This window comes from Taudactylus pleione, unplaced genomic scaffold (assembly GCF_031769625.1).
Source record: "Taudactylus pleione unplaced genomic scaffold, aTauple2 ptg000032l, whole genome shotgun sequence".
Taxonomy (NCBI): domain Eukaryota; kingdom Metazoa; phylum Chordata; class Amphibia; order Anura; family Myobatrachidae; genus Taudactylus; species Taudactylus pleione.
In genome coordinates this window covers 42119005-42263183 of record NW_028284434.1, presented here as the reverse complement: position 1 = coordinate 42263183, position 144179 = coordinate 42119005, and the positions used below count along the sequence as shown (strand labels likewise).

At 44.8% G+C, this 144179-nt stretch overlaps 1 long non-coding RNA gene across 1 annotated transcript; it reads right to left on the bottom strand.

The window, feature by feature from the left end:
* Positions 1 to 36343: 36343 nt before the first annotated feature.
* LOC148539056 (uncharacterized) lies at positions 36344 to 114888 on the bottom strand. The gene is made up of 3 exons (XR_015871331.1): positions 114760 to 114888; positions 47227 to 47358; positions 36344 to 36430 (listed from the first exon to the last, which is right to left on the bottom strand). It is a non-coding gene; the product is annotated as an uncharacterized LOC148539056 (long non-coding RNA).
* Positions 114889 to 144179: the final 29291 nt, after the last annotated feature.

Genomic DNA, 144179 nt, shown 5'->3' with positions numbered 1-144179 from the left:
TTCAGTGGCGGCAGCCCCCTTCATCTAAGAGGGTAGGAGCCGTCGCTGGTTATAATGCACAATAACCACTATGGCTACATGTATTTTCTTAAAAGTATCAGTGTGTTTTCATCAACAAGTAGATCTTACTAACTGCTTTGGGGCTCGTTTACATTTGGATGAAAGGCAATTTTATGACACGCCTCTCAGATGTAGCAGTACACGCCCACTTTACCGCCGCGCTCATAGGTGCTGCTTTAACAATCTCCCTGGAATGCTTTTGAAAAGTAGGCAGGTTTGGCTTAGAGACACCCACTGAAAGAATCTCACGAACGTCACTGATGCACAAAACTGGGAACATCGGAAACATCAAACGTAGATAAGGCAGCCATCATCATCAAACGTAGACCAGGAGGCCATCAGCCTTCCGAGTAAATTTAAGCTGTCACAGACATAGAGGGACTCCAGACACGCAGAGGGCTCTGCTGCAAGCAAGAATGCAGTGGCTAATTTATGGACGCCCAGAAAACAGTGATTAAATGGTCCGGACACACGTGCGTTTTTCTAACCGCCCCGTTACTTCCGCCCCAAAGCTGGCTACCTGTCACTCACTTTGCAAATGTTCCCTACTGGCAAAGTTGGCGTAAGCGTTGCTTCCTGCCTTAAAGTCCTTAACCAGTACAATAGGCTTTTAATTGTTTTCTACTAAACAGTGAGCTTGGGAATCCACAGCTAGGGTGGAAAACAGCATCAGGTGGAAAGGCTGGACGGGTTCGTTTAGCCTATAACACGGAAACCTGCAGACTGGGGTTCCCCTGTCATAGTGGAAAGTAGCACCATCCTGGCTGAAGCCTCTATGGTACAGATGCCCAGGCCCACAGAAATAAAGCGTGCAGGATTCCCTGTTACACTGTAAACCAGCCCAGCTTCTCTATCCTGGTGCCGGTTTCCTCTTCAGTTTTACCATGCACTTTGGCTTTACTGACAGCGGTTTGATCCAAGCCACACAGTCATTGGATGTGGTTATAATCACATTGGTGTCTGAAACATTCTGAGACTTGTTTTATATAATCAGATCCACAACTGAAGTTTCATACATTCCTGTCTGAGAGTTAATAGTGAAAGAACCAGAGGGGCCCATTTATTAAGGATCGCATTTTGCAATGCGATCAGGGCATGCAGTACCGCCCATGATCGCATTGCAAAATGCGATCATACCGGCCGAATGTATGACCCGGCACATGCAGGGAGACGGGCTCCGAAAAGAGTCCGTCCCTGCGATGTGGCCGGAGCGCATTCCGGGCTGCTGCGCATGCGCAGTCCCGCGGACTGCACATGAGCGGCGCCCATTGCCGGCGGAGGGATCTGGAAGATCCCTCTGCCGGCTGAAATGCGGGTAAGTGCCCATAGGACACAGCGGCTAACGCTATCTTCAGATGGCGTTAGCTGCTGGGGTCAATATCGGGAATGTTTCGCATTCCCGATATTGATACATTTGGCAGCATCGCATCCCCCATAGAAACCAATGGGGGAGCGGCTGCCAGCGGCAATGGAGGGACCTGCTGCGGTCCCTCTTTCATACATCCGGGGGATACTAAGTATTTGAGGTAAACCCCCGAAAACAGGTGTTTTCGGGGAATTTACCTCAAATGCACTTTGATAAATGGGCGCCAGAGTCCTGTAACAGCACAGAGTAGTGACGTGAGGCTGTTCCTGTCATACTGATGCTGTAAGAGGTCAAGTAAAAATCCACCCTTATATTTAATAAAGTTAATTAATCCTACTTGCAGGGGCGTCTTTAGAGAGGAGGGGGCCCATGTGCAATCCCCGTCCAGGGTGTGCGGTGCGGTCCCCCCCTGGACCTGGGGGTCCCTGTGCACCACACACCCTGCACCCATTATAGATACACCCCTGCTTACTTGTCTCATATGTTTTCAATGGTATGCAGTCGGGAAGCCAGCGGACCTAATCCTGACAGCTGGCTTCCCGACTGCTTAATCCCGATCGAGGTGATGCCGGGCACCGAGCGCGGACAGCCGCGGAGAGGGGAGGGTTAGGTTAGGGGCTCCCGGGGGGGACTTAGGGTTAGGCACCCCCCCGGGAGGTTAGGGTTAGGCAGCGGGGAAGGGGGGGTTAGGTTTAGGCACTTAGAGGGGGGATTAGGGTTAGGCACTGGGGGGAAGGTTAGGGTTAGGCACCCCTAAGGGAGGGTTAGGGGGTAGAATAGGTTAGTGAATACTTACCTAGGGACAATCGGGATTTTCATCCTTGTCGAGCTGCCGCTGTCGGGATTTGAACCGCCGGCCAGGGGTCCGGCGGGAAAACAATACCGATTTCGTTTTCAATTTGTAATAACCGGGGAGGATTTAAATGTCTGTACATAAAGGGCCTGACTCAAACCCACTTTGCGACTTCACACAGCGCATGCGTTTGACCAGAGTATGCGCAACTTTGTGCAATTATGGGTGAATCAGAATTGCAGTCATCTCTACATGCAGCCAAAGGGGCATTCGCATATAGGCTAAGTGTTCTGAGGTCTTGTGACTGCGTGGGCAGAATTGGGCTCCATTCATAGTTGAGATACTTCTGATTTCGGAAGGATCTCTCACACCAGGTATAGGGCAGGTGCAGATGGGGGAGTAATATTGTCTACAGATCCTGATAAAATATATATTAGAGAGGAATCAAGTAGGATGGACTTGACTAGGTCACCTAATAAAAATAGATTAAACAAAGAAAGACCTGTAGAGAGACCTACCAATATTCCATATAGAAAGAATTTTAGGAATTTTAAAGAGAAATATAAGGAACGTAATTTTAGGATGGATCCTCTTTGGAAAAATACATGGAATGAAACCTATAATGAAGGATGGGAGGATAGATCCCAATATAGAAGAAAAAAAGAATTTCCCAAATGGAGACCCGCTAATAACTATAGGGGGCAAAATTGAAGGAATTCGAAAGAGGATAACTCCCCTAATTGGAATAGCTACAACAGATTTGGTTCATTGGAGAATGAGGACCATTTTTTAGGATAACCAACCCCGATATCCAACTAAAAAATAATCCAGAACAAAGGAAGAAAAGGGGAAAAAGAGGTGGTATAATCACAACTAAACAAGGTAGGAAAAATAGGAAGAAAATGCGTAAAATAAAATTGAGAAATATGAGAACCCTAGAACAGTCATCTGAGGGGGAAGATAAAATAACTACGGAAAATGATGAGGAAAATCATGCAGTAGTTCCCATACTAAGTAACATACAGAAAACTAAAATATTTAATCTAAGTGGTCATGTATTGACAGACTCAGAAGAGGGGGTCCTTGAGAAAGGACTTAAGTTTGCACCCTCCAACTATTCAGATGAGTTTGAAATATTTGTTGACATTGAAAAATTCATTAGGAGAATAACACTTAAAATATATTTTGAAGAAGCACAAAATGAGATGAATAGTGAACAAGCCTTCGAAGCACCCAGGTTATCAACCTTTTACCTGAGACATAAAAAGGGGTTTCCTTTATTGAGTCTTTTGAGAAACTTGTAAAGGAAGATTTGGAAAACATTGAATTTAAACCCAATAGAAAGGTAAATCTTACTAAGGGGGAACGGAAAGCCCTTAAGTCATTAAAGGATAATAAGAACATCATGATAAAACCCGCTGATAAGGGGGGGGGGGCGAGTGGTAATCATGAATTTAGAGGATTACAATAAAGAGTTGTTAAATCAATTGGCGGACAAAAATACATATAAGAAATTAAAGGGGAATCCAGGTACCAATTTGAGGAAGAAGCTTGATACCTTCTTAGCTATGTATATTTCAAAAAGAATAATAACGGAAGAAGAACAGCTATTTATGGTCATAGAGAATCCCTCTATACCAGCTTTATACATCCTGCCGAAATACATAAAAACAGAGAGAAGCCTCCTGGTCAGCCCATTGTTGCCGGTACAAATTCATGTTTATCCAATCTTTCCCAATTTATAGATTACCTATTATTTTATTATTTATTACCAGTTATTTATATAGCGCACACATATTCCGCAGCGCTTTTACAGAGAATATTCGGCCATTCACATCAGTCCCTGCCCCAGTGGAGCTTACAATCTATATTCCCTGCCACATGCACACGCACATACACACAATAGGGGTAATTTTGTTAGGAGCCAATTAACCTACCAGTATATTTTTGGAGTGTGGGAGGAAACCGGAGAACCCGGAGGAAACCCACGCAAGCACAGGGAGAATATACAAACTCCACACAGTTAGGGCCGCAGTGGGTATCGAACCAACGACCTCAGTGCTGTGAGGCAGTAATGCTACCATTACACCATCTGTGCTGCCCATATTACAGCCAGTAGTAAAAGCTACCCCCTCTTATTTGAGAGATATCAGAAATGGAGTGGGCTTCTGATTTTTTATTGGTAACAACAGATGTTAAATCACTGTATATGGTGATACATCATGATTTGGGGTTGGAAGCCATTAAAATCTTCTTAGATCATACAGATATGATAGAGGATAAAATGAATTTTGTTTTGGAAGGAATATTTCTCCTTCTACGGAATAACTTTTTTTGGTTCGTTGAGGATTTTTATCTGCAACTGACTGGTATGGCAATGGGCACCAGACTGGCACCAAGCTATGCTAATTTGTTCATGGTGCACTGGGAGGAGACTTATGTGTGGAGTGGCCATGGGTTCGGTGCTAGTCTGGTGTCCTGGAGCCGTTATATAGACGACGTATTATTTGTATGGAGCGGAGATCGTCACTCTTTGGAGGAGTCTTGTATACATTTAAATAAAAATCAGGTTAATATAGAGTTGACGTTTGATATTAGTGATACTCAGGTTAATTTCCTTGACTTGAATATTTATATAGAGGGAGGTGAAATAAAAACAAAAAAATTTGCAAAACCAACAGATTGCAACTCCTTCATTAATAATTCAAGTAATCACCATAGAAACTGGCTGCAAAGTATACTGATCAGCCAGTTTCAACGAATAAGGAGAAATTGTACTGATTTAGAAAAGTATAAGGAGCAAGCCTCTGTACTTGAGGGTCAGTTTATGACTAAAGGGTACAACGAAGTGGAGGTGAAAGAAGCTATGAGGAAAGGTTTGGAATTAGATAGATCAGTGGCCCTAAAAAATGTATATAGGAAAAAGATAAATGAAGTAGATGGAAATATCCCATTCATCACCAGATTCACTAGCCAGCACAAACAGGTTGAATGCATTATAAAAAAAAGCATTGGGGGGTCCTAAAGAAAGATCCTTTATTAAAAACATGTGTTTCGAAAACTCCAAGATTCGTATATAGAAAGGCTAAGAACATTAAAGATAAGGTGGTATGTAGTGTTGTTTCCATCCCAAAAACTCCAGGAGTAGTTATGTCACAAGGGTTTTACAGATGCGGCACATGTATAATGTGTCGCACCTGTATGAGTAAAGACAGTAAGATAGTGGAATACAGGTCCTGTCAAACGAATAAGGTATATAAGATCAGGGATTTTGTCTCCTGCCATACCAAATATTGTACATATCTTTTGGAATGCTCGTGCAAAGCTCAATATGTGGGGAAAACGACCCGCATGCTTAAATAAGATTGGCGAAGTATGTACGAAATGTAAAAAAAGGGTTGGAGACACACAATGTATCATTTCACTTTAAGACTCACCACCAGTGTAATATTGAAAATCTTGTGAGTTTTTGTGGAATTAGAAGCATTACCTCAAATTGGAGAAGGGATGATAGGGATGAGAAGTTAGCAATTACAGAAATGAGGACCATATACGAATTGAGGACTTGTGCCCAGGGGACTTAATGTAGATTTCGAAACTAAATGGTTCCTATGAAATATGCATTGCTAAGTGGGATTTACGTTAATGTAATATTCACCCTGAGGTTTTTACATCTAATTTCTGTTCAGTATTCTTTTTAATACAATTTCCAGAGGGTATTGTTTAGTTAAATTTTTTTTATCATTATATGTTCTAGTTTTTTATATTTTTTGTAGTTTTGTCTCACGCTATAATACTAAATTAATTTTGTTTGAATTGCATGTGGACGGAACCTATTCAATACAAACAACAGTGCTTGTGTTCCACTACTATTTGTCACGGCCAGGGTATTTCAGCATGGCGCTAGGCGAGTGTTACCTGTGAGGTCATTGTGGCGCGGGCTGTCTGGTGGCGGAGCTGGTGTCTGGCGGGGGGCTTTGGCTGCACGCGTTGTTGTGCGGGCCTGTTGTCACTCTGCGCTGGTAAGGCCTGGCGGCGTCTCCATTCCATTTGGCCTGGGCGCTGCCATCTTGCCTTCTGGCCATGTGATGCGGCTGGCCAATCCTGGTGAGTCACATGTTCCCTCCGGCCAGTAACAGCACGGCATGGGGTATTTAGGAAGGGTCAGTGCCTTCCTTCTTGGCCAGTGCAACGTGTATCTCAGCCTAGCTGAGAGGGAGTTCTCTGTGCTTTCCTGTTCCTGTGAATCCGCTGTCTGCCAGTCTGCCTGTCAGCTCCTAGTTCCCACTGGACTACCCCGCTACCTCCATCACCCTTGCCCATACCTGAGTGCCTGAGCCTGCTGACATCCTGCACTTCAGTTCACTATCTGCAAACCTGGCTTGTTTATTTTCAGTTTCACTACCTGCACACCTGGACTGCTCTAATTGTTTCTACCTGGACATTAACCCTTTTGCTCCCACCACAGAACTCTTGTGCACATTTATATTTTCCTAGACTTTTATTTACTGCCATATTATATGTCCACTCGAGCACTTATTAAAAATCCTAGTTTTATTTACAAATCTGCTTCTGTGATCGCTCCTGCTACCACCCCGGGTCCACAAATAACCCAGAACGTAACAGTTTGCACTGGCCCCATGGAGCCGGCCACGGATCAGGAGTCAGGAGTGGATTTGTTCAGGTGCATTTCTGGTCGATTAGAAAATCTGGAAAACATGCAGCATCAGATGGCTAAATTTCTGCAAGAGATGTCCAAGCGACAGGATAGTTTGCAAACTTCCTTTTCTATCCCTGAAGTACCAGCAACTACATCCGCATCAGCGTCTGGGAATACAGGAGGCAGATCATCTCCCCGCTTACGTCTTCCTTTACCAAATAAATTTGACGGCAATCCTAAACTCTGCCGAGGATTCCTAAATCAGTGTGACATACATTTTACCCTGCAGCCTGACAACTTTCCAACTGCAAGAACTAAAGTGGCTTATATAGTCTCTCTGTTATCCGGCCAGGCCTTGGAATGGGCTTCCCCACTCTGGGAGCGCTCAGATCCACTGCTGGATAATTACGCAGGCTTTGTGTCATCCTTCAGGAGGATTTTCGATGAACCTGGGCATACTGTATCAGCATCATCAAACATCATGACACTGAGGCAAGGGGTCCGTCCTGTCCGTCAATATGCCGTGCAATTTCAAATTTTAGCATCAGAGCTCAAATGGAATGAGGAAGCCCTCACCTCGGCCTTCTGGTATGGGTTGTCAGACCAACTAAAGGATGATCTAGTCACTCGAGAGCTTCCTACTAATCTGAACGACATGATTTCATTATGTATCAAAGTTGACCTACGCTTCAGGGAACGTCAGGCTGAAAAAAACAGAACTGACCGGCAAAGGTCATTTACCCCCTCCATTTCTACCCATCCCATTCCTTCTCCCACTGAAGAGGAGCCTATGCAGGTGAATCATACACACCTCTCCAAAGAAGAACGTCAGAGAAGAACGCAAAAGAACCTCTGTCTGTACTGCGGAGAGTCTGGTCACCTGCTGATCTCCTGTATCCGTAAACCGGGAAATGTCAAATCCTAACTGACCCTGTAGACATCAAGTTAGGAGTTATGAACCCGTCTCCAAAAATTAAAGATTTCACGATTACCCTAGCCTTGGATCTTAAACCCAAACCTGTCTTTGCTACTGCTCTAATCGACTCAAGAGCAGCCGGAAATTTCATTACGTCTAGTTTCATTGATAAATTTCAGATACCTTGTTTGACTCTCAACCATGCTATCTCTCTGACCTCGATAGACGGACGCCCTCTGACTAACGGGATAGTCACCAAAGAGACTCAACCTGTATTGGTCCGAATTGGGGCACTTCATTCTGAGTCCTTAAAATTCCTGGTGATATCAGAGGCCTCTCAAGAAATTGTTCTTGGTCTACCCTGGTTACGTAAACATAATCCCAGGATTGATTGGAGTTCTATGCAGATTCTGTCATGGGGTATGGACTGTCAGAAATCCTATCTTCCAAATATTCGACCTGTGAGAAAGACAGTTTCATTAGTTTCTTCTGCCATTCCCAAGGAATATCAGATGTTTGCCGACGTTTTTTCTGAACAACAAGCAAATATCTTACCCCCTCATAGGGAATGGGACTGTCCAATTGAATTGATACCTGATAAGATGCCACCTCGTGGTCGTACCTATCCGCTGTCCTTGCCTGAGACTCAAGCCATGACCGAGTACATCCGGGACAACCTGGCAAAGGGGTTCATCCGCCCCTCTACTTCACCTGCCGGAGCTGGGTTTTTCTTCGTTGTCAAGAAGGACGGTGGTCTAAGACCATGTATCGATTATCGAGGCCTTAATGACATTACTGTAAAAAATCGATACCCTCTTCCCCTGATTACTGAGTTGTTTGATAGGGTCAAGGGCTCTGTCATTTTTTCTAAATTAGATCTAAGAGGGGCTTACAACCTCATTCGTATCCGAGCTGGCGATGAATGGAAGACCGCTTTTAATACCAGAGATGGACATTTCGAGTATTTAGTAATGCCTTTTGGATTATGAAACACCCCTGCTGTCTTTCAAAGTTTCGTTAATGAGATTTTCCGGGATCTGTTATATGTTTCGGTTGTTGTCTATCTGGATGACATACTGATTTTTTCACCCTCTGTGGCTAAACATCAAGAACATGTTAAGGAGGTCCTGACCCGTTTGAGAGAAAACCACCTTTACTGCAAACTGGAGAAGTGCGTCTTTCGAGTGCCCAGTGTACCTTTACTCGGCTATGTAATATCTGGCTCCAGTTTAGAAATGGACCTCAAGAAGGTACAAGCAATTCTGGATTGGACCCGACCTCAGACACTGAAGGCCATCCAGAGATTGTTGGGTTTCGCCAATTATTATAGACGCTTCATTAAGGGATTTTCTACACTGCTGGCTCCCATTACAGCCTTGACCCGCAAAGGTGCTAATCCTGCCCAATGGTCACCTGAGGCAGAGTCTGCCTTTCATCTTCTAAAACAGGCCTTCATCTCAGCACCAGTCCTTCGACAACCAGATCTGGACAGGCCTTTTTTGTTGGAAGTAGATGCATCATCTGAAGCTGTGGGAGCAGTCTTGTCTCAACGTTATGAGGACAACCGAGTCCATCCGTGTGGGTTCTTTTCTAAAAAATTCTCTCCTGCCGAAAGGAACTACGCCATAGGTGAGCAAGAACTACTAGCTGTAAAGTTGGCGTTGAAAGAATGGAGATATTTGCTAGAAGGCGCCAAGTTTCCATTTACTGTATTTACGGACCATAGAAATCTCCTATTTCTCAAAAACCTCCAATGTGTGAGTCCTCGTTTGGCCCGCTGGGCAACATTCTTTGCCAGGTTTCAATTCACCCTGACCTTTCGGTCTGGAGCACTTAATCAGAAGGCTGATGCCCTATCGAGATCTCTCCTCTGTGATGATCAATCTGAAAATCAAAGCAATACCCCTGTCTTGGAATCAAGAGTTTTCGCCGCATTACAACTTCAGCCTCCTACGGGAAAATCATTTGTGGCCCCGGAATTAAGGAAGCAGCTTCTCACTTGGGCACATTCCTCTCGCTTCGCAGGGAGCTCAGGCACTCGGAAGACCTTGGAGTTCCTGAAAAGACACTATTGGTGGCCTTCTATGAAGGCAGACATAATGGAGTTTATCTCTTCCTGCTCCTTCTGTGCCCAGCATAAATCATCACGACAAGCTCCAGCTGGGGAATTGCTTCCATTACCTACTCCATCACGTCCATGGACGCATCTCTCCATGGATTTCGTCACAGACCTGCCAGTCTCTCAAGGTTTCAACACTATCTGGGTTGTAATGGACCGATTTTCTAAGATGGTCCACTATATCCCGTAGAAGAAGTTACCTTCTGCCCCTGACCTGGCACAGTTGTTTGTCCAACACATATTTCATCTACACGGCCTTCCTGCTGAAATTGTCTCTGACCGTGGTGTGCAGTTTACTGCAAAATTCTGGAGGGCTTTGTGTTCTGTTCTTCAAGTGAAGTTAAATTTTTCCACGGCCTACCATCCGCAAAGCAACGGCTCCACCGAGAGAGTTAATCAAGATCTAGAGACTTTCTTAAGAATTTTTATGTCATCTTCCCAGGACAATTGGGCTGCCTTGCTGCCGTGGGCTGAGTTTGCACATAATGCTTCCTACCACTCGTCAACTAACCAAACGCCATTTCAGGTTGTATATGGCCTTCATCCTCATGTTCCTGAATTCCGAAGCCTGCCTGTTTTCGATGTTCCGGCCGTGGAGGACACGGTGCGGAATTTTGCTGCCATCTGGACTCAAGTACGGTCTGATTTGTTGAAGGCATCCTCTCGCTATAAGACCCAGGCCGATAAGAAGCGTAGAATAGTTCCATGCATGCAAGTTGGAAGCCAGGTCTGGTTATCCACCCGGAATCTTCGTCTGAGGGTTCCTTCTATGAAATTTGCACCACGCTTCATCGGTCCCTTCTCCATAACAGAAGTCATTAATCCAGTGGCCTATCGTCTACAGTTACCCCCATACCTAAAAATCCCTAATTCCTTCCATATTTCCTTATTGAAGCCCCTGGTCCTGAATAAATTCCATAGTGCTCTACCTGCTTCTCCTCGAGTCCAGGCGGAGAGAGGAGTTGAGTTTGAGGTCGCCCAGATCTTGGACTCTCGTCTACGCAGAGGTCATCTACAGTATTTGCTGGACTGGAAAGGTTACGGTCCAGAGGAACGTTGCTGGACCGATGCTCGTGATGTCCACGCTCCCACGCTCATCAGGAGATTCCATTCTGCCCATCCGGAGAAGCCTGGTGAGTGTCCTGAGGCCACCCCAAAAGGGGGGGGTACTGTCACGGCCAGGGTATTTCAGCATGGCGCTAGGCGAGTGTTACCTGTGAGGTCATTGTGGCGCGAGCTGTCTGGTGGCGGAGCTGGTGTCTGGCGGGGGGCTTTGGCTGCACGCGTTGTTGTGTGGGCCTGTTGTCACTCTGTGCTGGTAAGGCCTGGCGGCGTCTCCATTCCGTTTGGCATGGGCGCTGCCATCTTGCCTTCTGGCCATGTGATGCGGCTGGCCAATCCTGGTGAGTCACATGTTCCCTCCGGCCAGTAACAGCACGGCATGGGGTATTTAGGAAGGGTCAGTGCCTTCCTTCTTGGCCAGTTCAACGTGTATCTCAGCCTAGCTGAGAGGGAGTTCTCTGTGCTTTCCTGTTCCTGTGAATCCGCTGTCTGCCAGTCTGCCTGTCAGCTCCTAGTTCCCACTGGACTACCCCGCTACCTCCATCACCCTTGCCCATACCTGAGTGCCTGAGCCTGCTGACATCCTGCACTTCAGTTCACTATCTGCAAACCTGGCTTGTTTATTTTCAGTTTCACTACCTGCACACCTGGACTGCTCTAATTGTTTCTACCTGGACATTAACCCTTTTGCTCCCACCACAGAACTCTTGTGCACATTTATATTTTCCTGGACTTTTATTTACTGCCACATTATATGTCCACTCGAGCACTTATTAAAAATCCTAGTTTTATTTACAAATCTGCTTCTGTGATCACTCCTGCTACCACCCCGGGTCCACAAATAACCCAGAACGTAACACTATTTCTGTCTACCTCTGGGTTGCGAGTCACCCACTGGAAGCGGCCAAAATCAATACATCCGGGAGACGGAGATTGAGAAAATGAGTGTGCCGTTCAGAGGCGTCAGCGGTCCCCTTGCCAACCAGTTAGGCGCCGTTTTCCACCAGTAGTGAAGCGCATAACAACCGTGATTATGGGAGAATGCCTGGGTTGGACAATGGGACCGGTATGACGGCTCATGGATAATAACGCACCGGATCTGGATTGTGGACTTATAGTTTAGAACTTGATATATAGCCACTGTGAGATCTGATCTTTGATACATTCCGTGTATTCTTTTTAGCCAATTTATGTGTATTTATGTTTTTTAAATATATGTGTATGTTCTTTATGTATGATATGAATCTAGATATTAAGGACTAGGTTTACTGCAAGTATATATATGTTTTATAGACCATTTTCTTCCTTCAAACCTACCTTTTGTTAGGTGGGATTTTTGATTGGACAATGGTCACATGTTTTTTTAGGGTATAAATACCCATTATGGATTGTTCACCTCCACACCCTGAGAAAGGAAAACAATTCCAAAACGCTTTGGTGAGCTGGAGGATCCCACAGGTTTTGAATCAACTCATCTCTAATATTGGCTGAATTATCATCTTAATGAACGGTTCCATATCCCATTCCTATGCACGGGATATGAGTGGTGAGAGGGATGTGTTCTCAGCCTCAGCAGTGGAGTAGAGGAGAACAAACCATATTTTGTGTGAGTGATGTTATCTTATTGTTTTATTTTTTATATCTTTTTATATTAAAAAACTTTTTGGGAGTTACAAGGAGTCTATTTCCATTTGAGCGTGGCTCAGTTTTGGTTCCATTTGGAATGAGTTAAGAACACTACTGATGACAAGTTCATTCAGATGAAAAAGAAACCCTTATGTACACGCAGCTGCTAAATATTTGGTGAGTTCTTTTCCATTGGGAGTACTAGGTTATATTTGGTACATATAGAGAAGAACAAAGATACCTTTTGGTGTACGCATTCTATTTATTTGCGGTGAGTCTGGAAACACAGATATATAATTGAGAAAAAAGGAACTGTGTATATTGATGAATCACTGCTTTCCTTCAATTTGTCAACATATATAGGAAACCCACCACAGAGGAAATCAAGGGTCCTATACATAAATCTGATTCTAACAGCGCTTGTGAACGCCTCTACTTTGTGTCTATATGTCTATGAGGTTTGGTGTCCTTTTTTGAGTTGGCGCTTAGCTGCAGTTAAGGGGCGCAAGTTATCTCACTCTGTCATTGTTTTGTAGTAGGTGCAGATGCGTGCTGGTAGTGATGGGGGGGTCGCGGCGGCATCGATGGGGGGGGGGATCTACATATGTTTCCGGGCACCACAGAACTTACTTTTCTTTATTACTCTTAGGGGCCTATGTACTAAGCCTTGGAGAGAGATAAAGTAGAGAGGGGATGTAGTCAGATCCCAGCACATGGCTTGCTGGTGCTTAGCATACCGGCGCCGGAATCCCGACACCTGTCAGAAGCCCGGCGCTGACATCCCCACCGGCAGCATCCTGAAGGTAAGTGGGGGGGAACAGGGTGGGTTAGGGTTAGGCACTAGGGCAGGGGTGGGGAACCTTTTCTCTGCCAAAGGCCATTTTGATATATATATATATATATATATATATATTAAGGGTGAGCGGGTTCGGATTTCTGAAACCTGAACCCCCCCGAGCCCCCCTGATCCGAGGCCGATCCGAATCAGGCTCGACTTTTCCCGCCTGACTCGGATCTGAAATCGAGGCAAAACGTCATCATCCCGCCTTCCGGGTCTCGCGGGTTTTGGATCCTATATAAGGTACCCGCATCGGCGCCATTTTCTCACTCGGCTGTGGACAGTGAAGAGGGAGGGTGGGAGTTAGGGCTGGCTGGGCTGTGTAGTGTAGTGTAGTGTAGTGCAGAGTAGTGTTGTGCTGTGCTGTGCTGCGCTGTGCTGCTGTTGTCCACTACTTCAAAGTCCATAGGGGCTGGCTGTGTTGTGCTGTGCTGCTGTTGTTAATAGGGGCTGTGTCCACTACTTCAAAGTCCATAGGGGCTGGCTGGACTGTGTTGTGCAGTCAGTTCTCCATAGGGGCTGTGTCCACTCCAATGTCCTGTGCAGTGTCCCAGTCCTAAAGGGGTGCTGTAGTGTTGTCCAGAGGGTGCTCTGTCCATCAGGGGTGCTCCCCCCAAGTGCTAAAAAAATAATTTTTTCTGTGTTTGTGAATTGTGTGCGCAGTAGCCGCATGTGCATCAACAAAGTAGTGCCAAGCGTGCGCCTGTGTCATAAGTAAAGGGCCGGCTGGCTTGACCGTTAAAGGGTGCTGTAACCCCCAAAGTACACTCCAAACCAAATATCAAAATATTTTTTCTGTGTTTGTGAATTGTGTGCGCAGTAGCCGCACGTGCATCAACAAAGAAGAGCCAAGCATGCACCTGTGTCATAAGTAAAGGGCCGGCTGGCTTGACCGTTAAAGGGTGCTGTAACCCCCAAAGTACACTCCAGTCCAAACCAAAAAAAAAATATTTTCTGTGTTTGTGAATTGTGTGCACTGTGGCTGCACGTGCATCAACAAACGAGCAGCGCCAAGCGTGCGCCTGTGTCCCATAAGTAAAGAGCCGGATGGCTCATTTCTTAAAGGGTGGTGTAACCCACAAAGTGCACTACTCTCCAGCAAAAATAAAAAAATATTTTCTGTGTTTGTGTGCGCTTTAGCCGCACGTATATATCAATATAACATAAATGGAGGACCAAACTTTCTCCGATAAAAATAAAATAGGGAAAGATCAAGAACCACTTCCTCCTAGTGCTGTTGCTGCTGCTGGGAGTTGTTCATCATCCCAGAGAGGAAGTAGGAACACCACCACTTTTACTAAACAATTGACCCTCCAACAGTCCCTAGCGATGAGGATGAAGTACGACAGCAGTCATCCTGAAGCAAAATGTATAACTGAGGCCTTGACTGCTATGTTGGTGTTAGACGTGGGTCCGGTATCCGCCATTAGTGCAGTGGGATTTAGACAATTGATGGAGGTAGTGTGTCCCCGGTTCCAAATCCCGTCTAGATTCCACCTGCATCCTCAAAGCAGCAGCGACAAGCGTGCATCTGTCTGTTAAAGGGTGGTGTAACCCTCAAAGTGCGCTCCACAAACAATTAAAAAATTCTTATTTTTTTTTCTGTCTTTGTGAAATGTGTGGGCTGTAGCCACACCTGCATCCTTAAAGCAGCAGCGACAAGCGTGCGTCTGTCTGTTAAAGGGTGGTGTAACCCTCAAAGTGCGCTCCACAAACAATAAAAATATTCTTCTTTTTTTTCTGTCTTTGTGAATTGTATGGGCTGTAGCCGCACCTGCATCCTCAAAGCAGCAGCGACAATCATGCGTCTGTCTGTTAAAGGGTGGTGCAACCCTCAAAGTGCTCCAAAAAATAAAAAATTTTTTTTTATGTGTTTGTGACTTGTGTGCGATGTAGCCGCACGTGCAAGAAAACAGTAGCAGTGCCAAGCGTGCGCCTGTGTCATAAGTCAAGGGCCGGTTTGGACATCTGGTCCGGACTGAAGGACATGCCAACAATTTCTGACAAGTCTACTGTCACTGCATATGATACTGTCCTCAAAGCAGCAGCGACAAGCGTGCGTCTGTCTGTTAAAGGGTGGTGTAACCCTCAAAGTACGCTCCACAAACAATTAAAAAATTCTTCTTTTTTCTGTCTTTGTGAAATGTGTGGGCTGTAGCTGCACCTGCATCCTTAAAGCAGCAGCGACAAGCGTGCGTCTGTCTGTTAAAGGGTGGTGTAACCCTCAAAGTGCGCTCCACAAACAATAAAAACATTCTTTTTTTTTCTGTCTTTGTGCATTGTGTGGGCTGTAGCCGCACTTGCATCCTCAAAGCAGCAGCGCCAAGCGTGCGTCTGTCTGTTAAAGGGTGGTGTAACCCTCAAAGTGTGCTCCACAAACAATAAAAATATTCTTCTTTTTTTTTCTGTCTTTGTGAAATGTGTGGGCTGTAGCCACACCCGCATCCTCAAAGCAGCAGCGACAAGCATGCGTCTGTCTGTTAAAGGGTGGTGTAACCCTCAAAGTGCGCTCCACAAACAATTAAAAAATTCTTATTTTTTTTCTGTCTTTGTGAAATGTATGGGCTGTAGCCGCACCTGCATCCTTAAAGCAGCAGCGACAAGCGTGCGTCTGTCTGTTAAAGGGTGGTGTAACCCTCAAAGTGCGCTCCACAAACAATAAAAATATTCTTCTTTTCTTTTCTGTCTTTGTGAATTGTGTGGGCTGTAGCCGCACTTGCATCCTCAAAGCAGCAGCGACATGCGTGCGTCTGTCTGTTAAAGGGTGGTGTAACCCTCAAAGTGCGCTCCACAAACAATTAAAAATTTCTTCTTTTTTTTTCTGTCTTTGTGAAATGTGTGGGCTGTAGCCGCACCTGCATCCTTAAAGCAGCAGCGACAAGCGTGCGTCTGTCTGATAAAGGGTGGTGTAACCCTCAAAGTGCGCTCCACAAACAATAAAAATATTCTTTTTTTTCTGTCTTTGTGAATTGTGTGGGCTGTAGCCGCACTTGCATCCTCAAAGCAGCAGCAACAAGCGTGCGTCTGTCTGTTAAAGGGTGGTGTAACCCTCAAAGTGTGCTCCACGAACAATAAAAATATTCTTCTTTTTTTTTCTGTCTTTGCGAAATGTGTGGGCTGTAGCCACACCCGCATCCTCAAAGCAGCAGCGACAAGCGTGCATCTGTCTGTTAAAGGGTGGTGTAACCCTCAAAGTGCGCTCCACAAACAATAAAAATATTCTTTTTTTTTCTGTCTTTGCGAAATGTGTGGGCTGTAGCCACACCCGCATCCTCAAAGCAGCAGCGACAAGCATGTGTCTGTCTGTTAAAGGGTGGTGTAACCCTCAAAGTGCTCCAAAAAATAAAAAATATTTTTTTTATGTGTTTGTGACTTGTGTGCGATGTAGCCGCATGTGTAGCAACACAGTAGCAGTGCCAAGCGTGCGCCTGTGTCATAAGTCAAGGGCCGGTTTGGACATCTGGTCCAGACTGAAGGACGTGCCAACAATTTCTGACAAGTCTACTGTCACTGCATATGATACTGTCCTCAAAGCAGCAGCGACAAGCGTGCGTCTGTCTGTTAAAGGGTGGTGTAACTCTCAAAGTGCGCTCCACAAACAATTAAAAAATTCTTATTTTTTTTCTGTCTTTGTGAAATATATGGGCTGTAGCCGCACCTGCATCCTTAAAGCAGCAGCGACAAGCGTGCGTCTGTCTGTTAAAGGGTGGTGTAACCCTCAAAGTGCGCTCCACAAACAATAAAAATATTCTTCTTTTTTTTTCTGTCTTTGTGAATTGTGTGGGCTGTAGCCGCACTTGCATCCTCAAAGCAGCAGCGACAAGCGTGCGTCTGTCTGTTAAAGGGTGGTGTAACCCTCAAAGTGTGCTCCACAAACAATAAAAATATTCTTCTTTTTTCTGTCTTTGTGAAATGTGTGGGCTGTAGCCGCACCTGCATCCTTAAAGCAGCAGCGACAAGCGTGCGTCTGTCTGTTAAAGGGTGGTGTAACCCTCAAAGTGCGCTCCACAAACAATAAAAATATTCTTCTTTTTTTTTCTGTCTTTGTGAATTGTGTGGGCTGTAGCCGCACTTGCATCCTCAAAGCAGCAGCGACAAGCGTGCGTCTGTCTGTTAAAGGGTGGTGTAACCCTCAAAGTGCTCCAAAAAAGAAAAAATATTTTTTTTATGTGTTTGTGACTTGTGTGCGATGAAGCCACACGTGCAGCAACACAGTAGCAGTGCCAAGCGTGCGCCTATGTCATAAGTCAAGGGCCGGTTTGGACATCTGGTCCGGACTGAAGGACGTGCCAACAATTTCTGACAAGTCTACTGTCACTGCATATGATACTGTCCTCAAAGCAGCAGCCACAAGCGTGCGTCTGTCTGTTAAAGGGTGGTGTAACCCTCAAAGTGCGCTCCACAAACAATAAAAATATTCTTCTTTTTTTTTCTGTCTTTGTGAATTGTGTGGGCTGTAGCCGCACTTGCATCCTCAAAGCAGCAGCGACATGCGTGCGTCTGTCTGTTAAAGGGTGGTGTAACCCTCAAAGTGCGCTCCACAAACAATTCAAAATTTCTTCTTTTTTTCTGTCTTTGTGAAATGTGTGGGCTGTAGCCGCATCTGCATCCTTAAAGCAGCAGCGACAAGCGTGCGTCTGTCTGTTAAAGGGTGGTGTAACCCTCAAAGTGCGCTCCACAAACAATAAAAATATTCTTTTTTTTTCTGTCTTTGTGAATTGTGTGGGCTGTAGCCGCACTTGCATCCTCAAAGCAGCAGCAACAAGCGTGCGTCTGTCTGTTAAAGGGTGGTGTAACCCTCAAAGTGTGCTCCACAAACAATAAAAATATTCTTCTTTTTTTTTCTGTCTTTGTGAAATGTGTGGGCTGTAGCCACACCCGCATCCACAAAGCAGCAGCGCCAAGCGTGCGTCTGTCTGTTAAAGGGTGGTGTAACTCTCAAAGTGCGCTCCACAAACAATTCAAAATTTCTTCTTTTTTTCTGTCTTTGTGAAATGTATGGGCTGTAGCCGCACCTGCATCCTTAAAGCAGCAGCGACAAGCGTGCGTCTGTCTGTTAAAGGGTGGTGTAACCCTCAAAGTGCGCTCCACAAACAATAAAAAAATTCTTATTTTTTTTTCTGTCTTTGTGAAATGTGTGGGCTGTAGCCGCACCTGCATCCTTAAAGCAGCAGCGACAAGCGTGCGTCTGTCTGTTAAAGGGTGGTGACACCCTCAAAGTGCGCTCCACAAACAATAAAAATATTCTTATTTTTTTTTCTGTCTTTGTGAAATGTGTGGGGTGTAGCTGCACCTCAATCCTTAAAGCAGCAGCGACAAGCGTGCGTCTGTCTGTTAAAGGATTACATCGGTGACAGCATCCAAGTAGGCATGTCAGACAGTCCGTACCTGTACTGGCAGGCAAAAGAAGCAATTTGGAGGTCCCTGTACAAACTGGCTCTATTTTACCTGAGTTGCCCCCCCTCCAGTGTGTACTCCGAAAGAGTGTTTAGTGCAGCTGGGAAGCTTGTCAGCAAAAGGCGTAGGAGGTTGCTTCCACAAAATGTGGAGAAGATGATGTTCATAAAATGAATTATCAACTCTTCCAGGGAGACCAGCCTCCAGAACGTACAGAGGGACCTATGGTTGTGGATTCCAGCGGGGACGAATTAATACTCTGAGGATGAGGATGTACACAACACTGAAGAGGGTGAGGAATCGGAGGATGAGGACGACATCTTGCCTCCGTAGAGCCCGTTTGTGCAGGGACAGATTAATTGCCAGCTTGTTTTGTGGGGGCCCAAACGAACCAATCATTTCAGCCACAGTCGTGTGGCAGACCCTGGCGCTGAAATGTTTGGTTTGTTAAAGTGTGCATGTCCTGTTTATACAACATAAGGGTGGGTGGGAGCGCCAAAGGACAATTCCATCTTGCACCTCTTTTTTTTCTTTGCATTATGTACTGTTTAGGGCCTAGTTTTTCAAACTGCCATCCTGTCTGCCACTGCAGTGTCACTCCTAGATGGGCCACGTGTTTGTGCCGCCCACTCGTGTCGCTTAGCATAGTCATCCAGCTACCTCGGTGCAACCTTTTGGACATAAAAACACTATTGTGAGGTGTGAGGTGTTCAGAATAGACTGGAAATGAGTGGAAATTAAGGTTATTGAGGTTAATAATAGCATAGGAGCAGAAAAACACACAAATTCTGTGATTTTAGCTGTTTTTATGCTTTTTTAAAAAAAAAAAACAGATCCAAAACACAAAACCCAGAACCCAAAACACGGAAGAGTGGTTTTGGCAAAACCAATCCAGATCCAAAACACGAAGAAAGATCCAGATCCAAAACCAAAACACGAAAAGTGGCCGGTGCACACCCTATATATATATATATAAAACATTATTTGCAGGCCACGTCCCCTCCATGTGATGTCACACGGGGCGAGGCCACAATTGCCGGTGATTATACTGAGGATGCTCCAGGGATCTGTAAGGGCAGTGATGTGACCGTCTGAAGCACCCTAAGGATGCTCCAGGCAGCACTGCTGCATAGATTCTGGCTGCAGGATACCATTCTCGGCACCCTGCTAGCCAGATGAGACTAGCAGAAAAAAGCTCAGAGGGCCAGACCAATGATTCCGAGGGCCTTAAAGTACCAACCAATCAGTTCCTAACTGTCACCTTACTGGCTGTGTTTGAAAAATGACAGTTAAAAACAGAAACATAGAATTTGACGACAGATAAGAACCTCTTGGCCCATCTAGTCTGCCATTTTTTTACCTTTTGGTAACCTCAACCCTATGTGATCCTCAGTTCTCAGTTCTATGTGATTCTCAGTTAGGAGCTGATTGGTTGGTACTTTAGGTCCATCCACTTTATGTCTCTCTCCAAGGCTTACTACATAGACCCTTTAGTTTCTAAGCACGTAATGCAGCGGCATCTCCGTCCAACTTCTGTACTACTGTGAAACAGGCTCCAATTATATAATTCAGCCCAGATTATTGCAATTGAACAATATGTGGGAAACATTTGTGCAATGCTTTGTTTCACTAAAAGACTCAGGGGCCTATTCATTAAACCTAAAAATTCTCTAGAGATAATTAGGTTTAGAACTCGCATGGAGTTCTACCTAATTATAGGTGGAATTAATCATTCCACCTCTCCATAAGTATCTATTCCGAAAAGCTGTCATTTTTGCGATGACAGCTTTTCGGGAAATAGATATTTTTCCCTGCCTACACTACCTTATCGCATCTGGAAACAGTGCTGCGCATGCGCTGTTACATCTGTAAAACCAGCGCATGTGCAGCACTGCCTACAGATGCGTTAAGTTTGTGCACCCCCCTCCCCCCTCCGCTCACCTCCCCCCTCCCTGACTTACCTGTCCGCGCAGCAGCCTCCGGCTCCGTCCTGCTGGTCTGTCATGTGGTTTCCCAGCAGACCACATGACAGATTAGAAAAAAAAAACTTTTTTTTTTTTTTTCTAAACTTTCTTGTGCTCTGCTGGGGAGCACACATGTCCGACCAGCCTCCGGAGCCTGAGGACGGAGCAGAGCGCCGGAGGGACTCGTCGGGGGACCTGCACACGCGGATACAGGTAAGTCGATTCTGCTATTCGCCACCTCACAGTGGCGAATAGTAACTGCATCAAGTTCCGAAAATTCAGAATTTTCGGAATTTGGTGAATACCACAATTTCCACATCCCCATACTAATGTATGGGGAGTGTGGAAATTAACGCAGATCATTATCTATGATATCTCCTGTGCTAAGTCTGTTCATGAATACCAAAATGACGTTATTTAAGGAAAATATCCTTAAAAACTTTATTTTAGTGTTGATGAATAGGCCCCTCAAAGAGAGAACAGACAAGGGAACAAGTTGAACATAATGTGTAAAATTGCAGAACATCTAAATAAAAGGAAAACGCATAAATGTAGATAAAAGAGCTGGTATATAGGTTATAACCCCAAATGATACGAGTGTAGTCAAAAGGATCTAAATGGAACTTCAGACTCCCATTTCTGGCCAGTTGTATACATAATAAGGTGCAAAATCTTGCTCTGACTATAATTGACACGTTACTGTATTTACATGCTAACCATGTACACGAGTAATAGTGAGCAACAGTACACAAATAGATACTGTGCACCTGATTCAAAGATGGAAGCATGACTGACGTTTTTGCACATGCGCGATGTTCTTTTTACTGCGCATGTGCCGCAATGGTTTTCCGATAGTGCTCACGGGGTGGATTATCCGCAAGTGATCGACAGGCAAGGACAATTTGTAGGTGGCAACAGGGGGGTGGCAGCTCTAATGCATGTGCATCGCAACCGTTTTCGGGGTATGTCTCAGCCTGTGTCTGCAATCCCTTATGTAGTTGCAAAGGCCCTGGCATCTCAGTTCATTTTGAGTATCCATAGGGTAGTCCGATGCTGCATCTTTGCATGCAGTTGCTTGGATTTGTGAATCAGCTGCCGGTGGGAATTTCAATAAACAGCTCAAAGGCGCCGACATTTGCATGTTTGTGCACTGCCTCAGCTTACAAAGATGCATTCATTATTGCCCATCTCTGTATCAGACAGTAAATATTGATCTTCCTTCATCTTTTCCTGCGTTGGTAAGTAGAGGCCCCCATACACTAGTGACAGATTGGCGCCAAGTCGCTCGATCCCCAGATGCCGGGGTCGGAGCATTGATGAAATCCAATATGTTGGATTTCACTGATTAGCCACTTGGGAATTTCAAACATGTAGAATTTCATTGATTCTCCAGTGGATCGGCGATCATCGATGGCCACCGATCGCCATTTATGACCGGCGGATCGGCAGTTCCAGTGCAATCGGGGAATCAGCAGATTGCTCAATAGATGGCCCTTAACTCCCAAATTCTCAGCATTTAGTAAAGCTTTCATTCAGTTTCAATATCTGAGTAAAATTATTATTTCATAATTTCTTTGTTGGCTTCTTCTACTGCTATCGCTTGTGTTAACTCTCGCTGAAGAAAAGTTTTTCAGCCTCTCTCCAGCAAAATCGTCACCATGCCATTGCCAAGAGTTTTCTTTTTTTAAATAATGTTTTTCCTGGTTTCAATATTTTTTTATCTGCAAGTAAAACATAAGGCCCAAGCCTGGGCTTTCAGTACACAGACGTGAGCTGGATAGACGTGTCAAACATGCGGATGGAAACTGACCCAGTGAAGCCCAGCCAGTAGTTGTGCTAAGATGCCACTGTGATGCTTTATCGAAAAATTAGGGTGATAAGCCCTATAGCCTATTGTTAATAAACAGGCCCGATAATGTGAGAACCAGGCAGACACTCACTATTGGTAATGGTTTGTCTCCCAGCTGTGAGAAATGTATGGTTTTAATAAAAAAAAGGAAATGCCTTACATATAAAGGAATTTTATAATATGGTTATTCTGCCTGGAGCTTCTGGACTACATCTCATAATAAATATATTTACTAACAGAGTGCAGATGTTCAGTAACCCGCAGCAGCCTATCAGTCTTGATTGATATAGTAGAAGTTAAACAGTGGAAGCAAATCTCTGATTGGTTACTATGAAGAAAGTGGTTCTCACTGCAATATAAGGCACAGGCAAAAGTCTTGCCTGTACATTTGGAACTTCACATTGTTTTAAAGTTTTGTGGTTTTACTATTGCAAAATTTGTGGCTAGATATATTATAAGCACCACAGCTGTCCAGGACTGGGCCGGGACTATATGACAGACCTGGCATATAAACCAATCCAGCTCGCTTCACATCTAAGTCAACAGGCTATTAATATCACTGAGGGTTCAGACCTTTATTAGGTGTCTCACAGTATCGTCAAAGTCACTTTTATTGTCATCACCATCATCATATGCAAGCTGGTGGTGGGGGGATGGGGTTATAGCTTATTAAGGTCTATATTTATCAATCATGGGGGCCTACTCATCATAACTAAAAAATCGATGGAGATAACTAGGTTAAGAACTTGCATGGAGTTCTACCTAATTACCGGAGGAATTCATCATTCCTCCTCTCCATAAGTATCTATTCCGAAAACCTGTCATTTTGAATTTGATGAACAGTCTAATTTCTACATTCCCCCATACTAATGTACTAATTTATGGGGAGTGTGGAAATGAATGCAGACGGACTTAACCTGGGTTAATGAATACTAAAATAACAGTAATTAAGGAAAATGTCCTTAAAACCGTTATTTTAGTATTGATTAATAGGCCCCATAGTGATTTAGACACGATAATTATAATTTCTTATCGCCTCTTATTGTGACAATAACAAATTATTGACCGCCAGGATATACCAAAATACACACACAGGGACAGGAACTCCTATTGTAGCCTGTCCCTGCAATATGTAAGTGATCACTGATGCAATCACTTTACTTACAGTGTCAGGACCCCAGCCGCCTACTGCACATGTGCGGTCTGCTGATGGCACATGTGCGAGTGGGGAGGGATCCAGAGCCCATAGGCTAATGCTGACGGGGCGAAGCTTGGTAAATCCAACAGCAAAGCAGCACCCATAGAAGTCTATGCAAGTTGCTTTGAAGTCAGAAATGGAGGGACTGCGGCAGATATCAGCGATATCTGCTGTGGACCCTCCATGTTAAATCCTGGGGATCCTTAATATGTGGTGGTACCCCCCGAAAACAGAAAATAGTCTTTAATAAATATGCTCCAATGTACGCAGAAAGGCAACATACCTTCCATTTCTGCCACTGTGAAAACACTCACTTTCATTTACAGTTTATAGGGGGGAATTCAATTATCCACAATATTTTTTCGGGTGCGAAAAATGTGTGTTTTGCCATTTTTTTTCACTTTTTCGCAATGTTTTTTTTTCATGCTGTTCAATTAGTCCCTGTTTTTTGCACCTGAAAAAATATCTATTTTCTGGTGAAACCATATAGGGCAGGATGCACTAAAGCCAGAAATGCATTTCTCATATGCACCAAGCAGGGGCATTTCAAGAGAGGAGGGGGCCCATGTGCAGTCTCCGTCACGGGTCCCCTCCTCTCAGTCCGGCGGCCAGCAGCACACGGAGGGCCTGATTCAGAGCCGGACGCTCTGACAGAGCGCTTGCTCTGAATCAGGGACGACCTTCTGTTTTTTTAGAGCGGCCTCCTGACCGCTCGCATAGCTGTGGGTGACCACCCACAGCTATAGCGAGCGGCCAGGAAGATGGTCGCAATGGTCAAGACCATCGCGACCACCGGGCTTGCGATGAGACCCTTGTGGTAGGGTCTCGTTGCCGCAAACCCAAGAGTGCTTTCGGCTCTAACAGAGCTGAAAGCACTCCCACTGACATCACTTGTGATGTCAGTGGGGCCGGCCCCAGACGGTAGGCATTCCCATGGGAACTCCTGCGTCTGGGCAGCCACGCCCCCGGCCCGCCCACCAAATGGGGCGTGCTGTCACTCAACATCGACAGCACGTCCCCTTTGGCACAAGACCCGGAGCGATGGTTTGCCCGTCGCTATCCGGGTCTCGCGCATGCGCACTGGGCCACCATCGACCCGCTTGCGAGCGCATAGTGCTCGCGAGCGGGGGTCTGAATCAGGCCCTGAGTGCAGCAGGGCCAGTGCCACACTGAATGTGCCCAGAGTCTATAGTGCATGAGCATATGCAAAACGACGGGAAAATGGCTGTGGCGGACATTTTCCAGGCGTTTTAACAGCGGCACCAACGTGGGACTCCGGAGAGGTAAGTATAATATGGGTGGAAGGTGTGTACCTAGGGGTCCGTGTGCACCACACACCCTGCACTTGTTATAAATACGCCTCTGGCACCAAGCCCCTAAATGCGATACATTCCGGGGTCTTTGGATGCGACGGGCAACGCCATCTTTAGAAGCCTATGTGCTTCTAAAGATGGACTGGTCCTGCAGCGCAAAAGGGGCATGGCCTCCCTTGAAAGGGGCGTGGCCTCACCTAACTGGAGCGTGCCGTGAGTCACAGGGGCCTGGCCACGCAATACCATACCTTCAAACATGACCCTCTCCAGGAAGGACACAATGCTCTGGCATGGGTTCCCCTGGTAATTTATGATTGGTGGCGGCTCCAGAGGTGGGGCTGCAGTACAGTCCAAAATTCAAATAGGGGAGTCGCACCAACTGCCAGTGAGTCCCAGCCAGTGATGTTTGGCAGTGTGTGAAATGACAGTTGGTGTGACTCCCCTATTTGAATTTTGAACTGCGCTGCAGCCCCGCCTCTATCCAGGGAAGTCCAGGACTAGAGCATTGTGGGCTTTATTCAGAGGCGGCCGTACGGTCTACGACCGCATGGCCGCCTCGATGTTTGTCTAGTGCGCATGCGCACGAGGGAGCCGGCTCCTTCGTGCGCATACGTGAGACCCGCTACGACCCGCTACCCGCTACGACCGGCGCTGACGATGTTGATTGACAGCTCGCCCCGTTTGGAAGGCGGGCCGGGGGGGTGGCAGCCCAAACGAACGCCTGCCGTTTGGGGGAGGCCCCACTGACATCACTAGTGATGTCAGTGGAGAGCTTCCGGCTCTGACAGAGCCAGAAGCTCTCCAGGGCTTACGACAAGTGAGACCCTACCCTAGGGTCTCGTCGTAAGCCCCGATGGTCGCGATGGTCAATGACCATCGCGACCATCACCCTAGCGGTCGTTAGAGCTGTGGGTGTTAACCCACAGCCTAACGACCGAAACAGAGGCGGGCGGTCAGGATGCAAGCAGCCGCCCAGTTTCTGAGCGACCGCTTGCAGCCTCCGACCGCCTCTGAATGAGGGCCTGTGTCCCTCCTGGAAAGGGTCATGTTGGGAGGTATGCAATACGCCCTCGTCTTTCAGTATCCCTGTTGAGCAGAGCACCAGGAGGCAGAGCTGCTCGGCCAGGGTTTGACGCCGGAACAGCCCATCTGGCCATCGGCCCTTCTGGTATTTGCTGAAGTGCCAATCTGGCCCTGGATGTGAGGGCCTATGGACCTATGTGTTTTCGCGGCCGCAATTGTGATAACGAGGCTGATTATCAGAGATTTTTTTTGCCTGCCTCAGGCAGGTGAAAAAAATTTCCAATGACTGCTGGCTTCAAAGCTAATTGAATAGTCCCGGGGATCAATTAGCCATGCCCTACCTCCCAACTGACCCGCATTCAGCAGGACAGTCCCTTTTTTCTGGGACTGTCCCGCTGTCACACCCGCGGGCCGCAGTGTCCCGTGGTGGTGGTGGTGGGGGGAGTTGTGGGAGCTGCTAACCCGCTGCTATGCAGAGCAGCGGGTAAGCAGAGGGAGAATAGATGTCGTGCGCATCTATTCACAGTGTGAGGGAAGCCCGGGGGTAGCCCAGCATCTCGGCGAGTGCTGGGCACAGCCCTGAATGACGTAAATGGGGGTGTGCTGCCAGGCTAGGCCCCCTTTGCTGGTAGATCACGCCTCCATTTGGGGGCCGAGCGCCCCTATAGAGTAGCAACCATTACCATGTAGGCCTAGGGTGCTAAACAGCCCATTTTAGTTTTTTAACATTAGTGAACCTTCAGCAACCCCCTGTTTCTCCCAGTATATCATCCCTTCTGGAGAACACATGATTTCCTGTTCAGGCGTGGAGCTGACTAAAGTAATTATACTACAAACAAGGGACAACATTTGCCTGTAAGAAATAATCAATATGTGCAGAGAATTAAAATGCTATTATGATGTAGATTTACTAAATCTTCTAACAGACAAGTGGTGGTGTTGCCCATAGCAACCAATCAGATTCTGTCTATCTTTTTTTTTTTAAATGCAATAGAGAAATGGCAGGTAGTAGCTGATTGGTTGCTATGGGCAACACCTCCACTTTTAATTTTTAGAAGCTTTAATAAATTTACCCCTATAGGGCTGATGCAGAATGTACATTTTGTTCTAAAAAATGAGCACGGACACATGTCGTATTTTAGTCCATATACAGAGCTGCATACATTATCAGATGCATACACCTCCATATTAGTAGCTTATGCACATATAGGGGCTGTTTCAGGTCAGCACAGCATGGAGAGTGGTGCGGCATAGGTGAGCAGTTTGGGGACATGACGGCCTGATCACATCATCATGGCCCTGCCCCCGGTTATACAAAGAAGACATTACCGCCATTGTAAAGGGGGGCTACGATGATGCAAATCTCATCATTGCCCGGACTGCCCATTACTTGGGAATAAGCTGCACAGGGCAGACAAGGGCAGCTCAGGGAGACTTGAATACTCTTCCGGGCGGCCGGGATCGTCACCTGAGATTCGGCTGTTCCGGGAGAGTAGGCGCGTCTGCAGTGAGTATACGTATGCTTTTGCAGGTCTGCATGAGTCGCAAATCCTTACTGTATTCGGCCTATGTTAGACTGCCCATCCCCTCCCGCACCCCGTCTCATCAGGTACAGGTGGACAGAAGTGGCAGATACGTGCAGGTCTGCGGTAGCGGAAATGCGTTAGTTTGCTTTCTAATCACATGCAGTGCAAAGTCGCCCACACAAGCTGGCATAGAACTCACTCTGCAACAACCCCTGTGTGTTGCTTTGTCCATCACAAGCTATTGCCATTATAATTGCCATATGTTTCTATTGAGTAAAGAAAAAAAGTACAGAAACTGCGAAATGACTGTAGCACTGAGTAGGTGGCTTCCAATGGTATCCCAATAAGGGAAATATTAGAAAATAACATGTGTCAGGGATTTCCTTTTCCCACGGAGCACAAAGGATTCACACTGGCATCTGCCCAGTTGGCAGATACAGATCAAGCCTTTTTTGCTCAATGAAATTTAATGAATACCCTTTGAGTGCACTTCCAAAATTCTCCTGTGCATTTGAGTACATTAGTGTCTAAAACGAGCTCTCCGTGTTTCTACGGAAACGGGAAGCTCCACAAAAGCCCCAGCACAGATCTCCTCATTAGCATGCATTTATGTATCTCTGGTTTGTCCTGGATTATGCAGCGGTTCCCAGCGTTCATTCCTTTCGCCCCAATACCTTTTCGGAGAGTATGAGAAATGCGTTCAGAGCTGCAGTACTCTGCCACTAAAAGCAAAGTTTAATTGGGACATGGCCAGTGCTAGCCGGTCCCATTGTTAAGTGAATTCCTGAGAATTGTTCATCAGCTATACAGGACCATGCACAGACAAAGGGGCTAGTGTACCACTGCATTTCACAGCTCTAACTTTTCTTATTATTAACATGCCAAAACGTTACGGTTTCAGGGAATATACAGAATTCCAGCATATGAAAGTGACATGAGGGGAAATAGAAGACAAAGATAAGGTTCTCACAAGGGTTCCTAGAATGAGTCACTCAACGTGACTGTGAGCCAAAACCGCCATAACGTAAACTTTTCCTCTTCCATCCAGTACCGGGATGACGACCTGGTACATCTTCAAAGGCTGGTTTCTCACAATCAATGAAAATAGCTTAGATGTGTCATTATCAGCAGCTGGAATGAAATAATTGGTGTCTCGTTATTTCTCGCACAAAGGAAAAACATAATCTGCTTACCGGAAAACCAATGTAAAACACACTAAATAACATGAAAACATCGGAAGGCTAAAATATGCTGTACAGTGTGTCTGGTGCTGATAGATCTCAACAGTTTTCCAGTTTGATTAGGAGCCAAACCTTTACCACAAACGCTGCTGTGTTATACCTACCTTATCTGTGTACTATGGGCCTACTTCAGAGATGTACGTAAGTTCCATATTTACGTTTGCAGATCTGCGCAGGAGCCGCACTGAGCATGTGTAGATCTGTATATGCGATGCCACTCGCAGTGCCCCAAAAGCCGCAGCACGATTGACACGATTGACATGCTGCTGGCGTTTAGGGGTGGCGACGGGCAGCATCCCAGAAAACAGGGGCGTGTTGGCCCTGTTTTCTCAGCGTACTGAAGCCAGTGTGATGTCACCGGATATTCTGAGTAACCCGAGGGTTGATCCGATGCTGCGTCTTTTTACTAAAGAAGCCTCCTGCAGATTTGCATAACTTCACAGAGACGCAGCGGCTGTGCCTTTAGTGTGCATCGCTGAAGCAGCCCCTATATGCCCCGGACTGGTGGTGATATAATTACATGGGAACATAAAGCTGATTCACAAATGGCTGAAAACTGGGCATCCGCTAAATAAAAAAATATATATCACAAAATTAGTGTATTTATTTATAAACAGTTATTTATATAGCATTGCAATTTACAGAGAATATTTGGCCATTCACATTTATCTCTGCCCCAGTGGAGCTTGCAATCTATATTCCCTGTCACATGTAGCACATGTAGATTAGGATTTATTAAATTGTCAGAAGCCAATTAACCTACCAGTATATTTTTTCGAGTGTGGGAGGAAACTGGAGCACCCAGAGGAATCCCACGCAAGCACAGGGAGAACATACAAACTCCATACATATAAGGGTTTTTGTAAGAATTGAACCCTAGACCTCAGTACTGTGAGGCAGTAATGCTAAACACTGATTCAACCATGTATTTCCTTATGTTGAGCCATACCCATCTATTCATTGGAAGTATATGCAACTGTTTTAAACCAGCCATAAATGCAATATATTTATTCCCATGTTTGTAACCATTTATTTTGCTTGGGTAAATAGGTATTCACTTATAAAAAAGAAAAAGTTTTCATATCTACTCTAGATACCAGAGGCGCTAATCTGACGTCCTCCGTTTCCCCAAACGGAGACATGTCATTGCCGTTGGGGGAAGGGAAGAGGCCAGGATCTCCGTCAGCTGATGGAGATTTCTTGAGTAACTGCATTCGCCAGCTTTAGTGACCCCATGGTCACTCAAGCCTGCAGAGGATCACACAGATGTTCCGATGCTGCGTCCATGGACACAGGTCGGAACAGTAATGCATGCAGGAGGCATGATGCCTCCTGCTGCATTACCATAATAGTGCTCAATAGCAATACCGATAGCAATACTCCATTACCATAATAGTGCTCAATAGCAATACCGATAGCAATACTCCATTACCATAATAGTGCTCAATAGCAATACCGATAGCAATACTGCATTACCATAATAGTGCTCAATAGCAATAACGATAGCAATACTGCATTACCGTAATAGTGCTCGATAGCAATACCGATAGCAATACTGCATTACCATAATACTGCTCAATAGCAATACCGATAGCAATACTGCATTACCATAATAGTGCTCAATAGCAATACCGATAGCAATACTCCATTACCATAATAGTGCTCAATAACAATACCGATAGCAATACTCCATTACCACAATAGTGGTCAATAGCAATACCGATAGCAATACTGCATTACCATAATAGTGCTCAATAGCAATAACGATAGCAATAATGCATTACCATAATAGTGCTCAATAGCAATACCGATAGCAATACTGCATTACCGTAATAGTGCTCTATAGCAATACCAATATCAATACTGCATTACCATAATAGTGCTCCATAGCAATACCGATAGCAATACTGCATTACCATAATACTGCTCAATAGCAATACCGATAGCAATACGGCATTACCATAATAGTGCTCAATAGCAATACCGATAGCAATACTGCATTACCATAATAGTGCTCAATAGCAATACCGATAGCAATACTGCAATACCATAATGGTGCTCGATAGCAATACCAACAGCATAAATACATTAACATAATAGTGCTCGATAGCAATACCTATAGCAATACTGCATTACCATAATACTGCTCGATAGCAATACCGATAGCAATACTGCATTACCAGAATTGTGCTCGATAGCAATACTGCATTACCATAATAGTGCTCCATAGCAATACCGATAGCAATACTGCATTACCATAATACTGCTCAATAGCAATACCGATAGCAATACTGCATTACCATAATAGAGCTCGATAGCAATACCGATAGCAATACTGCATTACCGTAATAGTGCTCAATAGCAATACCGATAGCAATACTGCATTACCATAATAGTGCTCAATAGCAATACTGCATTACCATAATGGTACTCAATAGCAATACCGATAGCAATACTGCATTACCATAATAGTGCTCGATAGCAATTCTGCATTACCATAATGGTGCTCAATAGCAATACCGATAGCAATACTGCATTACCATAATAGTGCTCAATAGCAATACTGCATTACCATAATGGTGCTCAATAGCAATACCGATAGCAATACTGCATTACCATAATAGTGCTCAATAGCAATACCGATAGCAATACTGCATTACCATAATAGTGCTCAATAGCAATACTGCATTACCATAATAGTGCTCGATAGCAATTCTGCATTACCATAAAGGTGCTCAATAGCAATACCGATAGCAATACTGCATTACCATAATAGTGCTCAATAGCAATACTGCATTACCATAATGGTACTCAATAGCAATACCAATAGCAATACTGCATTACCATAATAGTGCTCGATAGCAATTTCTGCATTACCATAATGGTGCTCAATAGCAATACCGATAGCAATACTGCATTACCATAATAGTGCTCGATAGCAATTCTGCATTATCATAATAGTGCTCAATAGCAGTACCGATAGTAATACTGCATTACCATAATAGTGCTCAATAGCAATACCGATAGCAATAATACATTACCATAATACTGCTCGATAGCAATACTGCATTACCATAATGGTGCTCGATAGCAATACCGATAGCAATACTGCATTACCATAATAGTGCTCAATAGCAATACTGCATTACCATAATGGTGCTCAATAGCAATACCGATAGCAATACTGCATTACCATAATAGTGCTCAATAGCAATACTGCATTACCATAATGGTGCTCAATAGCAATACCGATAGCAATACTGCATTACCATAATAGTGCTCAATAGCAATACTGCATTACCATAATGGTGCTCAATAGCAATACCGATAGCAATACTGCATTACCATAATAGTGCTCAATAGCAATACCGATAGCAATAATACATTACCATAATAGTGCTTGATAGCAATTCTGCATTACCATAATAGTGCTCAATAGCAATACCGATAGTAATACTGCATTACCATAATAGTGCTCAATAGCAATACCGATAGCAATAATACATTACCATAATAGTGCTCGATAGCAATTATGCATTACCATAATAGTGCTTGATAGCAATACTGCATTACCATAATAGTGCTCAATAGCAATTCCGATAGCAATACTGCATTACCATAATACTGCTCGATAGCAATACTGCATTACCATAATGGTGCTCGATAGCAATACATTACCAAAATAGTGCTCAATAGCAATACCAATAGCATTATTGCTTTACCATAATGGTGCTCGACAGCAATACCGATAGCAATACTGCATTACCATAATGGTGCTCGATCTCAATACCGATAGCAATACTGCATTACCATAATAGTGCTCAATAGCAATACCGATAGTAATACTGCATTACCATAATAGTGCTCAATAGCAATACCGATAGCAATAATACATTACCATAATAGTGCTCAATAGCAATACCGATAGTAATACTGCATTACCATAATAGTGCTCAATAGCAATACCGATAGTAATACTGTATTACCTTAATAGTACTCAACAGCAATACCGATAGTAATACTGTATTACCATAATAGTGCTCAATAGCAATACCGATAGCAATACTGCATTACCGTAATGGTGCTCAACAGCAATACCGATAGTAATACTGTATTACCATAATAGTGCTCAATAGCAATACCGATAGCAACACTGCATTACCGTAATGGTGCTCGATAGCAATACTGATAGCAATACTGCATTACCATAATAGTGCTCAATAGCAATACCGATAGCAATACAGCATTACCATAATAGTGCTCAATAGCAATACTGATAGCAATACTGCATTACCATAATAGTGCTCAATAGCAATACCGATAGCTATAATACATTACCATAATAGTGTTCGATAGCAATACTGCATTACCATAATAGTGCTCAATAGCAATACCGATAGCAATACTGCATTACCATAATAGTGCTCAATAGCAATACCGATAGCAATACTGCATTACCATAATAGTGCTCAATAGCAATACCGATAGCAATACTGCATTACCATAATACTGCTCAATAGCAATACCGATAGCAATACTGCATTACCATAATAGTGCTCAATAGCAATACCGATAGCAATACTGCATTACCATAATAGTGCTCAATAGCAATACCGATAGCAATACTGCATTACCATAATAGTGCTCAATAGCAATACCGATAGCAATACTGCATTACCATAATAGTGCTCAATAGCAATACCGATAGCAATACTGCATTACCATAATACTGCTCGATAGCAATACCGATAGCAATACTGCATTACCGTAACAGTGCTCGATAGCAATACCGACAGCAATTCTGCATTACCATAATAGTTCTCGATAGCAATACCGACAGCAATTCTGCATTACCGTAATAGTTCTCGATAGCAATACCGATAGCAATACTGCATTACCATAATAGTGCTCAATAGCAATACCGATAGCAATACTGCATTACCATAATAGTGCTCAATAGCAATACCGATAACAATACTGCATTACCATAATAGTGCTCAATAGCAATACCGATAGCTATAATACATTACCATAATAGTGCTCGATAGCAATACTGATAGCAATACTGCATTACCATAATAGTGCTCAATAGCAATACCGATAGCAATAATACATTACCATAATAGTGCTCGATAGCAATACTGCATTACCATAATAGTGCTCAATAGCAATACTGATAGCAATACTGCATTACCATAATAGTGCTTGATAGCAATACTGCATTACCATAATAGTGCTCAATAGCAATACCGATAGCAATACTGCATTACCATAATAGTGCTCAATAGCAATACCGATAGCAATACTGCATTACCATAATAGTGCTCAATAGCAATACCGATAGCAATACTGCATTACCATAATAGTGCTCGATAGCAATACCGATAGCAATACTGCATTACCATAATAGTGCTCGATAGCAATACCGATAGCAATACTGCATTACCATAACAGTGCTCGATAGCAATACCGACAGCAATTCTGCATTACCATAATAGTTCTCGATAGCAATACCGACAGCAATTCTGCATTACCATAATAGTGCTCAATAGCAATACCGATAGCAATACTGCATTACCATAATAGTGCTCAATAGCAATTCCGATAGCTATAATACATTACCATAATAGTGCTCGATAGCAATACTGATAGCAATACTGCATTACCATAATAGTGCTCAATAGCAATACCGATAGCTATAATACATTACCATAATAGTGCTCGATAGCAATACTGCATTACCATAATAGTGCTCAATAGCAATACCGATAGCAATACTGCATTACCATAATAGTGCTTGATAGCAATACTGCATTACCATAATAGTGCTCAATAGCAATACCGATAGCAATACTGCATTACCATAATAGTGCTCAATAGCAATACCGATAGCAATACTGCAGTACCATAATAGTGCTCAATAGCAATACCGATAGCAATACTGCATTACCATAATACTGCTCGATAGCAATACCGATAGCAATACTGCATTACCATAATAGTGCTCAATAGCAATACCGATAGCAATACTGCATTACCATAACAGTGCTCGATAGCAATACCGACAGCAATTCTGCATTACCATAATAGTTCTCGATAGCAATACCGACAGCAATTCTGCATTACCGTAATAGTTCTCGATAGCAATACCGATAGCAATACTGCATTACCATAATAGTGCTCAATAGCAATACCGATAGCAATACAGCATTACCATAATAGTGCTCGATAGCAATACCGATAGCAATACTGCATTACCATAATAGTGCTCAATAGCAATACCGATAGCAATTCTGCATCACCATAATAGTTCTCGATAGCAATACCATCAGACCTTAAATCACCCCCTTTGTACTATAATTTATAAGATTGAAGAATTCAATAACAACACAAAGACACGTGGCTGTAGTGTTTATATACAGGCCAGAGAATTGTGAGATTATGGGGCTTATTCATGATGTTAACGATAATTAACATTCTGACTCTCCGCGGCTACCAGAGCAATCATCATTGCTCCGGTGTGGTGACAGCTGATGCGATATCAGCTGTCCCCGCTAAACCGCTTGACGGGACTGCACATACGTGAACTACAGGCGTAAGGAGACGGACAGGGGCGGAGGGATCCGAAAGGATCTCTCAACGCAACCCGGACCTCCTTCCCATAGGGAAGGAGAGGGTTGCGATGCTGGAGCAAGAGTTAGGTAAGTAGGAGAAATCTGTGATATCTCCTGCTTTATTCTATTGATGGATGACCCGATAACTTATACAAGTATAAATGTGCATTTTCACCTGCTTTTGTGAAAATGAAGTGATGATGAATAGGCCCATTATACGCATGTATTCCTGATTATCTGGGGCACATTAGCATAGTGATCATTGATGCTTACACTTGTATAAAAATTGTGAATACAGGATACAGTATATTTAATAGGATTTGAATCAACACCTGTGTGTGCAAAGTCTCTGTGGAATGGATAAAAATCAAAGCTTTAATAAATTGCCATGATTCTTTTTTTTATTATGCTGTCCCATGAGTAATGCAAACTAAAGTCTGGATCTTTCTAAAACTGTCTGGCGAACATAATCTCAGCCATTCAAACCATTTAAAACAGGCTCCATACATAGCACTGCAGGATACGTACTGAGGATTACCTGTGCAGGGAAAATGAAGGATCAAGGTTCATTGTGATAACAGGTCTCAATGGAAGAACATTTGCATTCTACCTGTTGTTATTCATTATAATTATCCACTCTTATCACTCAGTCCTCCAGCCCTGATTTTGTGCAGTGAAAAGAGAGCAGTTTAAGTTTCTCGCCAAGAAATAAAAGGGTCTCATCGTATTACGTCATTAACATGCCCTAAGAAAACCTCACCTGTCTGCAGGTCCTGGGGGCTGCTCAACCAGTCCGTCTAGTTTTGCTTCTCAGAAATGCAGAATTTGAGGCTGACGCCATTCATGCTTCAAGCATTCCAGAAATCTGCAAATAGATGCAGAATAAAATGTATATAACTTTGGGCAATGTAAACTATGCAACGCTGCTTTGAAGTTATATGAGGCTCAACAGTTTGATGATCAGCCTGCATAAAGTCAACACATTAGACTATTAATCATACTTGCCAGGGGTGTAACAAGGTATTTGAAGTCCCCATAGCAAAAGTTAGTAAGGGCCCCTATGTACCACCCAATGTTGGCCCCATAGCAGCTGCACCCCTTGCACCTATGGTAGTTACCCCCATGATACTTGCTTACTTTATGGACATTTCCTGTGGGATCATCAAGCCATGCCCACTGCTCTAGGTAAGGGGACTGTGGGCTTGATTCAGACCCGCTCGCGAGCGCTCGCAAGCGGGTCGATGGTGCCCAAGTGCGCATGCGCGAGACCCGAATAACGACGGCCAAGCCGTCGTTAAGGGTCTCGCTCCCATGGGAACGCCTCCGTCTGGGGCAGGCCCCACTGGTCATACACCATGGCAAGACTGAGCACAGCAACAAGACACAAGGTAGTTATACTGCATCAGCAAGGTATCTCCCAGGCAAAGATTTCAAAGCAGACTGGGGTTTTAAGATGTGCTGTTCTAGCTCTTTTGAAGAAGCACAAAGACACTTCAATGCTGAGGACCGTAGACGCAGTGGTCGGCCAAGGAAATTTAGGGCATCAGATGAAAGACACATCATGCTCACTTCCCTTCGAAATCGGAAGATGTCCAGTAGTGCCATCAGCTCAGAACTGGCAGAAACCAGTGGGACCCAGGTACACCCATCTACTGTTCGGAGAAGTTTGGCCAGAAGTGATCTTCATAGAACAATTGCGCCCAAAAAGCCATACTTTCGATGTGGAAACAAGGCCAAGCTACTCAACTATTCACGAAAACATAGGAACTGGGGTGCAGGAAAATGGCAGCAGGTGCTCTGAATTGATTAGTCAAATTTTTTATATTTGGCTGTAACAGAAGGCAGTTTGTTTGCTGAAGGGCTGGAGAGCAGCGCAATAATAAGTGTCTGCAGGCAACAGTGACGCATGGTGGAGGTTCCTTGCAAGTTTGGGGCTGCAATTCAGCAAATGGAGTTGGCGATTTGGTCAGGATTATTGGTGTTCTCAATGCTGAGAAATACAGGCAGGTACTTATCCATCCTGCAAGACCATCAGGGAGGCATCTAATTGGCTCCAAATTTATTCTGCAGCAGGACAACGACCCCAAACATACAGCCAATGTCATTAAGAACTGATCTCATCATCATCGAGTCTGTCTGGGATTGCATGAAGTGACAGGAGGATTTGTGCAAGCCTACATCCACAGAGGATCTGTAGTTTTCCAAGATGTTTGGAACAACCTTCCTCCAAAAACTGTGTGCAAGTGTACCTAGAAGAATTGATGCTATTTTGAAGGCAAGGGCCCTCATTCAGAGCCGTTCGCTATTTGCGGTCGTTCGTTTAAAAACAAGGGGTGGCTATTCAAATGATCCGTACGCACATTGTAGTCTGTTCACACCTCTAAGTCTGAACGAGCGAGCAAAACATACGCTCGTTTATTTGTTAAAAACGCCCCCTGGCCGCTCGCATCCTACGTCATGTCCGCTATTTATTAGATTAATCGAGTACATCGACCAGCGTATGAACTGCTCGCTATTCTTGTGGTTGGTGTTTGCTACCACAAATTTGCGAGCAGTTCTGGCTATAAAATAACCCAGTGACGTGAACAATGACGCTGCTGTTTTAAATATACACACCCATAAAACGCCCGTTTTGACCTTTAAGCACGCCTGCGTTCGGATCTCCACTCCCCATTTTCAAACACCTTCCCCTGTTACCACCCACATACGCCTCATTCTGTCATTCCAAATAGCAGGCACTCGCTATATTGCGTACCAACGATTTTTGGCCGCACTGACTGGTTCGCGCATGCGTACTAAAACCGTACGCATGCGCAGATGTGCAAACATCGCTCGGAACGAGCGTACTGCCGCTAACGAGCGGCTCTGAATGAGGGCCAAAGGGTGGTCACACCAAATATTGATGTGATTTAGATTTCTCTTCTGTTCATTCACTTTGCATTTTGTTAATTGATAAAAATAAACTATTAACACTTCTATTTTTAAAAGCATTCTCACTTTGCAGCATTATTTCCACACCTGCCTAAAACTTTTGCACAGTACTATATATATGGAAAAAAACGATATCAAACAAAAAGCTTAGAAAATTGCAAAAATGTGCCACCACCACAAACATTATGCAATTATGTTGTGCATCCATTGTTATAGGGAGCTCATGGATCTGGGCATCATGATGGCAGTGCCTTGTAGAAGTTATGAGAGTTCGGATGGGAGTGACTAGGTATATGCTGCCATCCTTAGCTAAATGCTGGCTGGGCGCACTCATGAGACCCATACTGCAGCAAAATTCTAGTTTTGTTGGGCAAGGTATAAAATAAGGTTTAAGTGCTGGAGAGAGCACATTAGATGGAGTTTTCAGGTTAGTGGGTGGTCACAGAACCTCTTGTAATAAAGAAGGTCCCAATGTTCTCTTAGGCCGGGATGTACTAAAGGAAAAATGCAGTAAAAACCCTGTTTTCGGGGGGTTTACCGCATTTCCATATATACTAAAAAAACCTGGCCGCACTTTTATCAGTGCAGAGAGTAACGCCAGAAAAACCTGGCGTTACCCTATAGAAGCCTATGGGCTTCTTACCGCACCCAGCTCACGACGATTTGCTACCTCCTCGCCGCCCCGCTGTCGCCCAGCGCTGGCCCCCACTCACCTGTTGTTCATGGTCACCGGCCCGCGCTCCTCCTGGTGCCTCCTCCTCCTCCTAATCTTCTTCCGGGTGCAGGGAGGAGGAGGAGGAGCCCGGGGCTTCCTGGACAGGTCACCAGCAGGAAGCCCCGGGGCTCGGAGGGGGCGGGGTCCCACGGAGACCCCGTCACAGCTTCAGCTGCTTCGCAAAGGGCAGCTCTTATCGCAAGAGCTGTCCTTTGTGATACTAATCGCATATGTTAGTACATATGCGATTAGCAAGGTTGCGGTGACTGGCGCAATGGTCACCGCAACCTTTGTACATCCCGGCCTTAATCCCATAACTAATTTAAAACATGAGTGACCTAAATGAGGCTCAGCACATAATAGTTTAGCTGATTTTATGAGGAAGTGACAAATGTTGATCTATTGCTTATTTTACCTGGAGAATATTATTTTATAAGTGAGTAGAATCTAAAGCTGGGTAGACACTAGGACGATGGATTGGCCATTCGGGCCGATCCGCCTTCCTATCTGATGAATAGTAAGTGCATACACACTTACCAATTATCAACTTGATGTGTCGTGATGGACGTCACAACTGGGCGCCCAGTTCAGCAGTCACTCACTGGCGGCCTCTGCAGCAAGTGTACGGGCGGTTGGCAGGTCACCCGTACACACCAGCAGATGACTGATATATCTTTCAGATATATCGGCCAATGGCTGTACTGCAGAACCATTGCAATATGTCTGTGAACCAGTGGTGTATCTATAATGGGTGCAGTGTGGCGGGGCACACGGGCCCTCCGGGTCCAGGGGGCCACGCTCCGCACACACTGCACCCATATTATTTTAGACTTACCTGTCCGTGGTCCCATGTCAGGTGTCTGCGCTGCTCAGAACACCGGAAAATGGCCGTCCCGTCCATTTCCGACGTTCTGCGCATGCGCAGTAGACTCCAGGCACACTCTAGTGCGTCAGTCGGCTGCCGGCCATCGGGGAGAGAGGAGGGGGCCCCGCACGGGGAGTGCACACAAGCCCCCTCATTTAAGATGCCCCTGCTGTGAACTATGTCATTCACAGACATATCGCTGGTACACACCCGCCGACGCACCCGTGATATATCGGCTGTTTGATTGAACGTTCCATATATCAGCCAGTGTGTACCCAGCATAACTCTGAGTGGTTGGATCTCAGCGAACAGTGGTTTGTCCCATCACCTGAGACTGGCTACACCATGGACTCTGTGGGGGGTCCTAGCTGATCATACAAACTGAGATCAGGAATTGGTCCTTGCTCACTTTAAATTTTCTCCAGACTCAGAGGCCCAGGAAATGTACTGTGTGGGGGTATGGAGTAGACCAGGAATGAGTATTGTGCAATAAAGTTCACACATTTCTTCAAGTTGTAGGAAGTGATTTGTAGAGTTTTAATTTTGTTAGAAGTTCCCCAGTGCTGAAGAGCTGAGCCTCAAAGGACGGAACCCCCACTATGCAGGGACTGCAAGGATTCTGTATTTTAAATGGAAATTGTAATTAAAAATAAATAACACAATAGAATAAAACACATACAGTAAATTAATTAAACTTTAAGTGGGTCACCATTCAGAATGACAGAAGTAAATGGCTCATGAACATGAATGCCAACTGGCAGGTAGATAAGGCTGGAGGCACCTGAATACATTTCGGATCTTTAAGTGCAGAAACACAGGAATGAAAGGACAGCGAGAACGAGAGAAGCAGAGACACAGAAAGGGGCTACTGATAAGCAGAATAAGCTGCTATTTGGCAGGTTCAGACCCTAATTTAGTCTTCAACTTTTGTGACGATTTTAACAAAAGCCACAAGGTTGATTCCCACAGAGTCTGCTTACAATGGAGACACAGCGTCTCTCTCTTGGGACATAAACGTACCCAGAGCTATCAGACTTGTAAAGAGCTTGTTGCAGAAAAGAGTGCTGAAAAAGTGAGACTCTACCTGGCTCAGAGGACACCTGATCTGATTGCCTCTGGTATCACTACGCTCCGGCCTTTGTCTGCAGTCTGTCTGCCCTCTCTTTCCTAATGTAACTGTACATGTAAAATAACTTAGTACAAGGACTGCTAGAGGATAATACCTAGGGAAGAGACAAGTCTAGGATTAATGGTTCCTGATACGCTGGCAGAGCAGCCTTTCTGCTGTCACTTTGTTAACAGTAAAAGGCCGACTAAAATGAAAATACAAGTTGATTTGTTTAGAAGTTCTAATAGTAATATACACTACGTTGCAACATTTTCAGAACACAACTGAACCAGCCATAAAAGTGTGATAAGGGGGAAATATTTTCTCCCATACAAACTAGATATCCTGTCTGCAAGGTTCCTAAATGACACAGTGATTTTTATTTACATATTTGGAAAGATCTCCTGGTTACAGGTGGCCTATTGGTCAGTGACTTCTCTAATACTCTTAGGGGTAAATTTACTAAAGTGAGTGTTTTTAGAAGTGAGTTTTAAAAGTGATGTTGCCCATAGTAACCAATCAGATTCTAGCTATTATCTTCTAGAAGGTGCTATTTAAATGTTAAGTAGAATCTGATTGGCTGCTATGGGCAACATCACTGTTAAAACTCACTTCTAAAAACTCTCACTTTAGTCAATTTACCCCTTATAATTTACAATAAGGGACACATTATCCAATATATCATATACAGTATATATTATCCCTTATATTATTTTAGATAATATAATGCTGGTTAATTTATCATAAATAAGTGGTTTTAATTAGCTGGCAGAGCCAACATATAAACAAAGCCGTAATTGTGAGTTTTATAATGGAGAAAAGGACTTTGAATCCAATGCAAGGTTTACACTTTCTTTTAACAAATACGTTTTAAATTGTTTTAGTATTACTCACTAATGTCATACTGTCACTATTACATGACGGCAGCGTTGATCCATTCACTCTCTGATAATATCATATAATTAAGGTCATCACTTTATAAATGTTGCACGCATACCATGACTTTAGTTACTGCTTTCCTGCATCATGCTATCGTTAATTCATTCCGGGCACAATGCCAGTGTAAAGATCTCTATAAAAATAAATGTGTCTTTATGTGGAACTTTGATACATGTTGTCTCCTACCGGTATTGCTGTCACATAATTCAGTGTTAGTGTAAAATGTATAATGCGCAACCAGAACAGTTGCAAAATGTGATGGATTTTCATAACAGTAAATAAAATTACTAGAACAACATTATAGTGATGCACTTACAAGTTAGACCCCTTCCCCTATACTCGGCATGCCCCTATCTTCCTGTCACACTGAGCTGGGTACCAGTTTCTGGCCCCACCCATTATAGCCGGGACTACATAATACAAATAGCTGCAGAAAGGTCAGGAAAAATGTGGCCATATGCCAATTGGTTAGTGTCATGACTGGTAAGGGTAGATGCTGGCACACAGCTGAGAGACAGGACAGTAGATGATGCAGCCACACTTAGGGGGAGATATATCAATCATTCAAGAGAGATAAAGGGGAGAAGTTGGCCATAGCAACCAATCAGCTTCTAATTGTCATTATTTTGTAGACTGTGCTAGATAAATGACAGCAGCTGATTGGTCGCCAATGGGCAACTTCTGTAGTTCATCTCTCTTGAAGGTTTGATACATCTCCACGTTAGCGTTTGATAACAAAAGGTAAAGTATGCAGTGACAAATTAATCCACATTGATCCCTTCCTTTACTTGTACTTTACTTTACACCGTGCCAGTCATACATGGCTGCCCATTCTGCAATATTTGCAGCTAAGTTGGTGCAGTTGTTTACCATTACTTAACTAACAAAAACAATTGTATTTGTATGCATGAAAAATATTGTCCCTGAAATCATTATTAGACTTATCATCACTAACTGTATTATCTGATACCATTGAATAACTTCTGCATGAACTGCCACATTCTAAATATCATTTATTAACTGTAGAATATGTTGGCATGCAACAATTATAAAAGCATAACTGCATTTAATTGTCCACTAAATACGAAATCTTGCCCACACGCCTAGGGGCACCAAGAAAAATATCAGGCCTTAGTATAAAAGGGGGTGTGGCCATGCCATTTGGGGGCGTAGCCATGTCACGCGGGGGCTTGGCTATGTACCATCACCGATATGAAGCTCCTGCAACACTGGAGGGGACTTGACCACAACAAATTTGGGGCATTGCCACCTTTCTCAGGCAGCTCTGGATCACCATACAAGCCCGGGCCCAGTGCCTTGTACCCCCCACACTCTTGGCACATCTGCATGACTGTCTTGGTGTTTAAGTTTGTGTGTTTATGTTTTAAATTAAACCTGAGACTAAAGCAGGGGCTGGCTGGCAAATTTTAGCCCAGGGAAATGGTACAACCCAATGGGCCATTGTGTGCCACTGCCTGAGGCTACAGTGACTCAGGCTGTAACAGGCCCTGCCCCCTGAACGCATGATGTCATGATGTCACCATGAGAAGGGCGGGGCCACTTGCACCAGGAAGTAATGCAATGTCTGTGGTATCCTCAGGATGCTCCGGGTGGCTTTACAGAATGCAGGGTGCGTCCCTGGAGCATCCAAATGAAGCTCCATGTAGCACTGCATCAGTGATACTGGCTGCATGATGCCATTCCAGACACCCTGCTAGCCATATGCTTGTGCCTCGGGGCAGCAAATGGCACAGCTAACACGCCCCTAGTTACGGCCCTGCAGTGACTGTCCTCCAACTCTATCTATGGGCGGGATGTGCTAAGGTTGCGGTGACCATTCGCCAGTCACTGTAACCTTACTAATCGCATATGTACTAACATATGCAATTAGAATCAAAAAAGGACAGCTCTTGCGATAAGAGCTGCCTTTTGCGAAGCAGCCGACGCCGGGTGAGGGGGTCTCCGTGGGACCCCGCCCCCTCTGAGCCCCGGTAACTTCCTGCTGGTGACCTGTGCAGGAAGTCCTGGGCTCCTCCTTCTCCTCCCTGCACCCGAAAGAAGATTAGGAGGAGGAGGAGGACCCAGGAGGAGCACGGCCGGCAACCATGGAGAGTCAGGCGAGTGGGGGCCATTGCTGGGTGACGGCGGGGCAGCGAGGCGACGGCGAAGCGTCGGGTGTGGGGTGTGGTAAGAAACCCATAGGCTTCTATAAGGTTATGCCAGGTTTTTCTGGCGTTACCCTCCACACCAATAATAGGGTGGCCGGGGCTTAGTAGACTGTTTGTTTTTTTACCGTATTTTTCCTTTAGTACATCCCATATGCGCACACCATAAAAAAAGATAGATGTCTTGCATGTGGACACACTAGGTTGTTCAGTCCACGTATAGCATTAAACTCCCTTTAGCTTCCCATTTGCTCCCATCAAAACATGCTAATTTTTGTGTGTTTCATTTTGGACATTTATGTGCATGCCATGCACCATTTGTACTACTTTGACTAATGTTCAGCCCCTCTTTTCATACCTGGAAAGTCACTCACACAGGTACATTACCAGTGGCGTAAGTTCATCACAGACGCCCGGAGGCAAGTTATAATTTGGTGCCCGCCCCCCCGCTAGTCACAGCCGCTGACACTGTAATGTAGCAATTTGCATGCAGACAGGCTATAGATAGATGAAGGCAGCAGCTGATGGTCTGACATGGAGCTCTCCACTAGTGTATGGTGGCTTCTCAGGTGCCGGGAAGGGGTGCCATGTATTGGGCGGCCGTGACGGTACACTCCGGGTACATAGCTACAGCCCTCAGTGGGGTGAATATGTTGTGGACAATGGAGTAGGTGCCTCTTCAGAGCTAGAGCCCGGCGGCAGGCGCCTCCATTGTCTCCCAAAGTTCTGCCCCTGTACATTACAGGTATGTAGGGCTCAATGGGAGCAGCACAACTCTGGAGCCTCTAAAATAAAAACATCCAATGCTTCTACGGGGATGTAACTGGCTCTCTGAAGCATCATATAAACCAATACAGTATAAGTTGCAAACTGACACCAGAACACAACATTTCTTATTGAAAGATACATTTCACAATGCTCACAAAACAAACAGAAAAAAAGCAGATTTCCTGTATAGTTTATCCACAAATTAAAGTGACCACAAAGCCCACCCTGGAAGTGAGAGCGTTAACACAAAAAATTTAATTGGCTTTTTGTTTTTATTCCCACGAATACCAGGGCTTTTAGTTGAAGTTCAAGTTGATCATGTGGATTTAATTTAACAAATGTATTTAATGCATTAAAGAAAAAAAAGAAAAAAGTTTTATCTTGCATATAAAGTTCCAATGGCAACTTCCTGTAGTTGGCTCCGAAAACCAATATAAGTTCTTCCATTTGGCTTTTTCTTTTCCTGCTATTCTCCACTTCCGACTCTTATTTTTCTTTCTGACCTTTTCATTTCCTCACCAGATACCTTTGACCTCCAGCATCAGTGGGTGCAAAATGATGGAAAATACATGTGCGAATTGCTGACAGTGGGAGGAACCGGACACATACAGACCTATGAAGGTTTTTGGTGTGAACACATTGCTGTACAAGCAATGAGTGACATATCACTGACCCCCATCAGGTATGTGATATGTTATCCGGAAACACGTTGTCCACAAAATATTGAAATTGCTTTAAAAAAAAAATCGAAATCCCGTTCTTTTTTTTTATGACATTGAGATAGACATACAGTACATATATATATATTACACTATGACATGATGAGAAACCTTTTATTAATTGTGATCAGATTACATGGGTGCTGTTATTATAAATGTTGATATATGACAATCTAGTGGACGTGCATTTCATGTCGACTGTCTCCTGGGGTAAATTTACTAAAGTGAGAGTTTTTAGAAGTGAGTTTTAAAAGTGATGTTGACCATAGCAACCAATCAGATTCTAGCTATTATCTTCTAGAAGGTGCTAGTTAAATGTTAAGTAGAATCTGATTGGTTGCTATGGGCAACATCACTTTTAAAACTCACTTCTAAAAACTCTCACTTTAGTAAATTTACCCCTTAATGTCAGTGACAGCTCCAGAGGTCCAGGCATAATGGTGTGGAGTGGACCTGAATTAAAGTCAAGTCACCTATACACAGTAGAGGCAGCTATTTGGGTGGCTGAACCAAAATTCTGCCTATGAAATCACTAGGAGCTAGATGCATTAGTAAGCCATGAGACAAAGCTTTTTCTTTAAAATACTAAAATGTGTATAACGTGATAAAAGAGATAAATATCTGACATTAAATGGCTATCCCACCCAAACTACCAAGTCGCATGGATTGGTACAAAACCAATTCAATACTTGCTAATGATCCTTATTTTCCCGGCATTGTTGGAGTGTTGTGGTTATAGAGTGTACCCTTGGCCTGAATTGTGGGTGATTTTGGTAGACCAGAGCATGGTTTGGGTGGATATGTTCTTGTCTTGATTAGAGATGTGTACGGACCCCCGTGTTTTGGTTTTAGTTCTAAATAATCATTGTGTTTTGGTTTTGGCAAAAGCACCCTCAAGTGTTTTGGTTCGGTTTTGAATTTGGATTTCTTAAAAAAATTGATAAAAACAGCTAACATCATGTAACTTGGACATTTATTTGTTCCTATAGTGTTAATAACATCAATAACATTAATTTACAGTCCATCTTGACCACCTCACAGCACCTGAAATCACAAGGGAGGGACGTTAATACAATACAAAATATGCGAGATCTGGTTTTTAGATCTGAGTTCCGAACGTGGTGAGAAGACCTGAGTCGAGGGCTCGATTCAACTTCGATCCCCAAAGTTCGGGTGTGTTCGGTTTTCAGCAAAACCAAAATGCTCATCTCTAGCTTTGATAGATCAGGAATGGGTGGTGACTTGCGCCAATGTGAAACTGGCCAATAGATTGAGGTTGCAGCCAACAATGAAGAGTGTGGTAAAAAGGGTATGGGTTTTGGCTTGCTCCTGTGGATTACGGAGTAATGTCCCTTCCTTGTGGTTATTGATTTTAATTGATACACATCCACGGATAAGCCAATAAGAAAAAATATCTGAATGAGACAGTTTGTGCATAAGATTGCGCTCACCTTATCTCAGTAATAATCGCATATTGTTCAGCATTTCACTTCTGTTCGACGGTATTTGCACTGCAACAATGGAATGTCGTTGGATTACTGGTTTGGGAATCCGATCTTTGATATACAGTACATCTCGGTTTCCTCAGGGAAGGAGAGAAAGAAAACACAATAGTGCTCACTGGTTTTAACACATGGGGGATTTTAGTGGATAACTTAGGTGTTACACTTTCATTTTTAAAGGCCAGTGTCTGTCAGTATAGTTTAGATAATCTGCCTAAAAACTGGATAGTACCAGTGCGACCTGGAAAGATTCAGATGAACAGGCAAGGTGATAAAAGACTGGAGCAGGGAATGGGATTGAAATGCCGGCAGCTGTTTATCCTGACAGCGGATGCCCAACAGGATCAAGATCCTGACAGGGGCAGGTAAGTACCCTAACCTCGCCTGCCCCTCCCTAGCCCTCCCTTACTGGTTTGTATCCCTAACCTCCCCCCTAGTGCCTAACCCTAACCTACCCCTGGGGGTACCTAACCCTCCCAGTGGGTGCCAAACCATAACCTCTCCCTGGGGTTGCCTAACCCCTACCCTCCCCCCTAGGGGTGCCATCCCTAATCTACCCCCCCCCCCAAACCTAACCCGGCTAGACTCCCTAATCCTAACCCTATGGGCGCAGCTAACCCTAAAGGCACCCCGGATTTACCTTCATTCGGAATGAAGTCCTCTGCATTCCGGCATCGGGATTACTATGTATTATAAATCCCTAGCCAGCATACCCTGGAGGGGAGCACATGCGCAGTGGCACCAGGCAACTAGTTTGCAGGAGTTCCCAAGCACTGGGCAATAGCAGAGAACTCGCACATGCAGGAAAGCTGCTGGAACCCAATAGTCAGCAATGGGTTTGTGCAGCACCCTCAAGGAGAGTTCCTGCAGGCAACACCAGCAGACCATAGCATCGCAGCTGATATACGCACACTCTTCTCAATAAGCAAGCTGGGGGTAGTAAAACGCGTTGCTAGCTAAAGGGATCTATGCTGGGGGATATGAACCATTCTCCAACAACATTGCACCTGTGACCAGAGTTCAACATTATGTAAAGATACCGTTATATGTTTGGAAAGTGTGATCACACTGTGAGTTTTGGTATACACCATAAGATCAGTTTATCAAAAAGATACCGTTATAGGCTTCTGAAACTTTTTACAGTGTGAGTTGGGGTACGCCCTACATCCTTACTACTCTGGTACTTTAACCTGACCGTTGATAATTAATAGAATCAGACTGTTATTAATTCAAATCATTTGCTCTTTATGGTGTCCTAACGTCCATACATCTGAGGACGGGAGGAATATACCAGACCAAAATACAAGAGAAGACATCGGATTTAAACAATCAGGGACGCATTTTTTTTTCTATATTATTATTTGTACTGTAATTTTGTCTATTCAGCTGGTTTTTTGTCAAACCTCATTTTATCCCATTTTAGTACCGGTAAGGAGCTCCAAATATTCACACCACCTTCATTCTTTTTACAATATCCTAGGGAACGGGGACCCCCTTTAGCTGCACCCTACTTACACATTTAGGCCTTGTTTTGTTTCCAAATTCCTTTTTTCTACACAACTGTAAGATGCATCTGACACTGCATAAGAACTTTTCCATATGCTTTGTTTGTTTGGAAATGTATATTTTATACTAAAGAATGTACACAGGTCCAACTCAGAATGAGTTTCTGTCTGGTATAAGTATAGGGTGATACATTCAATTCCAATAAAAAAAGTTTATAAAGAATGCATTTTTATGTGGTCTCTGTCATTGCTGGTTCTACAAAACTGGTAGAGGTCAATGAATTAAGATGTCCCTTATAACTGCGTGAGAGCTTTGGGGGAAAAAAGCATGATCTCATTTACTAGCAAAAAATAAAAGGGGAAATGAATGTGTCTCTGGAAGTACTGTAAGTGGTGTAGCGGAATCCAAAATAGCTGTGAACAAGGGACCAATCAATATGATGAATAAGCAGGAGGCTGAGCTGAGGCCAAGGCTTTCTCATAGCTCCCGATCAGTTTAGCGAGTGTATCTGTGTGCTATCAGGGCTTGTTTATGACAATAGATCCATGTTATCTTGACACAGTCAGGTCCAACTGTAGAAAAATAGACTTAAGATATTAGGACTTTGGGGAGAGAGTTTTAGGAATGTGTTTGTACTATTGGAGCTGGAAGAGCGCACTATATAATGGGAAAGTGTTCTGAGAGTAAAACACAAAAATGCACCAAGTACTCCTGAGTATTAGCTTTTTCAGAGGAAAAGATTCCCTCTGTATGACTCACAATGCATTTCATTATGTTGGAATCATTTGACAACTAAAGTGTTTATTCAACTGGCTAAGGAGTAAATTTACTAAAGTGAGAGTTTTTAGAAGTGGAGATGTTGCCCATAGAAACTAATCAGACTCTAGCTATTATCTTCTAGATTTTATCTAGAAGGGGCTAGTTAAATGTTAAGTAGAATCTGATTGGTTGTCTTGGGTATCTCCACTTCTAAAAACTCTCACTTTAGTAAATGTACCACTAAGAATCAGTGACAACCTAGAGGCAATGAGGCAGTGATGTCCTTGGTTGCTAGTGAGATGACAGTCAGCATGCTCGTGGACATCAGCCACATGCGTGCATGTAAACCAATGTTAACATGAACGTTTGGAGAATAACATGTTGCTCTGGAAAAACTTTAGTGGACAATATATCATTCAACAAAGACTTGGATTATATGCTGATCAACTTTCCAAGTTAAATTAATTGATTTACAGACGGTTTACCTACAGTAATGATTACATTTAGGAGCGTTAACCTGATAGAAGGTACAAAGCACCACTAGAAGAAGATCATGTACACACATTACTTTATATTTCAAATATTAAACAATATGATCACATGTATGATCGATTAGACCAAAGAATTTTTATACTTGTAACGGCACTTGTAGCAAAATTCCACATCCCAGCATATACAGTACAAGTATTGCTGCCTGCAAACTGATTGAGCTACTAGCCTTTTTTATTTACTTTTGTTTATATCTAGCATTGTACATATCTAACATTGTTCATATGGAAATGGACTTAAAATATGTAGGCAAAGTTTATAAGCAAAAAAAAAAATAATCAAAAATATGTATGTGGATTTATTTTCATATATATTATTAACACATATTAACTTATTTTTACTTTTTTGTTAGGTCTTATTAATACTTATGTTTGAGATGCATCTTTAATATATTGAAATCGGGTCTGTGCTGCATCTTCGGTCACAGCAGATCAGAGAAGATATGCAAATGCTGCAAGCGCCATCTTTTGTAAAGAGACGCCCAACGGTGGCTCCTTAGATCCGCCACTTGCGTCCCAAGACGCAGCATAGGATGAATCTGTCATACCATTGGATCTCTGACCAACCCTATGGTTGCTCAGAATGTCCGTCGCAAATGAGACACCAGGGCCAGAACCACTGCGTCCGAAGATTCAGTCGCTGGCTGCGACACGCCCCCAAAACGGTCATGACATGCTAGCGTTTTAGTCGCTACTCCCCATTACCAACCCCAAATTGTTACAGGCTGTCAATCAAACTGTGTCTAAATGCAAACTGCCACTGCCGTCACAAGACCATCGCGGATCATGCGCAGTGAGGCTCAGAGGCATGCACACAGTAGACAAAGCATCGGCTCAGAATCAGGCCCATATACCCTTAGCAGAGCAATTGATTGTATTTGGCCTTGTGAAGCTGGACAACCTGGGACCTTTCCGCACAGGTTATCGGCTTTTTCATGGTGCACACATTCATCTGCAATAAGGGGACAGCTACTCCTAATTAATACGGAATCAGTCTGGATTCTCTCCTGAGCAAACTTGATGTTTATGTGCCGTGGGCCTGATACGGAGGTGTACGCTAATGCCGCCGCCGCTGCTGTGTATGTGTACACTAATGTTGCAGACCCTGGGATTTGTATTCAGACGCCCACCGGCGCCATTGCAAATTCAAGCAACTTCGCGCTTATACGCAGCCGTATACACAGATCCTTCTAATCAGCCTCCAGAGTGACTCTATGGTCACGCCGATTGGCCGCCTTAACTGAGCCATGTTTTGTGCGTATGGGATCGCAGACACAGACAGTGCCACACCTCGAAAACAATCGCGACATGCCTGCGATTATGGTAGCACAGCTGTTCCAAACAGCCCATGACTGTCAATCACTCTGCGAATAAAAAGTAATCGATTTTGACATATGATCTGCGTAGTCACTGTGATCGCAGATCCGATCGCAGTGGCCGGCTCAAGCACGCGCACTGCGATGCATAGGCATGCGCAGTGCACAACAATCGGACGATTGCGTGCGTATTATACTTTGGGCCATATTCAAGATTTAGGTATCATAAAAACCAATGGAGGTGCAAATACCTTGTTATAAAAATATTTAGCAAAAAATAATGTTTTATTTAACTAATTTCTCACTACTCACTAAAAGTACTCAAAACATCATATGAAAAATTGTTCACTTTTATTTGATATAAACTAAAGCTATCACAATTGGGAATTAGCTCTAACAATCTGAATGTGTACTACTAATGAGCAGGAGTGACAATAACTGGGGTGAGTTTTGCTGGGGAACAGGATTTTGGGGCAATATGAAATCCTAATAACTCCCCAGAATAGTAAGTGTATCCTAAAACCAAATAAACTAGGGAGGGTGTTCATTAATAAAATATGAGATATGGTAAGAACTTACCTTTGTTATCTCAATTTCTACGAAGTCCATAGGGTTCCACAGGATACCTTGGGGTATAGGTGATGACGTCAGGCATCGGGCACCATAGAGATAAAGTTTTCAGCCTCCCAGGATGCACTAGGGTCCCCCTCCTATACCCCACCACCGAGCCAGCCAAGGCATCGCAATTACGTACCAAGCCATAGGCCGGAGGAGAAGGAAGAGAGAGAAAAAAGATCTGGACACACACAAGAATCACATTCTCACCAGAGGGAGACGGAAAAACCGGTGACCAGAGTAAAGCCCATCTGCAGCACAGGTGCGACGGGGCGGGAGTCCTGTGGAACCCTATGGACTTCGTAAAAATAGAGATAACAAAGGTAAGTTCTTACCATATCTCATATTTTCTACATCAGGGTCCATAGGGTATCCACAGGATACCTTGGGGATGTCCCAAAGCAGTATCCTTCAAGGGTGGGGACGCTCCTGTGCTGAAAGGAGAATCCGCCACCCGAAGGAAGCATCCTGAGAGGCAAAGGTGTCAAACGCATAATACCTCACAAAGGTATGGACCACGTGGCAGCCTTGCAGATCTGGACTGCAGAGGCACCACGTCGAGCCACCCACAAAGGACCCACAGACCTAGTGGAATGAGCCCTCACAGAGGAAGGAACCGGAAGGCCTTCATGAAGATATGCTTCTGAAATGGCCATACAAATCCAGCCTGCCAAAGTCTGCTTTGAAGCAGGCCAATCCTTTTACGGAAGCCATAGAGGACAAACAAGGCGTCTGACTTCCTAAACGAAGAAGTGCGGTCAACATAAATCCTTAAGGCCCACACAACATCCAAAGTGTCCTCACCCACGGACAGGTCAGGTGAGTTAAAAGCCGGCACAATGATTTCCTCGTTGATGTGGAAACTCGAGACAACTTTGGGAAGGAAACCAGGACGAGTGCGCAGCAGCGCCCTTTTCCTATGAAAAATCAGAAAAGGGGGTCTACAAGAGAGAGCCCCTAAATCAGAAACACGTCTGGCCAAAGCAATGGCCAGAAGGAAAATTGTTTTAGCTGTCAGCCATTTAAGGTCCACTGAGCCCAGTGGTTCAAACGGCGGTCCCTGGAGAGCCCTCAGGACCACAGCTAAATCTCAAGGTGCCACCGGAGGAGGCTGTATTCGGAGAACACCTTGCATAAAGGTGCGCACATCAGGGATTGCAGCAATCCTACAATGGAACCAGACGGACAGGGCAGACACCTGTACCTTCAGAGAAGCAAGGCGAAGCCCATGGTCTAGTCTCGCCTGTAGAAAAGCCAACACTCTAGACAGACGGAACTCCCGAGGTGCATAACCTCTCGGCCGACACCACTGGAAGAACGTATGCCACACACGATGGTATATTCTTGCAGAAGAAGGCTTCCGAGCTCTTAGCATAGTCCGTACTACAGAGCTGGAAAACCCCCTGGACCTTAACATGGCCGTCTCAACAGCCACGCCGTCAAAGACAGCCGAGTCAGGTCCGGGTGAAGACAAGGACCCTGTGACAGAAGGTCCGGTCATAGCAGCAACCGCAGAGGACTGTCCACGGACAGATCCTGAAGGTCTGAGAACCAGTGCCGCTTGGGCCACGCGGGAGCTATCAACAGGAGCGTCCCTCCTTCCTGTTTGAATTTCCGGATTACCCGTGGAAGAAGGGAAAACGGAGGAAAGAGATAAGCAAACCGGAACGTCCACCGGATGGACAGAGCATCCACCAGAGACGCCTTTTCGTCTCTTGTGCGAGACCCATACACCGGCAACTTGTTGTTGTGCCGTGACGCCATGAGGTCGATTTCTGGAAGACCCCACCTGTCCACCAGAAGTTGAAAGACGTCCTGGTGCAAAGACCATTCCCCCGGATGAACGTCCTGGCAACTGAGAAAGTCCGCCTCCTAGTTGAGAACTCCCGGGATGAATACTGCTGATATGGCCGGGAGATTGCGCTCCACCCAGACCAGGATGCAGGACACCTCTACGAGTGCCGCCCAACTTCGGGTTCCTCCTTGCCGATTTATGTAGGCCACGGTGGTGGCGTTGTCCGACTGGACCTGTACGGGGTGACCTTGGAGAACCCGCTGTGCCTGATGGAGAGCATTGAAAATGGTGCGGAGTTCCAAGATGTTTATCGGAAGCTCCTTTTCCGCCTGAGTCCATCTGCCCTGGAACAAGTGTGGACACGTGACAGCTCCCCAGCCCCGAAGGCTGGCATCCGTTGTCAACAGGACCCAATTCGCCACCCAGAACGGACGACCCTTGTTGAGATGGGTGGTCTGCAACCACTAGGCTAGGGACAGGCGAACCTCCGGAGTGAGCACCATTGTCTGGGACCTTAGACTCTGAGGCAGTCCATTTAATTTGGACAGGATCAATTGCTGCAGAGGTCTGGAGTGAAACTGGGCATATTCCACCATGTCGAATACTGACACCATGGAGCCCAGTAACCTCATCGCTGAATACAGAGACACCCGGCGACTCTGCAGACAACTGCGCACCCCTCAACTGTAAGGCAGAGATCTTTTCCCCCGTCACAAAGATCCTTTGCTGTCCGGAGTCCAATAAGGCTCCGAGGTGCAGAATCCTCTGAGACGGGATCAGGGTGGACTTCTGCCAGTTTATTAACCAGCCGTGCAGGTGCAATACTGCAGTCGTCAGGTCGGCGTAGAAGGATCTCTGGAGATCCTGCTACCAACAGAAGGTTGTCCAGGTACGGCAACTTGTGGACTCCCTGCAGCCGCAGGGAAGCTGCCATGACCACCATGACCTTATTGAACACACTTGGTGCTGTCGCCAGCCCAAAAGGTAACGCCCGGAACTGGAAGTGATCGTTGCGGATTGCAAACCTGAGGAACTGTTGATGGCGTAAAAGAATAGGGACATGCAGGTAAGCGTCCTGTATGTCCAACGACACCATGTAATCCCTAGGTTCCAGCACCAGAATGATGGACCGTAGGGTCTCCATCCGAAACCTCGGCACCCGCAAGGACTTGTTGAGTGCTTTGAGGTTGAGGATCGGACGGTATGACCCATTGGGTTTCTGCACCAAAAACAGATTAGAATAGAAACCCTGGCCACACTGGGAGAATGGAACAGGCACTATAACTCCAGCCTGGAGCATAGTGTGCAAAACCTTCCGCAGTTCCATGGCTTTGTTCAGGTCTGATGGAAGACCCGTGGTGAAGAATCGGGACGGGGGCCTGTGCCGGAAGGAGAGGGCATACCCGTGAGAAACCACCTCGTTAACCCAAGTGTCTGTCGTGGTAACCGACCAACACTGGGCGAACTGCAGCAAGCGGCCTCCCACTTTGGGATCCCCCAAACGGAGGCCCGGATCAAAAGGCCGCAGGCTTGTCATCTGGCTTAGGGGCTGGACGTCTGGTACCCCAGGCCTGTTTCCGGGGCTTGGCTGATTTTTTGGGGCCAGCCTGTCGGGGAAAAGACTGTGCCTTAAGCCTACCCTGGGCCCTGTAAGGCCGAAAGGACGACGTACCTGAACTGGAAGGAACCGCAGCAGACAAGAGACATGCCGATTTGGCTGCCGCCAGCGTGGCTACAATTTTGTACAGATCCTGATCAAATAGGACTTCTCCATTAAAAGGCAAAGCTTCCAAGCCCTTCTTGGAATCAGCATCCGCCGACCAAGATTGCAACCATAAGGTGCGACGAGCAGCCATAGCTGCCGAAGAAATCCGAGAAGTCAGGGTACTGATATCCAAGGCCGCTTCATTGATATAAGTGGCCGAATCTCGGAGATTGCCTATCAACTCGGTCTGTTCAGCCGAACAGTCAGAATCCAAAGACGCCTCCAAACTATCAGCCCAGTGCTCCATAGCTCTGGCTACCCAACAAATGGCCATAGCCGGCCTGGCTGCCCCCCCCCCGCAATGGAATAAACGGACTTTAGGCAGATCTCCACCTTATGGTCCGTAGCATCCTTCAAGGAGGACATGGAGGGCATGGGCAATGTGGCACTTCAGACTAGGTGTGTCACATGAGAAGCCACCTGTGGAGGGGATTCCCACTTAGAAAAATAATTGTCCGCAAACGGATAAGCCACCGCCAAGTGTCTCTGAGGCTGATACCGTTTGCCAGAGTGCTTCCACGCCTCCTCTAAATGGTCTAATAACTGACCCGAAAGAGGAAACACTGTGGCGTCACCCTTAATATCCTTAAAAAAGGCATATTTTGACTTGGACACCGGAGGATCTTCATCCTCAATCACTAAAGCCGTGCGGACTGCCCGAATAAGTCCAGGAATATAAACCTTGGACTTAGCGTCCGACTCTTTAGAATGGAGAGGTTCTTGGTCAGAAAGATCCAGAATCTCCCCATCATCGGTCGTCACGTCATCATCCTCATAAGGAGCGGACAGAGACTCCACCGGCCGCTTATGTGGCCGCAACACAGACTCCCCTTGTAACACGTCCGACAAATGCTGTACAGAATTTGTCAGTGAATTAACCCACACATGCTCCTGAGAGACCTGAGGAGGGGAATAAGGGAGACTGTAGGGTACCGTCAATTGTCTCAGAACCCCTGCATGGGTGACGACACCACTGACTGCTGGGACAATCCCATCTGTGGGAATGCAGGCTGCGGAGCTAACTGGCCCACGAGGGTTGTAAGCGCTTTGGCAAAACAAGCCCAGGGCGCGCCAATAAATAACACTGTCGACATAGCCCCTCCGCGTTACCCTCCCCCTCCGCTATTGGTACCTTGCATGTAGTACCAATAAGCTGGAGCGGAAAGTCACTCTCAGACATGATGGTAAGTATGTGACCCCTCTCACTGATACTTGTTAGTATAGTGGGAAAACCACCCTGCAATCACCGAACCGCAAGGGTTTTAGCAGAAGAAGAGCAGGGACAGTGAAATGGCTGACAGTAGAAAGTGAAAGTACAGGCAGCAGACACTAACAGAAGTCACATACAATGCAAAGAAATCAATTCCTGCACTATCAGCGCTGATCCTCAACTACGCAGACACAGAGCCTGGTAGGACACAGCGCTGCATACACAGACCTATAACCAACGGAGGAGAGGTATGCCGGGGGACCCAGACCACGATGCCACCGATCATCAGCATCCAGCAGAGCTCACCATGCTTCCAGCAAAAGATGGCCACCGAGGAGCAGAGAGGAGGCCGGCCTGGGGGAGGAGCGCTGCCACAGGGCCAGTCAGCAGATGCAGAGAGGGCTGTGTGCAGCAGGGGAGGCGCCGGCTGTGTACAGGGAAGGCACACTCCCCTGGCATGCAATTAACCCCTGGGATCCCGCAGCGCTACCGCTCAGCCGCGGTCCGCTGTCCCAGGGGCGTAGTGGAAGTGCAGGTTAGTTGCCTGGCTCCACGCTGCAGCCAGTCCCCAGGGAGCCCCCTGCCTGGGGACTCTGGACCATGTATTCAGCAGGGACCCACCGCGGGACCCCGCTGCTTACCTGCTGCCCCCTTGAATCCGGCCATGGTCCCAAACATCTGGGGTCACCACTAGCTGTGACTCCAGATGCTTACCAGCATCCCCGGATCAGTACCGGCGTTCTGGTACCGGCGGGGGTGTAGGGAAGACAGCATGGACGTCAGCCTTGACTGTCCATGCTGTACTTCCAGATGAGCAGCCACAGCTGCTTGCGAAGAAACTTCAGGGGCTAATCTCAGCCCCCCTCTAAACAGGTGTATCCAACTCCGAGCCGGGCACCAACGAAACTGAGATGCCATGGCTCGGGGGCGGGGTATAGGAGGGGGACCCTAGTGCATCCTCGGAGGCTGAAAACTTTAACTCTATGGTGCCCGATGCCTGACGTCATCACCTATACCCCAAGGTATCCTGTGGATACCCTATGGACCCTGATGTAGAAATATTGAGTCTATTTAAAGTGGACTATTGTTGGCTAAACACAGTTACAGTTGGCAGTAATGCCAGAAGGAACCTGGCTGCTCTTTGTGATTACTGAATGGACAGTACCCAACCAACTCTACCACCTGTGTGCCACCAAATTGGCCAGTGATCCTATTACTCAGCTCTCAGGCCACGTGACAAGACAGCAATATGTGTTATCAGCTGGTAGGTGACCTTACCCTTGGATGATATGTGTTTCATATGCCTGATAAGAATATTTTCCAAATCTCTGTACAATTCAGCAATAACAAGACCAAAAGCTCTTAGGGGCCTGTTCATTATTGAGAGCCTATTTGCCCCTGATAATTAAGCATCCAACTCACTGTGAGTTGTGGCGATGGATACTTATCTACCAGCATTGCTCTGGTGCGGCAACAGCTGATCTGAAAAGCAGCTGTCCTCCAGGAGCTCCTAACACTGATACCAAAGTAGCAGTGACACAGTGACACTTACCAGAGCCAGATCTGCCCCGTGCGCATGCTGAGTTCACAAAAACGCACATCCGTAGGGGATGCAGGACTGGAGAGATCTGTTTGGATACCTCTTCGAAAACCGAACCTCTATCCCATAGGAAGGAGCAGGGTTCCAGGAATCAATGCCATCTGAAGATGGAATAGGTTCTCGCAGACAAAAACAGGGTACACATCACAATATGTGTACCCAGCCCGACATCGCAGACTCATTAGTGATAAGAAATAGGCCCTTAAATGGGGATGGGTACGGGATGCCCGCATTCGGGATCTCAGCGTTCAAAATTCAGACACCGTCATCCTGACAGTGTTAGACTACTGACACCTGTCAGACGGTATCCTAACCCTCTCCCTACCCTAACCCTCCCCGGTGCCTAAATATAACCTCCCCCTAGGGCCTAAACCTAACCTACCCCTCCCGGCATCCTAAACTTTACCCTTCCCCCTTTGTGCCTAACCCTCCCCCTAGGCCTTACCCTAATGCTATCCCACCCCCTAATCCTGTTTCTTACAGTGACGTGCGGTGAGACCAATGGCTGGGAAGGCACACATGTATAAAAACATAGTTTTAATATCAAAACTCTGGAGCATGTCAGGGAGTATGATAGGGGAAAGAGTAGTACAGGGGAGGCTCTGCCTCCCCTGCAAACCCTGACTGCACGTCCCTGGTTACTTACCTTCAGGATAACAGCGGTTGGAATTCTGACCGCTGCTAGGATATTGAATGTATCTCCTTAAATGTAGTGGGTGACCAGACTTAAGGTTCATTCAAAACAAAGCAACAAAACCAGCACATTGAGTAAAATTGTTAAAATTATAGTAAAATTGTTAAAATTATAGTAAAATGGAAAAACAATAAAACATGATGTGTTCTACAAACGTTCTGCAAACACAATAATAATATCATTATCTGGGGTGCAGGTAGTCACTTTGCTGAAGATTTTTGCTGCAACATTCTAGTTCAAAGACCAAAGTCACATTAAAAATTAAGCGCACTGGAGCATAATTTAGGACACGCACTCCATCCATGTTTCCAGTATCAGTCCTGGGAAATTATTTCAAAAATAGGAAATAAAAAACATGCATATTAAGCATTTAAAAAAAAAAAAAACATGATATAAGTGTATTTGCCCTGATTCCCTCCATTCTGGGTTTATAAGCATCGCTCACAGGCTATTAGAGAACATGGGAAAGTTATACATGAGAGTAAAAACTTTACATTAATTCACAAGCACGTGATAATCTGAAACCAATTGATTTACGAGGCTGCAGTAATGAACAGACTTGCAGAGAATCGTCGATGAACCCTCTAGAGTCACAAGAAGTTTGAAAATCTCACAGTTTATGTGAAGACTCCATCACCATCTGCCGACGTGTTCCTTACACATGTAAACAATAATCCCTAAAGATATAAAAATTAATACAAAAAGACAGTGTCTATTTCCCCCTTTCCCGTCCCTCCTTCTATTCTATAAAGTAAGATATCACATGTGGGCTTTATTCCCTGACAAAGCAAATTCTTGCTGGATTATAATTTAATATCTGCAAAGCCTCAACTTTCAAAGACAAACAAATGGAAAATCGGGTCACAATTTTCCTTTGAGTGAGAGAAGAGAAACAGGCTGTGATCCTCTAGAGAGCGAGGATGGGATCTGGTCCAGTGCAGAAAGCCACCAAGAAAACAGCTTCAAGGTCCCGGCTTGCAATATTAGAGGAGAATACGCGAAGAGAGTGCTTGTAATAAAGAGTCAAGTTAGGGACATCTAATCCAGTATTTATAAATATAGATCAAGTGACAGTACAGCCCAGATTACAGTTGTCTTCTGAATGGAGGTCCCCATGATGTGCAAAATGGGCAGTGCTGAAAGTTTTTAAAATCAATCTAGTAAATTTTTTTAGACTTGACTTGTAATTGTTACCTGTTGGTGGTACATCAACAACCAGATAATAACTGGAGATATATAGAAACCCCAAAATATTGTTTACAATACTTTGGCCAAATTTAAAAGCAAATCACAACCTTTTTTTTTTTTTTACATTTCTTCATACATGTCCCCTAATTAACAGCCACCTATGCTCTTTGTAGGGAGCAGCAGGCAGTACAATATAGTGAGTGGAAGCCAGGAAAAAGGCTTACACTGCTTCAAATTATTATTTACTGTTTTATCAACGTATAAAGCAAAAACTGTTTGTTTTTTTGTTTGTTTTTTGTTAAAAAGATTATTATTAAAAACAAAAATAATAATACTTTCCATCTTGGTTCTGCACAAGTCATCAATTACTGTACTAAATAAGATTCCACAAAGCTAAAGCTGCATACACCCTAGACGATAAGTTGGATGATATGAACGATAACAATATCGTTATTGTCCAGTGTGTATGCAAGACAATGTTAACGATGCGCGCTGCCGCGGATCGTTAACAATGACTGTCATTGCCCGCACTTGCAGGGCAACCTGATGATATTGTCATGTTCTGCAAGTGCGGGGATGAAGGACGGTGCCATCAATGAACGATATCGTACAGTGTGTATGCTCAATATCGTTAATGACATTCAGCCTGGCAGTGCAGGGGAAACACTTAACGATATCACTCATGGACCATATCGTTAAGTGTGTATCAGGGGCGCTGAGAGGGGGGGGAGTGGGTACAATTTACCCAGGCCTGGGCTTCCAGAGGGGCCCGGGTCTGGCGCTGCCCTCCCTCTCTCCTCTTTCCCTCGCAGCAGCCCAGCACACAGCATGTGCTGGGATGCAGTGGGAGATGGCTCGCGGCTGCTAAGCAGCAGCCACAGCAATCTCCTATGCCTGAGGGGGGAGCGATCACACTGATCATGCCCCCCCCTGGCTTTGCGCTGGGCTGAGGGGCTGCAAAAGTGTGTTTTGTTATTTTTCTTCTCCAGGGAGTGTGGCCACGCCTCCCGCAATTAGGTCATGCCCCCTCTTTACCTGGGCCCGACGGCGCTCTCTATGGCCCTGGTGTGTATGCAGCTTAGAGGTCTCATTTGTACAGCTATCATTTGCTAAGTGCATGTGTAGGGAGAGTGCTCTAAGATGAGTCCTGCTGTACTTTAGTCCTATTTCTTTGCTAGTGCTCAGCATTATCCATGGCTAGGTCTGAATAATTTTCTCACAGAATTTTACAGACATTAAATGACGATGACAGAGAACTTATAGTTTACACTTCACAATTGTCATCAGGTGCCACTTCAGTCCCAGGACAATCAGCATAGCCTTTACCATCACCCGCATCATGAGCCAAGACAACAATGTATTTTTGGAGCGATAATCTGGTTTGTCAGGTCTTCCGACTATCATGTCTTTCTATATGCTGGCAACCTCGACTGAATCTTTGTGCATATATTACGCACTTGGCCGTTACCCATGTCACCCTGGCAAAAGTCTCCAAGCTGATAGTTTTCGGTTTGTAATGGAGAACGGCCTTTTAGATCATGTGTGGCTTTCATTTTTTTATTGGAATTTTTTGTTTAGTACAATTTGTAAAGTTACAGGTAGTGTGCGGTATTAGGTTATGTGTTTTCGGTTATTGGCTTCACTTAGTATATGATAAATTACACTTTCCATTATAATATAATGTTTTTTGGAGGGCGGAATAGGGAAAGTTGTGCATCTAAGATGCGCTTGGTGGGAAGTGCAAATTTATAATTGTTGAATTGAGGAATATATAAACTGATGTCATAAAGAACTCACAATAAAATATAATAAATATTAAACAAATCTTCAGAATACAACTAATGGCCCCCATACAATAGCGACGGAATATCTCATTCCGGCGATCCGGAGATGCCAGGTTGCAGAATCGGTGAAATCCAACATATTAGATTTCACTGATTTGCCGATCACAATGAAAACATGATCGTGATTTGCAAATCGGTGAAATTTAACATGGAGAATTTCACCGATCCTCCAACAGATTGTAGAACATCGATTTCCGCCGGCAGGCATTTCTGACCGGCGGAATGGTGTTTCCGATCCCATCGCAGGATCGCACAATCTGTCGTTAAGTGTATGGGCCCATATAGTCCAAATATCTAAATGAAACAATAATTTATAATATTGACTCAATTATAAGTTGTATTTTCACAATATCAACAACATGATTGCTATTAGAAATAATTTAACTGCCATAATATAAAAAACATATAAAATCCCTCTTCTTTTATCCAGATAATTGCGTGCAAAAGAATGAAGCCAATGAGATGTGGTAAAATGCCCCATGCAGTAAGATTGGATATTTAATATAGTACCATGATAGCTACAGAAATTTTGAAAGTTATTGTTGTGATCTATCTACCCAAGGGCGCCAAGGGAGGGGGGAGCGGATACTAATTACCAGCCCCTGGCCTGGTGGAGAGGCCTGGCAGGTGCCGAAGCCTACTGCTGCCCCTTTGCAGCACATAGTATTTTCCACGTATTTTCCAGAGGAGGGGCGTGGCCATGCCTGTTGGATTTGACCATGCTCCCTCAGAATCACCTGGGCCACGTAGATGTCTCAACGGCCCTGGTTCTACCAATAATATATAGATGTGATCTGATGATAAATATATTGTATTTAGGGCCTATTTACTATATAAATTTATAGCATTTCCCTTGAAGACAAGGGATATTAATATTAAGGATGTACCACGGAGGGCCCACAACAAATATCTCCGTAATCTGCCACGATCCTACCATTTCCGGTAGCAGAACCAGACCCCAGAACTTTTGATGGGGACTGCGTGGCTGTCAGATTTATCAAACTCCAGAATGCGAAGCGGATGTGATCACTTTACTTCTAAGTGATTGCCAGGATGGTCTCCTATCAGAGCCCCTGTCCCTGTGACACAGTAATAATACATCAATCCTTTATATGATGCCCATCCATTTGATAAAACTCTTCATGAACGTTTAATGTCTGAGGCGGCTATACCTCCATTGTCCATTTCTGATAATGAAACACTGCAACAAGAAATCACGTTGGACGAATTAACACACGTAATTTCCACTTTACAATTACACAAATCCCCGAGTCCGGATGGACTCTCGAATGAATACTATAAAATACTAAAAGCACATATAGCTCCTGCTTTACTTGAATTATTTAACAACATTCTTGGCAGCTGTACAGCTTTCCCATATTTTAATGATGCGTATGCAGTGTTGATCCCTAAGTCACATCGAGATCCCAACTCAATAGACTGTTACAGACCCATAACTTTGTTAAATATGGATATTAAGATACTTGCTAAAATCATGGCTGATAGACTTCAGCTTTTGTTGCCTCAGCTGCTCACAGAACACCAGCTTGGATTTGTCAAAAACAAACAACTGGTAAAAGGGATTAGAACGGCTGTGGTGGCGGTGGTGGCGTCTCATGGTGAAAGTCGCACACAAAACGTACTTCTTAAGGAGCGTACACACTAGACGATATGCTCCCTGAGCGATATCGTCTAGTGTGTCCCCGGCAGGCTGTGCTCAATATCGTTCATGACATTGAGCACACCCGTTGAACGATATCATTAGCGATATCGTTCAGCGCCAGGCTCTCTCCCCCATTCCCCAACATGCAGCAACCTGACGACATCGTCAGGTTGGCCTGCATGTTTGCCCAATGAACGATAATGATGAACGGCCCGCGGGAATGCGCAGCGTCGTTATCGTTCATCATTTTTACAAATGGACGATAAAGTGGACGACTGAACAATAACGATATCGTTATCGTTCAGTCGTCCACTTTAATCGCCCAGTGTGTACGCAGCTTTAGTCTAGATACAACGAAAGCCTTTGATACAGTCCTGTGGCCACATCTGTTTGCTGTCCTTCACTTGAGACAATTTCATCCATCATTTATTAATTTTATCAGGTATCTTTACTCCAGTCCTTCCACTTCCTTATTTATCAATGGCTGCTGCAGCAGTCCCATTACTATGTATAGAGGTACTCGGCAAGGGTGTCCCCTCTCGCCCCTTTTATTCAACCTTGCCCTTGATCCCCTGCTTAGACTTTTACAGTCTGGTACTTTTTTCCAAGGTATCAAGGAAATTAAGGCAACAAGGAAATTAAGCTCACAGCTTTCACAGATGACATTCTGCTATATGTGTCGGATCGCTCTGTGGGCCTGATTCAGACCCGCTCACGAGCGCTAAGCGCTCGCAAGCAGGTCGATGCACATGCGCGAGACCTGGATAGCGACTGGCAAACCGTCGCTCCGGGTCTCGTACCAAAGGGGGCGTGCTGTCGATGTTGAGTGACAGCACGCCCCCTTTGGTGAGCGGGTTGGGTGCGTGGCTGCCCAGACGGAGGCATTCCCATGGGAACGCCTACCGTCTGGGGCCGGCCCCACTGACATCACAAGTGATGTCAGTGGGAGTGCTCTCGGCTCTGTTAGAGCCGAAAGCACTCCAGGGCTTGCGGAAACGAGACCCTACCACAAGGATCTTGTCGCAAGCCCAATGGTCGCGATGGTCTTGACCATCGCGACCATCTTCCTGGCCGCTAGCTATAGCTGTGGGTGGTCACCCACAGCTATACGAGCGGCCAGGAGGCCGCTCTAAAAATACAATAGGCGGGCACTGATTCAGAGCGAGCGCTCTGAAAGAGCGTCAGGCTCTGAATCAGGCCCTGTGTCCCTTGATCGTATCTTTGCAGTTTTAGCTGACTTCGGCTTCATATCAGGTTTTTTGGCTAACATTACTAAGTCGGTGGCACTTCATCTGGGTCCGCCCTCTTCTCGCTTCCCTTTTCCTTCCAATATCTCCATTATGTGGGCTACGCAAAGTTTCACATATTTAGGTGTTCAGATTTCAAGTAATCCTCATCTTCTCTATGATTTAAATTATTCCTCCGTTGTCAGATCTGTTTCAGTGGAGCTGGATGGTTGGAAAAATGTACTATTATCTTACTTAGGCAGGGCTAACCTAATTAAAATGATGTCGATTCCTAAGCTAATGCACCCTATTCAAGTTCTTCCCTTCCTTCTTTCTAATAAAGACGCACAATTGGTCAATTATATTTTCAGGAAGTTCATTTGGAAGGGAAAGCCCCCACGAATTGGTTTAAATAAGTTGCAACAACTCAGGTCAAATGGGGGAATTCATTTTCCTAGTGTACAATTGTATTCTTACACTGCTCATTTTAGATACGTTAAGGACTGGCTGTGCAACAGAGACCTACACACTAATACTTCTCTTGAAAAGGAATTTTTGGAGGGTGGTGGTCTTATTAGTTTTCTTCACGCTCACGATCAGAAGGTCCCCCAGGAGTTGCGGGATAACCCATTGCTTTGGCCAGACCAGGAAAACGTGGCACATTCTTCGACACAAATTTGGACTGAATGCGTATAAGTCTTTGTACCTCCCCTTTCTTTCCAACCCGGACTTTCAAAATGGTAGGGCATCATATCTATTTAACATATGGCGAGCTCAGGGGGTGGGTGATATAGGAACGCTTGTTAATAAATCCACCAAAAAGCCCCTCACGTTCCAGGAGTCTAGGGAGAGTTATCCCACATTAGCATACCTTCTTGCATTTTTGCAAGCGCAACACTATATTAGCTCAGTTGTACGAGTTTTTTCAGACTTGGATTGGAATAACCCGCTGGATACCCTCATACAAACCCAATCTCTGACAACAAAAGTTATTTCCATCATTTATACCCTTCTTCGTCCCATATGTATACCTGACAATTCTCTTACAAACCTTGCACCTTGGCTAGCCCGATTTCCTCATCTGACAGCAGATGATTTAATTCGATCTCATGATAAAGCATGTACTGTACATTGATGCCTTACTCCCCTTATACTGTAATATTTTTAAATATGCTACATAGAGCCTATTTATCTCCCCATAGGAGTTTCTTGATAGGATCCTTGCCAAACTCAAATTGTTAGAAATGTGGAGCTCAATCAGCAGATTTGTATCATTGCCTTTGGGCATGCCCCATTACTCATGGTTTTTGGCTTCAAGTGCATACATACTCTATTGCTAATTTGGTTAATCATGTCCCTTTTACACCGGAATGGGCCTTGTTTGGTATAATTCCCCCCAATATTCGTATTTCTCAAGGTAGCAGACGCCTTTTATTGGCATTAAGTGCAGCGGCATGTAAAGGCTCCCATACATCAGAGATTGATTGCAGCAATCGTGCAATTTGCAATCGATTGTGTATAAAAATCTTTCCCTTTTTCAGTCGATTGCAGATTGCAGAATTGCCACAATCGATTGAAAAAGGGAAAGATTTTTATACACAATCGATTGCAAATTGCACGATTGCTGCAATCAATCTCTGATGTATGGGGGCCTTTAGGCTGTTCTACAAACCTGGATAGACCCCCTCCCACCCTTACTTTCTTTTTTTAAAGCCAAGTTACATTACCTGTTTACAATGAATTGGGTTGAAGTCATTTTAGATAAGGACCTTAAAACTGAGAAATTCTTCCTTATGTGGGAAAGTTATATAGACACACTTTCTACCTCTATACGTTCCCAAATCGATAATAGTCTACAGAACTCGTCATGGTATCTGTTGCAACTTGCAGCTTATGACCCTCCGATAAGATTGCAGTATTGATTTTTCTTTTCAATAACTTTTTATATATACATTTGGTGGAGTATGGGGGGGGCGGGGGGGGATGGTGAGCTATCTAGTTTATTTATATTTCTATTATGTCCTTACAATGATTTGTTGTACTATCCTAGTTTTCTTATGTATGGCAATTATTCCATATTTAAATAGAGCCTATTGGTTCTTCTCTTTGCTGTTCGGATAATATTGTACACCATTTACACTATTGTACAACTATTGTGATCATTGCATTTGTATCATTGTTCATTGTGATGTCTGTAAATGTGACACTTGACACTTCAATAAAAACTTTGTTTATAAAAAAATAATACATGAATCCTACATGATAATAGAAATTCGGAGGTATTAGTTGCATACATTTGCAAATATATGATAAGCGCCGGGCCAGCGTCAAGGCTCCTCTATACCGGCATCCCTAACATTAAGGGGTTCACGTACGAGGCGCAGGGCACCCCAAAAGAATCCAGCCAAGTACCATTCCCAGGGCATCACACGAAAAATGGAAGAAAGGTGATAGTGAAGTGTAAAGTATAGATGTGTAAAGATAATCAATAAGTGTTAATGCAATAAAAAAGAATTAAAATTACATAAATAATAAACAAACAAATATAAAGGTGATGAAAAAGTATCTATGTGAATTAAGTGGTGATGCCCTGAAAAAGGCCCAGCCAGAGCAACTCCGGGGGCATATAAGGGAATATCTCTTTTTTTTCTGTGGTTCAGTGTAAACCCCGCCTATTACAAGCACCTGAGCAATATCATTAAGCTGATGTGAGCGACCATCATACTTTCTTTTTACAGTAATAATACATTCAAGCAAATAAGGATTCCTTATTATCAGGGGAATATTGGATTTATAAATATGCCCCTTTATGATAAAAAATATGATACAGTAATAGATAGCTCCAACCCTCTGTTTTGGATGTTTAGAAACTTACTCAGAGCGAGTACTATTCTGGTCAGCGGAGCGTAAGATGCGCAAAATTACTCTGCTGAGAACAGTTTGTGGATGCTTATGCACCCATGCAAATTTGTTCACCAGGTGCTTGTGCCCAGATGGGCGGATTGGGGATTGACAGGGGCATTCTTGGCATAGACCATGTACAGTAAAGATGTGCTCCCGCTATTGCAAATGCATGCAGACCTGGAAGGGGGTAGAATTATGCCTGGGTCATTTGCATGTGGTCATGGGAATTTGCAAACACCTGATGATTTTAATGGCCAAAGGATCTAGGGCCTCATTCAGAGGTGGTCGGAGGATGCAAGTGGTCGCTCAGAAACTGGGCGGCCGCTTGCATCCTGACCGCCCGCCTCTGTTGCGGTCGTTAGGCTGTGGGTTAACACCCACAGCTCTAACGACCGCTCCGGTGATGGTCGCGATGGTCAGAGACCATCGCGACCATCGGGGCTTACGACGAGACCCTAGGGTAGGATCTCCCTTGTCGTAAGCCCCGGAGAGCTTCTGGCTCTGTCTGAGCCGGAAGCTCTCCACTGACATCACTAGTGATGTCAGTGGGGCCTCCCCCAAACGGTAGGCGGGCTGCCACCCCTCCGGCCCGCCTTCCAAACGGGGCGAGCTGTCAATCAACATCGACAGCTCGCCCCCTTTGGATCGAGACCCGCTACGACCGGCGCTGTCGGTCATAGCGGGTCTCACGCCGGCGCCGTCATGCGCATGCTCTGTGGGGGGCCATCGACCCGGTCCGAGCACATCGGCGCTACCGACCGGGTCTGAATGACCCCCCTAGTGCTTGTGTTTGGCTGCTTGCAAATACCCGGCTCCTGTGAGTGTATTTAAGCAATTTTATTTGCGGGGTCTCTTATGTTTCTGCTATATTATAGAGGATATAGCAGTTTAATTGATGCCTAATGACAAATGTGTGTGATGCAAGTAAAGCTGGGTACGCACTGACAGATACTGTAATTGATCGGCCAATGTATCTGCTGCCCGTCGGGCAGTTTGTACCCACGATATGTTGGTGAACGACGGCGTTCACCGAGATATCAGATATATCTTTCCATCGGCAGGTGTGGACGGGCGGTCGACAGACCGCCCGTACACACAGAGCGGCAGCCGCGAGGGGGGAGGCGGGACACGCCCCCTGGTCGCCGGGACCTGTGGGCAGGCACAGATGATGGTTGTTCAGTGTGTACGAACAACCATGATCTGCAGTTATATCTGTATAGTGTGTACCCACCTTAAGGGAAGTGGCAGAAAACATGGACTCAGATCAGCTGTAAGGGTCTGTGACATGATGCAGGCGCAGATGCTGCAGTTGCAGAACAGAATGCATCTTGATCGAAGCTAAACTCTGAACATGGGTGAAAGTAGGCTTATTTTATCAGGTGTAAATTACGCCCATTTTGCACCTTAAGCTGCATCGGCCCCAGTGTGTGTTAAAATTGAGAATAACGGGAGATTTATTAATGTGTACTTTAGGCAAACTGTAGGCTTTCATGCTACATGATGCGATACTAAAGGCAAAGCCACAATCAAATACCATGAAACCAAACTGCAATGTCTCAAGCCGCATTTGCAAACAAATTGTTCCATTTATGATTGGGAGTTTTGCCAAACAGCACTATTTACATAGCGGATATAAACATTGGCCCTAATTAGGTAAGAAGAGCACCAGTGCAGACCGAATAGTTCCAGAACATATTCTGTGTCTCTCTTCCAGCTCTCAGTCACTTCAATCATCTCACTCATGTTTAAGATACATAGAAATGTCCCACTAAGGTTTGTTAACACTGTGAAGGATGTACAGCATATTGCAAAATACATTACCATGATATTAAAATGTGGTTGGGTATGGGATGCCGAAACTTGGGATCCTGGCAGTCAGAATCCCGACACCGGCATCCCGACAGGGTTAGGGTACCAACACCTGTCGGTAAGTATCCTAAACCTACTCTTAAACCTAACCTTCCCCCCACCCTAAACCTAACCTCCGCTCCTAGTGCCTAACCCTCCCCCTAATCCTAACTCTCCCCCTAGTGCCTAACCCTAAACCCTATACCTAACCCCACTCAGGGGCGCCAAGAGGGGGGGGAGCAGGTACAAATTACCCGGCGCTGGGCTTGCTGCAGGGGCCTGGGTCCGGCACCGCTCCCCCTCCCTCTTAAGTCACAGCAAGTAGTAGCAGAGTAATATGCTGACAGCAGATAGTAGTAGCAGAGTAGTATGGTGACAGCATATGGTAGTAGCAGAGTAGTATGGTGAACAGCAGATAGTAATAGCAGAGTAGTATGGTGACAGCAGATAGTAGTAGCAGAGTAGTATGGTGACAGCAGATAGTAGTAGCAGAGTAGTGTGGTGACAGTAGATAGTAGTAGCAGAGTAGTATGGTGACAGCAGATAGTATAAGCAGAGTAGTATGGTGACACCATATGGTAGTAGCAGAGTAGTATGGTGACAGCAGATAGTAGTAGCAGAGAAATATGCTGACAGCAGAGAGTAGTAGCAGAGTAGTAAGGTGAAAGCAGATAGTAGTAGCAGAGTAGTATGGTGACAGCAGATAGTAGTAGCAGAGAAGTATGGTGACAGCAGATAGTAGTAGCAGAGTAGTATGGTGACAGCAGATAGTAGCAGAGAAGTATGGTGACAGCAGATAGTAGCAGAGTAGTATGGTGACAGCAGATAGTAGTAGCAGAGTAGTGTGGTGACAGCAGATAGTAGTGGCAGAGTAGTATGATGACAGCAGATAGTAGTAGCAGAGTAGTATGGTGACAGCAGATAGTAGTAGCAGAGTAGTATGGTGACAGCAGATAGTAGTAGCAGAGTAGTGTGGTGACAGCAGATAGTAGTAGCAGAGTAGTATGGTGACAGTAGAGAGTAGTAGCAGAGTAGTGTGGTGACAGCAGATAGTAGTAGCAGAGTAGTATGGTGACAGCAGATAGCAGTAGCAGAGTAGTATGGTGACAGCAGATAGTAGTAGCAGAGTAGTATGGTGACAGCAGATAGCAGTAGCAGAGTAGTATGGTGACAGCAGATATTAGTAGCAGAGTAGTATGGTGACAGCAGACAGTAGTAGCAGAGAAGTATGGTGACAGTAGATAGAAGTAACAGAGTAGTATGGTGACAGCAGATAGTAGTAGCAGAGTAGTGTGGTGACAGCAGATAGTAGTAACAGAGTAGTGTGGTGACAGCAGATAGTAGTAGCAGAGTAGTATGGTGACAGCAGATAGTATAAGCAGAGTAGTATGGTGACACCATATGGTAGTAGCAGAGTAGTATGGTGACAGCAGATAGTAGTAACAGAGTAGTATGGTGACAGCAGATATTAGTAGCAGAGTAGTATGGTGACAGCAGATAGTAGCAGAGAAGTATGGTGACAGCAGATAGTAGCAGAGTAGTGTGGTGACAGCAGATAGTAGTAGCAGAGTAGTATGGTGACAGCAGATAGTAGTAGCAGAGTAATATGGAGACAGCAGATAGTAGTAGCAGAGTAGTATGGTGACAGTAGATAGCAGTAGCAGAGTAGCATGGTGACTGCAGCTAGTAGCAGAGTAGTATGGTGACAGCAGATAGTAGTAGCAGAGAAGTATGGTGACAGCAGATAGTAGTAGCAGAGTAGTATGGTGATCACACTGCAGTGTTTCAGGGGTTACTCCCATGTTAAACCCTGCACGTGACCTGAGTTGGATTGCCGGGTGACTCGACCCGGCGATCCAACCCTCTCCCCTTTTACACCAAGGAGATACCCGGGTTAATCCTGCAATAACCCGGGTTTTAGCTTTGGTGTAAAAGGGGTATTAGCATAAAGCCGCAAACGTAATTATGGCTAAAGCACTCGCAGCAGCATGCTACTATGAATTAGCCCCTAAATGAGCCCTGCTATTTGCAGGGAGTCACATAAGGAGGGTAGTGGTGCATTTAGACCACAGGTTCTCAAACTCGGTCCTCAGGACCCCAAACGGCGCATGTTTTCCATGTCTCCACACTAAATCAAGTTAAATAATTAGCTCCACCTGTGGACCTTTTAAAATGTGTCAGTGAGTAATGATTACACCTGTGCACCTGCTGGGTGACCTGCAAAACATGACCTGTGTGGGGTCCTGAGTTTGAGAACCACTGATTTAGACCATTGCTAATTTAAATTTAGCTAAAACCTCACTTTTATAAAGTCCATAAATTAAATGAAAACACATAGGTTATCTCACTAAGGGGCCTATTCATGATGTTAATTATCGGGGCCCCGATAATTAACATTCTAATTCGCCACGGCCACCAGAGCAATTCAGCATTGCTCTGGCGCTGTGGCAGCTGATGTGAAATCATCTGCCCCCGCGAGGGGCTTCACTGCTCCTTTTCAGAGCAGTGAATCTTCTCACTACTCCTGTCGGAGCAGTGACGGCGGTGCGCATGCGCGACCTACAGGTCACATATGCGCACAAGAGCCCCGACGTCCGGCGGAAGGAGCCGGACAGGGGCAGAGTGATCCGAAAGGATCCCTTCTCGCAACCCGGACCTACTTCCCATAGGGAAGTGCGGATTGCGAATCCCAAGTGTATGGGGACAGCAGGCCATTCCACAAACGGAAGGTATGTGATATCTCCTGCTTCACCTTCTTAATGAATGGCCCGAATACTTAATTGTCACAATTGCAGGTGAAAATTTACTTTTTCACCTGCTTTTGTGACAATTAAGTGATGATGAATAGGCCCCTTATGATGTGAAGATAAGTCAATTAAGAAAAATTTGGTTTACCAAATTCAGCAATATAAAAACTGGGGGATGAGCTATACCATTATGTTCCCTACATAAATTCCAAAAAGTAAAATGACATTAATTCCATTATGATAGTCGGGGAAAACGTACTGGATTTTAAAATATTTACAAGGGCTACAAAAACTATTCATCCCCTTTGGTTAAATACACCAAAAAAAAATTGCAGTGGAATCAGAGGCCAGCATCATGGATTGACTGCATTCCACCTGTGCACAATTACAGTGTTTAGTTGCTTACAAAGCAAACACACCTGTCTGTGAGAGGTCCCATAGTTGGTCGGTGCATTTCCAGCCAAAAGCATCATCATTAAGATCAAAGAGCATTCAAAGCAAATCTGAGGAAAGGTTATTGAAAAGCACCAATCAGAGGATGGATATAAGATTTCAAAGACTTGTAGTATCCCCCGAGCACTGACAAGTCCATCATAAAGAAGTGGAGAGAAAGTGACAATTGTGAATTTGCCTACAATGCGCTGTCCTCCAGTCTAAGGGGTATATTTACGAAAGTGAGAGTTTTTAGAAGAGGAGATGTTGCCAATAGCAACCAATCAGACTCAACTTAACATTTAACTAGCACCTTCATGAAGATAATAGCTAGAATCTGATTGGTTGCTATGGGCAACATCTCCAATTCTAAAAACTCTCACTTTAGTCAATTTACCCCTAAGCCTCTATACACTCAGGGCACTTGTCCGGAAGCATCCAACAAGTCTATGGCATCTCTCACTTAGGTCAGTCTTCCACGGCAGAGAGGGGAGAATCTATCTTCGGTGACAGAGTAGAGAAACTATGGGCCTGATTCAGTGGTGAATGCTATTAATACGCGAATGCGAATAATACGGATTTGCATTTGCAAAAGTACGGCAATGCCAGTTTACGCATTCCCCTCGAGCAGTAACGTGTGATGGACTGAGCACACCCTGCAATGCCCACTTTCTATATCTGAGCAATGCTCAAGTCCACTGCTGGATCCGATCACTCCACCGTTGATGCACCATCGGTCGGAACATCGTCTCCTCAACCAAGCCCCGGCGAGTGCAGAGTCTTTCTTTTAACTTTCTTAAAATATGGCCACTGCGGTGCTGCGAAGGAGGATGCAGCCGTATGCCGAATCACACCCATGACACGCCGTCTTTTTGCGTCCACTTTAAGTCACCTCCCAGTCTCCACCCTGAAATGCCCATGAACAGATGATGCCATCTCTAATCACAGTGATGTTACATGCAACTGCGTATGCCATCGCACACCGAGATCCATGCGTGCACAGTACAGGTTCCCAGACTTTTCGCACAGTAGCAAAGCATCGCTCAACTGCACAAACAGCGGCACTGCGAATTGGGCCCTATGTCAGTAGTGGGCAACCTATTGTCTGGGGTGGGGTGCGGTTCACACCTGTCCCTCCAAAAATAACTTCCCATTTTCCCCACAGTCTTACTGCTACTACACTTGATAGGTGGATGGTAGAATATTGCATGGTGAAATATTACTTATGGGGAAATGTATCAAGCTTTGGAAAGAGATAACAAGGAGAAGTTTTCAAAGCAACCAATCAGCTTCTGTCATTTATCTATATAATAGGCAAGAAAGTGCGTCTGTCTGTCTGCCTGACTATTTGTCCTTTATGCATGGACAGAGTTTTGGGCCTAGCTCCACCAAATTTGGCATGGCGGTGTAGTTTACTTGGTGGTGTAGATAATTATTGGGTATATAATTCTATAACTGCTTTATTTCCACAACATGGGAAGTCTCAGTGATCTGTTTAAAACATCTGAGAGCCCTAATTTAGTTCAGCTAAAACAAAAACATCTATATAATAAGCAAGAAAGTGTCTGTCTGTCTGTCTGTCTCTGTCCGTCTTTTTGTCTTTTAAGCACGGCCAGAGTTTTGGACCTAGCTGCACCAAATTTGGCAGGGTGGTGTAGTTTGACCAGGATTAGGTTTTTGCCTAGGTTTGAACTTCTTCAGGGCCACCGTGGGTGAAGGTGTCCGGGGGTGAGGGCGCAATCGCTCCGCTCTCCAGCATATAACGCAGGGAGAAAGGACTGACTGCTCTCTCTCCCTAGCCCGGCACACAGCATGAAAGCAGTGTGTGTGCTGGGTTTGGAAGAGAGGCTGCTACAGCAGCAGTCAGTCCTCACTCCTGCTGCCTGAACTTAACAACGGCGGTGGCTGGAGTGGGGTGGGAGGCAGGCTGCAGGACCCGGGCCCCCTCAACAGGCCCGTGTAGATAGTACCCGCTCCCTCCCCTCCCCGCGCCCCTGGGTGTAACTAGAACTTTGTGGGCCACATAGCAAGATTTTAAAAGGGCCACCCTGAGAGGAAAAAAACACATATAGTTGCCCCCACACAGAGCCCATTAATGTTAAGCCACACAGACCCCATTCAGGTAATGCCACATAGAGCCCATTTGGGTTATGCCCCACAATAGTGCCCCTTATACACATTATGCCATCCAGTAGTAGTGCCCCTTATACATTATGTCACACAGTAATGCCCTTACACATTATACTACACAGTAATGCCCCTTACACATTATACCACACAGTAATGCCCTTTACAGATTATGCCACATAGCTGTAGTGCCCTGTATAACACATTATTCCACACAACAGTAGTGCCCCTTACACATTATGCCCCACCCACTTCCCCGTGTTCCTCCAGCAGCCTCCGCCTCTCCCTGGGTGCCATCAGCAGACAGCAGGTATAGATTTGGGGCCGGGCCACCAGTCGATTACAGCAGACATGGACAGCACTGGCGCAATTTGATTCTGGCACTGGTCGTGATCTTTGGAGCTAGTGCACTGGCACTTAATCAGGAGCCACCACTGCTGATTGGCTGCCGGGCCACGAGCTCTGATTGACTTGCGACCGGCTGTGCTGTCTCTCCACGACTGCCTTCCAGTGCATCAGCTGTAATCAACTAGCAGGCTGGCACCAAATCAACATCGCTGACACCCAGGCCCTCCTCGATGGTCCTGACTGGGCGGGCCCACCTCCTGTGCATGACTGGGTGCAGGGAGAGCGGTGGGCCTCAGAGGCAGCTTGGGCACCATAGCAGCCACACCCCTTGCACCCACGGTAGTTACGCCACTGTTTGCATGCATGTTAGCAAACAGTGGGCTCCTTTTCAGGATCAATGGAATGGGGTTATAGGCGAAGACAATGTAAACAAATAAAGGCTGCAGGTGTACTTTAGGGTCCAGTCTTCAACCCGGGCAACGCCGGGTATCCCAGCTAGTTTGAAATGATAGTTAGAAGCTGATTGGTTGCTTTGGGCAACTTCTCCACTTTCTCTCTCTCTCCAAGGCTTGATACATCTCCCTTCTAGACTTTTAAGAGGTGGTACGCACCATGATCTGAACAATTGGCCTCTACGCATCATCCATATCATGAAACATGGTGAATATTAAATAATGTGCTTCCACCATGTATTAAAAAAACAGGTTGAATAACTATGTCATCAATTATTGTTTATTCTTTTTTATCTGTAATTATGAAACATACTGTATATGTATTTTATTAATTTGAGTTGATCCTGCCCCACTTGAGATAGTCTTCTCTGATTTGTGTTCTGTATGGCAGTGTCCTGCCGGATCTCTATAAACTTTCCATATGCTTATTCAATATCAGCTTAATTTACTGTGACACTGAAACATCTGCTAGTTTGGATTCAAATACAAAAATAGAAGATATATTGCTCCCTTTCACAGGCAGCTTGATGAAAATCTTGCAAGAAAGAATTGGCCAGAAAAGAATAAAAGCATGACTATGACGTTGTCATCTTTCCAGTACGATTTTAGATAAACTTGAAAAATGGAATTGGTATGTAACCCTAACCCTCCCCTGTCCCCTCCCTAACCCTCCCTTAGTGGTGCCTAACCCTAACCTCCCCCCTGGTGGAGCCTAACCCTAACCCCCCCCCAGGGCTAACAGCTAGAAACCCCTGCTTAGGTTCGGGATTTCGGCGTGGGGCTAAAGATAGGCTTCAGGATTTCGACGCCTATCTTTAGTCCTGGGTCAAGCTTCCATTGTCAGGATTCTGACGCCCGCCATCCCGGTCGGTGGTAATCTGACTGTGTCCCTGAACAATGGTGCTGAGAGTAGTCAGTGCAATGGGTATAAACAGAAAGGGGGTTCCTTAGGAGGTCAGCTTAGACAAGGACAACATACATCAGGTATGTGAATGTGAAGGTTAAGCTGGGTACACACTGACAGATATATTGGCTGATCAATTGATCGGCCAATATATCTGGTGCCCATTGGCCAGTGTGTACCAGCTTGTCATTATGAAGCTCTTTGCAGGAATTGCTCTGATTGGTCCTTGCTCCTGATAAGTTACAGCCAGCCCCTCACTCCATGCCGGTGATATTGTCTGACTTTCAGAGTATGTTTGTCCTGTGCTCAGAAGCCTGAGTCCTAATTGGTCTTACCTTGTTCTACAGTTCCTGTATACTGAGTTATTCCTCCTGTGTCCTGTACCTGTCTGCCGGATAAGAAGTTTCCTGAGAGTCATCTGCTGTGGTTCCATCTGCTCAAGCCCTTGCTGTTTGGATTTCCCGGAGCATTGACTGCTGCAGCCACGACCTACCTCTCCGCTGCCCACAGCATTTCTACTCCATAGCCTGTGTCAGTCTGTTTCCAGTTGATTCTAGCCTGTAGTGTTCTCAACCTCGCTGCCTCCAGCCTGTATTCCTGCCGTGCCTGAGTGCACCTGTCTGCCATCTAGTTCCTGCACCTCGGCCTGCAAGGTCGCATCACAGTCTGTCTACATCTCGGCTCTGAAGTCGCAACTCGGCTGTCATAGCCGCACCTCAGCCAGCAAAACCGCATCACAGCCTGTCTACGACTTGGCTCTGAAGCCGCAACTCGGCTGTCATAGCCGCACCTCAGCCTGCAAAACCGCATCACAGCCTGTCAACGTCTCGGCTCTCTAGCTGCAACTCGGCTGTCATAGCCGCACCTCGGCCTGCAAAGCCGCATCACAGCCTGTCTATATCTCAGCTCTCTAGCCATACCTTGGCCTGCAAAGCTGCATCACAGCCTGTCTATGTGTCGGCTCTGAAGCTGCAACTCGGCTGTCATAGCCGCACCTTTGTTTGCAGAGCTGCATCACAGCCTGTCTACGTCTCAGCTCTCTAGCCGCACCTCGGCCTGCAAAGCCGCATCACAGCCTGTCTACATCTTGGCTCTGAAGCCTCAACTCGGCTTTCATAGCCGCACCTCGGCCTGCAAAGCTGCATCACAGCCCGTCTATGTCTCGGCTCTGAAGCCACAACTCGGCTGTCATAGCAGCACCACGGCCTGCAAAGCCGCATCACAGCCTGTCTACGTCTCAGCTCTGAAGCCGCAACTCGGCTTTCATAGCCGCACCTCGGCCTGCAAAGCTGCATCACAGCCTTTCAACGTCTCAGCTCTTTGTCCGCACCTTGGCCTGCAAAGCCACAACTCCGCTGTCATAGCAGCACCACGGCCTGCAAAGCCGCATCACAGCTTGTCTACGTCTTGGCTTTCTAGCTGCAACTCGGCTGTTATAGCCGTACCTTTGCCTGCAGGGTTGCATCACAGCCTGTCTACATCTTGGCTTTCACACCACAACTCAGCTGACAAAGTCGCACCTTGGCCCTCAAGGCCACTACGTGTTGTTCCTGTCGCACCTTGGCCTGCACCTTCAACCTAGTCTGCTACTTCAGCCAGTAGCTCTGCCACAGTATTGTGCATGGCCTGTCTAGTCATTGTTTGTTATTTGTATGTCTAGTTCATGCCTGTTATTGGCCTGTCTAGTTCTTGTCTGTTATCTTGCTTGTCTAGTCCATGTTTGTTAATTGCCAGTCCAGTCCTTGTTCGTTATCTTGCCTGTCTAATCCCTGTCTGAAATTCTGCAATATCACAGTCCAGGTCACTCCTGCTGCACAGCCTGTATTGTTTGTCTAGTCGCTCCTTGTCTGACAACTCAGCTGCACCATAGTCCCTAGATGTTCCTGAGACCTAATCATCTGTTGCTGCTAGAGTACCCTGTCCATCACACCTGTTCTAGTACCATTCACCTGCAGCCTCACTCCAGCTAGTACCAGTAGTGGAAGGACTGCCACTCCTCAGTATTGTTTCTTGTCAGCAGTCCTGCGGTGTCTCTTCGGTTGTGTAAGCCTCTACTGCTGGAGGTTTAAATCCAGGTGGCCACCTAAGTACCGGTGTGAGTATAAATTGCTAAGGCAACAACGGGTGGCTTTTATTGGTGGAACATCCTTCCATTGGCTCTAGAGGTCTTACACAACCGTCCGTCCCCGCCCTGCCCCCCGGCCAGCGGGACCTGTGGCTGCCTACAAGATGATGGTCATTCAGTGTAAATGAACGTCATCATCTACAGATATACAGATATATCTGCAGATCACTCAATCTGCAGATATATTTGCTAGATGTGTACCCACCCTTACACATCGATCCAATTAAGCATTTACCAATTCTTTACCAAGATCATGCAGAGAATAGACCACAAGTGATGTGTACCACGACTCAGACCGATTGTCTGCAATCCATCTTTGAGTTGTTTTGGGAGGTACTGGACCATCCTCCCTACAGCCCTGACCTGGCACAGAGTGATTTCCATCACTTCGGACCATTGAAGAAGCACCTGGGTGGAAGGCGAATCGCGACCGATGGTGAAACTCAGCAAGCCGTCATGTCCTGGCTTCAGGCGCTTGACACTGATTTATTTTATGCCGGGATAGATATTTTGGTGTACTGCTGGAACAAATGCTTAGACAAGTATGGGGAATATATGGAAAATAAGCTGTACCAAGGTTATACTATTGATTATATGTATATGTACGAGTTGAATGAATGTATGTGATGAGAGGTCTTGTTTGCTTATTTATTGAACCACCCTTTTGGTACTTGTTAATTATACATTTATACATACGTCCCACTTGTGTCCATGTTTTAAACCATTTCTTTTATGTGCAGAAAACACATTTAAAATTATATAGCTTGGGCAACTCATGTAACAAGGGGGTAGTTAAGGTGGGTAACCTATTTCCCAGATGAGGGTATTTAGGGTGAGCGGTCCCTGACCCGGGGAGGTGTGGGGGTGTTGTCTCACACTCCTTGTCACGAGCCAGCGCATGTCTGTGAATGAGACAACTGTTCTTGGCATGCACAAAGCAAATTCATGCAGGACACGAATGCCTGCTGCCACAGTTCTCACTTAGCTTCAGGCCGAATGTGTTCACCTTGTGGTGGTCTCCATATCATGGATAAATTCACTATCACCCTAAACACAATGGCAACAGAATTCTGGTGTATTTAAAAAAAAAAAAAAAAGAGACATCTGTGTTTCATCATTTTTCATAGTTTTACTTCTTATGTAAGCCTGCCAGGACATTAAAAGAAAAAAACATGGATACAATTCACTTATTTATTTTATAATAATTTGTTTTGGTGCAAGTTGGGACCATGAGGTTCGTATGGAGCAAATGGAAGTGTTCTGAAATATTGTCCTAGGTAGAATAGAAAGCGTCTTATGCCTAAGACAGTACACATCTTTCATTCAAATTATAAAAAAACTATAAAAGTTCTGCGTGTTTCCTTGAAAACAGTCTCTCATTCTTTTTGGAGTTGATTGTGTGTGTCTCTTTATTGCCATTTGGGGCGAAATGTCAGCCAACAGAGGACTCAAAGCATCTAACGCAACTAATGTGTAAGCACAAAAAAAAGTTGTGTGTTCTACAGCACCATGATGTAACTGCATAAACATTTTCCTGTAATCTTGTCTTGTGGACATATAATTGAATTGTAGAGTGAAACCCACTGATGTGTAAATTATATGTAGGAAGCCTGAGAACATTCACTGGCTGCAATTTAGAACGTTACTCGATTCTCTTTGGGGTTTTTTTTCTACTATGTTGCAAATTGCGATTTAAAATAAACTGTCTCCAAAAGAAAAAAATATTTGTTTTTGTAGGAAACCAAAATAGCAAAGCGATTTTATATTTAGAGAAACCAAACCTACAGCATGTAAGTTTAAACAAGATAAAAGCAAGTAATGATGTAGTTATAGTTTCAAGAGCCTTGTTCCCACATGGGATTTAACTTCTTTTTATCTGTGTCAATTTTAAAATTTTTGTGATGCAAGAATACTAGAATAGTAACTTAGGCAAAGATCAGTGAGAGCGTGTTGACAAGACTGACTGCTATGTTGGACATAAGCAAAAATATGCATGTTTTTACTTTTTAGACGTTTCCTTTCTAGCTAGTATATGGCAAGTAATAAACCAAAAATATGGATCGGGTGCAGGCACAGTGAAAGGTGCATTAACTCCACATAGGTGCAAATATTCACATTTTCTCACATGCACTCAACATGCGGCTGATTTTCATCCAAATATGCATCAGGCTGTGGCCCTCATTCAGAGGCGGTCGGAGGATGCAAGCGGTCGCTCAGAAACTGGGCGGCCGCTTGCATCCTGACCAGCCGCCTCTGTTTCGGTCGTTAGGCTGTGGGTTTACACCCACAGCTCTAACGACCGCTAGGGTGATGGTCGCGATGGTCTTAGACCATAGCGACCATCGGGGCTTACGACGAGACCCTAGGGTAGGGTCTCACTTGTCGTAAGCCCCGGAGAGCTTCTGGCTCTGTCAGAGCCGGAAGCTCTCCACTGACATCACTAGTGATGTCAGTGGGGCCTCCCCCAAACGGCAGGCGTTCCCATAGGAACGCCTCCGTTTGGGCTGCCACCCCCCCGGACCGCCTTCCAAACGGGGCGAGCTGTCAATCAACATCGACAGCTCACCCCCTTTGGAAAGAGACCCGCTACGACGGGCGCTGTCGGTCCTAGCGGGTCTCACACATGCGCACGAAGGAGCCGGCTCCCTCGTGCGCATGCGCACTGGACAAACATCGAGGCGGCCGTGCGGTCGTAGACCGTACTGCTGCCTTTGAATGAAGCCCAGTATATCAATTACTATATATAGCTGTATATATTATTATTTATTTATATAGCTCAAATCATATTACTCAGAGGTTATGTAATCATTCAAATCACTTTCTGCTCCAGAAACCTGTACACAAAGAGGAAACCCACACAAAAATAAGGTAAACCTACAAACTCTACACAGATAGAGTTCTGGATGGTATTGAACGCATGACCCTGATGCAGTCAGGCAGCAAGAGGGGCGGGTGAGCAGATACTGATTACATGGGCCTAGGCTTGTTGAGGTTGGGAAATCTCCCGCTTTCCAGTGTTTACAGAGCTGCAGATAGTATATTCTGTTTGTTTTCCTAAAGGGGGTGTCGCCACACATCCCGCATTTGGCCAAGCCCCCCTTCAGTGCCTGGGCCTCAGAGCTGTCTCACAAGCCCTGGGCAGCAATGCTAGCCACTGTGCCACCATGTCATGGTGCATATAGTGGGCTGATTTGACGGGCTCTAGCCGCTTGGCAGTCAGACCAAGCTGGCAGATCATTGCCTGGACAAAATTGGGCCTGTACGTGCGATCAGAAGATATCCATAGAAAAAAAAGCTGATAAAACGAATTAAAGTCACTTTCCAACTGGATTTATTGGTATCGGGACAAACATCACTGCTGTCATCACAGAACGTATTGGTATCTTTACCCAAATTACCATAAAATTACCATAAAATACAAATATTATTACTTTTTAGCATTAATAAATTCATTGAATTTTGCCTCCCATATCTATAGGAGATTAAGCTAGCTAACATGCCAGACTCATTTTCAGTATGCATTGCTGTTGTTCAAGTGATGTTGCACGCTAAGCACTCATAGGAAACTACAATTACCAACATTCCGTAACAATACAAACTAGCTGAATACCAATAACTCATTTTTAATACATTTCTATTTATAAAGCATACATACAGTACAGTGATAAGAACAGATGCTAAGAGCTGCGTCCAGCAACAAAAAGAAGGTATGTTGATTGTAGCCAACGTTAAAATACAAGGATATTGTCAAGAACAAAAATGTCCAAGTACTGTTCTGCAAAAACTTGGCACTGTTCCTGGAAAAGCAAGTAAGCAAGTACGCAGAATAATAATAACAATGTAGCAAAAACCACTAACACTAAAAGCTATTTGTTTTTTATCAATAAGACAGTTGAAACAATCACACAATCGAAAGTGCAGTGGTTCCCAAACGTTTTTTAATCATGACACTTTATCATATCAGCTTTTTTTTTCGTGGCACCCCAAAGCCAAAAGTTTGTTATTGAGAAATTCTGAATAAAATTATTAAATTAATTAAATTGTGCTCATCTGTCATCCTTAGGTTCAGTTATGTGATGGTGGATAGTTGTTATACTTATGCTATTTTACATGCAGCCTTGTGGGCTTTTACTGGGTCAGCTTTTATTTTAAGAAGAGTGCCCTTTATTAATTTCATGAGACAATTCTCCACTACAGGGTACAATTTTACACGGTTGTTTGTTGATAATACAAAATGTTCCGTCATACATCACAAGTTGTGTGCTCTTTAAATTACATTATAACAAGAAGTCAGATATCTTGCATGTGAGGTGAAATTTAATAACAACTAATTTGATTGTAAACCCTCCAGGGAAGATCTAGTTGATATTTTGACCATTTGCGTCATGTAAGATTGCTGTGATTGCTCTATGTGATTGCTGGATCCCAGGGTTATTGGCCAGTTTGGCTACAGATACATAGGCCCGTATTCAATTAGTTTCACACCCGTGATACTTTTTCACCTGCCGCACTTTTCGCCTACATCGCGAGTTCTGGCCGCGGAAACTTGTCGTGCACTCCCCCGCTATTTGCCATATTCAATTCCAAAGGACACGAAACTGCGTCCCGACGGAACTCAAACAGGCGAAAAGTGCTGTCAAAAATGGGGAAATCAGCCTGACACCCCCCAAAAGATGTACTAAGATTGTGGATCAATATAGATGTTCCCGAATAGCCCTACTGAAGCTATGTGGGGTACTGAAGTGCTGTCAATTGCTTCTAATTAGCGTCTTTGCACAAGTGGTGAAGAATAGCATTAAGCAGGTTGTTTGATGGAAATAAGTACAGGTTGAGTCTTCCATATCCAAATATTCCGAAATACGGAATATTCAGAAATACGGAATATTTTTAGCATGACTGAGATGGTGACACCTTTGCTTTTTGATGGTTCACTGTACACAAACTTTGTTTAAGGCACAAAATTGTTAAAAATAAAGACCTATAGGCTGTGTGTATAAGGTGTATATGTATATGAAACACAAAATACTAAAGGGATTCTCAGATGATCCCGCTTTTATAGAAAGAGATGCTAAGGTCAATAAAAAGATTGAAGAGTTTGAAAAATCAGTTATAATATGAAAAGTTTAAAAATTAAATAGGGATAGACAGGATTATGTAAAGGGTGAAGTACATTCCTTCAACAGAAGGAAAGGTATAGAGGCCGGTATAAAGTATGACAATGAACCAAAATTCACTTGGAAACCCCAGAGACAAAAAGGGTTTACCAATTATAGTAGGAATAACTATGGGAGAGATAATAATCTTAATGAGAGAAATCGAAATAGACAACCTTTTAGAACAATGAATAAACCATCAACACCCCTATCATTTAGGAATAGGTTTGAGGTATTCAATGATTATACCTCTCCAGTAAGGAGGGTAGACCTTAAATTTAGGAAAGAGAGAGGTGATGTTAGACAGAGAGGATTGGTTAGTGAAGAATCAACAGAATATGAGAAAGAGGAGCAACATTTTTTGGGGGAAGGACACAGATATCAAAGAAATCCGAGACAACATCAATCACAACAAAAATGGGGTTCAAAAACGGCTAAGAGACTTAGAAGGAGGGGAACTAGAGGAAAAGGCCAATCCAACAAAAAAAGTAAGACTAAGTTGAGAATAAAAGAAAAAGGTATATTCAATCTGTCATCTAAGAAATTGACGGAAGATGAGTTAAAACTGCTAGAAAAAGTCCTGAACTTTGCACCTGTGTCGAAACCTAACTTGTTTACTTTATTCTACTTTATTCATATATCTAAATAGATATATCAGGACCCACAGCAGAAAACGTTATTTTGCCATGAAAAATCTAAACAAAAAAGGTGTCAATGGAACCCCTATAATCCTTGATAGGGAAGATGATAAAATAGTAGAAATACTGGAATCCTTAGATACAGGTAATACACAAAATATCACAGTTTATGATGTTAATAGAGATTCACAAACTATAAAATCTAATAAATTTAAAGTAAAATCAAATTTCTATCCATTACAACACAGGAGACCTTTCATTGAAAGCTTTTTTTAAGGCAACAATGGAATAATTTAGAGTCCTATGTGAAAAAGCCGGAAAAGGTTCTATTAGAGACAACCTGAGCAGACAGGAAAGATTAGCCTTAAAAAAACCTATGCTCAGATTCTAGTATTATAATAAAACAGGTGGATAAGGGAGGGGGTATTATCCTTCTCAATACTGAGATTTACCTAAAAGAAGCCTATCGACAGCTGTGTAACAACTGTTTCTATGAAATTACAGTCAGACCCGACTGAATCTTATAAGAAGAAGCTTAAAGATATGTTGGACAATGCCCTAGCTGAGAGTGTAATCTCAAAAGACATATATCATTTTTTATACTCACAATATCCAGTGGTCCCAACATTTTATTATCTGACAAAGATCCATAAGTCATTGAACCACCCCCAGGAAGACCTATTGTCTCGGGGGTGGGGTCAATGACTTACAATCTTTCGGCATATGTGGATAGTTATCTACAAATATATGTAAAGACTCTAAAATCTTACTTACAAGATACTACATATTTTCTAAACATGATAGGAGACGTAGAATGGAAATCCACATATCTTTTGATTACCTGTGACGTCAAATCGCTTTATTCTAATATTGAGCAATTACTGGGAATTAAAATGGTTGATTATTATTTATCACGGGATGACACCATCACTGATGATTGTAAAAAATTAATTTTTGCATCCATTCATTTTATTTTGCATCATAGCTATTTTTTTTAATGTACAATATTTTTTACACATACGAGGCACTGCTTCGCCAAGCTATTCATGGGGAGGTTTGAGGATGAGCATATCTGGGGGAGCTGCAGGGCAAGCCTGGTTTTTTATGGCTGGTATATCAACGATTTATTTGTTATTTGGGATGGGAATTTTGATTCAGCAACTAAATTTACAGATAAACGTAATCACAATAATTATGGTCTTAAATTCACAAGTACCATTCACGCCACATATATGACTTTGGATATTGCACTTTTGGTGGAAGGCAAATGAAAACTCATATTAAAAAGGTGGATCAGAATAGGTATTTGAACTATAGGAGTTGTCATCACATTACATGGAAACGTAACATCCAGAAAGGATAGTTCCTCAGATTGAGGAGGAACTGTTCATCTATAGAAACCTTCTTTGAACAAGCAAAACTCCTGTATGATTCATTTGTTGCTCAAGGGTATCTGACTGATCTCTTAGATCAAGCATTGGTACAAGTAGGGGAGTTAGATAGAGCATCCCTTCTAGATACTAAAGATAGAACCTTATCATGCACTAAGGTTAGAACAGTAATGTTTGTGACACAATATAATGCAGAAGCTCCTAAGATTAGGAAAATTATAAAAAAGAATGTTCATATCTTGCAACTAGATGATGTCTTGGGAAGTACGGGATTATTAGATAAAAATGTTATCTTTCAAAAATCAGATAATTTAAAACTAAAAATTTGCTCCAAGTTTTTTTAGAAGAAAAAGGTGTAATAGTGAAAAGAGCAATAGCACATGGATTCCAGAACGACCAGTAGGGTTCCACCAATGTGGCAAAATGGGGTGTTTCACCTGCAAATGTTCAAATAAAAAAACTGTTGAATTCTGTTCATTCAGGATAAAAGAAGTTTTCTGCATAAAGAGTTTTATGAATTGTAGAACAGACTATGTTATTTATGTGATGGAATGTGGGTGCGGCTCCCAATATGTGGACCACACCACCAGACCATTACATGTAAGATTCATGGAGCACAAGAGGAACATACTTATGAATTCCATTGGTGTACTCACCATTAAAAACGGGAAGGAGTGGACTGTCAATCGCCCCTATAAGGGGAATGATCTATATTGTATCACAATTGCCAGTGAAAACACTGAGGAAATAACATTATATGTGGCTCCTCACCGAATGAGTGGATTATGTGGGAGAAGGAGTATTAATATCACAAAATCCTAAAAATACCTAGCAGCCTCTAAAAGAAAGCACTATATTAGCAAATGTTGGTAATTTAAACTTGTATGCTTGCTTTTTTGTTATTATTATTTTTGTATTTTATGAATTGTGGAGCTATAAGATAAACAATTGATGTTATCATACTATTGGTGACTATAAGAACAAATATACTATTAATTGTATCAAGCCAATTACTATAAATATATTTGATTGTACTCGCAGATTTTAAGGGTATACCCCAATATATTGTCTTTTTAGATATTTCATGGCCATTTTTTACAAGTAGTGTCTTTCTTTATTTTTTATTTATTAAATATTTTCTGAAGTATTCGAACTAAATGTGTGATTAATCGATTTGCAGCGCTGTCTGTTATATTGTGTATTTTTTCTAATCTTGTATTCTAAAGAGGGGTGGCATTCCCTTCTAAATAGATAGCTGCAGCAATAATTAAGATAAATTGAATATAAGTGTGTGTGGGACTAGGCACCAAGTGATCTCTCTTTGTCTTTTTATAGTATATGAAACACAAATTAATTTCATGTATGTACACAAACTTTGTTTGAGCTACAAAATTATTGTAAATATTGTATAAAATTACCTTCAGGCTGTGTATATAAGGTGTATATGAATCATAAATGTATTCTGTGTTTAGATTTGGGCCCTATTCCTAAGACATTTCAAAATGGTATGCAAATATTCCAAAATACGGAATATTCCGATATCCAAAATACCCCTGGTGCCAAGCATTTTGGATATGGGAGACTCAACCTGTAGTCTTGTCAAATTTGGGGTACTTGAAAATGGGTGCAAGCATGGTTTAAGTCGCTAAAGTGAAGTTTTAAAAATCTTAAAAAACGCACCTTTTGCAAGCACCTGCAAACAAAAAAACACCTCCCCCATACTTGCAGACCACCCAAAATACTATTTCGCTAGTTTAAAAGTTGGTACCCCCACTTTGCACTTTTTCACCCCCATTTTCAAAGTCTTTTTTTTCCACACTTTTTTCTCTGATTTTTAGATGCAGTTATGCTTTGGGGGCTGTCCCAAGGGTGCTGAGTGGTTTCCCGATGTTTGCACCCCAAAACCGCAACTCTCCACTTTTTTCCACCTGCTATTCATAGGCGAAACTTTTCCACCTATTACATTGCATTGACTTTCCGCGTACGCGAAAAGTATTTGGAATTGAATACAGAGATAAGTTTCCGCCAAGCAAAATGACGTCATCCGCAATACTTTTTCACAGATTCCGACTTTTCGCGGCTAATTGAATACGGGCAATTGGTTAAATTGTACAAAATCGTTCCTTCCGTTCAATGGCCAGACTTCTAGATCTTTTCTATTATGGGTGAAGATGAAGGGAATAGTCCATAAATGCTCAGTTGGGTCCATATATAGGGACTGAGAAGACTGTAATAAATGGATAACATCAGTGTCCCACCCCCCTCCCCGCGGCCTCTGCTGCATGTGTACGTGTGGTTGGTAGACCGCACATACACACAGCCCGATGGACAGATATGTCTGCAGCTATATCTGCCATTGGCTGTGCAGCACAGCCGACGCGATATGTCTGTGAATTATGTCGTTCACAGACATATCGCTGGTACATACTGGCTGACGGGCACCGGCAGAGCCGTAACTAGACTTTTGGTGCCCTGTGCTAGAAAGAGCATTGGCGCCCCCCTCATTTTTCAAAGGGACATAATGCACCCAAAAAAGGTCCATGGTTTCATGGGGAAGGGCCAGGGAAGAGATAGGGGAGGCCAGGAGATGCTGGGGATGAAATCAGAGGAAGCTACAAGCAAGAATGATAATAAACAGAAATTTGACAGGCACAAACATCGCCCCCTGACCTTTGGTGCCCTGTGAGATGGCACCGGCCGCACTACCCTAGCTACGGCCCTGGGCACCATATATATTGGCCGATCAATTAATCGGCCAATATATCTGTCAGTGTGTACCCAGCTTGCAGGAATGACTATCCCCAAATAATGGCAGGAAAATGTGCTCTTCAACATTAAGGAACCACCAGAACCCTTAGGTACTGGAAAGAAAAAACTATGGAGTAAATTTCCTGAAGAGAGTGGTTTTAGAAGTGGATATGTTGGCCTTAGCAACCAATCAGATTCTACTTAACATTTAACTAGCAGATTCTAGAAGATAATAGATAGAATCTGATTGGTGGCTATGGGAAACATCTCCACTTCTAAAAACTCTCATGTTAGTAAATTTACCCCAATGAGTTGTGCACTTGTCTGTTTCATGAGAACATAGTGAAGGATGCGTCACCACTCACCAGTATATATTTCCTTCTTCCACTGCTGAGCAGTCCATTGAACCACCAGTTCCTTGAACCACTGAACTAGCAATCTTTTGATGGAGTGTGGGATAAGCGGTTTACGTATTGCAAGCTGTCTTTGATATCCTGCTCCGTGGATTCCTTCTTGCCAGATCACTTTCTGATGGAACTGGCTGCTCACACCAAAGGTTAAAACATGCTGTCAGTTCATCTGTATTACCTTGCACTTCCAATGAATGCACCAATATCAGGACTCCGGAGTACACTCTTCTGCCCTTTGCCTATTATGTGTATTCCTCAGTGTTACAGCCTGACATCACTTTACACACCATTCTCATACAGGGGAATAAATTTACTACCGGTAATTGTCGGGTCCTATTCACAGCAGTAAGAAATTAACTTCTGCCGGGATGTACTATTGACCACATCTAGGGACAGGGGGTGCGATAGAAGTCCATCCCTGCGATGTGTAAAAGTAAACTGTCCTTTCACTTGCCAATGGCTGCCACACTGCTGCACATGTGCAGTCTCCTGATCGCACATATGCGAGTGGTGAGAGCCAGGGAATCTCTCCCATTACTTTTTGTGATATGTAGACTATAGGCTACAATGGCTAATGCCATCTTCTGATGGCGTTTGCTACTAGGGCCAAACTCCTTATTATTTGTGGGTACCCCCAAAAACTGCTGTTTTTGTAGAATATACCGCTAGTAATAATTGATAAATAGGCCCCATAATATTAGCAAGTTGTGCTGTCTTGGTCAAAAAAGCTCCCGCCAATTGTGCCCCATAAATCATCCCACTTTCAAGGTCTCCAGGTTATTCCAACATTTTTTTTTTTTACCCATGACCCTGACTATGCTAAAGTGAGATGTTCTTATTTACGGCATTAGTTTCAAATGTATAGAAGCTCTTGCATTCAATAGGCTTGATAACCTCATTTACCAAGGTGCTTGTGTTCTTTGCCCCAGACCTGTATGTGTAACACCTTTTGGACCAGACATGTTGTGATCTTGAGGAAATTGTTTGATATTGAATCCTACATTGCAGCATGTTAGGGCCAAATTTATAAATGGAAAGGACAGATGCATAGATAGGGCAAACAGTCAGGACAGGGCACACAAATAGGGGTGGATATACAGAACAGAAATGAACGTTGTCTGGGTTACCATCGGGCTGATGAATCCTAACCTGACCACTATATCCCTGGGCCATGTGCCTCTTGTTACTGAGTATATATGTAGTACTTTTTGTTAGGTACAGCATACTTTGTGCAAGTTTCCCAGGTGTCCTGGATTTGGGCACTTATTAATTCAAACGTGTAATGTATCTGGACTAAGATAGCTATTGGGTATATAATTTTATAACCACAACCTAGGGTGTCTCAGTGATCTGTTTAAAACATCTGAGAGCACTAATTTAGTTCAGCTAAAATACATACGAATATAATAAAAATATTTATTTAATCAAATAAACTAATTTTGATCCATACAATTTAAAGGACTTTATAGATGGACCATTCCAGAAACAATGGACTTATTTTGAAGCAGAGATTCAATCGGAAGTCATTCAATTATAAATATTTAAGTACCAATTGTGTGGGTTCCATGGGCGGCCATTCTGTTTGCCCCTCGGCTCCAGATCAATCTATAATTAAGTTTGCCAATTACATATTCACAGGATGCTTCTCAAAAAAACATCATTTATTGTATAATAAGCTGCTTGGGCTGCACTGTGTCTGTTTTTCCAAACCCTTTAATTTAACTACAATCCATGCAATTGAATTAAACAAGACTGGCTTGTATCAAAAGCCGGATTCCTCTGATAGGAATAAAAATCGACGCTACAGATCTTGGCCTAGAACAGTTAGTGACTGTATTGGGGGCATTGCAGGAGCACAGATTGCAGTCTGCTGAGCCTGGCCCCTTACAGCACTGTACAAAGATTTTGGCAGCAACAATGGAATTTCATTTTGTGACCCTAGGATTTGAATATTGCTCTGTCTCGTGGCTGTCAATTTTGAAGAAATGTTAGGGGGGGTGCATAGCAAATGTGGGAAGGGGGTGCAGCTGTCAGCCTGCTCTGGATAATAATTGTGCTAAGAGAAATAACAGGACACAGATACTAGTGCTCTGTCCGCACTGTATACACCCTTACTGCTCCGCACAGATGTCTATGAGAAGCCCTGTGCTGCCCCAGCAACAAATGACTGAATGTGTCCTTATTATTTGCTGTATTTGCCAATTCTAAATTCTTTATTGCATAACATTTTAATGTAAACCTGGTGCACTTATCATATGTACTTAGTAACACGCAGAAAGTGCTCATTTTAAAAACTTATTAAATAAGCCTGAATATATGTATGAGGTTTTATGATGAAAAAAAAAATGAGGCCCTAGTTTCCATGCCAGGAGCAGCCTCAACGGTTGCTTGTACTTAGTAGCTTTAGGCAGCAGCTGCAGCAGGTCAGGCATACGGTATGAAATCCCAGCTGCCGCATGGCCGGCAGTTCGATTCCCGGCAGCGGCAGCCCGACAAAAGAGCAGAGCCCGGCAGCGGAAGCCCGGCAGCGCTGGAAATCCCGGTCGTGCCTAAGGTAAGTAAAAACGAACCTAACCTACCCCCCTAACCCTAACACTCCTTAGGGGTGCCTGTCTCCCGCGTCGGGAAAATAATGACAGGCGTCTAGATTTTAGACGCCTGTCATTTAACCCTAGCCGGGATTGAGGATTCGGGAAGCCGGCGGTCGGAATTGCGGCTGCCGGCTTCCTAAACGTATCCCGCAGGTCAGACCTCAAGGTGGGACCAGTATTTGCAGTGTTTAGAGAGTGCCGCAGTAGGACTTAAAACTTATGGACCATAAATGATGATGAGTAGGCCGCTAGGTTATAATAGCTGCTATACTTTTTGTGGTACAGGCAGGGCCACCGAGAGGGTTGATGGGGACAAGTACAAAGAACATGGGCCTTTCTGTGGGTACCCACACCCTAAAGATTCCACAACCATGTCACAGCCTCTGCAAAGAGCACTTGGTGGAGATGGCCAGGTCCCTACGCTTGGCTATGTTTCCCTAGCACTGTGGTCCAACCAATGTCTTGGCGGTCCTAGGTATAGGAAGTTATTATCTAGCAACAGGCAGTTCGCTTCTCTTACATATTTCTCCAAAAGCAATCCCAGATGAATTATACTGCTTGCTGGCACTGCAACAAGGTACCAGTACAAAGGGCTTCTCTCTCAGTTCTCCAAATCAAGATTCAAAAACATTTGCCTTATATAATTTTTGTCATATGACAACAACAAAAGCAAGAGAACAAGCGACTTGTTCTTGTCACGCTAACACTATTACTGTTTTATATCTTGCCATCAAACCGCTGTCAATGGTTGGCTTTAAAAACCCTATGCTTAGCGATTATAGGGCCTGATTCATCATGGATCGCAACTGCAACAGTGGGCCTGATTCAGACCCGGACGCTATATGCGGACGGTCATTCAAAAAAAGGGGCCGGCTATTTAAATTGTGCGCTCGCTCATTGCGGTTTGTTGACGCCTCTATGCGAACGAAAAATGTGCTCGCTATTTTGTAAAGACGCCCCTTTGCCGTTCGCATCACACGTCATCTCCGGTATTTATTAGATTAATCGGGTACATCGAAAGGCATCTGAACTGCTCGCAGTGCTTGTGGTAGGTTTTTCCTACCGCAATCACTGCAAGCAGTTCAGGCTAAAAGACAACTAAGTGACGTAGTCGATGACGCTGCTTTACTAATTATGCACTCCCATTAAACGCCCTTTTTACCGTTAGGCACGCCTGCGTTCGGATCTCCACTCCCCCGTTTTCAAGCACCTTCCTCTGTTACCACCCACAAACGGTACATTCTGCCAATCAAATTAGCAGGCCCTCGCTGTTTTGTGAGCGCTCGATTTCCGACCGCAATGACTGGTTTGCGCATGCGCATTACGACCCATATGCATGCGCAGTTGTGCGAACATCGCTCAGAGCAAACGAGCGGCCGCTTACGAGCGGCTCTGAATCAGGCCCAGTGTACGCAGTTCGGTCGATGGTGCGTACGGTGCATGCGTATGCATCACAGTGTGCATGATTGAGTTAGCATTGCGATCATTCTGTGATCACTCACGCAGAAAGAAAGCCATCGCAGAGTGAGTGATGGGAGGTCAGCACTTGGGGGTGGTGTTTGGGGAGTGGTCGGAGAACGCAGACGTGCCTGTTTATTTGAACACTGTTGCATGGACGTGCAAACATTAGCCACTGCAACGGCATACGCAGCTTGTGTACTCACTGCATGCAACAAGGTTAGCAATTTCTGAGTAAGGTAAGGCCTGCTGTAATTCTGCGTGAGGGGCCGATATTACCGATGTACAGTATATGCAGGAATGCAAGCTATTATGGATGGGAGATAATGGTAGTGGACATCTCTATGCTGGCTGTGCGACGTCCTTGCAGCTGTATTCATTAGCATATTTTTGCAGCAGACTTTCGTGCGTATTCGCAGCTGCAATTGCAATAGCGATCAGTAGTGAAGCCGGCCCATAGTCCAGGTAACTCAGTGTCGATTACTATACAATTTGAAATCTCCTTTTTGTGAAGTGCTTGCTGGGGCACCCACTCCAAACCTTGGCAGAAGTCTGGGTGCCCTTGCTGACTTTCTACTGTGCCTCAGCCTCTCTGTACTGACTCCTGCAAAATACCGATGGGAAGACCACCTAATAGTGAGCTAAATTTACAACAGTGACTTGCTGCTAAATCTGTTCGAAAAACAAATTCTTTGCTATCCGCTATGTTACCTTTGCCCTGTACTGTGTTTCCTACCTCCAGGGTATAACAACATCATTACTGAGTATAAATAGATGCACAGGATGTGACCAGCAATCAGAGGTCAAGCACCAGGAGATGTTCGCGGAGGATGTCATACTGATCTATAACAATCCAATATGTACATTTACTTTGCATCTATTGTTGCTGAATTACAGTAATATTTATTTTTTTCTGGTGTAGACACTTATGCCCTAATTCAATCCAGGAACCAAAGTGAATAGACACCTTACCCAGAGTGAAGCATAGCTCATTAATAACAGCTGGCAAAGCACACTGGGAACTGTAGTTCCCATAGCATTCCCCCCATACACACATGACATTCTACCCACTCCTCCACATCCCTACATAACACCTGCCCTCACAGTGTTTCACACCTGTTTCTATTTCATTCCCATCCTCTATGTTAAGACTCAGGCAACCAATTAACGCCACTCATGTCACTAAAACCACAATCAGCTTTGTTACACAATTCTTCTTTCCCCCTTTTCCTGTTGGACCAGTTAGTTACAACCTTAATAATGTTCATTTCAATACTCACATTATAATCTCTTGCACCCCCTTGATCTTCATATCTGGAAGGGCCTTATTCCACTAATGGGGCATTTACATCTGCAAGTAATTGGCGCAATTCAGCGTTTTGCATAAGATTGTCTTAAATAGTCGGCAACGTATGGGGTTCAAGGATCGCAGATTGGTAAATCGGAATTGGTAAATCAGATTGTCCAACATGTAAGATTTCACTGACAAATCAGGGCTGTAGATTGCTAGTGTATGGTAGCGATCAGCAAGATTTGCAGACCGTCACTAGTAAAATGATGGGCCTTTTATGATTGGCAGATCCGTTCTTTAGTAAAAATGATCTGCAAACCACTGAAAAATGCAGAATCTATGAATCGTCTTTTTATGATTGCTGATGTATGGGCCCCATAAGCTAACTCATTCATCTTCTGTGGACCACGATAATAAATCCCTACCTGCCATCTAACACCACCACGCGGATCCCCTATGTCGAAGCTGGATAATTGGCTGAGACAAGATCAGTTTAAAATTGGATTGCAGCGATGCCATCTTGCGACTGGCCGCAAGACGCCATCTTGGAAATGAGATCGCAAGACGCCATTTTGGGAATGGCCGCCTAAGCTCCATTTTAGATAAACTCACACTTTAGTACATGTGGCGATAATACTATTAGCATCATGCGATTGCATCTTTCACCATTTCTCATACACACATTAATACGCACAATTGCGCTGTTAACTAGTCGCATATTAGCGAATGCATAAGACCCTGTATGAAAACGCTCAATATTAGCTCCATGCACACGCATCTGCCCCAAGTTAACTAGCGTCTTTACATCAAACCCCACATACTCACACTTTACATATTCACATACAAGGTGCCATAAGCTTTAAGGTATAATTTCGAGTATGCACATTTATTATCATTGCTAGGAAATAAAGGTTATTTCGTAACTAAGGTTTTATATGTGATAAGTAAGTCATGTTTGGTATTGTACTGATGCGTACTCTCTCAACAGTATTCTGGTAATATCGATGGAGAGATCGCAACATGCATTCTCAACTTATGGACCGCAGAGACTTCAAGCAATAAAATGTACATTATATGAACAACTGTTAGGATTTGTATGAGGCGGGAAACCAGAGACCACCAGTTGTTAGAGGCTGGATTGTGTCTATTTGAACCAACATGTTAAATGCCTTGTAACATATGCCCTCTCCTTTAGGACCAATGGTATTAGCAAAAAACTTCTCTATTGTGTTGTTTATTCCAGGGGGGGTATAAATATGTGTGCTCTGACCCTGGGTTCCTAGTCTTCGTGCTGAATGCTGATTAACGAGGGGTTTCTTGCTGATGCCTACATCTGGACCAGAGAGCGCTGTGTATGTATAATTGTATTTGGGTCTGTATAATCTCTTTGCGCTAAGATTATATGAGGATCATAGCGTGTAACTGCTGTACTTTTACTTGAATAATACTTTGTGCTTTGGAACCACAGGTTCTAGGTCTGAAGTCTTTATTTACTGTATGACTGCGTACACAAATTAGCGTCATCCTTAGAGGTTTATAGGCAGGATATTAAAAGGTATAAGCAGGGGTATATAGAGGTTCAAAGGCAGTATGGTTAGTTGGAGGCTCGTAGTGAAGTCACTTGCCCGCTCACTCGGCACCTACGGTTATCGATTTCTCACCAAAGGTTGGAGTGGCCACATACAGGGTTTACCTGCAATTGCTCGGTGCTGAGAGATCGCTACCCATTTTCGTGTGAGCCAGGGACGCTGACTAGAATCCAGGGACAAGAGAGGAAAAAGTTTGTTTTCCTTTGTTGATAGAACCTAACATTTAAAGGGGTGCCGCAGTATTGAACATGCGGCTGAGTCGCAGTTTTGCGCACAGTAAAGATGCACTTTTGTATACGCAGCTAAAGGTTGTCATACGGTTGTGTGGTAGTCACATTATTGTGTATGCGACTGGTCGCACAATAGCATATGCGTACTTCCGGTCGTGCTGCCCCGTGTTTAAACAAAGCCTTTGAGGTTTACATTCTTTTCAATTGTTGTCAATATCTGGGTTACGTGTATTTTTCTGCGCAGGAGAAAAGTGTGTAACAGTGAGTATTTGTTGGTAGGGGTAACTTGTTCCCTAAAGTTAGAGGTACCGTATGACCTTTAAGGGTTAAGTGCTAGCCGTTTGGTAAGCAGCTTACCGTTCTATACACAGTAGCAGGTGTACATGTTGTCTTTGTTGTAGAGAGGTGCGTGGAAGTAGCCAACTTAAACTTCCATAGGTGTGGAAGTTGCCTTGTTAAATCTTATCCGGGTGTGTGGAGTAGCCTTCTTCAAATCGTCACAGGTGTGTGGGCGCTGCCGTTTAAATCGTCCACAGGTAAGTGAAAGTATCTTGACTGTCTTTCACCAGTTTAAATCTTTATTGAAAAACATAGGAGTTGTCTCAGAATAGAAGCCATGCAAACAGTAGAGATGTTAGACAATGATGTGCTGCTAATGGAAGCGCCGTTTGGATCGGACCATCGTATTATGCATACTAAGTACGGTACTTATGCAATAAGGTCTTGTGATGTATGGTTTAAAATGACGATGAAGAGTGTTAGACCGTTTCCCAGAATTGGTTGTTTTGATAAAGATGTATTAGATAATGTCCAGGATCACATCAGTCTGATGCGCTCCCGAGAGAAAAAGGTCAAATATTATGAATGTTTAAAGTTGTGGCAGCATGAAGGGGATGCATGGCTTAAAAATGCGCAAGCATCGCAAACTAGCGTTGCGAGCGCATTGCCAGAGAATACATCCGCGACGCTGAATTGCAATGCGGGCGAGCCGCAAAATGGCGTGCACGTGCAGCAAGGTAGCGTTGCGGAAGGTATTGCCAGCAGTTCACGCGCAGCAACCCCAACTTATGTGGATGGAGGTGCAAGTACAGTTATCAAAAATACCCATAAAAATGTAACAAGCAATTTGTACCCTCTCTTAAGCAACTATAAAGAAAATGTTCATGATGTGGATGATGAGCCTATTGTAATGTCTGCCATTTCCCATGCTGTACAAATGATAGATGCTACGCCACGACAATCACGAGTGGTGCCGCCATCTCCATCGGTAACAGCAAGGGAAGTGCTAACACCCTCTGCACCCGTAGAGAAAGTTGTTAATACCATACATAGCAGCAACAGATTAAACCCCCAGCCAGGTAACAAGGTCAAAGGTAGCAGCGCTACCGGTCTGCATCCCATTCGGACAACAACTGTTCTGAATGGAAATGCAGATGCGAACGATGTAGTACCCACGAGGGAAGTGGTAATGCATTGTCCTTGGACAAGAGCAGAACTAAATTCCATCATAAATGATTTCCCAGATCCCAAAAAGGAACTAGCCAAATGTCAGAGATTTTTGAGGAATTTGGGTAGTTCTCATGAGCCAACTAATAAAGATTGGCGTGTGGTGTTAAGGGCCTGTCTACCACGCAATACCGACGTGACAAAATTTGTCACGGATTGTGTATTGGATGGTGACGTTCCCTTAGCAGACCAAGTAAACCAAGGTAACATTTCCCGCATTGTAACTCAATTGGGTATATATTTTCCGGTAGTAGTTAACTGGAACTAAATTTTCACCATAAAGCAAAAGGAGAGTGAATCTACAGAAGAGTATTGCGACCGGGCTCTGCAGGCTATCACCCAGTACACTGGGATAGAAGATATTAAAGATAGCACTCACCACAGGGGAATGATAGTCACGGTACTCATGGACGGTCTTAAGGAAAACTTAAAGACTCGGGTTCAGACCTCACAACCTAGCTGGAGGGGAGTCACAATAGATACACTAATAGAATCTGCCATAGAACATGATAAGAACATCTCAAAGGAGAGAGACCCAGAGCGAAAAACTAATGGTTGTCAGTATTCAAGCTCTGGAAGGAATGACGATAACATCACAGCCAACAGACACACTAGCATCTACACACACACCTACACCTGAACAGTTATATGCCCTCACTAATCCCACGCAACAGCAAACACAGCTCTATTCTACTAACCCTACACAACCACAGGTCCCACACTACTCACAAACTTCATATCCCCCACAATACCCTTATCCTCCATATCCCTACCCATATCCACCACCTATTCCCCCTGCTCAAAACTCACAACAACCCGTGTCTTCATCCGATCCACGAATATGTTTTAATTGTAACCAGCCAGGACATTTAAGTAGAACCTGCAGAGTAAAAAGGGTAGGACCCCCAAACCAGAGAGTACCTAGATATCCCCATAAGGGATACGCACAGAGACCAGCAAATATCCAGCAAGCACCAGCTCCAATTGTGGCCGTTAATGCTTTATTGGAGAATGGTAGCCAATGCTAGGGGTCAGGTCATACCTGTAGTCTACAGATAGTCAGGTTAACGGGAAGTACTAGGGAAGAACCGGTCATGATGGTTGATGTAGCCGGTACTGAATATCCTTTTCTTGTAGACACAGGCGCGACCAGGCCGTTGCATACCAGGCATTCTTTCCTTCTGGCTGCAGAGACTTGTTATGTAAGATGGGATGTGTTATATATTGCACCCCTGATGGTGTATTATTAGATATCCCTGAGAGAGTTGCGCACGAGGTGTGGAATATGTTGGACACTCCCCAAAGGATAATGTATCACTCTACCAGTTTAAATGAAAATCCATCCCAGGTAGATCAAATGTTGTCCCAAATTCCAGATTCCCTTTGGACTAAGGATGGACAGGACACTGGATTAATGGCAAACGTAAGCCCGTAATGGTACATTTGAAAAGCGGTAGGCAAGCTCCAAAAATTCCCCAGTACCCACTAAAATAGGAGGTAGAATTAGGGGTTTTTCCAATAATTGAACGATTATTGCAACAGGGAATTTTAGTTCGTACAGCTAGTGTAGCCAACAGTCCCATCTTTCCAGTGAAGAAGAGTGGCGGGAGGGGTTATAGGCTGGTACAGGACCTTAGAGGTGTTAATAAGGTAGTAGAGAGCCAATTCCCCGTAGTGCCAAATCCAGCTGTCATTCTTATGCAGATCCCTCCAAATGCAACCCATTTCACTGTCATTGACCTCTGTTCTGCTTTCTTCTCTGTGCCCCTACGCCCTGACTGTCAGTAACTATTTGCATTTACATACAGAGGTGTGCAATATACATGGACACGGTTTCCCCAAGGTTTCATAGACAGCCCCAGTATCTTTTCCCAGGCATTGCACAACTGTTTACAATCTTTTCAACCTGCAAATGGATCTGTTCTAATTCAATATGTAGATGATTTATTGCTGTGTTCTGATTCGTTTATGTCATGTTTGAATGATACTAAACTTTTGTTGCTTCATCTCTCGCATACAGGACACAAGGTGGCTAAGGACAAACTACAGCCTTGCCAATCCAGAGTAAAATATTTGGGACACTGCCTAACCCAGGGGTTAAGACATCTCACAAATGATAGAATCCAGGCCATACAGAACATGACACTGCCGCAGAAACAACAGCAAATTTGTACCTTCTTGGGAATGTGTGGATACTGTAGAATGTGGATCCCAGGTTTTTCTATTTTGGCCTTGCCTTTACAGGACTTAATTTCTTCCTCAAAGCCCGATCATGTCATACACACAGAAGAGTCAGAGCAGGCTTTCCTTAATCTTAAGGATAGTCTGACCAAAGCACCTGCATTGGGAATACCTGATTATGAAAAACCTTTTGATTTGTATTGTACGGAAGCTGATGGTTGTGCAGCAGGTGTCCTTACACAAAAACATGGTGATGCCAGTAGGCCCGTAGCATACTACAGTGCCCAATTGGACACTGTGGCGAGATCACTCCCCACCTGTTTGAGAAGTGTAGCAGCTACCGCTCTATTGGTGAGTAAAAGTGAGGATGTAGTATTGGGTCATGATATGATTGTCTATACTCCCCACGCTGTATCTGCTCTGCTGAACTCTGCTCATTCCAGACACGTCTCTTCGGCTAGGTTTACCAAATGGGAACTAGCTCAAAACGCACCTGCGAGCATCACTGTTAAACGTTGCAGCATGCTGAATCCAGCAACATATTTACCATATGTACAACATGATGTACAAAGGGTGGAAGGAGACGAGTTGCTGGCGGAGGGTGAGTTCAGCGGACATAATGATACACACGATTGTATGGAATATCTGAATCAGACTTTTACTGCTAGACCTGACATACACGACACACCTTTAGAGAATGTAGATGTGACTTTTTACACAGATGGGAGTTGTCATATACAAACAGACACAGGTGAATTATGTACAGGTTATGCTGTTGTAAATGACACAGACATCATAGAAGCCAAACCTCTTGGTCCTCCTCACTCAGCCCAGGTGGCAGAGTTAGTAGCACTAACTAGAGCGTGTGAACTGGCAGCAGGTAAATCAGACTCGAGGTACGCGTTCGGGGTGGTGCACGATTTCGGGGCTCTATGGCATCTGAGAAATTTTATGACAGCAGCAGGCACACCAGTTGCACATTCCCAACACATAAAACATCTTTTAGAAGCAATCCAACTGCCCAAAGCGGTGGCAGTAATCAAGTGTAAAGCCCATACATGTGAGGATGACCCGGTGTCACTGGGCAACAACAGAGCCGCTGAAGCTGCAAAATGGGCAGCAGGGTTAAAAATGTTTTCTCCCACTGAAAAAATTATGTCTTTCCAAACAATTGATATGCTGAAATTAATTGAGATGCAAAATTTGTGTTCAATCCAGGAAAAGTCCATTTGGAAGTCCAAGGGATGTGGGCAAGAGTCCTCAGGGCTCTGGAGGGACGAACAAGGTAAGCCAGTAGCCCCCAAGGCATATTACCCCAGCCTGGCTGAGGCAGCACACGGTCTGACTCATCTGGGAAAGCAAGGTATGTGCAAGTTGGTGAGAGCATACTGGTGCGCACCAGGTTTTTCTTCACAAGCAGAAAAAGATAGCAATGTCCTGTCTGACCTGCTTGAGGAATAACATAGGGAAAGCGATGCCTACCGAACCGTCCCACATTCCACCGACTGATGGACCTTTCCAGGTGATACAACTTGATTTCATCCAATTACCACCCTGCAGGAATCTTAAGTATGTATTAGTGTGCACTGATGTATTTTCTAATTGGGTTGAGGCCTACCCAGCGGCCACTAATACTGCTGTATTTACTACCAAGAAAATAGTTCAGGAATTTGTATCCCTAAAATCATTGAGAGTGACAGGGGTACTCATTTCACAGGTGATGTTTTTCAAAATATGTATAAGCTGATGGGTATTAATAGCCGACTTCACACCCCCTATGGACCGCAAGCCAGTGCCAAGGTAGAGAGGATGAACGGGACTATTAAAAATAAGTTAAGTAAAATCATGGCAGAGACTGGACTAGGTTGGCCAGAAGCATTACCGTTGGTCCTGCATAGTATAAGGACCACTCCCAGACCCCCTCTAAATCTGTCTCCCTTTGAAATACTGTTCGGTAGGCAACCTCATTTGATTATAAGTCCACAGGAAGACTTGAAAGGTAACAATGAGGTAACTGTAAAGTATCTTATATCAATGAGTAAGCAGTTAAAACAACAGCAGCAGAAACTGAAATTGTTGTCCAATGATATGCCTGAAACTAACTGTCATGATGTTGAACCAGGAGAATATGTTATGATCAGAAATTTTTTGCGTTCAGGTTGTTTGACTGATTGGTGGGAAGGTCCATACCAGGTGCCGCTGACAAGTACTACATCGTTGAAGGTGGCTGAGAGAGATACCTGGGTCCATTCCACTCACTGCAAAAAGGTCAATCAACCGGTGGAGAAACAAGTCGGAGACAAGGCTGATAGCGTGGACCTGTCACTCGCAAACTTGTTCAAGGGAGGATTAAAAAGGTTGTAGTGAGATACCTGAACTAAAAGAAATCTGCAGGTCTTGTTGTGGCAATGGACGGGCCTGCTGTGTTCATTTTCATGTTCTCTTTTAGAGTGTTCATCATCCTGCTTGGTTTGGGAATGTCCGGTTTCTGTGAAGGGGGACCGATTGTGGAGAGGGGAGTTGATGGCAGTGCTGATGGAGTGGAGTCAGAAGGAGTGCAATGCCAATCAGGGGAGTGTCTGACCAAACTTAGTACTGTTATTGTTAAAAGAGCTGTTATTCTGGATACTCGGGGACGGTGTGGAGGTTTATCGTCTGAAGATTCCTGTATTTGTGAGCTTTGTGGGTCCCTAGTTGATGAGAATTGTATCCAACGGTGCCAGCCTAAATATAACCCATACTGGGGTGGGTATCCTTTAGAGGATTATCATAGCATGGTAGGCAAAGTGTTAAATCAAACTGATTGCTGTGTGTGTTCACTTGTGCCACAGGGACAGCATAATGTAGGGTTGGTGCCATTTCCGCTGAATATCACGGAAATTTTAGAATTACAGAAAGGGAAAACCTTGGATGGAAAATTCCTCTCATCCAAACCACCTCATTTCAAACTCTATCAATTCCAAGTAGATAGATCACTTTTGTGTTTAAACATAACCAACCCCAATAAACCCGGGAGTTGAGAAGTGACAGGGAATGATCAGACGTTGACCTTCTCACAAAGAGCTGATAATGAGTCCATAAACCATGATCTGTTATGCTCAATTAAATCTAGTGGGAGACATTTTAGGTACCGGTATGTATTGAGTTCCACCATAGAATTTATTGGTAAGGTGCCAGATGGTTATTGTGCTAAAATAATACAGCCATAAACTTGCATATACCAGATGGAAGACCCAGAAATAGGATTGTTTGCAAGGGAAATGTGCTTAATGATAATGATGCATACCATTCCTTATGTTCTCCCTGATAATGTATATTTTATATGTGGAAGAAAAGCGTATAAGTGGCTCTCCCCGAGTTCCGAAGGTTTGTGTTACCTGGGAAGAGTAGTCCCAGAAGTTATGACCCTCACACATGTTGAAATGCTTGGTATACATAAAAACACACCGTCACCATTTCTTCACACACAATATGAACACAGAGGCAAACAAAATATGATACCTGGTGACGTGCACAAAGCCACTCAGTTAATTAGTGAGACAACTGGCTTTCAAGTTTTAGTCGCATTGGATCCCACCAGGATCGCTCAGGGTACATTAAACTTTAGATATATTCAGGAACTTGCTAAATTGATAGATAATATTACCGAGCTGTACGATGACACATTTATGTATACAGGGAGAGAATTGCAAGCGTACAAGAAAGAACTGGTGCAACACAGGCTAGTGTTAAATTATTTAACTGCTGTTACTGGAGGGTATTGCGTAACGTTGGCCACCCAATTTGGAGTAAAATGTTGCACCTATGTCACCAATGATACCAGCGACCCTAAGGAAGTGATAGACCGGAAGATGGATGAAATTCTGCAGCTAAAATGGGAATTTCGTAAGAACCATAATGCTTCAGTGGCTGAAGTATTGGAGAAGATAGAAGGATGGGTTTCATGGCTGAACCCAGTGAAATGGTTCTCAGGTCTAGGGGAATGGGTCCAGGAAGTGATCGCCAGCAATGGCAAATTCTTAATCCTTATACTGATTGTCATCTTAATAATTGGCATATATGTCCAGTGTGTTCCTATTGTGTTGAAGTGTGGAAAATGTAAAAATAGAGTAAAATGAAAGAACGAAATTATGATGGTGGTCAGTATGAATACCGAGGTAAATACAGAACTGCATTACAACCATGAACTAAGAAATACCATCATTTAATGTATTATATTTAAACATGCATAGACTGTATTATTGAAATGTTATTTTAAAACACCTCAGATAATGTAAAGTCTCAAATTTCCCCTTCAATACTGCCTTTATAGGACTGGTGTATCCCCACACCTTTCACATGATCTTCCAAGATCCGCGGTGTGCGTATAATAGTAGTTTTATGTCCCCACTCAGAGACACATTATTGATGGATTAAGAACCACCTTGTGCCATCCCATAATAACACTAAATAGTATATAAATGTAAGCCTAAATTATATTTTAAAATCAGATTGTGGTAGCATGTTGTTCGCTATCAAAGGGTGGACTGTCAAAGCTAAATAATTGGCTGAGACAAGATCAGTTTAAAATTGGATCACAGCGACGCCATCTTGCGACTGGCCGCAAGACGCCATCTTGGAAATGAGATCACAAGACGCCATTTTGGGAATAGCCGCCTAAGCGCCATTTTAGATAAACTCACACTTTAGTACATGTGGCGATAATACTATTAGCATCATGTGATTGCATCTTTCACCATTTCTCATACACACATTAATACGCACAATTGCGCTGTTAACTAGTCGCATATTAGCGAATGCATAAGACCCTGTATGAAAACGCTGAATATTAGCTCCATGCACACGCATCTGCCCCAAGTTAACTAGCGTCTTTACATCAAACCCCACATACTCACACATTAGATATTCACATACAAGGTTCCATAAGCTTTAAGGTATAAGATTTCGAGTATGCACATTTATTATCATTGCTAGGAAATAAAGGTTATTTCATAACTAAGGTTTTATACGTGATAAGTAAGCCATGTTTGGTATTGTACTGATGCATACTCTCTCAACAGTATTCCGGTAATATCGATGGAGAGATCGCAACATGCATTCTCAACTTATGGACCGCAGAGACTTCAAACAACAAAATGTACATTATATGAACAACTGTTAGGATTTGCATGAGGCGGGAAACCAGAGACCACTAGTTGTTAGAGGCTGGACTGTGTCTATTTGAACCAACCTGTTAAATGCCTTGTAACATATGCCCTCTCCTTTAGGACCAATGGTATTAGCAAAAAACTTCTCTATTGTGTTGTTTATTCCTGGGGGGTATAAATATGTGTGCTCTGACCCTGGGTTCCTAGTCTTCGTGCTGAATGCTGATAGACGGGGGTTTCTTGCTGATGCCTACATCTGGACCAGAGAGCGCTGCGTATGTATAACTGTACTTGGGTCTGTAATATAATCTCTTTGCGCTAAGATTATATGAGGATCATAGCGTGTAACTGCTGTACTTTTACTTGAATAATACTTTGTGCTTTGGAACCACAGGTTCTAGGTCTGGAGTCTTTATTTACTGTATGACTGCGTACGCAAATTAGCATGATCCTTAGAGGTTTATAGGCAGGATATTAGAAGGTATAGGTAGGGGTATATAGAGGTTCAAAGGCAGTATCGTTACCTACAAGCAGCACTGCACACTGTGTGCTCTGTTTCCTGTTAGAGAGTGGTGCTCCTTTATGTCACTTCATTCTGGGAAAGTGAAAAGCCTGAGCTTTTGTTGAGTAGTTGGGTAGCTACCAAGATACAGAAATGCTAAATACAGACTGCTGATTTGTAGGCTTATGCTCGGGATGCTCTTCCTTTGCAGTTTTATTTTTATGTCTTGTATTTAAACCAAATAAAAAACCTCTCTGCGTTCAGGCTGGAATCCCATTAAAACAAAAATGGTCTGCTTACCTTTCACTTTGCACACTGTTTAATTCTATTCTCCTTAGAAGTACTCTACAAACTGCCAAAGTACCAGTCGGGATGATGACGCTTAGAATGCCTGCGCCGGAAACCCGACACCTGTTAGAATCCCAGCGCCAGCATCCTGATGGTAAGTACTGCGATTAGGGAGAGTGTTAGGGTTAGGTACTAGGGGGAAGTATAGGGTTAGGCACTAAGAGGGAGTGTTAGGACTAGGGTGCAGGGAGGGGGAGGTTAGGTTTAGGCACTAGGGGGGAAGGTTAGGTTCAGGCACCAGGGAGGGAGGGTTAGGGTAGGTAGAGGGGGAGGGTTAGGATACTGACCAACAAGTGTCGGCATCCTAACCCTGACGGGATGCCAGCATCGGGATTCTGACCGCCGGGATCCCAAGTGCCGGCATCCTGTACCAAACCTGTGATAACATGACATCATGCCTAGGGAGTGGGGCCGCTGGCTCTAGGAAGTAGAGCAATTCCCGGAGTGTCCAAAGGACGCTCCGGGCGGCTCTGTAGCAGTGCTACTGGTTGTAGGGTACCATTCCGGACACTCTGCAAGCTACATGCAGGTGTAACAGGGTAGCAACGGTACTGCCCCAGGGCCCTGCACTCTGTGCAACAGCACCAGTCACACACCCCATGTTACCACCCTGGGCTCGACATATCGCTGTCCCCCTGGTGCTTGTTGACATTATTAATGTCAATGAGCCACAGTGATCCTGTTACCAGAAAGGAATGGCCGTCCTTTTAGCATTCACGTTCACAGCACAGCCCTCCACCGCTCCTTACCATCTTCCTGTCTGACTGACTCAGATTACACTGTCCTCATGCAGGGCCGAAACTAGGATTTTTGTCATCCAGGGCAAGACAGTAATTTGGCACCCCCCAAAAGTGTCTCTGCAGCAGTCTGTGTCCCCCCCCTCCTTCCCATATCTGGGCCTTCTTCTTGCTTCTCCTTAAAGCTGCAGCGCCGGCAAGCTCCAACATCACCTTCCTCAGCCAGCCCCTATCGCCTTCCTCAGTCAGCCCCGAGCACCTTCCCTAGCCAGCCCCTCACCACCGCAGCCAGCCGTAGCAAGGGCAGGGACAACGTATGGCGAAACTACCTTCAACATGACCTATGATGTCACGACGATATGTTGCCGATTGCCCGAGTCGCAATTGAGCCTGCAAGTGCCCAGTACAGTGTGCTTCTGCAGGCTCAGTCGTGGAGGAGTGGCATGGCTCTCTCTAAACAGTGGCACTGTGCCCCTAATGGGGTGGTTCCCCCGTTCGGCCGCATGGGTCAAATGGCCCTGGAGCCAGCTCTAATGGCAGTCCCTCATATCCGGCACCCAGGGCACATGTTAGAAAATACCTCCAGCTAAATACATTTTCTTATAGTGCCAGTCATATCAATATATCCACCCAAGAGATGATGCAAAGGTAAGATGGAGTTGCAGGAGGGCATCGTAAAATATCAGATTCATGTAACAAAGGTAGAAAACTTGCTGCTCATAATAAAAAGGCTATGTGCAAATGAGATTCTCAGGGGAAAAAAAGTGTTTCCAGCTTTTTTAATTTCATTTATATTTCATATAGAAAACGCCAGGCAAGGTCCGGGTGTGGAAAATGAGAAATACCTTATTATATATTATTGATGCTTCTAGAAATAAGAACAACTGATTCTATGCCGACCACTAAGGGTTACAGTTTATTTCTGCTTTGCCTGATTATTCTTGTAACATAATATCGACTTCAGTCTCAGCTTCATATTGTCTAAATAAGGCTCATTTTTCTGACACAGTAACTAAGCCTGTAGGTGTTTCTCACCCCGCACATGCTGACACTCTGTGAGAATGTTACAGTTTCCCGTGACATCTTTTAACGCCAAGTTAATTGGTGCCTGATCGGATGAACCGGACCATAAACCGTTTAGGGTAAAGATTAGTGAACTGATTATGTTTCTCTTATCCACAAAGCAGCAGAGTGGACTAACCTGTCCAGTCAGGGCAGATCTACAACTAATGTTACTAACTGACAAGATGTTTTCATTGCCCTTGACTGAAAAACAGTAAGCTACACTCCAGCTGAATGGCGCACCATAACAGTCTGTAGAAGGAGGCGAAAAAATTCCAGATGGTACACAAAGGAAAAGAAATGACAGTATATTCAGCTGTCTTTAGCATGTCTGTGTCTGTGAGGACCTCTGCACATGGGAAAGTGCTAATCTGTATTAGCTTCATCTTCAGATGTACATGTTATGGCATTTATATGAAATTTACATTCAATTCACAGAACTGGAGCAAAAAATGTGCCCTTTGTAATTTTAACACAGTGAGTCACATGTGCAATTCCCATGGCCCCCTCCATCCTGGAGGAAATTGCACCAGCACTTGCGCTGAAGAATCTGGCACTGTGATGACTGGCACCATATATCTGAAGAAAGTATAAGTAAAATGGCACCGGTGGCAGCAAGGTAGTAAAATAATTGCACACTGGCTATAATGTGACTGGAGGTGGCTTCCCATGGAAGCACTAACTGCCAGTCACACATAGGACAGGCAGCACCAGGTGGGGATGTCTCCTCCCCCCGGGACTGCCCGTCCGGGCTGCGATTAGCAGAGGGCGGCTTCCAGTGGAAGCTGCTGCTCTGCCTTTCGGACATCACTGCATGGCTTCTAGAGGCTGCAATCGATGCAGTTCCTAGAAGCGGGTTATACGAATGGGTGGCGCCACTGCCTCTCATACGCCGGCCCTGGCGCCTGCCAGATTCATTGCGCAGGTGCAGGGACCCAGCCACCAGAAGCAGCAGTAACACCCCTCAGGTAAGAGGGCAGGAGCCGCTGCTGCATATTAGTATATGCAAACAAGCATCTTTCACATTCAACTCTATATCACTCCCTATTTAATAATGTTTTGGTTGTAAGTAAAAGATTAACTCTACAAACTGTTCCAAAACTTTGAAATAGGCATCTAAATCAGCTGATTGGCAATAAGAAAAATTATTTTTGCCTAGAGACAATTATTCAAATGTGTCAGAAACTCTACTTTTCTAAACGGAAAGGAATCCAGTTTGTTTCCAAATGTAGAATTTCCCTTTGAGCCTAGGGAACAGAATTTCTAGATCGTTATGGACAATGCACGTCTGAATTCTGCCCAAGTATGACTCAAAGTAAGTCCCCAGAAGAGTTAATGGCTCTTGAAATACTCCAAAGCATTTTCTTTCTTCCACACACTCCTTAAGAAAGCAGTTGAAGCCTTATGGGCCTACAGAACAGCTAGCTATGAATAATTGCATCGTTATACTAATTTTCCACTGCTCAAATATCCCGGGTAATTGTCGGGTTTACCCAAGGTGTGGCTTGGTGTAAAAGGGTCGGCAAAAAATAACCCTGGTCAAGTGTTTCAATATTCCAACCCTGGGCCCGTCCAGGGTCAAACCCAGCAAAGACCTGGTTAACAATGCAGTGTAAAAGGTGCGACCTGGGTTACGATGACCCAGATCATGCCTCAAACCAGCAGATTGGCTGGCTTCAATAGTTCTTGGAGATATCATCATCTCCAAGCATCCATTGTTATGTCAGAAGACCTGGGTCACAGAAGACCTGGGTCCAGTGTAAACTGCTGGACCCGGGTCCAGCTGCCGGTGTGAAAGGGGAAAAACCTGGCTCCACCCATGCTCAGTGTTCTGGGTTGAAGCTGGGTTTTTGGTGGAAAAGGAATATTAGAGATCTGTAAGTGCATAACAGTGGTGCCCAGGGCTGCCACCAGAAAATGTGGGGCCCGGTACAGAGAAAATAGGCAGCCCCCCCCCCCAGGCACCCTCATCACATTACTGTCTTCCCTCCCCCTTAACTGTGATGCCCCCTCCTCTCCCCTTCAGTGTGACCCCCACCTCACCCCCTCAGTATGTGTCTGCCCCTCCCCCTCAGTGTTACCCTCCCCAGTGTGGCCCCCTCCTCACCACCTGGCCCGTCATACAGGGGCCGTTGAACTTGAGCTGGATTTCCCTGAGCGCTTGGCTGTCTCTGCTCCTGCAGATATGCACTGGCAACCAGGGAGAAACAAACAGAGTTGCTGCCGGCACTTCAGATTTATGGTGCTGGCCACAAGCCAATCCCAGCTCGCTGACCGGCAGCCAGTCAGGAGCGCCCATTCCTCATTGGCTGCTGGTTCGCGAGTTGTGATTGCTCGCAGCCAGTGCTGCGCCATACATCTGAAGTGGCGGCGGCAGCAATGTTTGTTTCTCCCCGGTTGCCAGTGCATATCTGCACCACTGTCACCCAGGTCCTCACTCTCTCCGGGCCCGGCAGTCCCCCACTGACGGCGGCCCAGCTGGTGCCATCATTTGAATATAGTTTATAAAGGGTTTAGGTCTTATTCTGACTTGGAAGTAAGGGCCTGATTCAGACCCGGTCCCAAGGCTGCGTTCACAGGCAGCCTGTCGATGTTTGCAATCTGCACATGCGTACAAGACGCAGTGCGCGTGAGCAAACCAGTCACTGCAATCGGGAATCGCAGCCAATACAAAGACGCTCCGCATCCATGAGTGACAGGACGTGCCATTTGTGGGTGGTGACAGGGGGTGGTTGATGGTAACGGGGGTGTGGTAGTGTGAACGCAGGTGTGTCTGTGCGTTGGGACGCCATTTCAGGGGCGTGCATAATTAAGACGCATCGTCAGCATACACGTCACATGGTTGAATTACACACAGCAGCACTCGCAGTGCTTGTGGTAGGCTATGGTCAGCCACAAGTGGTGCGTATGGGTCCGATGTTTCTCGATGTTACCAATTGTTTAATACACTTCCTGGAGATGACGTATGTTACTAAGGGAAAGTGGTTGTCTTGTGTCAGGCTGGTGGGCATCTAATTTCATGCCGCGATCGCACGGCAAAACATAGTGGGCGTGCTAATGTTTTGCTAGCAATCGTGGGATTTGCATACTTTGACTGCGGACGGCTGCGTGCGAATGCAGCCTAGCGACCGGGTCTGAATCAGGCCCTAAGTCCAAACATGGGCGGAACTCATGGATATCTGGAAACTGCGCATTGCATCGTAGAAAATAAATCACAGACTGCGCATGTGTAGTACCATGTATATCCAGATGAACGGAGGATGAAAGAGCGGGCAAACTGATCCGGCCGGATGGGAAAGACTTATTTTACTGCATTGCAATAATACAAAGGACAAAAACAGGTCTGATAATGTTACTCTAGTTCAAAAGTGTTGACTGTTCCATTCAATATATTTAACCCAAGTTGAGGTCAACAGAGTGACCTATTTTTTACTGACATGGTCAAACTGGTTAGAGATCCAGTCATGTTGTATTGGGGTAGAATTACCTGGTCCCCACCTGTATGGTCAGTTTAGGCGAAAATGTAGAAGTGTTAGTATTCAGAAGATTAAATGTGCAATTGAGCAGTCCAAGTATACGGATGTGTGTAAGAGGAAGTGGGCATCCTTATGGTAAGCTGTGATCGCAATGCGATTGCAAACATTTGCATTTCACCGCTGATATTATTTATTATTATTTTTTATTACCAGTTATTTATATAGCGCACACATATTCCGCAGCGCTTTGTATTAGCAACTGCGGTGCGTGCGTTCTAGCAGAATAGCGATCTTTGCTGAATCAGGCCCTATGTGCGCTCTGGTTAGAACCTTTAAGCATGGGCCCCTACCACTGCATTCCCTGTGGGCCCTTTATGTCCCAGTACGATACTGTGTCTGTTAGTTTTTTCTTTCTTCTTTACTTTAAGGGAAGATTAAATTGCTCCACTCAATCATAAAAAAAAGTAATCCAGAGTGGTTACAAAGTCCCTGCAATTGAGATAAGAGTTTATGGGGAATGATACTAAATTCAGATAACACAATTCTAAAATAATCTGAAAGATCTATCACAACAGCCGAGTCCTTGTGTAGTTTACCTTTGTTTACATAGGCTATCTACTGTACATGTATAACCTGCTGATCTTTTCATAAATAGCCCAGTGTGACTATTTGCAGACGATAAAGCCGTAATTATGTTAATCTTTATTGATGTCCCCAATGAGTTTAGCTGTGAGGTCAGAGCTAGTTTAGTGATTTATTAAAGGCGCAGTGAGTGATAAACCTGGGCATTCCTACTAGCAGCATTTTAACAAATCGCTGGAAATCCACAGGGCACACAGGTGCCAAGTTTAGAAGGGCAGAGCAGGGCCCACTTCTGAGTATGTTCCAGATTACATTGTGCATGCACTGGCCCCGGCACATGGAGAGGTGGGATAGGGGAGGGAAGTGGCAATCTAATGTAGGCTGATTACAGTAAAGGTGTGTTTTTAGGAACACAGGGCCTGATTCAGACCCGCTTGCGAGCGCACAGCTCTTGCAAGCGGGTCGATGGTCCCCCACTGTGCATGCTCCGGCGTGCACATGCGCGAGACCCGGCCAGAAACGGGCGCTTCATTGCTACAGGTCTCGCACCAAAACGGGGCAGCTGTCAATTGTGATTGACAGCTTGCCCCGTTTTGGAGGCGGGCAGGGGGGGTGGCTGGCCAAACGGAGGCATTCCCGAAGGAACGCCTGGCATTTGGGGGCGGCCCCACTGATATCACGAGTGATGTCAGTGGGTGAGCTTCCGGCTCTATTAGAGCCGAAAGCTCACTGGGGCTTGCGGGAACGAGAACCTACCACAAGGGTCTCGTCGCAAGCCCACAGCTTAGTGAGCGGCCAGGAGGCCGTCTTTAAAAAAAACATGGACACCCTGATTCAGAGCGAGCGCTCTCAAAGAGTATCCGGCTCTGAATCAGGCCCACAGTTCACGCCGATCTGATGAAACACGTGTATGCCTGTTAAGAGGCATATCTTTTGCACCTGCTATAGCACTCTTGCATGCCCCCCTAGGCCTGGAGGGCGCAATCATGTCCCAGGAGCAGGGTAGGGTGGAGTGGTGCTGTGATTGCATCATTTTGGCTTCACCCCTGCTGTAACCAAACCCCCAGAATGAGTGAACTTCGCAGGATACAGAAGACTGACCCAGTATTTTTGGAGTATGGGAGAGTAACCTGTCACCCCCCCACCCCAAAAAAATAATAATTCAGGACTCTGGGAGAGTTGGCATGCATGGTGTATTTGCAAGTGCACCAGGGGCGGATCTACCGGAAACAATATAGGGTGCCTGGCTCCGGGTGCCAGCTTTGTAAGGGCACCTACTTCATTGCACCTCTGTCCACACTTAGGGCTTTAGTAATGGCCCCAGGGGGCACAGTCATGGATGTCCACCATATGCCCACGGCACACGGGCTCTGCCTCCCCAGCCCATGCTTCCCTGCAGAGTGGATAAAATAAATAGAGTGCCGGGTGCCCGCTGCAATTGATAATTCACAAATGATGCGCTCGGCCTGACTGTGACTCATAGTCTGTCCCCAGCTTTCCTGGCCTGAGCGCCCTTCTCTTCTGGGCGGTGCTGACACAGGTCTGTGATACATCTCATACTCTGGAAGAGCAGCAGTCTGAGCCAGCGAGCAAGAGGAGCCTCGAGCTGGCCAGCCTGTGAGCAGCAAAGAGAAAAGACAGAAAGAAGAAGAGAGAGCAGGTAAGCATTTCCTATTTTCTTTTGAAAAAGTCTTGTCCAGGACGAAACGCATCAGAAAGTTGCATCCATGGTGGATTTGGGAGTTCCAGCTGCTACTGCTTCCATTGCACCTCATTGTAGCAGGAATTGTTATACCATCTTACCTGGCTTTCACTATCATTTGTGTGAAAAATGCAATTTTGACAAGTTTCTTTAATGTGAGTTTATTTGCGTTTAATAAATCTACAAAGTCCTAAAACAGTATTATGCTAGATATACAGTATCATGCCAGATATATACATGTTATCATGTGAGGTCATCTGCTGAGAAATTACATGATCCATACTTGGTGAAAGGACTTCAATCATTTTCAGATAAGCCCATTTTACTCGGTGCTGCAAAACTGATTTATTTAAAAAGAAATTGTCAATGGGGCATGCCCACGCCTCCCGCGATTAGGCCATGCCCCCCTGTTCCTGGGCCCGGCATATGGCCCTGCATATATATGCACAGTATATATATATATATATATATATATATTGTGACACAGTCAGATTAGGAGGTCCTGGGTAGGGGACTCCTTCCTTACACACACACACAGCAGCAGGGAAGCAGCACACCAGTCTGGATGCGAGTACAAGCTGGTCGGCGCCAGTCTTTATTGTGCAATGTCAGAAATAACATAAAGAAAACATAAACATAAATCCTAGCCCTGTCGGGGCACTAACTTCACAGGTGGTTCCCTCACTACCATAACCTGGCAGGGCCTAATGCCCTCACCAGCAACAAGGCACAGCACAGTACTCACGGATAGGTTTTCAAGTGTCTCTGAGCAAACGCCCTGTCTGCTCCCCCAGGTGAGACACTCAGCCCTCAACACACTAGGCTTATATTGGCCACTCTCAGGTGGAAACCTTAACAAGCCTGTTACCAGGCTGCGAGAACCAAAACCTGGAGTGGCCGTGGGTGGAGCCCTCCCTCTCCTCTCACCCACAACCCCCAGGTCCCAAACCGGCTTTTCAAAAAGCAGAGACTCAAGCCTGCTACACTGCAGACTTTCTCCTGGGGGTTTAGAACACATAAGACAGGAATCTGGGACAAATGTACCTGCCACAGACCACTTTACCAGTGATCCTATCACAATATATATATATACACCAAAGTGTAAAGTTGCACTTATGCCATACCTTTCTTTTCTCTCTACACTGTTTCTGCTTCACTGATTCTTCCTAGTTCCCAGAACTTGCAACAAGACAAGCCTGTATTATCCATATGATGAAGATTCTTGCTGAAAGGCACCAAAGCAAAACATTATGGGACAGATTATTGTTTGAGTGTGAAATCCCTGTAGTCCAGTGATAAGAGCAGACTGACATACTGTATATACACTGTACACATTCTATCTCAGAAGAGGCACCAGTCTGAGTCAGGCCCACAGACCCTAGGAATAGGCCTCCAGGGCTTTCTATCCATGCTATACTACATTTGATAAGAATGTAATCTATCAGTTCACTAGGAATTTTTTTTTTTCCTGTCAGCTTACTGGAAAAACTTTATGCATTATTCCTTGGTGATATCACTAGTACTTACAGCACTGGTACACTGCAATATCATGACTACTAGCTGAGCCAAAAGGTTTATTAATGTAAATTCTGAAGCTTTTCTATGAGCTTTCCATATTCCGTAATCACGCTGATCACATATTTTAATAGCTCCCATCTTTTATTATTACGTTAAAACCAAATAAGAATGATCCAGGGGAAAAATTGGCAGCAATGTAATGGAGCTGTGCGGCTCCTGCCTGGGTGTAATTGCCTTGTACTGCAGTTTTCACCCTACTGTTTAAATTCCTCTTGTATGTGAAATTGGCTGACTGTGCCCTGGGTTGCACAATGGTCTAAATGAACTTTATGATGCCAAATTACCACTTTACCTCAGTCTATGGTCATTTACAAACAGTGGCTGAGCAAAAAGAGAATATTATGATTTTCTTGGACTGTGGGGAAGTTAGCAGCTGTGATAGGATCATTACGTTAATGTTACAGTAGGTGCTACTCCTCCTGCATACTTATACGAGCTGCGTCAAAGTATGCAGCATGAGATAATCTGTGATACCATCGGCCGGCTTAGTGACCTATGGGGTCACTCAAGCCAGCCGATAGATATACTGTACTCTTCTCTACCCCCCAACGGCGGTGACAAGCTTCCGTTTTGGGAAACGGAGACCGTCGTCGCCCCCCCTCCGCACACAAATGGCAGCAGACTGTCGATCACTGACAGTCTTCTGCCGATCTGCATGCGATCACGTGGGACCCGTACTGCACATGCGCAGATTCCCGACCATTGGGAATCTGCGGTCAGCAGTGTACATACGCCAGGGCCTGTGCGCTGAGTTCTCATGACTCTGCATGGATTAAGCTTTGAGCCGCACAGGAGTATACACAGTGGGGTGGCCAAACTTTGGGCCTGATTCTGAGATTCGCACTAATGCAATCGCAGCTGCGATCTCTTACGGATCGCAATTACAAAAATATGCTAATGACTTCCAAAGCATAGCCGAGCATCGGGACACCCACTGCTGCTTTCTCATATCCGTCCAATGACTCATTAGCATAAACTTCGGGAACATCGACACAGATCGGGCAGTCAGCATGTAAGTGGTCTGACTTGTAAACACTAAGGGCCGTATTCAATTGCTGGCGAAAAGCCAAGATCAGCGAAAAGTTTTTGGCGGTGACATCATTTAGCCAGGCGAGAACTTTTGGAGGGGGACCCTACGTCATTTTTAAAAAAAAAAACACTTTAAATTAGGTATACATACAGAAACATACAGAATTCACACTGATCTGTGTATGTTTCTGCCAAACTCGCAGCTCAAGAGGTGGTGTGTTTGAAACTTCAATTTATCAGCGAGTTTGCTACAATCTCACCCAAGATTGTAATCTCAATTCTTGGTAAATTCCCGAATTGCATCTTTTCCATGAAAAGTACTTCCGAGTTTGGCCAATGGTGAGTTGATTTGAGTTTACGATCCGACCTAAGATTTACCAGTGAAAAGAGAGAAATCTCTGTCAAACTCACCCAAGTTTGTCTTTAGTAAATTTGCGAAATGTAAAACATGCCTAAACTCACCCGAGATTGTCATCTCGACCAAACTCGAATCTTTTTAAATTTACCCCTAAATCTCTCCTGACACGCTGAGAGCTCTCATGCTACGAAGGAGATCACAATGGCTAATTTATGCACACCCATGAAGCGGCATTTAATCTGTGCCAACACAAATGCATTTTCTAAAACACCCCCCTTTACCTCCCCCAAACGCTGACTACCTGTCACGTATTTTGCAATTGAATCTTCTGTGCGAGTGTAATTGCAAACCAATCGCTGCATGGGCACCAGGGTTGCCGATATTTTGGCTGCCCCTTCCCAGGATCGAGCAGCCAGATCAGCATAGCAGCGGGCGTGGCCGGACAGATTACATGTGAGTTATGGGCGGAGCGGGGGCGTGGCCCAGCGATCGCATAATTTTGGCCCCGTCCCCGCTACACAATGCCGAGATTACCAGCATTGTGAAGCAGGTGGAGGGGCCAAAATGATGCAATTCAGCGTGAATCGCCTCATCGGCCTCCCCCCGTTGCGGGGGTTTCTCATATAACCATTGGGGGGAGGGGTTGGCAGCTGCCGTGGTACTTGCCTACTTTTCCGGGGGACTGGGAGCGGCACCCGTTTTTCGGGAGACTCCCAGCCGAATCGGGAGAGTAGCCAAGTACGATATGCACAGTATAGATTTCACACATGCGCAGTGGCTAAAAACTGCCAAACTCTATAACTATCAACACTGCGTATATCACTCTGAATCAGGCCTTTGCATGCAATCACAGGTGCATCTGATTGGATGGCGTTAAGTTGCACGACCATACCTCTCTACATTTTAATGTAGTATTTTGGGACAGTGGATGTAATCACATCATGGTTGGTGCATATACTGTATAACTACTATTTACACCTATTTACACCTAAATGGAACCGTATTCCATTTAACACGTGAATTTAGCATGATTTGTTTTTATTTTAATTGTTATATATTTTTTCCTTTTGTATTTCTGTTTCTTTTGTCTTTGTCCATGGTTACAGCATTTGTAGACTAACCATTTTAATAATAAAACTCCCTTTTTTGACATCAACCAGCTCAGTGTCTGATTTAAGAATCACCAGGATCTTCCAGTCTAATACTAGGGTACAAAAGATCTGTTTTAGCTATAATCAAACACCAACGGATATCAGGGTCTCAAATGAATGCCATGATATCTTAACTAGAAATGGTGAGTACCGACCACAAGGAATTGAGCCTGGTAGGTCCATCTGATATTACGGCACACACAATGGGCCTGATTCAGACCCACTCGCAAGCGGCTGTCCGCTCGCAAGTGGGTCGATGGTGTGCACTGCGCATGCCCACAACGGAGGGAGCTCCGTCGTGCGCATGCGCCAGACGCGACGAGCGAAGGACTTTCCTTCGCTCGTTGTGTCTGATCAAAGGGGGCGTGCTGTCGATGTTGATTGACAGCATGCCCCCTTTGGTGGGCGTGCCAGGGGCGTGCCTCCCAGACGGAGGCGTTCCCAAGGGAACGCCTACCGTCTGAAGCCGGCCCCACTCACATCACTAGTGATGTCAGTGGGAGTGATTTTGGCTCTGATAGAGCCAAAATCACTCCAGGGCTTGTGGTCGAAAACCCCGACCACAGGCTTCTGGTCGCACTGGCGATGGTCGCGATGGTCAAGACCATCGCGACCATCATCCTGCACGCTCGTATGAGCTGTGGGTGGTGACCCACAGCTATACGAGCGTCCAGGAGGACGCTCCATTTTTATGGAGGACGGCCCTCATTCAGAGCGAGCGCTCTGCTCAGTGCGTCCGGCTCTGAATGAGGGCCAATGTTCCTCCTTATGTAATCCTTTCAGAGTATTCTAAGAACAACATGCAACCACATTAACAAACAGTGTAAAGCCCCGTACACACTAGACAATTTTTTTTAATGATTTGGCCAATTTCAACGCATCGGAATGACAAATCATTCAAAACGTCAAGTTTGTACGCACTCGCATCTTCAGGTCGTCCCTACATGCAGCTCAATCTGACAATCTCGTTAACGATTTCCCGCAAATCATGCAGTGTCGCTCTATTGGACGACCAGGCGATCTGTTAACATTATATAGTTAACGATGAAACAACCGCACAATATATCGTTTGGTAGATTGCACAGGGTGTATGCATTAGATAATTTCTCTGGGAATTCAAGGGAAATCTGGAAGACCATTGCATCTTTTGCAAGTCGTCTAGTGTGTACCCAGCTTTAGTTCTGCATATTCCAGACCTCCAGCAGACCTTCTTTGCTGGCGCAGGCTATTCTCCTCTATAGCACATACATCAATGTTGTGCGGACAACATTTTCAGTTGCATAAATTAACCTAGAACTTGTACCACCTTGGAGGTGGAAATCAATATTCATCTTTTCAACCAAATTCCATTGTTCCCTCTAGGTACATGTAATGCACAATACATATAAACATGCACATGTAATGCAATTATGGGCCTGATTCTTTGTGGATCGCTATTGCAATCACAGCTGCGATTATGCACGCAGTACTGCTGTGAAAATATGCTAATGTTTGTAACTGCTCAGCCAGCATAGAGACGCCCACTACTGCTATCTCACATCCGTAATGCCTCGCAGTCCAGCGTATACATCGAGTAACATCGGACCCTCACGTAGAATTGCAGCAGGTCTCGTCGCATGTAGTGAGCACTCAAGCTGCAAATGCTGTCGCAGTGGCTAATTTATGTACGCCCAGGAAACGGCGTTCAGATGGACAGACACGCCTGCGTTTCTCCCACCGCTCCCGCCAGAGGTCCTGTCACTCCATCAGTGATGGCTTTGTTACTGCATACTTAATCGCAGTGCGATCACAATACTGGCCTGCACACGCGCTCTGTGGTGTATGCGCAGTAAGCACTATTGGCTGATCTGTGGGCCTGATTCAGAGCCGCTCGTAAGCGGCCGCTCGTTCGCTCCGAGCGATGGTCGCACAACTGCGCATGCGTATGGGTTGTAATACGCATGCGCGAACCAGTCATTGCGGTCAGAAATTGTGTGCTCGCAAAATAGCGAATGCCTGCTAATTTGAGTGACAGAATGAGGCGTTTGTGGGTGGTAACAGGGGAAGGTGCTTGAAAACAGGGAGTGGAGATCCGAACGCAGGCGTGCCAAACGGTCAAAACGGGCGTTTAATGGGAGTGCATAATTAACAAAGCAGTGTCATTGACCACGTCACTTGGTTGTCTTTTAGCCTGAACTGCTCGCATGATTGCGGTAGGAAAATGCTACCACAAGAATAGCGAGCAGTTCAGACGCCGTTCGATGTACTCGATTAATCTAATAAATAGCGGAGATGACATATGATGCGAGCGGCCAGGGGGCGTTTTTTTAAAAATAGCGAGCGCATGTTTCGTTCGCTCGTTCAGACATAGAGGCTTCAACAGACCGCAAAGAGCGAGTGCTCTATTTAAATATCTGGACCCTTTTTCTGAACGAGCGAGCGCAAATAGCGTCCGGCTCTGAATCAGGCCCTGTGTACTCTGTGGCAATTGAGATCCGCGATGAATCAGACCCTATGTTGTGGACTTTCTGACATGTCAACATTTTAACCATGTCAACCTAATTATATGTCGACATATTTGTTGTCGACATGATGTCAATGTCGACATTCAGGCCAATGTTTTTTGGTGTTGTGAATGTCGACCTCCTGAATGTTGACTAACTGAATGGATAATTACTCCTCCTATATGAGCAGATGAACATCTATAATGTTCTCATTCTAATGGGAAGAAAAACAGAATCTATTAGATATGTCTATAGTATAATTCCCTTATACTCAACCTATTGCGCCCTCTCAGACATAGCGAGCCTGGCAGGACCTGCGCCCTCCTTCCATCAGGAGTTACTGCTGGTGTTTACATATGAGTCCTGCTACTGCAAGATTCTTGTTCCATCAATCACTGATGGGAACAAAAGCCTCAGAAATGGTAGATTATGGGGGTTGTCCCCATCCAAGTTATTTCTGAGCAATAAGTGGACCTGCCCCCATTGTGTTTGTGACTTTCTACGTTCAAGTTATCAGCTCTCTGAAAGCCACCGACAAAATGCAACAAAAAGACAGGGTTTACGGCTGGCGTCTAAACTGCTTTGTTAATTAGAGACAGATCATGGGCTAAAGGCAGTGAAAGGATTTGCGAATGCTTAACAGCCCCCAAATCTTTGGCATTGTTACATTCTAATTTAGAATCAGGCTGAGTTCTCTGTAACTACAATACGGGCCTGGGAGTTTCACATCAAAGACTCACATTTCTCTCCCATCGTTACATTTCTCTCGCTGCTATTATTCGTACAACGGTAGTAATAAAATAGTTGTGGCCAGATCATATGTCACAATGTAATTCTGCACAAAAAGAATAGCTTTTCAGTATAGCAGTACATGGTCATAACTTTTATATTACCGTATTGTTCCTTTTATTGTTAGGTTTTATGTGTTATACTATTACATTACAATATAAGTTCTAATAACTAAATACAAACCATATTAAGCCACTGTTATCTGAAACTGATTATAGCTGATATGGAGACAATTTCAGAAGTGAACAAGCTTCTAACTATCCGATAGGGCACTTTCCAGGGGAAGATTTGTTAACTTAAAACATCTAAATAGGGAAAGTTTAGGTGTTGCCAGTAGCAGCCAATCAGACTGGAGCTGTCATTTTTTTTAGTACATTCCAAAACACGGTAGCTAGAATCTGCTTTCAAGTTAGAAGTTTTAGCAATGATGACGATGTTCCTCCCCTTGGTGTTTGTATATCGGTCCGAGAGATATCGATCATGGTATAAAGGGTAAAAAAGTCACCCAAAATCCAGCCCACAGTCACTTTATGAGCACTATTTTCACTACAATAAATCTTTCAGCTTTTCCACTGAAACTCTGTTCAGTTTTATCCCCATTTATGATTTATACCAGTGAGGGAACTTTAGAATTGTCATTATTATATGTGATGCAATTGGTATGAAATACCGACAATCAGGATCCTGGCGGTCAGAATCCCACTGCTGGGATCCCGACAGGGTTAACATACTGACACTTGTTGGTCGGTATGCTAACCCTCCCCATCTCCCTACCCTAACCCTCCCTTTTTGGTGCCTAACCCTAACCTCCCCCATTAGTGTCTGAACGTAAACCTCTCTCTCCCCGCACCATAAACCTAACCCCCCACCCTAAGTGCCTAACCCTTACCTTCCCCCTAGTGCCTAACCCCTAAACCTAACCCTCCCCCCAACCCTGTCATTTACCTTCGGCATCCCAGCAGTCGGGATGCCGGCACCGGGATTCTGACCAGCATCGGTATTCTGACATCGGTAGTGTAAGCGTTGGCATCCGATCGCCGGGATATCAAACGTATACCACCTGTAACCCCTGTGTTAGTACAAAAAGTAGTTCCTCTGAGCGGAATCAGTATGACATACCGCCACACATAAGCCCGGCGCATGTAATACTGACGCCGAAAAGGCAGAAGACTGAAGATCCCGACAGGGTAAGTATTTTAACTATCCCTAACCCTCTCCCCCCCTAAACTTAACCCTATTTTAAAGGTGCCTAACCCTAACCTCACACCAGGGGTGCCTAACCCTAACCCCCCCTCCCCACAACCTAAACCTAACCCTCCCAGGGGGTGCCTAACCCTGACCTCCCCCCGGGGGTGCCTAAACCCCCCCCCTCCCTGTGGCTGTCCACTCGCGACGCCTGGCTTACCTTCTTCAGTATGCCGGGTGTCGGGATTTCGGTGAGTGGATAATGATAGGTGTCGGGATTTTGACACCTATCACTATTCCCATGCCGGGATTTCACAGTCGGGATGCCGGCGGCAGTGGCGTAACTAGGGCAGGGCAAGCGGGGTTCGTGCCCTGGGCGCCGTTGGACCGGCGGCGCGGGGGGGCGCCGCCGGCCACGGTACCGGCCCGCCTGCCCTAGATAGCCAGTGTAGCGCCGACCGCAATGAGTGCGGTCAGCGCTACACATTTGCACAGGACCGGCGCCAGGCTTCCAGCGCCGGTCCTGTGCTGCACGCCTAAGCCCGTTCCCTCCCCCTGAGCGCTTGCCCAATAGCGCCAGGAGGCGGGCTCAGGCTGTGCATAACACACGCATCGCCGCCAGCGCTGGCGGCGATGCGTGTGTTAAACAGCAGCCAATGAGAGTCAGATAGACTCTCATTGACTGCTGCAGCACCCACTGCAAGAGCCGGGGGGGGCTCCCTTTTCAAATTTGCCCTGGGCTCCAAATACCCTAGTTACGCCTCTGGCCGGCGGTCGGCATTTCGACCGCCGGCTTCCTGACCGCATACCCCTCTGAGCATATAGGCTGATTTCTGATTACTGACACCTCTGCAAGTTCTCCTGCGAGGATAAATATGATGTATACCAGGCCTATTTATAATGGGTTCAGGGTGTGCGGTTCAGGGAGGGCCCACACCGCACACCCTGGATATTTTTTAATACTTACCCCTCCAAAGTCCTTTGTCAGCTGTAGCGCTGCACAAAACACCAGGAAAATGGCAGCCGCATGCGCAGTAGGTAAAACACCAGGAAAATAGCGGCCGCACCATTTTCCCAGTGACCTTCGCATGCACAGTAGACTCTGGGCACAGACTAGAACCCAGAGTTTACTGCTGCAGTGATGCGATCGGCCACCAGGGAGGCAGTAACAGCCTGATGGGTTGTCTGATAAATCCTCCTGAACTTAGATAGCGCCGGAAAAAACCTTTTACCCACGAGTTTCTTTATTTTATACCTCCAGGTCTGGGGAAGACCTACTAATTGTTTTGTAGGCTGCTTTCTGGTGTGATTGCGCTAGTTTATCCCTCCTATATATTCTTATGCTAGTATTTATAAAGAGCACTGGGTGTGCGGTGGTCACAGGCCTTACCACAGTGACGTGCGGTGAGGTCAATGGCTGGGGAGGCACACATGTACGAAAACTCAGGTGCATGACAGGGAGTATGATAAGGGAGGGAGTATAACTGAGGTCCAGTGCCGGTGACGTGGGGGGGCACACTGAGGTTGCACACCGGCACTCCTTTCTCTTGAACCAAACCTGTGTGTACCCCTTCAAACAACCCCCTTCTCAGGTCATCTTTCTCACCCACATGGATCCTGTTTACATTATCTCATCCCAGTCCATCCCAGTCCTGCTTTCAGACATGCCATCAGAATGCCAAATCTTGTACCACTGCAGATGCCATTACCACACTTCCCCATAACAATTAGTACACTTGCAAAGAGACGTAGAACTCTGCAAACAGGCGTAAATGCACTTTTATTTCACACAGAACTGGAGCAATTAAGGCCAACTTGCCTTCAATTGTGTATCAGCCCCATGATCTTCTCACTTTGAAGCTCAGGAAAATATTTTATCTCACAATAGGAAACTTAAGTTTTGCCCGAGGGTGCAATAAAAGACTTAGGGCCTGATTCATCAAGGAACGCAGTTGCTTATACGCATGCAAACAGCTGATTGTTGCGTTCTGCGCATGGGTATGCATCGCAGTGCGCAAACAAGTCACTGCGCCAGGGACTGTGATCGCAGAGGCTATGCAGACCCATAGCTGAGTGATTGACAGGAAGTGCCATTTGTGGGTGGTGACGGGGACTGGTTGGGCAAACACAGGTGTGCCTGTGCATTGGGACGGCGTTGCAGGGGCGTGCATAAATTAGCCACTGCGATACCATACGCAGCCTGAAGTAAGCAATTCCTGAGTGAGATCTGACCTTCCTTAACTGTGCGTATGGGTCCGATGTTACTCAATGTTACCAATTGCTTTGCTATGTTGCCCTAGTATGGACATGAGTAAGGGGAATTGGGGGTCCTTATGTCAGGCTGCGATCGCAATGCAAATGCTAACATTTACATATCACCAGTGATATTAGCAACTGCATTGCATGCGTATAAACAGAATAGCGATCCATGCTGATTAACTACGGAACGCAACTGCAATTGCAATAGCAATTGCGCACGCAGTTCAACGGCCATAGTATGCTAATCTACTGCGATCAAACGCAATCTCTGCACAACATAAGGATGCCCACATTACCTTACACACATCCATAATCCTTAGCAAGACTGCGAAACCATCGGTAACATCGAGTACAATCGCAGCCTCATGCACACTTGCACAAGCCCTGATCTTACTCAGGAATTGCTCATTTCCATAGACGCTATGAGACCTCAGGCTGCGTAGGCCATTGAAGTGGATAATTTATGCACACCTATGTTTCGCCGACCACACGGCACTTCCTGTCAATCACTCTGTGATGGGTCTGCGTAGTCATTGCGATCGCAGTTCCGATCACAATGGCCAGTTTGCGCACGTGCACTGCGATGCATATGCATGAGCAGTACACAACAATCGGGCAATTGCGTGCATATTAGCAACTGCGTTCCTTGCTGAATCAGGCCCTAAGGGCCTAGTGCACTGCTGAACGCAGATTCCCGATGATCGGGAATCTGTGCAGGCGTCTGACCCATTCTTGAGAAAGTCTCGGTTTATTCAAGGGACGAAACGCGTTGACATCAGCCTCCAATTCAAGGTGTATTCCAGCCACCGTTCCAGTGCCCGCTATTGCTGCTCAATGTTGTCTGGGGAATAGTTAGAGCAATAACATCCTAATCGCCGCACGCAGAAAATAGCAGCGACTACATGGGAAACAGCTGATCACGTATCACCCCAGCCGCCACACGCTAAACAGTAATAACCGCTACGCTGCTGCTCCATGCTGCCGTGATACTTCTTTGTACCTCCGGTGTGGTCACACCAAGCAGCCGACAGACCGATATCAGTATTGAAACTGTCGGGACGTTTTTACCAACAAGGTAACTCCTTACTTTAAGTGTATCACTGGGACGCCAGTATACACAACACCTATATATGGGAGTTTACTTACTAAGCGTCTTCTCAAATGTACATTTATATGAATGAATGACTGCATCTGACTTATTTCCATTTATTATTGCGCTGCCGATGGAGCACATACAAAATAGATACTAGTTACAATCAAGTTGCCCTTTAAATTGTTACATATTAGTATCTTTTTTGTGGCTTGGATTGCAATACAAAATAGGTGTTTTATCCTTACGGTTTGTGAACCAGTATTGGTTATGTTTATGTGAATTATATATCATTTTTAAGGTTGTGCTCATATTTTTATTTTATTTTATGTTTAATAAACTATGATTAGTTATTATACAACAAGCCTCATGTCTATATATTAGAAAGCAGACTTATCGATTTGCTTTTACTTTTGTTTATACCAATCACTACCTAGCGCAGTAATCACTTTAGGTGAATCTTGTACCATTCTGCGCATGTGCAGACCGGGTCTGCGATCAGGCACGCAGACTGTCATTGATTGACAGTATGTTGCCATTTGTGGGCGGGGAGGGGGCGAAAATGGAGGCATGTCACCGACGTTGGGGGGAAGGGAAGAGATCAGGATCTCCGTCTGCCTGCGTGCAGCTTAGCAATTGCGATCCTTGCTGAATCAGGCCCTTATTCTAGTGCACATCCTACCTACAAGTAGGAAGTCCATAATCAACTAAGCTCCTACCATTTGCACCTTCAACATCACTTCCAAGTGCTAGCTCACATGCTCCCCAGAATAAAGTGTGCAATGACGCGAGGATAGACACACGCTGTCACGAGAGCATTCGCACCATGGACCCACACATGTAGCTTTAGAAATGATCCTTAGGGGTATATTTACTAAATTGAGAGTTTTAGAAATGTAGATGTTGCCCATAGCAACCAATCAGATTCTATTTAGCATTTAACTAACACCTTCTAGATTGAAGATAATAGCTAGAATCTGATGGGTTACTATGGGCAACAACTCCACTTCTAAAAACTCTCACTTTAGTACATATACCCCTTAGTGCATGCTTGCTCATTTGCCTTGTATTCATTATTCTTCATTTCACTCTCCCAGGACCATAATGTAACACATCACATATCATGCTACCAATTTCATCTTGATATGAGTGTAATACTGGGACTGAATAGAAATTCACAATAATCTATTCGGCTGAATTCCAAATATTAAACATAAAATTCCAAAATATTCACGTGCTGTCAAAACACGGCCAAGGTTGATGGATAGACTCTTATAAACGAACAAATCAAATTAAAAGAAGAGCATTTTACCTCTGACGCAATGCTTGTCTCATTACATTTTGGCTGTGTTTTCCTTGTGTTTTGGCTGCAACCTCTGACATTCTCATAGGAAAACTCACAGGGGGGAATGATAAGGATGAAGTTCTAATACAGAGCATCCCCTGGAAAATATAGAGTGATGGAGAATTGGCTGCAGATGTGAATTGCCAGTAATGCAGGCCAGACGTGAGCTGCATAGGGACTTGGTTATATAGCAGAGACACTCGCAGCTGTTTTACTGTGAATCACTTTAGGATGTGATGTAGTTTTGCTGGCTGCGGAACAGCCGCATATTCTCATGTCACAAAGGAGAGGTGGAATACAGAAAATCACATCCAGGATTACAAGAGTTCCTCAAAACAATCATTTCTCCCTTTCCTGTTTTCCACTTTTCATTACTAACGTATCGTTTTACTCCAGAAACAAGAAGAGACTCCCACGTAATGTCCTTTAAAAAGACTGTATGTCACAAAACCTATAAACCGCAGATGTGTGTCTTGTGTGTGTGTCATCTAAATAATAATAATAATAACTCAACCTAAGGCTGGATACACACCTGAGCGACTTGTAATTAGTACGATCTTCCACCCGAAGACTCTTGAGGCTAGAAGAAAATGTATTCAGCGTACACACTGTACAATCTCGCATAAGACTGAAATATTTATTGTATCGTTTGGTCATATACTATTTATCGTACATACTACAACGATCATATGGCAACGATCATATGATGTAAAAATTGGCCTAATCGGACCGACATATCATCTGGTAGTCCGGTTGGCCATACACACTAAATGATAGGCACCAAGAGGCATACTATATCGTCTGATTGGCCTTGCCGCACAGCCAAACAGAGGATTGCGTATGTGACCCCCAGGAGCGCACAATTGTGCGTACACACTATCCGATGTAGACCATTTGACGTTCGAGTATGACAAATCGCCCCAATATCGTTGAGGTGTGTACCCAGCCTAAAGTCAAGACTCCAAGACATATATTGGTGGAATAGGTCTGCTATTTCTATATATTATTATGTATTTATTCTGTTTGCCAGTTGTCAGATCAAGACAAAACAATGCAAACCTACACAACAGAGAAAGGGAGGTGACCGCCAAGGGCATCTATATAACCACACAAAATTGGGTACCCACCTCGACCTTCCATCAATAAACAAAAACCCACCCAGAAAGGTGGTGTGATGTGTCCATTTGGGTGACAGGGCCTTTATATACATGACAATGAAGGTGAGTGTACCCAAACAACTTAACCACAACCATGCCCGCTGATTTGGCGTTCTTTCCCGTCACTAAACATTACTCAATTGCTATACAACAGTCAAATAAGGAAGGGACGATGGGAAGACTTATATAACCTTTTTATAACCACACCCTCACCTATCCTATAAGACAAAACACAGCGGCTGACATAATACACAGTCACGCCACATTTGTTGTCAGTCTTCGGTTTCTCTTCCTAAAATTCTCTGCTAAAGATGTGTTTTCAACATTAGCATGTAAGCTCTCATGGGCAGGGCCCTCCATCCTAATTTTGATCCCTAGCACTATCCCTGTTTCCATAGAACAGATGCTTCTGATGAAGAATCGGTGAATCCGAAACGCGTTAAGCAAGTGGGACCCGACACTTCGGGATCATTGTGATTTGGGGACCGTGTCCACAGTGAGGTGGTTACAGGTATTCGGAAACTCTGAAATACCTCCTACTTTTTTCCAGCAAGGAACTTATCGGTATCCCCTACATAACTGACACAAGTGTGCATCATATTGGCGATGCTATACGCCTGTTGTTTTATTTGGAATGTAAGTGCAATACTTTGATAAATTGTTGTTGATTTTTACCAAACAATATTTGCACTATTTTCCTGTTTTTCTATATCCTTTGTGAGTCGTGTTGTAGAGAGAAGAAAAAAAGACTCATCTGATAAGAGTGGAACAGAATAAATTCTGAAAGGAATCATTTTGGAATTCTTGCTCATTTGGAATAATATAGATGTAAGAGACTGTCCTTTCCATTATCTGACAGCGCCGAATGGCACTCTTTATATGTATTATTTGTTTTGTATGAGAGAGTGGTAAGGAGCCTCTCGGGTTTCCATTGGCTGCAGTCCGTTTGCGCAGATTCAGTACTTTGTTTGTGTATATAGAATGCAGGCAGTGTAAGAGTGCCCTCCTACAACACAGTATGTATGACTGTCATGGAACAGAGGGGACCCAACAGTCTGGTGTCTACCTCAGAAATTATAATAGGTTGATCCTCTCCTTGTTTAATGGGGGATACAGGGAGACATATATTTTTACTGACAAAAAAAGAACTTTTGTAAAGGGGCCTATCCATTACACGACTTTGTGAACAATTTGACCAAAACCAGGAGGTTTTGGTCGCATTGTTCACAAAGTCGGGGAACGGATAGTCGGCAAGGATGCGCGTGCACGCTGGGTCCTTGCCGACCCCAACTATCTACTGAACATGCCCATCAACCTGATGACGCTCATCAGTTTTGGCATGTTCAGAGATAGGAGGTCGGACTCCTGCACTGAATGACGTTCAGGGCGGTCACCGCACCTCGGTGACCTGAAGGTCTGAACGCTGGACATTAAGTCTTTCAGGTCGCCTAGTAGATAGGCCCCTTAAGTCTATGTATAAAAATACTGTGATGAATTGGTGAAGTTCCCGCTTTAAAAAAAAAAACTGTTCACCAGACAGACAACTGACAGCCATCTTGAATATTCCCTTTAACATTTCTGTGGATGTGTCTTTTCCTAGTCAGTAACACAAGCACTGATTTATGTCATCCATTTTAATCTGTGGAAATTAAATATATAAATGTTTCCCTAGCTAAAAAAAAAAAAGTAAAACAGTAATAATATCTTCGGAAATTTACATAGAATGTGGTAGGTGTGCATAGGTCCCAAAAAGTCACATAGGGGCGTACAGCATAATGCAGATTTATGAATAGAAATCTCTTGCCATTGTCTCTTTTGTGCCAATCCTCATTCATGGTAACACATCTATTAACCAGTCACCCTTTTATTTTTCCTTGAATGTCCTATCTGTGGGAAGAATCAGGAGAGAAGTGGTTTTACTGGTAAAGTGTCTATAAATCTTTGAGGTTCTAAGAAGCTGCCTCTGTTCCCTCTCCCCTACTCTTTCCTCACAAAGCCAAGCTGAAAACTAACATTAGGAACCAGGAAGATAGGGATTGTCCCTTTGCCTCTTCCTTTATGTTCAGATCAATGCTTGCTGTGGACTCTTGTGTCCTGTGAGGCTACGCTTCGCACAACAATGATTCAGCATAATCCAACTCTGAAGAGTCCGCAAATGCCTAAACCCAGAGATCGCTGTCAAGGCGTCTTTAGTCACCCGTCATTCCCCTTAGTGCTTGGACCTGGAACTCCATTGAACTGGAAAGAATGAAAATGAAAGGGGTGCTTGTTTCTTTAAGAATCGTACATTCTTTTCTGTCTCCCCAGCATCAAACCGAGAACTGCGCTAATCAGCCCTCATATTAACCCAACTGGCCGGAGATATGACTTACTGAAAAGGTTGTTCAAGCCGTAAATATCTGTCGCATCTCATCTCAAAGTAAATTACACTACAGAATTTTATTTTGGGGGCTTTTGCAGTGGCCAGGTATAAAAAGTTGAGTTAGGTGTGACTTAATGGTACCATTGGTGTCACTAAGTTGGCAGGGCAAGGACTACATGAATGATTTCATCATGCCCCTTCGTGACACCATTCATCTAGTAGGCAGTGCAAGGTGTATCATGTGCCATCCAGATAAGATCCACATGGTCCAGGAGCTAAACTTTATGAAGGGCCTACCTAATGTGTCGTTCCACAGGGTGTGTGACTAGCGCCTAGGTGTGAATTCGTTTTATGTTTTCGCCAGGGACTCAACGGAAAAGTTCCCTGAGGCGAGCAGGAGGGAAGGGGTGGTGGCGGCCTGGCAGGGTTTGAATGGGCGGGGCCCGAACGGCTACTGACAGTCTGTGACAGGGATTTTTTTTTCTCTATCAACACTGTCAGTCTCCAGCAGATCCTGTGGATCTACTTTCATGGGGGGCCTGTAGCTGCAGTTCCACCCGGACCCATTGTTAATCCAGCCCTGGTCCAGCCCTGGACACATTCCTTAGACTCTGCAGCCCAGCAAGTGCCTTTCTGAACACTAAGCCAGACATTCTGAGAGAGCAAGCAACCATTGTGTACAGGGTTGGAGTGGCCCACAGGGGTACAGGGGAAATCCCCGGTGGGCCCCACTGCCTGTGGCCCCATCCCCCTCTTCTAGGTGTCAAGTTTCAGACCTCAAATTATAGATTGTTACTCTATTAGACAGTCAGTTACCTGGTGGAGCAGGATCACTGATCAGCATGGGAGCTTGGCCCCCTTCTATCGAAACTACACCAAGATTTGCCTAATGGTTAGCAGAGCGTCGGTGGTAGCTGGCCACACTTCCTCTGTTGGATGACCACACCCCTTAATCATGGACCCCTACAACTGATTCCCCGGTAGGCCCTTCATTCCCCAGTCCGACTCTGATTGTGTATATGATATAGTCCTGGCAAAGTGGTTTCGATTATAGGGCGTGATGTACTAAAGGGGAAAATGCGGTAAAACCCCTGAAAATGCAGTTTTCAGGGGTTTACCGAATTCCCCGAATGTACTAAGCACCAGAATGCGATGCGTTCTGGTGCTTCGCATCCCTAGGTAACGCCACCTTCAGGTGGTGTTACCCAATAGAGGCCATGGGCTTCTTATCGCAATGCTCCTGGCTGGAAGGGATCCAATTGGATCCCTCCCATGAGCCCCTGCGGCCCGGAAGTCCCTCTGCCCGGCAGCATCGCAAAGGATAGCTCTTATCGGGAGAGCTGTCCTTTGCAAAATTCTTGGTACATACCGCGGGAATGAAATCGGGGGCTGTACCGCATCGCAGAAGCGATGCTTAGTACATCCCGCCCATAGTGTGCACTGTACAGTTGTCTTAATTACATCCGAGTTATGAAAGTAGTGTCTGTATTCATAAGCAGTAATGAGACAAGAAATAAAAATAAAGCGCTCAAAGGGTGCTTTGGACAACACCACAGTTTACCTGTGCACCGGTTTTTAAAAATATTCCACTGTGCATGGCCTTGTACAGGATGATGGATTACATTTGCTTGATCCTTACATTTATTTCAGTGACATAAAACTAATAATATGTTGCCAACTGCATCCTGCCATATTTTGGTGAAAGTCACTGACATGCAAGTGCCATCTTCATTGCATTGTAGAGTACAGTTCTTTTTGGTAACTTTTTTTTTACCTATTTCCTTTTTGAAAATACAAATGATAAAACCATTCTATTAAATGACTACAGAATTTGAATTGCTGTCGGCATACTTAGCACAGATCTGAACATTTATGAAAGTGCAGCCCTCACAGCACAAATATCGTTATCTGATTTGATATATAGAATCACACAGGGATGGTTTGGAAACTTAAATATTAGGAAAGTGGTTTCATGTAGGCGGGACCAAATCAACAGTAGAAGAGGCCAACACAAAAGAAGGCAGAGTTACATTAAGTTTTTCCTCAGCAGCATAAAAGAAAAAAGAAACAAACACTGCCTCTGCCTACCTGTAACCAACAGTGGCACCGAGTGGGAGGGAGCGGGTACTAATTACCTGCGCTTGATGGAGTCAATGGTGGGAACAGCAGATAGTAACCCTGCAGCTCTCCATTGACTTCATTGGAGGGAGCAGTTCATTGGCTGAGAGAGGCGGGGACTAACCTCTCTCAGCCAATGAAAGCTCAGACATGGCTCTACAAAGGGAGAAGCCGCGTCTGAGCTCTTCATTCGTGAGGTAACGTCCAAAACTGACTGCAAACACATCAGATGTCAGATATCGTTATCTGACCATCAGGAACGCGCATCGTTCATCGTTCATCATTCAGACATGTCAGATATGTCAGATTTTCCTTCAGATATGAATGATTGAATGATTTTTTAAATCGTTATTGTTCAGATCTGAAGAAAAATCTGACCATGTATATGCACCATTACACTATCAACCTGCCACCCAAGGGCGGATTGGCCATTAAAGTCAGCGGGATGTTTCCCGGTGGGCCGACCAGACTATGGGGCCGCCTGTCTCCACTCCCCAGTAGCGCGTCACTAACCTTGGGCCTTGTATGCTTGACAGCCCCAACCTGCGAGCGGCCCCGCCCACTGTAGTGTGTCTTTTGCGCTGGTCCTTTACAGCCCACCACGTCACTATTCGGGGGCCTTCTTGGATAATTGACAGCCCGCAGGCGGCTCGGCGCCTGTCAGCAACCCCTCTGCCCTGTAGCGCATCCATCAGTCTGTGCCTTCACAGGCACTAGCAGCCCGCCGGCCTCTATCGCTGCCGCCAGCTTTTCCCATCCCCACTGTGCCTCAGCTTCACACACTGCTCAGTATAGGCTGCCTGTCACAGAGACAGGCATCCTGGGCAGCCTATACCGAGCAGTGTGTGAGAGCTCCGCTGTGCCTGTGTCTCTGAGCGCAAGTGCATGTTCCCAGCCAGCAGTCCTCCCCTGCTCTCTCCTCCCTCCTCTAGGAGACAGATGTTGGGCTTCCAGTTTGTACTGTGAGGCTGTCACTGTGGTATGTACTCTTATGCAAATTTATAACTGTATATGAATAGATATGGGTGTATGTGTGCATATATGTAGCTATGTATATGTCTAGTTGCTGTCTGTATATTTGTGTATGTGTCTGTATATATGTTCCTACAGTATGTTTATGTGTATGTACCTATGTATATGTGTATCATTCTGTATATGAATGAGTGACTGTATGTATGTATATACCTGTGTATATGTATATGAGTGTCTGTATGTACCTACTACATATATGTATATGTCTATCTGGTAACTGTATATGGATATATGAGCGTCTATGTGTGCATGTTTGTACCTGGTTATTTATATATGTATACGAGTGTCTAGGTACCTATGTACAGGGGCATTTCTAGAAAGGAGGTGGCCCGTGTGCAGTCTCTGACATGGGCCCCCTCCTCTCCGCCCGGCGGCCGGCTGCGCACTGAGCTGTGCATGGCCAGCACCGGATTTATAGACTTTGGGCACTAGAGTGTGCTCAGAGACTATAGTATATGCACAGGTCAGCAGGATAATGGCCGCGGTGGCCATTTTCCATGTACTGCGCAAATAATGAAATTTTCCAGTCATTTTACAGCACCGGACCCTCGTGCCGACGTAGGACTCCGGAGAGGTAAGTAATATTATGGGTGCAGAGTGTGCAGTGTGGGGCCTCCCGGCACACCCTGCACCCATTATAGATACGTCCCTGCCTATGTATATGTGTATCTGTATATGAGTGAGTGACTGTATGTATGTATGTATGTATGTATGTATGTATATATGTATATACCTGTGTGTATATGAGTGTCTGTATGTACCTACTACATATATATATACATATATATATATATATATATGTGTATCTGGTAACTGTATATGGATATTTGAGCGTCTATGTGTGCATGTTTGTACCTCTGTAAATGTGTATCATGGAAGAATGATGATCTGTCTGTCTGAGAGGAGGGGTTATTCTGTACTAAGGGGACATGTTCTGTCTGAGGGGGCAATTTTGGGGATGTAGTTAATGTCCTGACGATCGGGATGCCAGCTGCCGAAATTCCGGGATCGGTATCCCGATCACCAACAGAAGACCAGCGCCGGTACTAGGGGGAGATGACCTGTCTGTGAGAGAGGATCTGCTGCACTAGGGGGAGATGATCTGTCTGTGAGAGGGGATCTGCTGCACTAGGGGGAGATGATCTGTCTGTGAGAGGGGATCTGCTGCACTAGGGGGAGATGATCTGTCTGTGGGGGAGGGTGATATTGTTTGCTAAAGGACAATGGGCGGGATGTGCTAAGGGAAAAATGCGGTAAAAACCCCGTTTTTGGGGTTTTTTACTGCATTTCCAGATGTACTAAGCTTTGGCCACCCTTTTTTCGGCACTGAGGGTAATGCCAGAAAAACCTGATGTTACCCTATAGAAGCCTATGGGCTTCTTACCGCACAACGCTTCGCCACCGGAACTCCGTCGCCCAGCGCTGGCCCCCACTCACCTGCTGTCCATGTCGCCAGCCCACGCTCCTCCTGAGTCCTCCGCCGCCTCCTAATCTTCTTCCGGGTGCAGGGAGGAGGAGGAGGAGGAGCCTGGGACTTTCTGCACATGTGACCAGCAGGAAGCTCCCGGGTCTTGGAAGGGGCAGGGTCCCACGGAGACCCCCTCAACCGGCGCCGGTTATTTCGCAAAGGGCAGCTCTTATCGCAAGAGCTGCCCTTTGCGATACTAATCGCATATGTCAGTACATATGCGATTAGCAAGGTTGCTGTGACTGGCGGAATGGTCACCGCAACCTTAGTACATCCCGGCCAATCTGTCTGTGAGAGAAAGGGGGGCTCTTCTGCGCTAGGGCAGGAGGACGTTACTGGGGAGGCGCAGGATAATGGCACTGGGGAGATGCAGAATAATGGTGTTGGGGAGGCGCAGGATGATGGTGCTGGGGAGACGCTCATTGTACCAAATGAGCAAATATATTTTATTAAGATAAAATTGTTTGATATGGGAAACTCCCATGTTGTCCTGCGCCAAAACTTACTGTGTATTCTGGTTGAACCTCTGTTGCATGTTGATGACATTGGCTTTATTCCTACGCAAACAGGCGGCTTATGGACCATGTCATCTCCTACATGAATAGTGAATACCGATGCAAGACACTGTCTGTCCAGAAAGGATCAATTTCTCCAGAGGTTCCCCGCTACAGAGACATCATATAGGTAAGAAAATGCTCATTCACCTGCTCGCTGTGCTTAGGACTGGGGGCATGGCTATCAGCTCCTGGAGCGGTGGGCATGCCCCCAGCATGAGAAAATGAGGGGGTGGCTTGCGGGCATCACGTTTTACATTAGGACACACCCCTTGCAACTAGGCTCCACCCACTTTTTTGGGCGCACATAGGGCCTCTTCCACAGTTTTTTCCAAGGCCACTTTAATTCCCAATCCGCCCCTGCTACCACCCACTGCCCAGGGGTGGCGGGGATAGCCCCGGGCTTTCAGCTTAGGCCAGGGGTGCCCTGTAGAGGGGGACCCCTTTCTTAGGGCCTGGGCTGACTAGCGGTGATAGGGTTTCCCTGGCTGTGACATTACCCTCCCCCCCCCCGCTAGAAAGTATCCGGTGCTGGTTGTGGGAATTACAGGGGGACCCTACGCATTTTTTCTCCTGTAATTCCTGAACCAGGACCGGATCTGAGCCTGGTGCTGGTTGTGCTTAGTATAGTGGAACTCTACACAATTTTTTCCCTGTACTTACGCAACCAGGGCTGACTATGAAAAGATTAACTTTTTCCAAGCTTTTTACAGTAAGATACTTGCATGCATCTCACTGATGTATGCATGTATCTGTGTCAAATCGAACTGCTCATGCTGAAAATGAATGCATGAAGTTCTTCTATTCATTTGGGGATTTGCAGTTCGAGTTTGAGTTTGTTTTTCATTCGATTTACAAATCGAATGTTAGTAAATGAAGGGATCCTATTGTTCTCTATGTGCAAACATCTATATTTTTCAGAAATTCGATTTTTTTTCAAATTCCCTTTTCTGTTCGATTTGGCCTTTAGTAAATCCTTTCATAAAAAATCGAACCAAAATCGAATGCAAAATCGAACTGAAAACAAAATCGAACTTTAGTAAATTTACCCCCTGATACACACTGATCACCATACACAGTTTCACACAGATTTTGGTTTGCCATGAGTGGACTACATAAGGTTATAATAAGGTTATAATTTTAAAAATTAGGGTTGGATACATTAAATACAATTCTTAAAAAGTGGACGTGAACATACATAAATTAATTTACAGGTCTGTAAAACAACCTTAATGGTTCGGTATATTTATAACTACCTGGTGTCTGTGAGTAATGGTGGGAGCAGTCCCATTGTATTACAGAGCAGGGGAAGGAGGAGGAGAGGGTGGGGTGGTTAGGAGGGGGCAGGGCTGGAAGAAGAAAAGAGTAATGCCGCGTACACACTAGACGATAAAAGTGAACAATATGAATGATAACGATATATTTCCATGATATACCGTTCATTTCATCTAGTGTGTATGGTATGGTCCGAACGACCAACGATGCGTGCTCCAGCTGGACAATAACGATATCCCCAGTCAGCTGAACATGCAGCTCAATCTGAGGATATCATTAATGATGCCATGCTGCCGAAAGCAGCATGGCCCCACTCCCCCCTTCCCTGCCGTCGTTCAGCGTCGCTGACATCGGTAAGTGTGTATACTCTAACCAATGCTTGAGCGCAGGTGACACTCACAGAATAGGTCCTGCGCAGCGATAATCGGGAATCTGCGTTCAGCAGTGTACTTTCGTGCACTGCCAAATCAATCCTTTAAGTAGTACCTCAGTCAATTTGATTTAATCATATGGACTCAAGCATGGATTTCCTTAAAACCTGGACTGTAATGACAGTTTAGGAAACTCTGGCATAGTGCAAACAACAAGGTAGCATACACTGAAGTGTCAAACATCATGGCATAGTAGGATGTAAAGGTAATGATAGGTGGTGTCACCGTAGTGTGACGATATGGAAATACCCAGACCTGCATCAATTGTAATCTGACATCTTGTGAGTCACTTTGAACACCGACTAGGCTGCTCATGGCAAGGTGACGTGAATTATCGGAGTTTGAACGGGGCATGATATTGGATGCTCCGAGGGATGGGACATTCCATTTTCGTACAAACATTCAACACACTTCGATCTACATTGTCATGTGTCTACTGTGAATACCTCATGGAAGGCGTTACCACCCACTGTGGAAAGTGCAGTGGACGACTATGGGTGTTTCATGATCGTGACAAGTGACGCCTGGCCATAATTGTCCGTGGTAACAGCGACACTGACTCAAATCACATTCAATGTAGGAGGGACCAGACGCATATCCAGCAAGTCAGTGTAGTGTTCTTTAGCTTCGATGGAATATGGGAGCAAAAGACCAACCAGAGTGCCCCAGTTCCAGTACCACAGGCAAATACAGTGCATCACCTGGGCTTGTGACATCTTTAATTGGACCCTGGAGGACTGACAACATGTGGCATGGTCCGACAAGACACCGTTCCAGTTGTTTCAAGCTGATGGTAGGGTTCAGGTGTGGCACAGACCCCATAAGGCCATGGACCCCAGTTGTTAACAAGGCAACATGTGGGGTGTGTTCACGTGGCATGGGTTGGGTCTGCTGGTCTGCCTGAACACGTCATTGACCAGAAACTGCTACATTGCATTGCTTAATGACCATTTGCAGCCCTTCATGGACTTCATGTACCCCCACAACGATGGAATATTCCAGCAGGATAATGCACCGTGTCATCGGTCCCAAGTAGTCCAGAATTGGTTCAAGGCGTATTCTGGAGAGTTCCGAGGAATGGTGTAAGGGGCACTACTACTGTGGGCATTGTGTAAGTGGCACTAGGCACTACTGCTGTGGGCATTATGTGTATAAGGGGCACTACTACTGTGGGCATTATGTGTAAGGGGCACTATTACTGTAGGCATTATGTGTATAAGAGGCACCACTGTGGGCATTGTGTGTAAGGGGCACCACTGTGGGCATTGTATATAAGGGGCACTACTGTGTTTCATTATGTGTATAAGAGGCACTACTGTGTGGCATTATGTGTATAAGGGGCACTATTACTCTGGCATGACATGGATAAGGGGCACTACTGTTATAGTAACATGAATAAGGGACACTACTATGTGGTATACTGTGAATCAGGGGCACTACGTGCAGTGTAATGTGAATAAAATTGCGTTACTGTGTGGCATAATTTTTATTGGGGGTACTATTGTGTGGCCACGCCCCTTCATTGTGAGACCACGTCCTGTACGTAAAATGTGGGGGAGGGCACACACTGTCCCTTTATGTAAAATTGGGGGGAGGGTGCAAATTTGTAGTTTGCCGGGGGGTTTTGAGCACCCTATCACCAGCCCTGCTCCCAACATTTGCAGTGCAAGTCTGAATTCGGGAACCCCTGCACATGCCCAGACAAAGGACATGGCATTGTGGTGTGTGGCTTCTTGAAACGCCCAGATACTGTCATCCTTGGGGGGGTGCCCAGCGCTCCCCATGCTGCTGGGCTGCCCCCAGACTCACATACTCCCCCCACACTATTTAGATGCTTTGCTCTGAATTCCCCTAGTCTGTGTTTCCAGAGTGTGTTTATTTTGTGACTCAATATAAGAATTGTGCCAGAATTTTATTAAAATGGCTTTTCAAGGGGTTACAATTTATTTTATTTGCCCTGTTCAACTGTTGTTACACCACCGATGTGCAAATTCAGCAAAATAAGATTTGGAATTAACCGCTGCTGCCCATTTGTCGTGTCCATGACTGGATGTACAGATGCCTCATACCTAGAACTAGAAATGAGTGATAAAAATTCAGTTTCACAGAGGGGCAAGCCATTTTGCAGGGTGCGAAGTTCCGGTAAAACCAGATGCTAATTCCGATTTCTGCCTCACCCTTCCATGGAGGGCCAGTGAGCACTGTAGTTGCAAATGTTTCTTGTGCGTCTTTCAATGAACTCAAAATGCTATCACAAGAGACCTTTCAATAGGACAATGGGCCTGATTCAGTTTTGACCACAACTACGATTACGCACGATATCGGATGATCTTTGCGTTCTGCGCATGCATATGCATCGCAGTGCGCGAACCAGCCACTGCGCAGACCCATCGCAGAGTGATTGACAGGAAGTACCATTTGTGGGAGGTGACAGGGGTGTGGTTGGCGAAACGCAGGCGTGCCAGGGCGTTTGTACGCCATTGTGGTGGCTTGCATAAATTATCCACTGCGATGGCCTACGCAGCTTGAATTCTTACTGCATACCAGAAGGTTAGCAATTTCTGAGTAAGGTCTGACCTTGTGCAAGTGTGCGTGAGGCTCCGATTGTACTCAATGTTACCGATGTTTTCACAGTCTTGCAAAGTATTACGGATGTGTGTAAGGTAAGGTGGGCATCCTTATGTAGTGCTGCGAAGGCATAGCGATCTCAATGAATTAGCATATCATCGCAGTCAGACTGCGTGTCGAATCGCAGCTGCAAATCTGGCCCTATGTGCAATAATTACGCTAAAAATACTATGCAAAAAAAGAGGTGAATATTTCTGAAGCATAATTTGCATGGAGCTATCATTTGGCTGGTGACAGCAAGCAACATTCATACCAAACCCTTAACTGCCCATAATCAATGTTTTACATTGACTCCAATTATGCCCGGCTTTATCCTGTTCAAAAATTCTGTAGGCCGAATGTCTAAACTCTGCTGTCAGTTGACTGTACATCAGACAAGCTATGCTACGTTATCATGAAAACATAATTGTACTTATCTAAGATATGAAGAGTAATATGATCCATCTATCTCTTCTGTTCCTTATCTTCAGTGGACACACATGCCTCGTTTAGCTATAGAATACGGGGGAAAGAAATTACATTAAACTTGGATAGAAAATGAATACTTGTTTTAATAAGTAATAATTAATTAATTAAACATTTACCGAGGGATGGTTTGTTAGCATACAGCTGTACCTCCCATATCACTGCGTCGTATCCTCAGGGGTAATGGGGGAAGGATAGATGACTTTATAGACGTGGCTGGAGATTGCAGCTCTGTCACAGCCCCTGGTATTGTGAATGCGCAGGGGCTCCACATGTTCCTGCATACAAGCGGCTTATTGTTGACGGCATTCTGAGGCTTTTTGTCACTGCTGCTAATACTGGGCTTGAACTTGCTGTGCCACTGACCTGTGCATCTGTCTCTCTCTCCGACACACAGGAGACAGCAGGCACTGTGGGATGTCAAGAAAAACAGCACAGTGACATCGGCGACCTTGTCAGCAGCGGACATGTCTGCAAGGCGTAGCACAACCTCCAATTAAATTTATATAAATTGAAAAATAGACCAACTGCTCCATCTGCTTTTAAATAGCCACTTCACTCTTTTACTATTGTTTTTGTTCCAGAGCTGACATTAGAAAACATATGGTCTATGGTCAATGGCAAGTGTTTTTTTATTCTCCCATTGTTGGTGGGCCACCGATGTTGCAACATCGATAGCAGTTCCTCGATGTTGAAGAAATTCAGTGGTGCCAGCCCAATGTCTGAGATCTGTGCATGCAAAGCACTCAGCCATTGGGGGAATTCAATTAGCAGCGAAAAGCCGTTTTTTGTTAAAATTGGCTTATTGTGCAACTAAATACTCCATAGCATTTACTGCAGATTCGTTTTCACCAAATCCTGAGCAGGTGATAAGTTGGGGAAAATCCCTGGGTCATTCTATGCCAAATCATCACAAAAAAAGTAGCTTTTCAACCCGACTATCTCAGATTTGCACGAAATTTGGTAGAATGATAGACGGCATAAAGTAACTTTCTTATATAAAATTTTAGCCCTCAGCCATACATGGTGTTCATGCTACAGGTTTGCAAACATGACAAAAATTTAAAAATTTACGCTTGCAAGGTCAACTAAAATGAAACATAGCTTTGCTTTTAATTGTGGTAGAACTTTCATGTTGGTCTTGTTTTGAAGCTAAAGGAACAGAGTTTTCATAAAAAAATAGTGTCTTGTGGCTTCTGAGTCCATGTACCAGCAGTTCTTGCAGTCGCTGTCTGCTACATTCAATGCTGACTCATTCCTGCTGTCACACTTATATGATGAGGTACCACTTTGTTCACTCACTGTGCTCTCTGAAAGGCATATTTACTAAAGTGCGGGATTTTAGAAGTGGAGATGTTGCTCATAGCAACCAATCAGATTCTAACTATTATCTTCTAGAAGGTGCTAGAAAAATTTTAAGGCAACAACTCCACTTCTAAAAACCTGCACTTTAGTAAATATACCCCCGAGGCTTTCATTTCCAACTTGACATTTGAAACATCTGGACACCGGCTTTTTAGGCTTTGTGCTTTCTGACAGGAGAACAAAATTCTCAGCATTAGTCTAACAGGTATGTTCTCTTGAAACTGCAGTATCTTGGCTCATACAATTTCTGTTGATAGCTTTGTAGCACTAGACTCTAAGGTAAGGGTGGGCAATAAGTGGCCCACCAGATGTTGTACTACACAACCCAGCATGCCCTTCCAGTCTAAGGGGTATATTTACTAATGTTCGATTTTGAGTTTTGTGTGATTTCACATTCGATTTGCATTCAGTTTTCATTCAATTTTGTCTTTAGAGATTCACTAAAGGCAAAATTGAATGTCAAATCGAACATAAAACCAAATCCCAGTCAAATCCCACTCAAAATCGAACATCGGCAAAGCATTAGTACCTTTACATAGACCAACATATAAATCCCTGATTTACTAATATTCAATTTGAAAAGGAACACCAAATCGAACTCAAAATCGAACTTCAAAGCCCCCAAAAAATAGGACTGCTTCATGCTGATAGTTTTAGCATGAGCAGGTATGAATTACACAGATGCATGCATGGATCAGTGAGATCCGTGCATGCTTCTGTGTGTAAAAAGGTTGAAAACTGTTAAAATTAAAAGAAAATGACGTGGCGTTTCCCCGTAAAAGCACAAAAGCACAACCAGCACCAGGCTTTTCTGAGCCATTCCTGGTTGTGAAAATACGGGAGACAAAAGACGTAGGAGTCCCCCCTATTTTCCAAAACACGCACCGGGCTCTTTCTAGCGTATAACTTTAGTATACTCACCTACAATCCCTGTACGCGTCCTCTTCTCCATGTAGGCATCCACATATTCCTAACACATAAAAATGCAAAGTCCCGAGCCACGGACATAAGACCGTCCTCTAAGGAAGGTACTTCCCGAATAACAGCTCAGCCGCGGCATTTCACTAAGAAATGCATGGGCTGAGTGTTCATTGGCTGAGAGAGGCGAGCCTCCGCCTCTCTGTCAATAAACAGTTCCCACTATTGACTTCAATGGTGAGAACCACTAGGTTACTAAAGGTGAAATGCAGTGGCTGAGCTGTCATTTATGAAGTACCATCTTTAGAGGACGGTCTTATGTCTGTGTCTCGGGACTTTGCATTTTTTTGTTTTAGGAAGACGTGGATGCCTACATGTAGAAGAGGACGTGTTCAGGGATTGTAGATGTGTGTGTGTGAGTGGGAGTGTAATAAAGTTATACTTTCATGATGTGTGTCTTATGTTTATTTTAATATTTCTTTTGCAGGTGAACTAAAGGTACCAGCGGGTCCTTAATGCCCAACATGCTGGTACTTGTGGTTCTCCTAGTACCAGTATGCGGGGGCCGCTTTCTGGGACCTCTAGTTCTCCTGTAAAAGACAATGCTATGTAATCTATTTTTATACACAATCAACCCGGCACCCACTGGCCAGGAGTAATGGGGATAGACCCAGGCTATCAGCCCAGGCCTAGAGTGCCCTGGAAATGGGGAACCCCTTTATTGGGGGGGTCCCCACCTCCCCAGGGATCCCCGGTCGGGGGTTGACTAGCGATCAGGGGATCCAGGTGAAAGGGTACCCCAGCTGTGGCACTACACCCCAGCTAGAATGAGTCCAGTGCTGGTTTTGTAAAATAAGGGGGACCTCTACATCTTTTGTCTCCCATATTTCCACAACTAGGACCAGCTCAGAAAAGCCTGGTGCTGGTTGTGCTTTTACGGGGGACCATACATAATTTTTTTTTTTAATTTAACACTTTACAACCTTTTTACACACAGAAGCATGCATGGATCTCACTGATCTGTACATGCATCTGTGTAATTCACACCTGCTCATGCTAAAAATTCCAGCATGAAGCAGGTCTATTATTTTGGGGATTTTAAGTTGGATTTGGTGTTCAATTTGGACATGGGAATGCACAATCGAGCGGGGGGGGGTGCAGGAGGTGCGCACTGCCCTGTCTTGTGAGCAGTGCCAGCTCCCTCACAGTGTCAGGAGCCAAGTGCTGCACTTAATACTACAGTCCAGCACCCAGCTCCTGTCACTGAGGGGGAGTCTGCACCTTGCTGTCACCCCTCGGTGGATGACACCCGGGTGTGGCCCGCACCTCCCTTGTTACTCCACTGGGTTGGAGTAATTGTGGTGAGGTGGGCCGTATTTTTCTTGTTTTTTGGTCATGTCCTATATTACATACTTATTGGTTAGAAGTGTTTTCCTTAGTTGATAAAGTGTTATGTGTATCTTTGTCCCCCTCTCTCCATATCTAGCTATGCTGCATATCTACC